The sequence below is a fragment of the Poecile atricapillus genome, chromosome 3 (genome assembly GCF_030490865.1).
Source record: "Poecile atricapillus isolate bPoeAtr1 chromosome 3, bPoeAtr1.hap1, whole genome shotgun sequence".
Taxonomy (NCBI): domain Eukaryota; kingdom Metazoa; phylum Chordata; class Aves; order Passeriformes; family Paridae; genus Poecile; species Poecile atricapillus.
This window is the reverse complement of record NC_081251.1, coordinates 203,150-338,701: the sequence shown is the minus strand read 5'-3', so window position 1 is coordinate 338,701 and position 135,552 is coordinate 203,150. Positions and strand designations below refer to the sequence as shown.

The following is a 135,552-nucleotide window of genomic DNA, read 5'->3' as shown; positions in this document are numbered from 1 at the left end:
CAAACCCGAGTGGGCACACACAGCTCAGCCTCACACAACAAACCCCAGTGGGCACACACAGCTCAGCCTCACACAACAAACCCGAGTGGGCACACACAGCTCAGCGGGCACACACAGCTCAGCCTCACACAACAAACCCCAGCGGTCACACACGGCTCAGCGGGCACACACATCTCAGCAGTCACACTACAGCCTCAGCGTCGCCGCTACGCGCCCCAGACCGGTCAGGGCCGCTCTCCCCAGCCCGGCCTGGCCCGGCCCGCTCCCCTGCGGCCCGATCCCCCCCAAGTCCGGTCCGGCCCGGCCCGACCTGCGGGGCCAGCAGGGTCCGCACGTGCCGCAGGTGCATGGCGCCCTCGGCCGGGCCCGGGCCCGGGATGGTCCCACGGGCCCGGGATGGTGCCACGGGCCCGCTCCGCCGCCACCCCGGCGCTCGCCTCGCCCCGCCCCCGTCGCCGCGGCAACCCCGTCGCCTCCGCCGCGCTGACGCGAGTGCGTCGAGGCCGCGGGGACCGACCCCCCCCGCCCGCCACACCGGCAGGGATCGGCTCGGCTCGATCCCGGCTCCGCTATGGAGGCGCTGCGTGCGGCGGGCCGGGCCGTGCTGCGGAGCCCGCGCCTCGCCCGGCACGGCCTGGGTCTCCGCCGGCGGCACAGTGAGTGCGGACGGGTGCGGGGGTCGGGACCGGGGCCGGGCATCGCTCCGGGCGGGGAGCCCGCATTTCGGCGCAGTCGAGCTCGGAATACGGCCGCTGCCTGCTGCAGGCTGAGGGGCCTGCAGGACTGGGGGGAGCGGGAGCGGCTGTAGGGGTAGCCGGGTTAGGGAAGGCGAGGGGGTTGGCCCCTGCTGGCCTCGGGGCACCGTAGGGCTGCAGCTCCCCGCCGAGCCCTCTCTGCCCCGCTCCCCGGGCTGTCGCTTCCTGCCCCACAGGGGCTGACGGGCCTGGGCCGCCCTGCCGGGCGCTGCTGCACCGGGGTCCTCCGCAGGCCTTGGGCCTTGGGGCTGCCGTGCCCGGTCCTCTGCCAGTGCCAGGCCAGCCCGTGCTGTCTGCGGCAGGATCCCACAGCAATCCAGGGACACATCCCTGCAAGTGTTCGAGGCTGGGCTGCGCGGGGCTTCGAGCAACCTAGTCTAGTGGAAGGTGTCCCTGCCTGTGGGAGTGAAACTGGATGAGCTTTAAGGTCTTTTCCCATCCAAACCTCTCCATGATTCCATGACCCCGCAGGTGCCCTGTGGCACAGGAGGGCCCCGTCTGGCTGTTCTCAGTCAGCTGCCCAAGGCTTTGCTGGAGCAGCACTTGCCCTGGCAGCGCTGGTGTACTTGGACTGTCCTCAGAGTTTGGAGTGCCCAGCTCCTGTGGGCTTCCTGTCCCAGCTCCTGAGGGTCTGCTCTTGAGGGTGGCTGGCCCCCAGGGGCAGACACGGTTCTGCTGGCCGGGATGGAGGTCACTGGTGCCTGCATGGCACCAGGCAGCCTCCCTGATAGTAGCTGCTTGTGCAAGAGTATGCTGTGCAAATAAAGTCTCCTGATTTCCCTGTGGGTTCAGATTATTCCAATTATGAGCTGGACCCTTCTGCAAGTGTGCCAGTAATGCTCAGGGAGCAAATCCCAGGGAAGAGGTGAAAATAACCCTGAAAAGTATTAGCTCAGTGTGAGTAGTGCGTACCTTGGCAATTCCTGTCTCTTTCTTAACAAAGCATCTCTGTGGTGCAGTTACTTCCCAGTCAACCCAGCTTGGATCACAAGTGCGGACTAAGCTGCCCCTGCCCTGGCAGCCTGCTGCTGCAGATGAGATGCCAAGGGGTTTGCTTACACTGGGCCAGTCGAGGGATTTTCATCTGAGCCTGGCAGTGAATGCTGCTGCTCTTCAGGTGTGTGAGCAGCCCAGGTGACTGAGATGAATGCACTACAGAGAACATTTTGTTTGTAATGAAACAGATGAGACCCAGGAGCGCAAGGTTTTTGCAGGCAGCAATGAGGGCATCCACAGCCCTGCGCAGATATGCAGGAGCTGTCTGTCAGTGCTGACAGAACCTGGACTTCCAGGGCTAGAGGACTAGAGCTTCAAGGCTGAACTGCCCACTCCTGTTCCTCTTACAAGAGTGTCACAGAGCTAGGAGAGCATCCTGCTGGGGGCAGGGAGCAATGCTGCTGCTGGGAGCCATGGGGTGACTCTGGCAGGACTAGCTGTGGGACTGCTGGCACATGGGTTCTAAGGGCTTTTGTCTTCATAGAGCTTCCTGAGAGCTGGGCTGATATGCAGGAGCCGCTGCTTGAGGGGATGTGCTTCACCCTCAAGTATCTGGGCATGACGCTGGTAGAAAAACCAAAAGGAGAAGACATGGCTGCTGCTGCCATCCGCAGGATCGTGGCCACGGTGAGACCCAGTCCTGGGGCCCTGGTGTGCTGGGTTCAGAGCCCAGTCCCTGCACTCCTGGAAGTGCCTGTGTCCTAGCCCTGAACTCGTGAGAGACAGTGCCCTTCCTAAGAGGAGGGTGGTATGCAGGAGGCTACTGGTGTCTGCCAGTGTGCTGTGGGGAAGTTGTCTTCCACCAGGACAGCCCCAGCCACCTGCTCCTACACCTGAACCTGGCTGGGAGCAGAGCTGTGCCTGCCACAGCACAGACAGGAGGGTGAAGTACTGGGAGAGGTGAGGTCTGTCCCTTCCTGTGTGTGTGGCAGTAGTGTGAATGGATTTGAAGAGTGGTGTGTGTAGGGCATGCCTGATTGCCAGAGTGCTGTCCCATCTTGGATCCAAGTGAGTGATACTGTACAGAGTCTGCAGGGCTCCTTCCAGCAAGGGGGTGAGGTGAAGACCCTTGCCAGATTTGCAGAGATTGTTGGTGTTTTTCCACTGCCAGGCACGGGTCGGAGCTCGCAAGTTTCAGAAGGTGATTCTGACAGTGTCTCCAAGGGGCATCTCACTGCAGGATGCAGACACTAAGGAGATGGTGGAGAACATCTCCATCTACAGGTGGGCATACATGGGTGTGGGCTGGATGGTCCCCAGCAGCCAGCTGCAGACTGATGGGAATTTGAGCAGCCAGGGAGGGCTGGGCCTTCTGTCAGCAGTACCTTCAAGATTAGGTCTTTCCTTGGCTCTCTAAGGCCTGTGCCCTCTTTCTGCTGTGCTCCCAGCACTGCCTGTGGCTGAGTGTAGGCAGGGTCCTGGGTGGCCTTGAGTTCATCAGCCTATCCATCATTTCCATGTGCCCTGCTTGTCTCTTCTGGCATTCAGCAGGATTTTGAGGCTTGTGACTGGAAAGCCCCCCAGATAGGACAGGACTGCGGGTCTGTCTTCACTGCTGTGGGACCACTCTTCTGGCTGCAGGATGCCAGAAACTGCAGCTTACTTGGGTGGGCTAAAGGCAGTTGTTGTGAGAGCTGATGTTGGTTTCTCGTGCTACCACTTGTCCTTTGGCTGGGTTGGGTGTCTGTGGGTGCTGGGTGTGAGGGCAGTAAGTGTGCAGTCTGGTGGCTAGATGGGAAGCAGACATAGGACATCTCTTTGCTGCAAAATGTAGGTCTCAGCACCAGAGCCGATGTGCCAGGTTAGACTATCCCTCTGCCTGGCCTCCAGCTGTGTCCTTGGAGGCAATTACCCACCCTTCTGTGCTCCTCTTGTCCCAGAGCTTGAGTTCACACACTGGCTTGAGCTGGCCATCAGAAAACTACATGGCACTCTGGGATGGCACAGGAGGGAGTGCCTGTGGATGCAGTGATTTCTTACCTGCTGCAGGTACCAGGCAGCCTCTGGCCCTTGCTGGGGATTTGGGCTGTCTGGTCAGCTCGGGCAGGTGAAAGCCTCAGGTTGTCAGCGGTGCTTGCTGATGTGCTGGGAGTGCAGCAGAAGTCCCATGCCAGGGTTCCAGACTGTCCTGACAGTTCTTCTCTGCCCACAGGATCTCCTACTGCACAACAGACAAGCTGCAGAACAAAGTCTTTGCTTATGTTGCCCAGAGCCAGGAGAGCGGGGCACTGGAGTGCCATGCCTTCCTCTCACCGAAGAAGAAGATTGTAAGCACTTGCCTTCTGCTCTTGGCTCCGTGAGGTATGGGTGGGAGCAAGGGCCTGCTTTCTTTGCCCTCAGTGGCAGAAGGACTTTACCTCTGCGAACCTCAGCTGGATTTTGAGCCAGGGAGCAGGTGTGCTTATGTGCTGCAGAGCAGGGAGTGAGCAAAGGGGGATTTCCTGTTCCAGCTCCTGAGGGTCTGCTCTAGAGGGTGGCTGGCCCCCAGGGGCAGACAGACACAGAACTGAGCTCTGGCCTTCTCTCTGTGTATTCTGCAGAGAAAGGCATCAAGGGATGCTGGGGGGGGGGTCTCACCTCATGGCAGTGGGGTTATCCTGGATTGAGGGCCCAGGTGGAAGCAGGCATTCCCTCTCTTTCATATGCACAGGCCCAGGCTGTGACTCTGACCGTGGCCCAGGCCTTTCAGATGGCACTTGATCTCTGGGAAGCAACACATGCTGCAGGTAGGAGGAATTTCTCAGATATATCTCACTACACAGCCCTGGAATCAGTGTCTCTGCTGTGGGATCCTGTCCTGGACTGCCTGGAGGGGAGATGGCTTGCTGCCTGGCTGGTGAAACACACCAAACAGGGAGTGTTGTCCATATGGCTGTGTTCTCTGGTAGTCCCCATCTCTGGCTGGTGTGGGAGGTGTACCTGCTGTCTATGCTGAACTGCTGTGCATTGCCTGAGCTGTAGCCCAGCTCAGGTCACCTGCCCTGAGCAGTGACTTCTCACCCTTGTTTGTACCCTCCTGCCAGCACTGCAGGGATTCCCCATTCCGCACGCACAGTCTTGCCTGTACATTCCCAGCTGGGCTTTCTGCAGGTTGCAGGCACTAACTCTGCTGCTTTTGCCCTGTCCCAGGCTCTAGGCAGGATCAGCCCCTTCACCCTTCATGTGTCTTGGAGAGCAGTGAGCCTGGCAGACCCTGTGAGCCAGCCCCCTCAGGGAGCGCTCCCTTCAGACACCAGTTTGGGGTACAGTATGTGCAAGTCAGGCCCATGTCCAGGGCTGTCTGGAATTAGGGCAGGGACAGAGTGACCCCTCTGCAGCTCCCTGCTCCTACCCTCCCAGAACCCTGCACAGCCCCCATCACACATGGCAGCCTAATGTGAGGAGGTGCACTGTGCTGTGTAGCTCACACAGCAGGTGCAGTCCCTTGGTGTCTGTGCTTCAGAAGCTCTGCTCTCAGGCCCAGCACTGCTGTAGCTTCAGCCCTGCTCTGCTAGCCCTGTCACAAAGGGACCTGGGACCTGGGCTGCACACCTGGTTTCATGGCTGGGGTGAGAGTTGCCTCTGAAGGAGAGGACCTTTGGATCATTATCCTGCCAGCTGGGCTAAGGCTCAGCCCAGCCCATCTGCACTGCACCTCCTGCATGGCCACAGCTATTGGAGTATTGTCATCCTGGTCTCACTATATCCCTGTCTGGGAGCTTCTGGATGCTTGGTCCGGGGCCTCATGTTTCCAGTGTGAGTTCATCCTGGCACTGCTTGGGGTTGTACCTATGTGCAGCCTGCTCCTGCTAGTCTCTGCCTCCCCTCCAGCTGCAGGGTGTGCCCACTCACCACTGTCCCTGGGCAGAGCTGCACTGTGTCACCAGCTCTGTCAGCATGGTCCATGCTTGCATTTGGGGCTTTGCACCTGGAGGGGCCAAGCTATGGCCTGTCTGTCCTTGTGTGCCCAAGCCCAGAGGGTTCTGGCAGCCCAGCACTCCAGTCTTTCCCCACTGCTTGTGGGAAGCCTTTGTACTGTGCCTGGGGCATGACTGTCTTGTGAAGGGGCCAGACAGCGTCTGAGCAGCCCAGCCTTGCTCCTGTCAGAAACCTGCCCATGCAATGAGATGTCATGGTGGGTTTTTGTTTGTTTCCTTGCCAGGAGGAGGAGGAGGAGGAGGAAGATGATAATGTCAATGAAACCTTACCTGGGTAGGTGGTAAGCTGCTGCTTGTATTCAGGGATCTCTCTAATGAACTCTGTCGTGTTTCCTTCCCTGTGCCCCATGCAAGGGGAGCTGCTTGGGCCATGGGCATGCTGCAATCATGGAGGAGAGCTGCATGGAACCAAGGGGAAAGTTTCCTGGTCTTTCTCTGCTTGTGTCAGCTGAGAACTCAAGCAAACAGAGGGTTGGTTGAGTGGTGGAGGAACAGACCATGCAGTCCAGCTTTTGCAGCAGAGATGTGGGGGACGTATGTTGATGGCCAGGATGCATCCAGAGATATTTCTTACTCTCTTTCTGCCAGTCTTTGCTGAGGCCAGCCTGTCCAGACATGCCTCTCACATGGGACTCAGTTGTCCTTCTTCTCCCACTCATTTCCCTGGGGGCTGGACCAGGATGGAGGCCTGGTCATACTGACTTCTGAGTGGACTGGGCCTGTGGGCTGAGCTTGATGGCATGTATGCTGTGCTGGGGAGGAGCTGATGGTACAGCGGAGAGGATTAACCTGCAGGTTTGCAGAAGTGCAGGTGGTGGCCCTGTCAGGCCCATTCCATCGTGGCTGTTCTCCATGTACATCACAGCGGGCACCCAGCTGGGGTCTGGCAGGTCTGAAGTTGGGTTGAACCAGTGTCACCCAGGAACCAGTGTGTGTGCACAGACTGGAGCTGTATGTGTAGTCCAGTGAAGCACCACCCTTTTGGACATGGGGCTCCTGATGGGAAGGAGATACAGCTTTGCAATCTTGGGACAGACTGGCCTGGGAAGAGAGTTTGGTAGCAAGGGGGCTTAGAGCCTTCTGCATTCCCAGTCCCTGCTGCTCCTGTGCCATTCCTGCCATGTCAGGGTCATGAGCATGCCATGTCTCAGGAGGCCGTGCTTGGGGTATGATGCATGCTGTGTTCTCTTCCAAAGCAGCATGGAGGAGCTGGAGAGGGGAGCACACAGCCCAGCAGGTAAGTTTCTTCAGTGATGCATTGGCTCATCCCCCAGCATGTCCTCTGTAAGGCAAGGGGGGGCTGATGCTCACTTTTCAGAATTAATGCCTCTTGTGCCCCCATTGAACTCTCCTACAGCACAGCTATTATGCTACCGCCTGGGGCCGCCCCCGGACAGCTGGACGGTGCTGGGAGGGGTTGGACACTCACCCAGCACTGGCCCCAAGACTCCCCTGGGCTAAGCCAAATCTCTGCAACAACGAACCAGCCACTCAGGATTCACCCTGTGCCTGCACCTGGGCCAGCCAGTGCCTGCCACTGCCCTGGCACTGCCCTCCTGACACGGGGGCTCTGGCACTGCTGCCATGGAGTGCACAGGCTGTAACACCTTCTCCTTGTCCTGTGCTGCCTGCATGAACCGCCTCGAGCTGCAGCTGTTCCCAGCTTGGGCTGGGGGACCGATGCTCCTCACTCTGCTCACTCCCAGGCCATGCAGGACCACCCTGCGTGCTCTGAGCCTTCCTGGTGCAGGCAGTGTACACCCTCAGGGAGCAACAGCTCTTGGCCTGGAGCAGTGTGTGATGAAGGCCTTGCCCCTGCAGTTCAACCCCCTACCCTCTCACAAGTGAAATGACCTGGTTTTTAAAGGAATGCTCTGCCTTTATAGAGAAATAAACTGAGTTTTTTACTGTTGTCAGTTGGGTTCGAGTCCTGGATGGGTGCCATGCATAAGCATGCAGGGTCCTCTGTCTGCTGCACTGCCTGTAGTGAGGGTTGCTGTGCCCCAAGCTCTTGGAGCCTGGACCTCCCACACCTTCCTTGGCTGTGAGCCCTGAGGGAGCAGTTCCTCCTTGTGCTGAGGGCTGCCAGGGCCCAGGGTGCCTTTATGACTTGGGAGGAGCAGCTTCAGGCTCTGTTGTACTGGTGTCTTGAGCACCTGTGGATGTCACCTGCATTGACAGGAGGTGCTGCTGACCACTCTGAAGCCAGGGCAGACACAAGCCCTTGTGTGCCAGCTGCTCTGAAGTGTCTCTGCCCTGCTGCACCCCAGCTGTGCTCTATGGAGGCAAGCCATGCATTTGGTTTCCTTCCCCAGATGCAGCAGGAGAGGCTGCAGCATGTCCGGTTTCTTTGGCAAGTGGCAGCTTTCAGCTGTGTTCTGGCCAAGCCCCTCACTGCTGGGTTCCTGTCACATCTCTGCACAGCTGCCCTTCTCAGGCGAGCACCGATCGCTGGCTGCAGCTGGGGTGGCAGGGCTGCTCTCCCAGCAAGTGCCATAGGCACTGGGGTGACATAGATCAGTCAGGAGCTGTGCATGGTTTTTTTCATTTGAGGTTTTGCATACTGAATGTGGTTTCATGCCTTTTTTTTTCTTCAGCTGGGAGTACAGAGCAACACATAACTTGTTAGGGTGAGCAGATCATTGTCAGGCTTTCAGCTTCCAGCACTCACTCATCTCTGCACTTCCCTGCCCTCCTGCACCGCCATAGTCTGAGAAGAAGTGGTGATTGGGGGTTTGTTTTGTTTTTGTTTATTTGTTTGTGTTTTGGGGTTTTTGTTTTTTGGGTTTTTTTCAGAGGGAAAGGGCTCTTTCCTCAACAACACACCCTGATTTTACATTTAATGTCAGACTTGTGTTCCTTTTTTATGTGGTCAAAACCTCTGCATTTTGACTCTTTTGTTTTTTTCGGGGGTTTTTTGTGCCTTCCCTAGTTCCTCACCTCTGCAACACTGCCTGATCCTTTGATTCTTTCTATGTGCCTCTGGCCTGGCTAAAAATCTCATGATAGCAGGTATGTCTGCTATGATATTCCAAGATAGAACTTCTAAACATTTTCCAGAGAACTAGGACATCCTTAGAACTCCTGTATTTCCCTGACAGACCTAGTTTTTCTAATGTACCTTCTTAAAAAGAGCTAGCAGGCAAAACAAGGTGTTTGTGTCTCTGGAGCTGTGGCTGTGTTCCCTGCAAGCCCAGGTTACAGCCCAGCAGCAGTTCCATCCTCTGCCATGGTGCTGTTGCTCCTCAGGTACCTTTCTCACCAGGGCAAGGAGCAGCACAGGCCCCTCTGACCAGCAGCCTGTCAGGGTCAGACCTTGGCCCCTTCTTGGCTCTGCTGCTGGGATGTCTCTGCTCTCTGCAGAGGAGCAGCCAGGATGTCACCCTGAGTGGGACCAGATGGCCCAGGTTGCAGCAGCAGCTCTCCTTCAAGAGCCAGAGGAGTGCAAGGTGAGCATGGAGGACCTCCAGCTCTTGCACAGCATGCACAAACAGATCTCCTATGGGGCAGGACACATGCACTCAAGAACTTGTATGCATGCATGGACACACACAGAGACCTACAGCTCTGATGCTGCCTTTGAGCCAGGATGTTTTTATTGAAAAGACCCTGCCATAGGAGTTGCTTATCCTGTCCCTTCCCCACCTAGTCCTGCAGCAGGAGCTGAGCAGCACCTGGAAGGAAAAGTCTTGAAAGTGCTTTTACTGGCAGATTTATTCCTGGAAGACGCTGGATCCTGTGATGCTTGAGTCCAGGGCTGCAGAGCCTGTCTGAATGGAGGGAGAGCAGCAGCCAGGGCAGCAGGGAGCATCCTTGTTTCACCCCATTCCCTCCAACTGACACCTTGTGGGCCTCACCACATTGTCTCCTCCAGGCAGCACAGGCACAGTGCTGCTCAAAAAGTGCTTGGCAGCTTCCCTCAAACAGCCTGAATGTGCCAGCATTGAGCCTTACCAGAGACACAGCACAGCCACAGCCATGCCCTGACACCGTCCACTTTCCCAGTGGGAGCTTCCACCAGCACTCCCTGCCCCAGCTGCAGGCTTTGTGGACTGGCCAGGCACTGTGACAGCACCAGCTCCTCATTGTCCCTCGTGTCTTTGTCCTCTGCAGTAGACAGAGAATTGAAGCCCCTGACAGGGGGCCATGACAGGGTGCAGTAGAGCCCTGTTCTCCAGCAGCAATCCACTCATCCCGTGTTGGCTGAGCCCAAGCCTCCTGCCACCTGGCCACAGCTCTCCTGGCAGTGCTAGGGCAATGCCTGCACTGCCCTGTTTCCTCAGCCCTGGCGCCCTGAGGGGAGCAGCTCCTGCTCTCTGCAAGCAACACCCAAGGCCAAACAGGCAGCTGAGAGCAAGGTCTGCCCCCTGATGCTGGGCAGGTGTGCAGTGCCACAGCCGCACCCAGGCCCGTGGCCAAGCTGGTGCACAGGGACAAGGCCTCCCCTCAGGCCGCCGCGTCAGCCCGTTGGCTCCCCTTGGCTCCCTCCCACCCTAGCCAGTGGTGTGGCCCCCCACCCATCCTCAACTTCATGCTTCCCGCCGGGAGGGGAGGAGGGCCAGGTGTGTGGGATGGGCAGAGCCATGCTCTGCATGCATAGCTTGGGAGCTGGCTCCATGCACATCCCCAGACAGATGCCCTCAGGAAAGCGAGAGTTCTGATACGTGGATCGTCGCATGCTGAGTTCCAGGCCGCACGCCTGGTGCTGCCTCTTCTTCCAAGGCCTGCTTTGGCTCTGGCAGGACACCCAAGATCCCAGACGGCAGAGCTGGTGTTGCACTTACACCTCGATGATATTGACCGAGGGAGATTTCTTCTATGAGAGAAAAATCTACTTAAGACCCTGCTTTGCTGCACCCCTGGAATCAGACCCGATGTCAGAGCCCCTCAGCCTGCAGCAGCCATCAAGACCAGCAGACCTCAGCAGAGCAGGGTCAGGGAGTCGAGATCCAAGAGGAGGGATCTCTTTGGCAAGGAGTAATCAGCAAGCTGAAGAATCAGAAGGAGGGGAACTGGGGACTTAAATCCAAACAGGAAGCCTCTGCTCCTGACATCTGCTGGAAACCAAGATGTGGAATCAGTGTGGAAGTCAGGCTACACAGTGAGGAGAGTTCCCACCCTTGACAGAGGCCGCAGATGAGACACAAGCAAAGCCCTAACATACGGTCTCATTAGAGTATCGGGGCTATAACTGTCTTTGGCAGGTAACAAAGGGAGAATTGTCAGGTGCTGAGGGAACAGCCAGATGAAGGTACTGTCCCTCCCCATCCACAGCCTGGTACAGCACTTCACCAGGGTGAGGAAGGGGCTCTGGAATAACTTGTGTGCTGATGACCCAGAGCCAGCTGCAGTGAAGGCAGAAAGTGAGCGCTCACAGACCAGTGCAGGAACCATGAGAACAGCTGCCTAGCATGTCCACTCCTGCCTGAACAGGAAGGAGCCAGACCTGTCCATCAGTGCAGGAGAGATGCAGCCTTGGAGGGGTGTGATGAAGGGTCTGTTACAGCCAGAGGTCAGGTACCACCCTGCAATGCAAGAGCTATCCCAGCTGTTTTATCTTGTCGTCTCTTCCAGTGTTTCTCTGGCAATCACCCATGGGGCACAAACACTGCCTCAGAGACCAGGGCTCACTGAACCCTAGAAGCCCTCAGCCTTTTGGGTGAGAGCACAAGCCGGGTTGTTTCCATTTCTGGAGAGAGCCAGACTCCATCCAGGCTGGAAGCCCCAGCAGACACCACATGCCATCGCTCCTGCCCGCCCTCCCCACTCACCTTGCTCCGCAGCAGCCCTCCGCTTGGTCGCTCTGGTGTGCTATGCTCTGAGGACGGCTTTGTCTTCTCCTTGTTGTTGTTGGAGTCATTATCCTTGATGATATCATATTGTCTGCAGAACAGGGCGATCACCGCTGCCCAGAGACACACTGGATGAAGGACTCCCTCACAGTGGCTGCCTCTGTCTCCCCTCCCCACAGCATCCCAGCTGCAGGGCAGTTGTGCCCAGGGCTCCTTGGGATGCTGCAAACCCACACCCTCACCTGCATCAGCCTGCACCACCCCAGGTACCCCTGCACGTGTGGCCAGGCCAGTTTCCTTGGGCAGACAGGCATGGATGTGGCCAAGGCCACTGAACCACTGAGGCGCTCAGCACTCACCAAAGGCAGATGCTGAGGCACTCAAACAGGGACAGGGAGGTCAATGGGCAGCTGCATGGGCTTTGGAGTGCCTCCAGCAAGGCATTAAACTTTGTGCTGCTGCTTGTGACTCACAAAAGCCAGCCTTTTTCTTTGTGCAAACTGTCTGGTCAGTCTGTCGTGCTTTCATAGCATGCATCTCATGTAGCATGTCCCATACCTGGGAACCCTGGACACAGGAGTCTGAAGCAATGCCCCCAAGTGAGACCATGCTGGACTCACTCAATCCCCAGTGTGTGTAGACACACAGACACACACAGACACACACAGACACACACAGGCACACAGAGACACAGACACACACAGACACACACAGACACACTGACACACACACAGGCACACACAGGCACACAGAGACACACACAGACACACACAGACACACACAGACACACACAGACACACACAGGCACACAGAGACACAGACACACACAGACACACACAGACACACTGACACACACACAGGCACACACAGGCACACAGAGACACACACAGACACACACAGACACACACAGACACACACAGACACACACAGACACACACAGGCACACACAGACACACACAGACACACAGACACACAGGCACACACAGACACACACACAGACACACACAGACACACACAGACACACACAGACACACACAGGCACACAGAGACACAGACACACACAGACACACACAGACACACTGACACACACACAGGCACACACAGGCACACAGACACACACACAGACACACACAGACACACACAGACACGCACAGACACACACAGACACACACACAGACACACACAGACACACACAGACACACTGACACACACACAGGCACACACAGGCACACAGAGACACACACAGACACACACAGACACACACAGACACACACAGACATGCACAGACACACACAGACACAGACACACACAGACATGCACAGACACACAGACACAGACACACACAGACACACACAGACACACAGACACACACAGACACGCACAGACACACAGACACACACAGACACACACAGACACACACAGACAGACACACACAGACACACACAGGCACACAGACACACAGACACACACAGACATGCACAGACACACACAGACACACACAGACACACACAGACACAGACTGGGCCTGACTCCTCCCAGCTGCATCCTGATACATCAACCTATGCCAGGTGTAAACTACCAGCAGTCATCTTGTATTTTTTTTTCCAGTGCCCTAGAAAAGTGTCAAGGCTAGGGCAAGGAGAAATTCCTGCAAGATGCCACTACAAAATCCAAATTTACTGGGAAGGGAGAAGGGGATCAATGACTTCCCATTGACAGCAGCTGCATGTGGCCAGTCAGGAGCTGAGTTACCTCCTAGCCTCCCATGCTTCCACGGTAGTCTGCTGCCTGCACTGGCTCTAACTGTGCTGTACAGGAGCAAATCACCCACTTTACAGCTTTAGCAGACTGAGGCACAGCCTCTACCAGCTAGTGCAGTATTGTTATCAGTCACAGCATCTAAGGCCCAAGCAACACAATCGTCACTGTCAGTTGGGATGCTCCCACCCTGTAATTCCAGGTCCCATTTTGTCTCCTGCTCTTCGACATATTCCAGGCCATTACTGCTGAGCAGTGGCTGTCGTTGCTCTTTTTACCCCACTGGCTCCAGCACCTACAGAGACTCAATGCACTTACTAGAAAGGGTGCCAGACCCTCACCAGTGTGCCTCTGCACTCTCTTGATCCACATCTTTGTGAACCGAGGATTCTACCCTTGCCTCAGCCCTCCAGATCACTGCTTGTGGCACTCACCTGCCCACATGAGCAGCACAGCCACAATGATAATAATCTCGCCGGTCTGCAGCTGCCGGTCTTTGTCCAGCCCTTCCATGGTGATGTCACCTGCAGAGAAGAGACCCCAAGCAGGGCTGGCAGCAGATACCCTCCCACTACAGCAACACTGGAGAAGGTGAGAAACTCCAAAGGAGAGAAGCCCACCTCCCCCAAACAAGGCAGGCTGTCGGGTGACATCCTGTCTGGGGAGAGGACATGCATCCCGTGGCTTTCCTGTGTCATATAAACCATCCTTGCTACTGAAGTAGCCAGGGATTCCAACAGCTTGTTTGGGCTCATGTAGGGACTGCACAATGCATGCCAGTAATCACTAAGGCCTGTCTCTACACAGCAACCAGGGCAGGTCAGGTCAGTTTAACACACAAGTTCTGTGGAAAGTCAGCCATCTGCTTGCCCTGTCATACTCAAGACCCCTCTCATGTTTAGTGCTGGAGACAAACTCCCATGTTCTCTATGGGCATCATCTCTCTTGGATTCCTGGATTCTCTCATGGATCAGCATGTAGGCAACCCCAAGGCAACACAGATATGAGTAGTAAAAGAGACCACGGTGCTCTGTCATTTGTCCTTTGGTAACCTCTGCAGTCTGGGAGATCTGAGAGTGTTCAGTACCGGCTTCCTACAGGCAGCAGCTGGGCCGGCCCCAGCAGCTGTCCTGGCCAGCCTCCCCAGCTGAATAGGTGCCAAGACCTGGAATAGGAGAGCTGCAAACCATGGCTTGGGGACATTATCGTGGACATATAATGGACACAACAGTAGCCTGTGTCCCCAGCAGCCTGCTGCTCAGTGCAGTACCTTCCTCACTGGTTGCTGAATCCCTGCCCATCTGCTGTACAGGCCTCCAGGTGGCCCCACCAGAGGCACCTGGGCAAGCTGGAAGGAGCTGCCTCACCTTGGTTGGAGCTGTTGGAAGGCAGGCGGTCGGTCTCCTTCAGGGTGCGGAAGTGGACGCGCTTGCTGGCCTGGCTCTCCCCATACAGGCCAATGCTCTGCACCTGGATGATGTAGTCAGCGTCCTCTGCCAGGTCCCACAGCACACAGGCACGGTTGGTGGTGTTCACCTCCCGGATGAAGCGCTGCATCTGCCCATCCTGCCTCTGCCAGAGGGAAGAACTGTCATCCCCAGAAGGCTGCTTCCAGCAGCACCAGACACAGGCCACCAGCTGCAGGGCTATGCCCTCACTCCTCCCTTCCCAGGCAACCATCCACCCCAGGGTGGGCCAGCCTGCCCAGCAGTGCCTGTTCAGCATGCCTGCATGGCCTGAGAGCCAGGCACCTCCCTGGAGAAGCCACCACCACCCAGGGCTGCATAGGTGGAGCAAAGCAAGCAAAGAAGGGTTATATCATGGCTGAAGCACCATCCTTACCTAGGGAAATCCCAGGGAAGCCATTAGAGGGACTACCCCCAATGCAGCCCACAGTCCTCTGCTTCCCACCAGGATGGATGGCTCAGATGGGGCACCCTGGCAAGGGCTGCTCAGCAGCAGAGATGTCCTCGGGCAGATGCCAGAGGAGCCCCAGACTGCAGCAAAAGGACCAACATAGGAGCATGCTGGTAATCAGTGTCCCCAGTCCCCTGGGGACAGATCCTGGATACCTGCTGTAGAATGGCGTAGCCGATGACCACGTCTCCTTCTGGTACGTCCCAGGAGACTGTGGCAGAGTTTGCCTTCAGCTGCGTCACAGTCACGTTGACAGGGGACGGTGGCCTGTCTGGGTGAGCCAGGCATGGACCATGGCGAGGCACAGGAAAGAGGCAAAAGAAGATGTCTCAGAACAGGCACTCAGCCCTGCACATCACCATGAGGCCTCTCCAACACCTGCCAATGGCAGCACGTTGGCTGGGGCTACAGGGAGCACCTTCCCTGGTGAACCCGTCCCCAGGAGATGAGTGGCACAGCAGATGGAGAAGCCTGAGCCCTGCCAGCAGCAACACATGCATAGCACGGTGCTTCCTGGGCTGGCCGGCAGCTACCCACTCTGTGCATGAGGAGTGTGCAGGTGCAGAGCTCTGGGGTTCCCCCGTGGATGGGCATGCCACAAACGCTTGGCACACCACCCAGAACTGAGTAGCCCAGACACAGCAATGATATATTGATCGTGACAGAGAAATGGGACACCTTGGAATAAACACACTCTACGACTCAGCCTGGCTATCTCCTCTGCCTGGAATTACTCCTTGCTCCAGGGCGTGGGGAAAGGCCAAAGCTGAAGGCAGAGCTGGCTGTTCCAGTAATTCCTGGAAAATAGATCTTCCCAACAACATTAAGAGTGAATATATAAGCAAACCTTTACTTGAAAGCTTTTAGGTGCACAATATGGTGAAAATCATATGTAGTATAGTAATGCTACAATTTATATAAGGTTAGTAAATTAGTATACTTATCATATTCTGTCCCATTAAAAGGTTTGTTGGTTAGGTAATAATTCCTGGGGTCCTGCCCCACTGGAAGCAGTCCTGAAATTTCTCTTGCCCCACTTTTGTTATGCTTGGTCCACATTCTGGTTGGAAAACAGAATATCCTTGTAGCTGGTTCTGTTCTTGGAATAAGACTAAATAATATTTTTAGAAATGTGTTTACAAGGTTAGCTTATTATTCCTAAATGTAGGAAAGAAAGACAGGAAAAGTACGAGAAGCTACAACCATGTGTTAACAATCTACATACCCACAAATATATGAAAAATATAAAGAGCTAAAAATCTTAGGTATGACCAGCAGTGCAGTGCCATTGACTGCAAAGCTGGCAGTGATGCTTGGCCATTGCTGCTCTATGGAAAGCTGACCTGACTGACCTATGGTCTGCACCACTGCCAGTTTGAGATTTCACAGCTCTAAGAGCACAACAGGATCCCACACAGTCCTGCACATAAAGCCAAATTTTGTCTGGAAATTAGACACAGGAGCAGATGGAAGACATTGAAGCTGCTGTTTGTGTGTTCTTACGCCCCACATCTAAGTCAGTGCCCTTCTACAAGCTGCCTGTAGCAGCTAGGGCTACAGGGTCAGTGCTGTGATTTATATAGAAAAAGAGTTCCAGGGGGCACCTGAGAACAAGAGAAAGGACAACCGTGACACCAACGACAACCTCAGTTAAGAGTAAATGCAAAAAAAGGTGATTTTTGCAAGCCAGCTGTTTAAGTCCATTCATTCACATCTGAATATACCCATATTCAGATCAAACCAGAGGAAGGCTGTGGTTCCCACTCTGAGAAATTCAGGGTTGTGGTCTGCCAAGGGCAATTAAAACAAAGAGAAGAGCCCAGAAAACATATTCTAAGAGAGACCCTGGGACTGAGTGTGTGTCCAGAAGTTTGACACACCACTAGGAGACAGGGTTGTCAGAGACAAGGACACCACAGGATTCTGTTTTTCTCCTTCAGAAAAGGAGTCTGGAAAACTGGAAAGGATTCAAAGATACACTCAAACATTCTTTATCCTACAAAGAGTGTATCTGTAGAATTTTGCACATGGGGATCTGGTTCATCACTAACCTATAAGAGGGAAGGAGCCTTTAACTACAAGCCAACAGCAAAACAGGCTGAACAAAGCTGCAGACCCAGGCTTGTCCATTGCCCAGGGTGTACTCTGTTGGCACAAGAGCTGAACTTCCTGTAGATTAAATTATAGAATCATTGTGGTTGGAAAAGATCTCCAGGATCATCAACTCCAACCTTTGACCAAGTAACCCCATGCCCACTAAACCGCATTGCAAAGTGTCACGTCCAGTCATTTCTTGAACACTTCCAGGGGTGGTGAACCCACCACTGTCCTGGGCAGCCTGTCCAATGCTTAACCATTTTTTCAGTGAAGAAATTGTTCCTAATACCCAACCTGAACCTCCACTGGCACAACTTGAGGCCATTTCCCCTTGTCCTGTCACTTGTTCCCTGGAAGCAGAGCCCGACCCCCACCTGGCTCCACCATCCTGTCAAGGAGTTGTAGAGAGTGCGAAGGTGCCTCCTGAGCTTCCTTTTATCCAGTCTGAGCTCCCCCAGCTCCCTCAGCCACCCACCAGACTTGTGCTTCAGTCCCTTCCCAGCTCTGCTCCCTTCCCTGGACACGCTCCAGCCTGTCAATGTCTTTCTTGTTTGTGAGCAGCCAGGATTTGAGGTGCCTCAGCAGTGTCCAGCACAGGGAATCACTGCCCTGCTCCTGCTACCACACTATTGCTGACACAAGCCAGGATGCTCTTAGCTTTCTTGGCCAGTTCATGTTTAACTGCTGTCAACCAGCACCCTCAGGTTCTTTTCCACTGGGCCATTTTCCATCCTTGTCTGGTTTTCCACCCCAGCCGTGGCTGGCATCAGGTCAGCTGCTCAGTTAACAGCTGAGCTCAGGCAGCACCTGTCAGCCAGCAAACATCTGCTCCCTTGCGCTGTCCTAGACACAGGCATTTCAAAGTGTGGGTGCATGGTGGGCTGTATGCTTCTGCTTGTCTTCAAGCATAAGAATAGTTGTCCTAGGTTACCACTAGTTAGGTAGCTAGCAAGGTTTGTGCTAGCAAACACAGTGGGGTCAGAACAACCCAAGAATCCAGTGGTGGAAATTGGTCCAGGATCTGATGTGGTCTGCACCAGCCAATATGTGCCCAAAGGACCCTTGGGCATGACTTGGAAGCTAGGACAAGGCAGAAAACCATTCTTCACAGGTAGCACTTATGTGCCTCCCTCTTTGGATCTCACGGTACCATGGATATGACCAGACCCTGCCAGCTGGCCTTGGGACAACAACAGGATATGGTGCTTCACAGGATACATCCACAGTAATGAATTAGGCGCTTTTTTCACATCTAACAGAATTTAAAAAGTCCTGAATATGCGTGATGCAGGCAGTTTGACAACCAACCTTTAAATGTACGTGAAGAAATTAAAGACATGGTCTGACATCCCTGCACCACAGAAGTTTGTGGATGGAGTTTGTAGCAGCTGTCCAGCTCTGCTCAAGAATCTTCTGAGCTTCTGTGAGGTGCCCAACCTATCCCAGCTGAAGTTTCATGCTGGGGATGCTGAGACACTGCCCTGGGACTGAGACACTTGGTGATTGGAGAACAAAGGCACTGCACCAATTCATAAGCCATGCTGCTGAGTCCACACAGGTCTGACAAGTGTTCCAGCTGTATTGAGCCGAAGCTTGCACAGACCCTGTCACTCACCAGCAATAAAAGGGTGAGAGGACATGGGGGCGTAGCAGAGCCACAATGCACGTGGCTTGTCAGTGCACCACACCTCATGTATCCTAAGCACACTTGGTTCACACCCCAGGCCAGCAGCCCTGAGCCTGTGTGACAGGAGACGTGGTGTCCAGGCTACTGTTCTGCATTAGAACCAGTGTTCCTTGATCAGTTTGATGCTGAATCAACTGCAGAAAATACATTTCTGAGCATACGGGATTTGCACACCCGTCAGGAAGGGAGAAGACAAGAAGCCTCAGAAGTCAAAACTTGAGAAGTTCACCCTAGATACATAGAGCAATGTTTAATCCCAGCCACCTCTGCTCTGGAGATAGGCTGGGAGAGCTGAGGTTTTTCACCCTGGAGAGAATGCTCTGGTAAGATATTGGAGCCCTTTCCAGTGCTTAAAGAGGTTCCAAGAGAGCTGGAGAGGGACTTTGGACAAAATGACAGGACAAGGAGAGGATGGCTTTTCACAGACAGAGGCCAGGATTAGATGGGATACTGGAAAGAAATCCTTCCCTGTGAGGGTGGTGAGGCCCTGGAACAGGTTGCCCAGAGAAGCTGTGGCCGCCCCTGGATCCCTGGAAGTGCTAAAAGCCAGGCTGGGCAGGGCTTGGAGCAACATGGGCTTGTGGAAGGTGTCATTGCCCATACCAGGGGGGTGGAATGAGATGGGCTTTAAGGTCCCTTCCAAACCACACCATTCCAGGATTCTGTGAAATTCAAGATAAGACCTCAAAGTTGTAACAAGACCTCCAAATGACAAAGCTTTGTGTATAATCCCCACATTGCACCTAATACTGTCCAGACTGCTCTGCAGCTGACATCAAAGCAGCTTTGTGCCAGAACTGTTGCTACAAAGGTCTGTGAATGCAAGGGCTCCAAAATGCATGCTCTCTGAAACAAGCACATTCTGGCTATAAAGTCAAGAAGATGCTACTGAGTTCTCTGGGAAAAGTGTGCCACTGTTCAGCTCAATGAATTAACTGCTAATGATTCTACATCACTTATAAATGATCCAACTTCACTTTTTATTAAAGCCGTATTATAAAAGGGGCACCCCCACAGAAAGCACAGTCACTTAAGGCCCAGCACAGGTTTTGTCCTGTCTGTACAGCAGTGTGATCTTTTTGGGCCTGATTAAGGGGTAGGAAGAGCTGGGCTGTGTACAAAGCTAGCAGCACTGCAGCCCGTGGCTGGACACTGGGAGGGATGGACAGGGGGCAGTTCAAGGGATGGCCAGAGGGCAGTGGGAGGGATGACCAGTGAGCAGTAGGAAGGATGGGCAGTGGCCAGTGGGAGGGATGGCTGGTGGGGCCAGATATCCCGTGCATCCTGGCTCCATGGGTAGGCAAAGGGGCCAGACACGAGGGATGCTGGCACATGTGGTGCTGCAGAGGGATGAGGGACAGGGCACGGCACGGCTCCACCTGTGCCCTCCCCGTCCTGCTGTGATCCGGAGAGTGGACCACCCCTGTCCCCCGGCCCATGCCCTTGGGGCTGCCGCTCAAGGGCACCCAGATGTTTGCCCAACTTACTGCTGCAGCAGAGAGTAAGCACCAGACTGCACATCTAAAAATAAGTGGCCCCTTTTTAACACCCCTGACTGCATCTCTTCCTGAATCCGTCAGTACGTGTTTTGCAACACGGCAGAATGTAGAGAACACGTCTGGTGCTCGCAATTCGATCTGATATCTCAGGCGACCTGTCGGGGGGCAAACAGACAGCAGGAAGCGGCTGCTGACAGCGGGCCATCCCGGCGAGTCAAAGGACACAAGGACAGCGGTGCCTCCGGTGCACCGAGCTCGATGTTCCAGCGAACACCGGCAGGAAGGGGCAGGATCCCGGTGACAGCCCCGAGTGTCCCTGCTCGGGGCAGGAGCTCCCTGGGGCAGGACGGGACCCCGCAGAGCGCCCACTGCCACCCGCGCCCTGCCCGCGGCGGGAGCCCTTGGGAGCCCCGGGAAGGGCAGCGCGGCAGAGCCGTGCCCCGGGGAGGGGACACGGTCCAAGGCACAGAGGACTCGGAGGCCACGGCGCCCCGAGAGTGCCCGAGGAGTCCTCGGGGATCGCGGCAAAGGCCACGCCGGGGATGCAGTGAGGCCGGCGGGGGTATCTGGCGAGGACAGCAGCCCACAGCAGGGACCGGCGCCCGGCAGAACGTCCCCGCCCGGCGGGCTCCAGCCCCGCGGCGAAGCGCAGCCCCGGTGCCCTCCCGGCCCGGCCGCACTTACTGGCTCGCACGAAGCACAGGTCGCAGCCGAAGAGCACCAGGACCGGGCTGATCATCGCCGAGACTCGGGCCATGGCGGTGGGGGCTGCGGCCCGGCCGGGCGGCGGCCCTGGCACCGGCCCGGCTCCCTGCACCGCGGGACGGAGCGGGGCCGAGCCCCGGCCGCAGCGCGGGGGGGGCGGAACGGCCGCCGGGCCCGGCCCGCCCCCGAGCGCCGCCGCAGCGGCTCCGGCACCGCGGCGGCTCCGGCACCGCCTCTCACCGTGCCCCAGAGCTGCCGGCACCGCCCCCGGGGCCCCGAGCTGTACCCCGAAATCGCCAGTGCCGCCCGCACCCTGTTATCGGACCCTCGGAACCACCAGCGCCGCTCCCGATATCGTTCTGCAATAGCCCCCAACGCCCCGCCCCAGGCTGCACCCCCAGCAAGCCCCAGCGCTATAGCTAATTCCATGCCGTACCGCCAAAGCCCCAGTGACAGCTATTCCCATGCCGTACCCCCAATACCCCCAGTGACAGCTATTCCCATGCCGTACCCCCAAAGCCCCAGTGACAGCTATTCCCATGCCGTACCGCCAAAGCCCCGGTGACAGCTATTCCCATGCCGTACCCCCAAAGCCCCAGTGACAGCTATTCCCATGCCGTACCCCCAAAGCCCCAGTGACAGCTGTTCCCATGCCGTACCCCCAATACCCCCAGTGACAGCTGTTCCCATGCCGTACCCCCAATACCCCCAGTGACAGCTATTCCCATGCCGTACCCCCAATACCCCCAGTGACAGCTATTCCCATGCCGTACCCCCAAAGCCCCAGTGACAGCTATTCCCATGCCGTACCCCCAGTAGTCCCCAGCGCCCCTCTCCCCAGCACGGGAGGCTCCACTCGAGTCCTGCCCTGGTCCCGCGGTCACGCATGTGGCACCGAGCAGCGCTGCTGTCGCGACTGCTGGCCACCCACAGACGGTGCCCCCAGCACAGTCCCACAGCTCCTCTGCACCTGGGGATGCTTTGACCCTCCAGGGTGCTCCTCCACGTGTGCCTGAAGACACAGGCATGGGGTCAGCCCCTAGGAAAGGCAGCACTGGGTATGCCTAATGAAGCAGTAGAGAAGTAAGGAAATGAACCCAAACCATCCTCCATTACTTTACGCCAATAACCTACTACTTTCTGTGAGCAATACAGACTGAGAGGAGGAGTCAAACCAAGATGGAATCTGTGGTTCCAAGGGGCTGCTACGCTGCGTCCTGGTTTAGGGCAAATTTGGGAGAAAACCTCCAAGTGGGGTCCCTCTAGAAAGCAAATTCAAGCGGCCCCTTCCCCAACTGGTTTGGGAAAAGGTTTCCTTAGAGAAAAGTGGAAAAAACCTGTTTATTTAACAGAAATTGAATAACATTAAACAATGAAACCTCTTGCTGTTCAAAGAGATGGCACATCCAGAAAAGTCCCTGTCGTGTGGTGTAGCTCAGCTCGCTCAGTCTCTTATCAGTCCCTCCGGCGCTGGAACGTGCCGAGGCCCAGGCCCCGGTGGGCCACAGGCGTGAGCTCCCGGGGTTTGTCTGGGTTTTCAGTCCAGAGCAGCTTTGAACAGGTCCAGGAGAAAAGGAAAAAAAGCCAGTCTAGGGAACTTCTCTGCCTCAACTAGCTAAAGACTAACAGCAAAGGAGAGCTCTGTCCCGCTGTCTGTCCGTGCTGCAGTCCAGGAGCAGGATGCGGAGGAGTGAGGGCTCTTTCTGAACACAAACTTCTTTTTCCCCCCCTTTGCTCTCAGAGCCAGGCTTAAAGGTGCAAAACTTAATATGTAACATAAACAAGTCAGTTGGGGATACAAGCATCACAAAGTCACCCTGTGCCAGGTGGCTCAGCCAAGCTGTGGTTTTGGGCAGACTTGAGAATTCTTGAGGCTCCTCTCTGTCCAGCTAATGCCCTTGGCTGCAGCCTATGTAGTCTTGTGTAGCATAGCTAGACCCAAATGGCAGCTTAGACCACGCTCTGGGTGAGGTCAGCCCACAGCAAAAGTACATTGGTGCATGGGTGTGTGCAGATGTGGGCACAGATATCCGTAGTTCAGTGCCCTAGGACCCCTAAAAGTCTTTAAAGGGCCTTTCCTAGTTACAGAATTGGTCTGTGCTTTGGGAGCACCTGTGGAAGACCAGGGTAGTCATGTTGCCATGTGAAGGATTTAATCTGCAGTGCCTGTATGCAAAAGGCAAGTTCCAGCTAAGTGAAAACCGAAGCTTGTCAGAATTTAACTCTGCAGCTGCATGGCAGGTGAGGTGATCAAAATGGCCCCATCTGGATAGTTCAATGCTGTTTTTCAGATGCTCTTGGCAGATCAAGACTGCCTCTTTTCTGTGCTGAGCTTAATTGCTGCTGCTGCAGTACACAGTGGTGAGGAGGAGGGTGAGGCTGATATTGCTTTTCCAGAAGACTCCTGTTTCAAAACTCCTTCTCCCTCTACCTGCATTATGGGGAGGGAACTTTGGGAAAGCCAAGGGTAGACCTGGCAGCTGTAAAACTGTGGCTTGCAAGCAGTTTTACAGGAATGGTTTGCCAGTTATGTCTTCTCTGCAAAGTCCATTGTCACTTGGTTGCTGTGAGAACCACTTGGTTATTGCAGAGCTAGCTATTGGTGTCAATGTTGACTGCTCCATAGCCTGTCTTTGCCACCAGGCAAGGATCCCTGGCTTGCCCAGCACGGCTCTGCACAGGAGTGCTCAGACTCGTTATTTGAAAAGCTTAGTGCTGTCACTGTTAGGTATCAGTGAGTAATGCAATTTTTTTGATAGCAGGAACAGGTGGCTGTTAGCACTGTGGGACAGTTTATTCTGCATCCTTCTCCCAAACTTCTTAAAAGTGGTTCAGGCTCTGTGTCCTTTCCCTGTGCTCCAGGGTGCAGCCCTATTGCTTGTGCAGGGTGAGAATTAGGCTGTGATTGGGGAATTTTGTGTCTGATCACCCTGGGCATCACTGTTGGCTGGCTGGCATTCCCAGGCTTCACACACCTTACAGATCAGTGCTGGACATGGGAAAGGACATGCTGTGCCACTTAGGGCAATCCTGGGAATTCAGTGACTGTGCACAGGGTGAATGGTGTGCTTTTGGAACGGGTGATGGCATTTGCATTTGTGGGTTCAGTCTATAAATAATAAATACTGAGAGTGCAAACTCTTCACGCACATTTAATTATCACTTGAATATTTGGGATTTTGGCCAGGCAAAATTCAATTTGCAATCACAAATCAGGCACTAATGCATCTAAATTGTATTATATGGCTCGCAGTGCCTTGTACTTAGAATTCAGTGGGGAAATCCAGCAGCAGCCTTGACATCCCAGCCTCACTTCTACAGCCTGGCCTGCAGGTTCCAAAGTCCCTGCAAGTAGCCTGCCCCTAGCAAATATGAGGTTCTGGGAGAGGTGCTGGCAGCAAGAGAATGTCATGCTCATGATGCAGGAGCCTCCTGTACCTGCATCACATCACCTTGCTGTCGTCTTCCTCTGCCCATCAGAGAAAAACACCAGCAAGGACACCCAGCACATGAGGAATTAACCTCTGCAGCTGGGAAAGGTTTGGATTGATGATATGCCTGTGCAGAATCTGCCCCATACTTCGTGGTGTATAAATGTTATTGATTAAATGAAACCCACAAAGGATGCATGGATTTTGTGTCCCTAATCTAAGCTTCAGTCAGCTCCTAATTAGTGTGAGGTGAATATTCACAGATTTATGAAAGTGCTACATGACCTGCAATAGTCGGGTCCTGACTGGGGGTCCTGGACCTCTGTGACTGCTCCTCTCCTGGGACACTACACTCATGCAATTATTTCTCCCATGTTCTGGCTGCTCCCTTTTCCCGCTCCCATGACTAGCTGTGACCTAGCTGTGCTTATGGGAGCAGCTGGCAACTGCAGCTGTGACTCAGATGGCCTTTTCCTGGTGAGCATTGCCCTTCAAACATTGCTGGCTGGCCTAGAGGAGGGCTGGGCAGGGTGTGAATGCCAGACCTGCCCCTGCACCCCCAGCCCCATGCCTGCCCACCATGTCCTGTCTCCAGGGCTTCCTTGCTGCTGCTTCACATCAGCTATCTCCACATTCACTGAAAGGAAACATCCAAAGTTTTTGTGAGGGTTCATTCCCATCCACTTTTTCATGTCTGTGTGCTGGCTGCTGTATCCTCCATTTCTCTCCCATGGAAGTGAGAATTAACACACTGATTCCCTGTGATAATAATAATGGAGGGCAAAGGCACAGCAAACCACAGACATTTGCTATAAAGTTGCTACAGGGAAGTCTCCTATTGTCCTCAGCCCAAGAACAGTCTCAGACCTGTCACCAGCCTATGAATATCAGCACTTTATCAACACTTCATGAACTTTATTAAATGTGGAAAGTCAATCTGCTAATCATTAATATGCACTAATCATTAATAACTCCTGATCCTCCTTTTGTGTTTATTTTGTGATGGCATCTTTGGATTTGGGGAATCCAGTGTTGCCCAAGAACAGACATTTATACTTTCTATTATCACAGGGCATTGTGAAGTCAAGAGTTTTGCTGTGTAATTGTGTGCATTGTGAAAAGCAAGTTATTCTGTTGCATTTAGACCAGATGTCCAATTACTTCTTCTGGCATTTCCTAGCTTCTCTTGTAAGAAACAAGTAATAACAATTTTTGCTATCCACACTGCACCATCTGCAATACAGGAGACCCTGGTCATCTTTCACAGCTGATCATTTCTTTTTTACCCTTTTAATATGGGACAACTAGACCACATATGGTGTTTGAGATGTGGGTTTTCAGTGTGTCAATATATTCATAATAGTGTTACCACTCAGCCCTTTTCCAGATCATTTACACTACACGAAGCCACCAGAACAAGAGCCTGGCAAAGCTGGAATGTAAACTGACAGGTCTATCAACAGCAAAAGTATTCAGCACTGTTATGGTCAGTGATGAAAGTTGATGAGCAGCTCTATCAAAGCCCACCCCTGGGAAAGAACTCTATTTGTTTATTGCTCAGATGAAAGCACAAAGCACTGAACATGACGCAGGAAAGCTTAAGACTCTTCATCAAGAGAATGGGAGCACTGGGCAAACATTGCACCCCAGGACAGACGCTGCTCTGCAGTGACCAGCTGCCATACAAAAAGGGGGTGTCATGGCCCTCTGTAATGGGCATACAGCCCTCCAGAAACCTGCTCTGGCTCTGATGCCTGATCTTCTGCTTGTTAGTACCAGTATCTCTTCTGGGTTTGGTATCCAGTTAGGGGCTTGGGCTATAGGGAGGGAGAAAACTCCCCTGGGACTGTCTGGACAACTCACTGGGATGACCCTGGCTGGATACCAAGTGCCCATCAAAGCTGCCCCATCACTCTTCCCCTCAACTGGGCAGGGAAGAGAAAGTATAAAACACTCATGGGTTGGGATAAAGACAGGGAGAGCTCACTCACCAGTTACTGTCATGGGCAAAATAGACTAAATTTTAGGAAATTAGTTTAATTACCAATCAAGTTAAAGTAGGGTAATGAGAAATAAAACCAAATTGTAAAACCATCTTCTCACCACCCCTCCTTTCTTCCCCAGTTTAGCTTCATTCCTCAATTTTCTCCCTCCTCCCCCTCAGCAGCGCAGTGTGACAGGGAATGGGATCAATTCATCACAGCATCTCTCTGCCACTACTTCTTTCTCAGGGGGAGGATCCTCATTCTCTTCCTGCTGCAGGTGGGTCTCTGCTCCTGCGTGGATCTTTTTGGGCTGTAGGTGGGTCCCTGCTACTCCTGGACCCCACAGGCTGCATAAGAATCCTTGCTCCAGCACCTGGAGCACCTCCTCTCATTCCTTCTGCACTGGCCGGGGGGACTGCAGGGCTCTTGCTCTCATATACCCTCACTCCTCTCTCTGGCCGATGCTGTGCACAGTTTCTTCCCTTCTTAAATCCTAGAGGCACTGCCACCATTGCCGATGGGCTCTGCCCTGGCCAGTGGCAGGTCTGTCCTGGGGTCAGCTGGCTTTGGCTCTGCTGGACGTGGGGGAATCTAGAATCTTCTCACAGAAGCCATCCCTGTAACGCCCCCCTTTACCAAAACCCTGCCATACAAACAAAATACAATTCCCTTAAGAAGGGAGTTTTGGGCAAAGCAGCTTATGGTGAAAGCCTAAATTAGCCTGAGTTGTTTAGCCTAGAAACTCTGAAACTGAGGGGGACGTGCTGACAGATTCTCCCTTGATGCCTGACAGCTGCCAAGCATATACATGGCTGCTGCAGGGACTGGAATGGCCTGGTCCATGTCTGGTGTAGAACTTCAGCCCATATTGGCTTGGCCCACACGGAGACCACGGCTGATCGTCTTCTCAGCGTGAGACTGAGGAATGTTGATTTAGTTTCCAGCCACTCCTCCACCTCAAGGGCTGTCTTGTTGCCATTCTCCTGACATCCTCTCCCTGGCATTGCTTCTGACGGGGCCAAAGTAATTTGCCAGCTGCATCACTGGCACTGGGATCTGCTCCTTGTGTTTGCCTGTGCTGAGTGCGTGACTGTTCTCGTAATTTGGGAGCAGAGATGAAGTTCTTGGAGAAAGGGGAGAGTTTGTGCTTGCCAGCCAGCCTGGCTCTGCCACATGTCTCTGCTCAGTGCAGTGCTGGGCCCACCTGCACCGCTGTGCAGTGCTCCACAAGGCCAGGTGCAGAGCCAAGGTGCCACGGGAAGGAGGGGAAACCTGTGTGACGCCTGTACCTCCATGGCACAGGACAGGGAGCTGTCAGGGACGTGGGACAGTGAGACAAGGCGCTGACTGGGCAGCCTGTGTGATGGAGAGCCACGTGTGCACCAGGCCTGGCAGAGGTGTGGAGCCACGGAACCTCCCTCTCCTGCTCAGGGGCTGTTTTGTGGCAGTCCTTGCATCCAAGTGGCGGTGATGAGAGGTGGTCAAGGACACGAGAGACCAGACTTTTTTTGGGTGGCATGGACCCAGCCACCCCATCTGGAGGGAGCTATGCAGATCAGCCTCAGACCTTTGAGCCAGCCACTTGTGTCAGGGATGTGACCTGTCCTGAAGCAGGCAGGTGCTGTTGCAGCATCTGGAGCCAGTGCATGAAGGCTGGAAGTGTCGTCCCTGCTTTGCCTGTACTCTGCACAGCAGCAGCTCTGAGGCAGGGGCCAGGGCCAGCATGCTTGTAGTCTGTCTTGAGAGATGATATTTGATGTAGCATGGCAAGATGCTTTGATGAGGAAAGAGTCCTGCAGTAAGAAGTTATGAAGTAATCCGGTAGGTTTCCAGGATATCCCCATTTTGAACACCAATGCAAACCATCTTTGAGGGGCTGCAAGGGCAACATATAGATGTTATTGGGGCCCTTTCATTTTGTAATACTGAATTTTATCAGCCATTTCATCTCCCAAACACTCAGTATTCTAAGATGCTTTAGCACTTGTGGTTACCTTTCATTTTTACTGCTCCTTGTAATCCTCAGACCTGAGGATTTACTTCCATTTACTTCCTGTATCATGAGGGAAACATTTTGAACAGTCCAGTGTTAATGTGGATCCCTGCAGGATTCCCCCTGTGGCCTCACTCCCCTTAAAATGTCTCCTCCAAATGCTTCCTCTAGCCCTCAACAAGACAACCAACCATTTAATGCATGGCCATTGAAGAAGTCCAGGGTCAAATTTTTTTGGAAATTCCAATTGCAGCTGCAGCAAAATCTAATTGAAGATACTCAGCTCTGAGGTTCTCAGCACAGGAAGTACATGGAGCTGCTGGGGTGAGAGCAGAGGAGCCCCCCTGCTCTGGAGACAGATGGGAGAGCTGGGGGTGTTCGGTCTGGAGAGGAGAAGGATCTAGGGAGACCTCAGAGCCCCTCTAGTGCCTAAAGGAGGGCTACAAGAATGATGGGGATGGACTATTTAGTAGAGCTTGGTGCAATAGAACAAGGAGCAAAGGTTTAAACTGGAGAGTCAATTTAGGTAAGATATAAGGAAGAAGTTTTTCACAATGAATGTAGCCAGACACACACACAGGCTGCTCAGAGAGGCGGTGAGTGTCCCATCCTTGGAACCATTCAAGATCAGGTTGGATGGAGTTCTGAGCAGCCTGATCTAGTTGGAGACAATCTTGCTCATGGCAAGGCCTTGGCCTAATTGACATTTAAAGGTCCCTTCCGACCCAAAGCGTTCCATGATTCTATGTGTGGAAAAGTCTTCTTTTGATGTTTACCTCTTCACCAAGTACTTAAATCAGATGAAGTCTGTCTCCCATTCACATCCTTCCTTTGCATATAAGGAATATATATCCTCCTCCTTCCTGTAACCCTCAGTGCTGCATGGGCTGGTCTCTGGTTCCCATGAGGTGAAGGAGCTGTCCACAAACACAGCCCCACAGGTACCACCTGTCCTGGCCTGGGGCAGCACTGACTGCCTGTGGCAGTGCCTGGGCTGTGGCCCAGTGGGAGCAGGGCAAGCTAAGGGCAGAAGAGGGACCAGCCCATGCTGCAGTGGCACAGAGGGCCAAGAGCCTCCATGTGCATGAGGAAGAACTGGAAAAAAAGCTGACAGCGCTGGCTGTGATTTTCCTAACCTTTCAGTTGGCTCTGTCTCCCCAGGCAGACACTGGGACCACGTCTCTGGTTATGGTCATCCTATGGTTCAGTGAAGGGCTATGTTTGAAAAACTACCTGGCTTTTGTTCCCTGCTTCCAATTGAAAATGGAGGCTTGCTTCTGAAATGCAACTGCACTTTTTGAAAACAAAAGCCTCTGATTTAGAAGACCTTTGAGCATAATTCAGATGGGGTTTTGGACCTGATACAGCACGCATAAAAGAGGACACTGTGCTAATTAATGTCTCTGCAGAGCTGCCCAATATAACCACTGCTCCCTCCAATCTCACTCTCTTTCCACTGTATTTTAATGATAAGATTGACCTACTTAATTTTGAAGGCAGCTAGCTTTCAGAGTCAAGCCTCCGTTTCATTGCCAGCACCAGAGTCACACAGCATCCCAGGATGACATTGATCATCTGCTTGCCATGAGGGTCACAGAGCAAGCACCTAGGACCAGACTGCTCCAGAAGCTGCTCCCAGGCCATGGCTCTGCTCCCAAATACCTGCAGCACAGGGAAACATTTGATTTATAAGTAATGTCACTCCAAGGAAAGCAGAGCAGTGGAAGAGCTTGCCTGGCACAGGTACGGTGTCCTTACCAACAGAGAGATGATGAACTAACAGGATGTACTCCAACCCGGCACAGCGAATGAGCTGAGTGTACGACTGCAAGGATTTCATTCTCACGTGCCACACTCAGCACCAGACTGCTACATGCAGGCAGGAATGACAAACTGCAGTGGATGTCTCTGTGAAGTGCACCCTGTGTCAGAGTTTCCTCTCAACAAAACAGCTCCATTTTTTTTGACATTTTGGAGTTATTAAAAGAACTTAAACCCTAAAGTTACTGCATTGCATAACTTGCAGGGAAGGATGGTCAGTGATCTTATTAAAATTACTGAATTATTAATGACTTTTAATAAATCTTAGAACCATGGGGAAATCCTCAAGGATTAAGGAAAAACAAAACAAAACAACTGAACAACTCCCAAACCAAAATATATTCTCTCTCCCTCCTCCAAAAAAAACCAACCCTCCAGGCCCCCAAAGCAAAACTCAAGTGTGCCAGTACTTAAAAAAAAGACAAGCTGCGTGATAAGTGTAAGTACAGCTTAGTCTGAAATCTCCCAGACACGCCTGGGAGACAACTGACATTAAAGGGCATCGTAAGTAAAACCCAGCCAACGTGGTTTCACAGAGAAGAATTTTCTGTCAATGTTATTCTTTAATTAATTACAAGTCCGTTTAGGTAGAAATAGCTGTTGACATCATAAATCTCTGTAAGGCCTTGTTCTTGGCCCCACATGTTATACAAGCATCGGTGGAATACATTTAATGCTTGATATTAAGTAACTATAAATAAGGATTTGTCCTAGAGAATCCCAGAGTCTGCACCTATTTGACATCTTTATCAAGAAAGTTAATGAAATTATGTAACAATTGCAAGGAAAATCTGTAGATTAACACCAAGCTTTCTAGAAAAGTTACTGTTCAAAACGTAGTTATTAAGATCTCTGCTAGAGTAGTTCTGTGAAATACACCACAATGTTTCAGAATGTGTTCATCATGTGCCATCTTAAACCCTGCTGAGTTCCTAGAAACAGAAGAAATGAGTTCCCAGAGGCATTTGCAGAACAACTGAAAAATGTGCTTAAGAGGGTAAAAGTGAGTATCAGTGTAGTGTGGGAGTTGAGGACAAAAAGAGGTAGGTGAGAGCAGAGCAAGGTTATCATTGTATCTTAGATAAACCAGACTGTTACAAGCTTCCTTAGCTCATACAGCAAATTTTGTATGGAGTTAGTTATGACTACAAATATGCAGGAAGAAATTTCTGACACCATAAAGCTATTTCAGTTACCAGGACCCAGCAGTATGGGATAGAGAGGCTGAAATAAAAACAAGCTCTGATGAGAAGACACAGCATTTTAAGTACAATGAATCACTGCAACAAATATCGAGTGACTAGCTGGTTTCTTTTGTCACTTCTGATTTGTTCAAAACTGGATCTCTTTCTAAGTATGTACTTGCTCAAGTAGAATTGATAACAGCAAGGACCAGTTTTCTGGGGCAGTGGACAGCGTTTCTCCAGGGCCTGCTGCCTACACTACATAATCTCTTCATTCAAGCTGCTTGGTGCAATTGATTTGCTGGAGGAGAGTGATGTCCTGCAGAAGAATCTGGGGAATCCATGGATGGAGAGCAGCCTGGTGGACAAGGTCCTAGAGACAACAAAATTGGACCCAACCTTGCCATGTGCACTGGCAGCCCAGAAACCACCAGTATCCGGGGCTGCATCTCCAGCAGGTGAGACAGCAGCTGAGACAGCAGGTGAGACAGGTGATTCTGCCTTAATTCCTCTGCTAAATTCCTTGCCCTCAGAGCAGTAGAGCACAGCTGCCTTAGCCCCACTAGAGCAGGATGCAGGTGCTCCAGGACAGATATCTCTCTTCACAAGCAGTGGACAGGTGGCAGGTGAGGTGGCAGCAGTGCCACCACCTCATCCCAGCTTGAGCCAATCCAGCCAACAATCTGCTGTAATGCTGATAGACAGGGATGGATTGTTGGAGAATGCTTTTTAACCACCTGCCATGTTATGTGGAGGAGTACCTTAAAGTAAGTACAAAACCCAAGTGGTCACAAAGTATCCATGTCTAGAGAGCAGGTCGAGTTAGTAACTCAGGAATGACAGGAAACAAGACTCTAGGCTGGAAACCACCATGAAAAACCTTCTTTAATTCCTGGGTTTATTGTACTGAGTGGGAACGTAGCGAACATTTGCTGGAAGTACAGCGCTGTGGAGTTCTGAAGATAAACTGTGAAGACAACTGAACAGCACCAGAGCATGCAGGACAATCCTGCAGGCAGGCAGGCAGGATTGTGTCAGGAGGGATGGTACCAAGAACATCACACACCAAACAGACAAGAAACCACATTCTTGCACTGGTGGCATTTTATTTTGCTGCCTTTTGATCTTGCCCGTCTCACTGCAGACTTTACACACCCTGCACAGTCCACACATCTGCTTTCAGCACAGCACTTGCAAACACAGTAGCACCTGGTTCCAAAGGCAGTTCTTGAGACCACCTTGGCCCTACAGTATTTACTCCCCGCTGTCAAGAACAATGTGATCATGCTGTTACTAACACGCGTGTACAAACCTGACTGTTCCCCAGACACTGCAATGGCTTCCCTGTGAATTTCAGCACCAGCATCTTTGTCAGACAGTGCAAATGTTGCAATTTTCTGGTCCAGTGGGTCCTTGGATAACAGAGATTCTGGAGAACCCATTTGAAAAACAGGACTGCCTGTGCTGCTGCCTCCTGCTAGCTTCTATGACATCTGCTGCATTTAGACACTGGAACAGGTTGCCCAGGGAGGCTGTGGATACCCCAGCCCTGACAGCATTCAAAGCCAGGTTGGGTAAGGCCTTGAGCAACCTGGTACAGTGGGATCTGTCCCTGCTCATGGCAGCGGGGGGTGAGACTACATGATATTCAAGGTCCATTCCAATCCCTTAATGTTCTATGATTTATGGAGCACAGGAAGATATTATTCCTTATGATCCAGAGACAATGCCAACACATGACTTAAAATAATGACCCCTCTTCTTTTAACCTTTTCTACACAGGGAAGCCACTGCCAATACAACTCATTTGCACAGAGAGGTGATACTCAAAAGAAACAGGGTATGTAAGACAATGAAAATGGTATCTGCCGAGCAGGGTAAAAGGACACTGTGGGAGCAATGGCATGGCAAAGCACCACAAGCTGGCAAGGCAACTTCATGGTCCCAGCACTAGCAGGCTGCTCATGTCGGTGTGCACTGTCTTGCAGTATGTTTCCCAGGTGAGCATGAAACAAGTGGGCTTCAGAGGGTACACAAAGGCCATCTCAGTACATTAGTTACTGGATGCTCTGGAAAGGCTAGTGAATCTCCAAAGGGCTTGAGAACATTCAGTCCTTGCAGCACTGGAAGACTTTCTACATATCTTCAACATCCAGCATTACAGGAGACAGACACCAGGGGAACAGTGAGTTCCTGACAAGGGTAATAATGACCTTCCATCCCCTTCCAAGTACACGCGCTGGTGCTGAGCCTAAACACCGGTGTATGAAATAGATCCTTGTGCAACAGGATACGGCAAACACTGAGAAGGTCTCTTTTGTGGCAGCCTTGCTGACAACAGACAGGAGAGTGACAGGGCAAGCCAGAGTCTTTGCATTCTGCACAGCACTGTTTTCATGTTTAATTTGTGTGCATTCTGTGCAAGAATGGATTTCCGCCTTGAAGAGACCTGAACATTGTGCTAGTCAGTCCCTTATGAGAAGAACTGTAAAAAAGAACCCTTTTTTGTGGTGATCTGATGTGATCTCACACATCAGAGAAAGATGACAAAACAAACACTTGCTGTACTGGAAACCACTAAACAAGCAACTAGTATGACCAAACTGAGACTGCAACCAGAGCAGGAATCACACTGGGTACACTGTTAGTGCCACTGTCCAAAAGAAACTACACCAGCAGAAGCAGCCTCTGCACCACAGCTTTGGTTTGTATTCCTCACAACTGACCAGACCTCACAACTGATACAGAAGTTTCAGTATCAAAGTCACCTGCAGAATTGAGTCACAGTCCCAAAGACATTCAGTTGCTTATATTAGTGCTGTGGGTTATGAGCCTGACAGAAGTGGGACTTGTAACTGAAAAGCTTTAGAATTACTCCTTCTCATCTTCTAGGGATTTACTTCGGATTCGCTTGCGGCTGGCTTTTGGAACTTCAGCTCTCTGTGAATCTTGGGGTGCCCCTTCCTCACTGCTTGCACTCTCATTGTCCACGCGTTGTGGACAACCTCTCTTACTTCTCCTCATTTTTTCAGCTCCAACAGCGGGGAGCTTCTTGGCAACCAGCGTTCCAGCTCTCTTTTTTTTGCCCCTGGTCAAAGGACGTTTCTTCCGTTGCTTCCTCTGCTCTTCCCTTTGGCGAATTCTCATCAGCTTCTCAAAGCTTTTGGTGGTCGTTGTATTGACATCAAACCAGTCCTGCAGGTTTAGAAGGCAACAGGTTGGTACTGATGGTGGTGGAAATACCAAATCAAGCTTATCAGGGCTGCCTTGTGGGACAAGGTTTCCCTGAAATGTGAGATCTGGAAACTGCCTAACAATGCTCTGCTCTTTGATGTGTCTCCTCAGGTGTCACTCTGTCTCAGAGGACTCAGATTTGATTTCAGATTTGCCTAGTTAAAGGCACAGGAAATGCTGCAGAGCTGAACAGAACAGCAGCAGCTTGGGACAAGGCGTGTGACGTGACACAAGACTTGCTCCCCAGACCAACACAGGATCAGCCAAGTTTAAGGACCCCGTTCCCAACAGTGAGCAAGGGAAAAGTAAAACATGGCACACATCCAGCATTTTCTTCTTAGGACATTCTCCCCACCTCCAATAGCCTGGGGTTTGAGGTTCCACTCTGCCTGCCTTACCTCAGCGTGCATAGAGTTGATGTGATACTTGACCCCACTCTCCGAAATGAACTCCTTCTCACACAGCAGACACTTGTATTTACCAGCCACAAAGTCTCCCTGGCATCAAAACAAACAAAAAAATTCCATAAAGAGTTGCTGGACCAGGAGGCTGATAAATCTATATATTTCATTTGAATCTTGCTCAGATAGAATCCAGCAATAAAAGCTAGAAACTAACCCTAACCCAAACCCATCCATACCAGACAGCTTTAGCTACAGGAGCACTGACATGAATGAGCAGTTGTGCCCATGAAGCACAGGACTGCTCTCTGAGATGACATAAGGTCTCCAGCAGTGCACCTGGAAAAACTGCTCTTGTAGCTGTGAATCTACAGGTAGAACTGCTGAAAAGTAATGCCATTAAGGTGCTTCCTCCTGGTCTCAAGCATTGTTTGCAATGGGAACCTCCTTAGCACATAGGGGAGCACCTAAACTGGGGGCTAGAATGAGATAATCTTTGAGATCCCCTCCAACCCAAACCATTCTGTGAATCAATGAATTTGTGAGGATCTCAGATTAGCAGATGGCAGGACAAGACCTTGAACAAAAGGTTATCAGAGGGACAGGGACAGTGGGGCTATTATATAAAAGGAAGGCTACTAACCAAGGTACATGTGCCAAGGTGAGACTTGAGTCCTGAGACACTGCCATATACAGATTCACAACCCTGAAACAGTAAAAAAAAAAAACAAACATGTGAACAACATGCCAGAAAGAAATCACTTCTTCCTGGACAATAAAGCATTATTATATCTGGAGGGCAGTCCCAAAAGCACAAAAGAGAGGCAGAGGCAGGCAGATACCAATCCTCCAAAGCCAGAAAGCTTCTGGTAAAAAGACCATTAGAAGAGTTTTCATTAAGCTTAGTATATATATTTCCAGTTTCTGAGCACACTTGGACATAATAAAGAGACTCCTGCGACAGTTACACTCATGCTCTACCAACAGCCTGACTAAAATGACAGTTTGCTTTCTGCCTAAAGTGCAACAGAGAAAAATTCCAAACAGAGCTCACAGAGCAGATACAAGACACTTCTCCCTCCTGCACTGCTCATGTCTCTAGTGGCACAGAGCAGGAGTATAGCAATCAACATCCCTGGTCTCAGTTAAAGGGCACCTTTAGAGGTCTGTCCCATGGGGAGCTTCAGGCATCAGTCTTGGGGTACCCCACTGTGCTCAGCCCTTAGCCCAGGTCCTGGAACAGGAGGCAGGAGCAAGACATGCTGCTGGGTTACTGCTTGTTGACACAGGACAGCTGTCTCTGGAGACAGCTCCAAATACAACACCGTCCTGCAATCTGGATACTTGAAAATGATGCTAGCCTGAATACTGGGGAGAGAGTGCTGGGGTGGGGTAGGGTAGGACAGGGGGAAGGCATCATCTGTGCACCAAACCCAGAGGGCTGACCCTTGGCTCTCTGACAGCAGGCATCACATGGAGCTGGCCCACCACCACCTCCACCAATGAGGCCGTTTGCTCTCATTGGATCTGACTGGAGATTGCTGTGAGGCACTGGAGGAAACTGAGCTGTCCAGTGACTAAAGGGATCCAAGAGAGCCGCAGAGGGACTTTGGACAAGGACCTGGCATGACAGGACAAGGGGGAATAGCTTCCCATTGCCAGAGGACAGGACTAGATGGGATACTGGGAAGGAATTCTTCCCTGTCAGAGTGGTGAGGCCCTGGCAGAGGTTGCCCAGAGAAGCTGGGGCTGCCCTATCCCTGGAAATGCTTAAGGCCAGGTTGAAAAGAGCTTAAAGCTGGTCTAGTGCAATAAAGAAAACTTAAGTTCTGTGCCAGACAAAGTCTCTTTACTCTTGTATTTCCACCTCTACTTCTTCTTTCTATGATTAGATTTAGATAGAAAGGCAGGGGCCTGTCATTTTCCCACTATTAAAATCTCCAAATGGACCAACTGCCCACCTGGATGAGAAAACTGTACCAGCCTGATACCAAGTTACTGGCTCTCAGGTGTTCACACACATTCCCAAAAGGATCATCCCCAGGGCCTTCTGATGCAAAGGACAAAAGCATCCTCCTCATACATCTCCAAGACTAAACAGGGTCTTGATTACACCAAGCAGCCATATTGAGATGGAGCAGGATTTGTCTCGCACCAAAGAGAGACCAACTGCAGTTTCAAGGTTGTGGGAAGCTGTTGGCTCATACAGACCTGAAATCTGTCCCCCCTGGGGCTTCAGAAACAATTAAGGGTTACCTGATTTGGGCAGTGGACTCTTCGGTACATCTTTATCTCCGTTTTCCACTTGCACAGCACATCTTGACTAAATGTGGGCAGTCCAGGACGAGTGTATTTCAGCTGAGACAAAGATGGAATTGAGAGCTGGATGTAATGCCAGCTAAGCAGAATTTCCTCTTCTAGGCTGAGACAGAAGTGCTATCTCTTCTCCTACTCTAACAAGCAAACTCCCAATAATGAGTGTTTCCAGTCTCACCAACTCTCTAGAAATATAACTGAATCTGGAAAACCCCCACAATATCAGAATCTGAAACTTCCCATTGTCTACAACAATTCCTCTAAATGTACCTACCCCGCTGAAATCATAAAGCATCATTTTCCCTTGGGTTTCACTCACAGCCTGAAAGACGCTACTGGAAACTCTCTAGTCTGAAACACTGTGAAATATCACAGCATGTATGAGAGACTGGAAGAATTGATGGGGCCTTACAGCATGGCAGGAATGATCTTGAGCCTATCAACTGTGAGCAACATCATGCCCATAACTGGCCATGCTGCTTGTGCCCACTGAGAATTCCAGCAATAGGACTTAACAGTCATTACAGCTTGCCTGAACAAAACATTTGCACCACAGCAATTGCTGCTGCAGAAATACTGTAATCTAAGACAAGAGAGAGCAGAACCCAATCCTCCATGCAACATACTGCTTTTCACGTGCCATAAACATGGGGTTGGAGCCAGTACAAGACTTAACAGATGAGGAGGTATAATCTTGAAGCCTATAAAGCATTTTTAAGGCCTTGTACCTTCCGGTCATCTGGAATCAAGTCCTGCAGAACTTTTCTTTTGGGCCACTCTTTGGCCAGCTCTTCTCCTGCCAGCTCATGGAGATAGTAGATTGCCACCTTTGCAGATCTCCTCTGAACTCTGCCTGTGCTGTTTTGCTCCCGTTTGATTTCTTTCAGGGTCTCTGTTCTTCTCTCCTCATGGAGGAAAGTGACCTGCAATGAGGGCCCAAAAAGGTAAGCCTCTTTCACTATTTCCTATTTCAGTGACACTAAATACTGGGAAGAAATGTTTTGCCAAATCTCTCATAAATAGGCTGCAGCAGCTATGGTTTATTACCAGAGACACATGACAGAAGTGCATCCCACTAGTCAGACAGACCCCCAGATCTGCTCACAGGGATCACAGCAGTGAGGCTCAAGCAGAGAGCTTCATGCAGCTGCTAGTCTTGAAAGGTATTCCATTATTCACTGTAAAACTCTCATGGACATGCTCTGCTCCAATGGTGAGTCTTTTAAGAGCAAAGGAAAGCATCTCACGAGTTATGTTAGCATTCACTCTTTCATGGAGCAAAAGTAAGGTCATTTACTGCTGCCATGCTGGTTTACTATTACAAACTTCATCCTAGTCACAGACGAGCAACAGCTGCTGCTAGAAATAAACTAGCAAGGACAAAATCCAGGGGCAGGAAAAATGCAAAGATCTGCGTTCTGTAATTACCCACCAAAGTAGCAGACAAAAGCCTACATGTGTCTCAAGACTAAGTGGCTGAAGTCCCATCACAGTCCCCTGATAACCACCGCGGGGTGCACTCACCGGCCCGTGCTTAGATCGGAGGTGGTAGACAAGTCCTGCCTTTGATCTGTATGCCTTTCCGCAGTGGTGGCACTTCATAGCCATTTTCTCCAGCTCAGAAGCAGCCTTTCCACACTTTTTAACATGATATAGGTATCCCATTATGCTGGTGAAGCTGCCTGTGCAGCCCTGTCAACACAGAAGAAAAATACATGGAAGAAAATCATTCTTCAGGGGATCACACAACCAGTGTGAACAGGATCCACAGTTTGCTGACCAAGGTACTATCACTTATCCTGACAGAGCAGAGACAAGCAGGTAGAAAACTTTAATGTTAGTCTATTCAGACAGACAAAATCTGCAACAAAGAATTGGCATTGAAATGACTATTAAAGGTCTCTTTTAACCCAAACTATTCTACGATTCTATGCTACTCTGTCGTAAAAGCATAGCTGGGATACTGAAACAAATCTTGCTTTGGCCATCACTACAGCATACTCAACAGTGCTCTCATGTTTTTGTGTTTATGCATTCACTGCTGTTTAATTCATACTTTGCACAATGCACCTTACCTCCCTTGTACACTTCAATTTTCCCATTCGCTTCAAAACTTTCCGAAGGCGGTCTCGTTCAAGCTGCTCATCCAATTCTTCTCCCTCCTTCACAACTGGCTAAAGCACAGCAGAAAGATAAACGAAAAACACAGGATGTTCAGCATTTACAGTTCTTTCCACAGGGTAATTAATTATTCAACACACTGGGGCAGGAAAGCTTCTGAAATAATTAAATCTCTGCAACTTATGATTTTACAGACATGTATTTACTATAATGATCAGTCTCTATGTCTGTGTTGGTCCTGGCTGGGGTGACAATTGGTATGGGACTGTTTTGGATCTGTGCTGGGAACTGGGTTGATAGTGTAGAGATGGTTTTGCTATTGCTGAACAGCCCTGGCACAGCGCTAAGGGCTCTTCTCACACTGCTCTGCCAGAGAGTGGCCTGGGGGTGCACAAAGCAGTTGGGAGGGGACATAGGTGGGACAGCCGACCCCAACTGATCACCAGGATATTCCAGACCATACAGCATGATGCTCAGCATATAAAGCTGAGGGAAGAAGGAGGAAGGGGATAGCCCCTGTGATTGTGTTTGTTGTCCCAAGCCACTATTTTGTGTGATAGAACCTTGTGGTCTTGGAGGTGCCTGGACCTTCCTGCAAGGAAGTGCTGAATGAATTTCTTGTTTTGCTTTGCTTGTGTGCTCTACCTATTGAACTGTCTTTATCTCAATTTATCAGCTTGGCTGCTGGCTGGGGTTAAACCAAAGTAGAATTACCTTGAAAAGGAATAAACTGACAGGAAATGATGCATCTTAAACATCTACTAGTCTTACTGTTTCCACTTAGCCTGACTGAAGTCAAGCTGAATGCTTGTAACAGTTATTCATCTGTGCTAAACTACAGCTCAAGTTCCTTATTCTCTCTCTGATTGTTATTGTATATTATTTCCTACTTTACCTAACAAGATACCTAGACTGAGTAAAAATATAGAACTCAGACCTAATCCTCAGGGCCAGAACATGATCCCTGACCTGCATCATTTACTAATACAGCTGTAGGTCCAAAAACTGCAGTACTGGGAATTGTGAAAAAAAAAAAATCGAAGTGAATTATCTGAACTTTACACAAACTTCCAAACGACCTTTTCAAAAGTTCTAATTCTTCACAACTACAACAGGAGACATTGTCTTCTTTAAAGGAAGAGCAAAGAGGAAAAGCAGATTGTAGTATTAGGACTTATCTAGTGTTAAGTTAGTATTTTTACTGTAAAGAGAGACAAGAACTAATTGCTGCTTCTGCTATTTTACCTCAAGTCTAGTCTGCTCTGGATGTAGAAAAACCTCCTCCTTCCTAGCAAAGGACTGAAAATTGCAGCCTAATCTTTTTCCTTCTGATTGGGAATGCCTTTTACGTGCGACATTATCAGCCTAAACAGAAATCATCTTCCTATGATGTTGCATGCCTACCATCTCTGGTAACATTCTACTGTTTTTCAGATGTCAAGTCTCACTGGAAAAATAATAGTTGGACTAGACTTGAACAGCTACAACACTTGAAAAAAGCACTCCATGTTCTGTTTCTGTGTGTATCAGGAAAGGAGCAAAGCTTCTTCTGCCTGTAGCAGATGATGTACAACATCATGTAGATGTACAACAGTTGTATTACCTGATTGTTATGGTCTGCCATGACATGGTATTTCATCCCTGCTAAAGACTTCAGCTGCTTCCCGCAGTGATGACACGTGAACATTTCCTAGAAATAAACAAGGACTTGGTGCATTTAACTGTAAATTAACCAAAGCAGTGGAAAACTCTAAAGGGGAAAGGAGCAGGAGAGCAGAACAATTTATTTGGGCCTGGTAACTGTCTTCTAAGAACAGATTTTATGGAGCCTAAAGGTTAGTGGAACAATGAAATAACTACACCTTTGTTCACTACCCCAAACCTCTAGCAAAAGGCTGGGCAAGCACTATTCTTACAACTGTATAAAGGACTCTTGGCTTAGGAACATGATGATGAGACAAAACTGGTTTTAAATACAACACAAAATAGGCAGGCATTTCTATCAGTAAGCTGAAGAGGAGTAAAGAAACCATTGCTCATCTCTTGTGTTCTTACCTTCCTGCAATTTACCATATGTTTCTTCAGTCCTTCTACAGTCTTTCTCACCACAGCCCGGCATGTTGGACAGGTAACTCGGCCTTTGTCCTGAATCTCTAAAGACCATTGCTCTTCCATACTACCTGTCAAAACACAATGTTTAGAATAAAAGTGCTAACACAAGATCTGTTTTTCTTCTCCTTCCATGTGCACAGTGACACTTAGAAAAAGAAACAGGTCACATGCTACCAAACTTGTGTCCGGCTGCACTTCAATACATCTAGCTCATTTACAGCCTTAGGTATGTAATGTCACAAGGCACACATCCCTCCTTTCCAAAGAACATTTTACAAATAATCTTTAATCTACCATTCCCTTGTAATGAGTGTTCTTCTACCTGACCAGTGGACATTTTTCCTTTGTAATTTCTGTTGCACAATTACTTTAGCACACTAAGTAAAAAAAGTGTTTTCATAGTAAAAGCAGTCACAGACCACCAGGTCAAGTTACTCAACAGCCAGGGAAAAGCACCCTGTGTGGCATGGCTTCCAGTTTCTGGCCTCTTTTTGAAATCTCAAGCAGAAGTTTGGCATAATTTACAAGGATTATAAATTACTGAAAGGGGTTCTGGGAAGAAAGTGGTTTAGAAGCTATCTGCCTGAATTCTTACCATAACAAGATTAAAAGCCTTTCCTCTTTTCCCAATAATAACAGGCCCAGGCTGTCCCTCTCCAGTAGGCTGGGGGAAAAGTTTGTGAATCAAATAGCACTTGGCATAAAACTGAGGTGTTTAATGAGTGCTATGATAATGAATCAAGGCAAATTTTATTTTTCTCAGCGAGACTGCTTGGGTTTCTGGTTCCTAAAAAAGGTAATCTGGCGGCAACAGCTACCAAGTTTTTCCTGCACACATATTCTGCTGAGTAAAAACTATAAATATTTTTATGAGTTAATAATGCAACTATTTTAACAGGCTTTTGTTCAGTTCAAAAAGTGATTCCCCATTCACTATTACATGATACAATGGTAAGAGCACGTGCAACTTGGGCAGTGTGCAGTCCTTTCAGTCCTGCTCTGCAGTACTGACACACTGCCAGGACAACAGCCAGCTCTTCCCTGTCAATGGTAAAGTGAACTGCTGAATGGAAATACCAGAAACACAGCTGTTGCCCAGATTCAAATCCTAGAATCACATTTATCTTTTATCTGCTTCATAAACAATTCTTAGCTACTGCCTCTTCTTACCTGTGTCATAGGTTTCTGGCTCTTTCTGAACACAGTGGCTTTTTGTTCTGGAGTTTTGTTTTGTTCCAGTTTGCTGTTTTTTCCCTGTCATAACACAAACAAGACAAGCCAGAAGACTCATTTCTGCTACCTTTGTTACAATAAAAAGCCTTTTTTTTTTTTTTTTTTGCTAAAAGGATACTATTCAGTCTGCTGTCTCAAAGTTATTCAGAAATGTTCAATGGTTTTTTTTTCTAAAGCAACATCAGGATTATGTTTCCTACTCCCTTTCAAAATCTATTTATAGTGTCAGGCATTAGTCCCACCCAAATATTTGTAAGTGCTATGGTTGTTCATACACAAAGCTCAGGTGATGGGAACTCTTCACATTGAAACATCCTCTGTGCAGTTTGGCTGAGTCCATCTGATGGACTCATCAACCAAAATGGAATCTCATTTCTCTACTCATTCCTGTCTTCTTTAGACTAAGAAACTCTTATTGTTTCAATATGAAACAATATTCTGTTATGCTGCTGGCTCTCTCCTGTCCTCTTCAGTTGTCCCACACATTTCCTGAACTGCAGTGCCTACTCCTGGAAACAGCACCCCATGGTGACCCTGCATTACAGCAGAATTACTTCACATATCTAATTACTTCACAAAGTCTACATTCCTTCTCAAAGCTCTCAGTCTAACATCTGCCTTCTTAAAAACAACTATGACACTGCTGGTCCCTAGTCAGCTTTTGATCTGTTATAGATCTTGAATCCTCTTCTGAAGCACTGACTTCTGGGAGGCTATTTGTTTTTCAGCCGTGAAGAAGTATTTCTTCCCAAACTATATCATCTTTAATTTTACACTGATCTCTGTTCTATTTTTAAATTGTTTCTCTATCATCAAGATAATTTTCACTTTTAGTCTTTTCTCCAATACACTTGCTGTCACTTTCAGCTTTGTGCTGTCTATATACTTCCAAGTCCTTGGTGACAAAAATAGTTAGAATTGAATATAGGGACAGACTGTGAACCATCTTTCTATACTCCTATTTCATCAAACTAGTGACCTCATTGTAGAAGGGTATTGGGTTGATTTAAGCATGATTTGCCCTGCATGAATCCATGCTGACTACTCCAAATCCCCATCTTGTCCTTGATGTGTTTGGAAATGCGTTCCAGGACGATTCTCTCTATCAGCTTCCCAGGGACTGAGGTGAGGTTGACTGGCCTGTAGTTCCCCTGATCTTCTTTTCTGTCCTTGAAGATATGAGTGATATTTTCTCTCTTCCAGCCTCCAGGAACCTCTGCCAGTCACCATAACCTTTCAATCAAGAATGGCCTCACAATGACATCAGCCAGCTCTTGGCACTTAGTGCAACCCGTCAGGCCCCACAGGACTTAGAATCATAAATTGTTTAGGCTGGAAAAGCCTCCAAGACTATCAAATCAAATAGTTCCCCCAACACTCCCAAGGCCAGCACTAACCCATGTCCCAAGTACTACATCCACATGGGCACAGCTGGGCTTGTATTGAGCCACTCTTGACCAACACTCACAGGGCTTTTTCCAGCTCCTCTGCCCCAGCCTGGAGTGCTTAATGGGGTTATAGTGACCCCAGGGCAGGACCTGGCACCTGGCCTTGTTGACCCTCACACTGTTGGCCTTGGCCTGTCATTTCAGACTGTCTTGTTTTCCTCTGCAGAGCATTCCTGCTCTCTAGTAGATCCACATCCCACTCCACTTGGTGTCATCTGCGAACTTACTGAAAGTGCACTGAATGCCCTCATCTAGATCATCAATAAAGATATTAAACTGGACTGGCCAAACACTGGGCCCTGAGGAAGACAACTGCTGACCAGTCCCAGATGATGTCACTCCATTCCCCATGACTCTCCAGGCTCAGCCATCCAGCCAATTTTCTACCCAGTGAAGAGTGCACCTGTCCAAACCATGAGCATCCAGCTTCTCCAGAAGAATGATGTGGGAAATGGTGTCAGAAGGCTTTACTAAAGTCCAGGTAAATAGCATCCACAGCCCTTCTCTCAGCTGTCAAGTGCATCACCTTGTCATACAAGGACATCAGGTTAGTCAACCAGTACCTGCCATTCCTAAACTCATTCTGCCTGGGCCTGATCACCATGTTGTCCTGTAGATGCCACATAATAGTAGCCAAGATAATCTGCTTCATGACCTTCCCTGGCACTAGGGCTAGGGCAACATGTCTGTAGTTTCCTGGATCCTCCTTCTGACCCTTCCTGCAGACGGGTGACACACAGGCTAACCTCCACTCCTCTCAGACCTTCTCACTTAACCAAAACTACTGGCAAATTATTTGGTAAATCCAGTTTGTTTAGGTGCTCTAACCTTGACCTCTTTCACTGAATGTATGGCTTCCTTGTTCCAGACTTTCCCTGTTTGGTCTCAGGCTCCTGCAATTCCTGAAGGATTCCTTTAACTGATAAAGATCGAGGCACAGAAAACATTGAGCACCTCAGCCTTTTCTGTGTCATTTGTCACCAGCTCCGCTGCTCTGATGAGCAGTGCACCCACACCTTCCCCGGTGTTCCCTTTGCTGTTCATGTACTTGTAGAATCCTTTCTCGTTGCTGTTCACATCCCTTGAGAGATTCAACTCCAGGCTGGCTTTGGCTTTCCTAACCTCATCCTTGCAAGACTGGACAGCAAATGTGCACTTCTGTGTCATCTGCTCCTACTTTCACCACCTGTACACCTTCTTTTGCACCTAACTACTGACTGACAAACCTTTTGAAGGAATGAAAGACCTATAATGTCAAGCACTTTGCCCCTTGATCTTTGTGGAAAAAAAAGAAAAAAACAAAAGAAAAAGTGTTTGGATTTGATTTCTTCTTAACAAACTCATATTGCTGTTATCAGCTGCTTAATCTCCAGATGTTTACAAGTAATGTCAGGTTATTTAGTCTATAATCTTTTGGGAAACTGAAATGATGCACACTGGCCTACACTTCCCATAATTCCCTGCCTCCTTCCCTTTGTTGGACTTCTAAGACAGACTGAAAGTAGATCACCTCCCACCGATTAAGCAGACACTAGTCAATGGTCTCCTAGAACAAAACATTCAGAATCAGAAACAGAGTATGAAGACTCCAGAAGATGTCATTTGGGCAGAGAAGTCTGAAGTACCTGAAGGCTTGTAATTAGGAATTACAAGCTATTTGTATTACCTGAAATCTTCTGCTTCTTCTTGGGAGAGTCTTTAACATCTTTGCCTTCCCTTTGCTCAGATTTCCTCTTGCCTTTCAATAGTACTTCTCCTGGTAAATAAGAACAGATATGCTTCAGTCTCAGTATTCAGTCTGGATAACAGCTTTGAGTCTACTGCTGCCTCATCCTCATATTCAACACTTAGTAGGAAAAAAAAAAAAAAAGAAAGTAGTTCTTGTGAGGCACCTGGACACCTGTGAACTGGATACAGCCTTCTCACTCAGCAACATTTAGGCACCCCATGGCCCACAATACTTTGATACAGCAAGTACAGAAGAAACAGTGCCACAACATGGCCTGGAAAAATAATCCTCAGGAAAAAGAGACAGAAAGTGCTAGGTTGTGTCATAAAAACCTCACCTGCACTCACACAAAAAGGAGCATACACAAACCCAAATAATACCATGCCTGCCCTGCATATTTCCAAGCCTATCCAAGTCTTATCTCCATGAATACAGATTGAGCACAGAAGCACAATGGTAGGCAGGAAACACCAATTAAAGACTTTAAGAAACAGACAGCTTCCTGCTGGGTCTGTCCCAGGAGACCCACAAGGATAAGTCAGTGTGAAGGCCTCTCTGAAGTACCCTTTGGAAAGGGGAAGGGCGGAACACTGAGAAGGGAAAGCGTGGTGTTACTGCCAAGGGTTATGTAGCACCTGGGATCTGAGTGGAGAACAACTCAGGATTACAGAGGATAAGGATGTTTAGGAGTGGTATCAAAGGGAGGGGAGAGAATTACCTGATTTGGGGTTGATCAAGTGGGGAAAATAGAGGTGTAAGAGGATAGCAAAGAACACCTTGTAAATAGGTGACCGGTCAGTATACAAATCTTATCATGTCTGACACCAAGCAGGGTCTGCGAGGATGTCTGGAAGGAGGTCTTCACTCGCCACTGGCACCGTTTTGCAGGCCTCAGGGGCCACTACATCCATGGACCAGCAGCTGAGGAGACTGGGATCCAAAGGTCAGGTACTGAGCAGATTGAGTATTTAAGGATGGAGGCTGTTGATGCTGTTTTTGTGAATGCTGATATGTGTGGCTCCTGATTGTGTATGTTGTACCTCTGTGTTTGTTCCTAACAGGAATACTTAGTCTTGCTGCTGACTGCACCTGGGGGTGTGGAGCTACAGCAATCTCACTTCTATCAAGCTACTGAATTTCCCTCTCCCCATAACAGAATGGAATATGGATCCTGACTTAGAGGTAAGAAGAAAATACATTGAAGAAGACTGAAGTTTTGACTCTCTGCCACACAAGAACTTCGCAAAACAGCTCCCAGGCCAGGAAATCTGAATGTTCCTACAACAACCTAAGACCCAAACCATTCCAAATCAGAAAATAATAAATGACGAATGTGAGAAAATAAAGACATCCTTAAAAAATAATAATCTACCAATTACAAAAGCTGTTCTAATCCGAAATACTGCTGAACAGTCCCCTCTGCCACATTTTTTAGTGTTGATGGTTCTATTTTTAAAGCTCTTGAAGCTTACTTCTGATATGATTGGTGTAACTCAAACTTACCTCTTCTACAGATAGAACTGAGTTTGGCCACAGAATGATTATTTTAATAGACAAATCACTTAAAAGGAACTGTGTAATGTCAGAGAACTGTACGCATATTTGTGCAGTGGCAGAAGTCCATTTCTTCTAATACATGAAGAACACTAGCAAGCTTGTAATTTTTGGTCGAATTGCAGCATGTCCTTCAGGAGCAAATCAATCTCTCGCTGATGAACCAGAGAGAAAAGTAGTTTTGCCTTGGACCAACAGTGATAAATACCTTTTTTTTCTGAAGATTTGTTAACACTGTTTTTCATTCCTCTCATTTCCAACCAGTAAGCAGGTCTGCGAATGGTCCGCTTGCTTCTGGGCTCTGCGCTCCCATTCACTGGGCCCTTTGGTGAGGCAGAGGAAATGTTGGTGACTGTGTCATCATAGTTACTGTTCACTCCTATAACAGCAGTTTCCACCACCTCAAGTTGCTTAGATCTGGAAAACATCAAGGTGAATTCCTGTGTATATGGACACATACTCGTATATGGATGCATATACACGCAATCACAATAAATCTGACAGACAACATCCTTTTCATCTTCCCAAGTTTTCTAAAAATTAATCTCACAGTTCACTGAATCTTCTGAGTTTTGGGAACTGTGAAGTGCCAGCAAGATAAAACATCCTCAGTGCTGTTTTTCAGTACATCTTTTTGATGATGACATTAGTAAGCTCTCAAGAGCAACAGAAAAAATATTCCTCCTACCTCAAACTTTCAACTTTAGAAGTAGGCACAAGTGAATCTTAATTTAAAAATATGCGTTTATCATTGGAAAATAAGAATATTTCTGCAGCCCATCATTACAAAAGAGACATTTTCCATCCCAAAAAGGGCAAGATCTCCTTCAGTCTCTATTCCCAGAGTCAGGGCAGGCACTATGCAATTAAAGATTTCAAGCCAGTAAGATTTTTAACAAGTGAGGCTCTCAGCAATGAAGACAACCTTCCAGTATATTCTACAAATCACACCACATTAAGACTATTAGACATTTAGACTAATCAGCAGCACTGAATTTTTTTCCTAGAGATCAGAGGGAACTTTGCTTCACTGTTCCAAAGTATTTCTCTCAGGCTTTGAAATGCCTGGACATCTACATTCCTGTACATGACAGCAACCTGAATGAGGTGTCAAAGAAACACAGAATATCTATCCTCTGGGCAAATGCCATTTATCTAAAGAGGAAAGAATGAAACAGAAACATTTTGCAGTATATCCCATTGCTACTACAATTACCAACTGAAATAACTAAATCACTCAAGAGATGACTGTGATGGCCATTCTGTTAATACTCGGAGCTGTGGAGCTCACCTTTTAACACATCAATCCAGGAATTAATAAGGAGGGGAGACCGATGGCACCAGGACAGGTCATTACATACTATGTTTCAGGAGGTACTGCAGAAGCATGGGGAGAGGATTTCTCAAATTAAAGTCTTTAAGTTGCAATCACACCCAAAATACACAGATTTTGGAGCACCACTTAGTCTTGAACTTAGAATATTTTTCTTCACAATGTTAAAATCCCTAAAAAAACTAAATGAAAGCTAATACACACTGAAGTGTCAGAAAAGCACTTTTCCTACAAACCAGTAAGTGAAGGCAGCTGAGACTCTCAACACACTAATTAAAATTGTTGCAGCTCTTAAAATTCAGAATATTATATAAAGACCAGATATGGTTTTCCACTAGGATTCTCTCAGCTTTTTTCTTGCCCTCAATCAAACTAGACAAAAAACCATTCACATACTTTTTATTTTCCAAGGACTTCTTGAGCTTCTGCTGTCTGTGATGTCCAGTCCTGGTGTCCTAACAAGGCAGAAAACTTCACATTAGCAGCATCATTTGTTTACTTTTAGCATATTTCAGTATGCAGCCAAGCACAATCACCTGCACTTTGAGGATGTGCATACACCACCATTTGAAAAACAAACCACTGCTTTCTGCAGCTGCAAGTGCTTAACCTTTCCAACTCCAGCTGAATTGGAACTGGAATCAAAACGGGGACGAGTCCCTCCACACTCCCCATAGGAAAGCCAATCTTTCCCCTTGCAATGGGATGTGATGGAGTATTCTTTGTCTCCAGTACATTCACCCATGTATGTTTTCTGCCTATACTTTACCACTTGATGTGTATTTTAGATACCAATTTGCTAGTTTTCACAGAGTACTTACTTTTTCCTAATGAAGTAATTCTTGCATTTACCCTGCCAAGAATGTTGTCTCTAGTCTCCTTCATGCCCTCATTTTTTATCTCACTTTATTATACTCCATCAACTGCCCAGATGTTCACTTTATCCACATCAGAGAATCCTTCACCTTCCATAACAAAGATTTTTTGTCACTTATCACTTGCTATGTTTATATTAAGACATGTGATTTAACACACCTTTGTAAAAGTACATTTACAAGTCAGTACGAACAACTCATTTGCTGTATGTTGCTCCCTGCACGTGGACAATCATGTACCACCACCTTCTTCCAACTTCTTCTACTAATCATGACTGAATGCCATTTCTTCATCAGAAAACTCAGGACAAAAACAGTAGTTATACAGACTAGAAAATAAAAATCATTGTATACAAGTACAAGTATATATATTACCAAAACTGTAACCTAGGTAACCAAGGTAGTATTTTGCCATGTACATGAACTGGCTAAGAAACTGGAAGAACAAATAAAACCCCCAAAAACCCACCACCAACCAACCAACAAAAAAAACCCACCAAAATTCCAATGAAACAAAACAAACAAAACCCCCCCCACACACAAAAAAAAGAAAACAGAAAAAAAAAAAAGAAATTATGGCTAAATTACCTGTCTTTTTTATAGAAAAATGTGATTCACACTAGCAATGGTGAGAGACACCCCAACCACCAGTTAAGAAGTTCAGCAGCAGGCAGTGATACCAATACATGAATGACTAAACTGTACCTATGGAGTGTCAGTCTCTCCATGGGCCTCCAGCCCCAGAGTCTACTCATGGAAATGTTAGGGAAGGAGAAGGATAAAATTCACAACTGCTTGATCAATGACTTCACAATCAAATCTTGTCTCTCTGGAAGTAAAATCAATTGGATGTTTGTGTTTGCATTATTTACACCCAAACAGTAGTGTCAACAGCATCGTCTGGGAAATCTCCACATGAGAAATGTGTAGAAACCTCGATGAGCAGCAGACAGAAAAAATCAGGGCTTTGAAGTTACAATGATAAAAATGAATAAACAGGCGGGCAGAGTCTGCTGAAACTCACTGGCTTAATCTAAGATTAGAAGAACCAAAATGACTGACAAACATGTCGTGCTTCAAGATTCGTGGGGTTTTTATAGCTAAAAAAATTTGCCTAAGAGTGAAGATTAGTATGAAGAACTTTGGTGGCAGTTAAGGATCTGCAATAAAAAAGGAGAGTGAAAATGATCTGTCAGGCTTTCCTTTCTGAGAAGTTAATAACAGCAATTATGAAGGAAACATCTATAGACCCTGGTGTTTAAGTTCTGCATGTTTTTTCATTTATACAGTTTACTTCCGACTTAAAGAAGAGAGACCTAATGTATGCAGGAATGCCCAACAGCTAGACACAAGGGAAACCAAAAAATCACCTTCCTTTGCACCTTGGTGAGAAAAAGTGAAACAGCGGGCCAGAGGCTGACAAGATGGGAGACTGGTGAATTCTGCCTGCCCACGGACCGGGCCACGCCGGTGACCTGGAACACGGCTGCTGCTGGAGCCGGGCTGCTCTACAGCATCCAGCCCGGCAAGACGGCGGTACCCCGTCGGTACAGCACAGAAACTCCCCAAGGGGAGGAGGCTGATAGGGAAACCGGAGGTGATGAAGGTGCCAGCAGGGACACGGAGCATCCTGCGGGCCCCGACTGTCCCCGCGAGGCGCGGAAGGGCTAAGTGCCCTTCGGTGAACTCCCTGTTCCAGCCCCACGTTCCCGTTTCTACCCACACACTCCGTGAACTACCTCCTCCTACAACAAAGCGCACCACCGGCGCCAGCATCGCCCTGCTCCGGGTTCTTCCACAGTTCCGGGCCGAACAAAACCGGGTCCAGCTCGAGGCCTCGGGGGACGGCCCGGCCTTCGGGCGGAGAGGGGCCGCTCCCGCCGCTGCTCCCGCTCGCCGCCCGTTCAGGGCCGCTCACCGCGCCTGGCCGGGCCGCACAGCACCGCCGGCGGTCCCGGGGAAGCCGGCTCGCTCCCGCCATCCCGACGCCGGAGCCCATCTCGCAGTGACCCGCGGACCACCCAGGCTCCCCGGGGCAGCCGCCGGCAGCACCGCTGGCAAGACCGCAGACACTCACCGAGCCGCCGCCGCCCCGCATGGTGCCGATGCCGCCGCCACGTCAGCGCCACGCCCTCAGGCGCGGGCCCGCCCGCCGCTTCCGGCCGGCCCTGGCGCGCGGCCGCCTCGAGCCCCCCGCGCTGCTGCGGCGCGCGCGGGCCCCGCTGCCCCAGGAGCCCCCCCCGGCCCGCGGCGCGGCCCGGGCGGCAGCAGCGCCACGACCGGGACCCTGCGCCTCACGCCGGGGTCGCGGCCGCTCCCCGCCCCGGAAGGACAAGTGGGCTCTGGGAAGATGGCAGCGGTGGCGGGAGCCGCCGTGTCGGCTCCTGTGTGCGTGCTAGTGCTGGGCATGGCCGGCTCCGGAAAAACTACCTTCGTGCAGGTGAGAGGCTGCGGGACTCGCGAGGGGCTGCGGGGAGTCGCCGGCTGCCCCCGGGGCTGCCCCCCTGCCCAGCGGGGCCTGATGCCCCCCCGGTGTCTCCGCAGCGCCTGGCCGCCCATTTGCACGGGCAGCGCTGCCCTCCGTACGTGATCAACCTGGACCCTGCCGTGCACAGCCTGCCTTTCCCCGCCAACATCGGTGAGTGCTGCGCCCTGCGGGACGGGCGGGCCCGGCCGGAGCAGCGGCCTGGAGTCCGCCAGGAGACTGCGGGGACGTGGGGCCTGAAACAGAGAGAAGCGCTTGGCGGACAGTGCTCTTCTTGTGTTCCGCGGAAGCGAATACGTGAGGCCATACAAGCTGGGCTGCTTGTATTCCCTTAAGAGAGTCCAAGTTCTAATAAGAGAAAGACTTGGAGTCTTTTTTTTTCCCTTTTTTTTTTTTTTTTTTTTTTTAATTGTAGCTCTTTTCTCCAAACAGTCGTTACTGTGGGTACTTTTAGAACCAAAGCCATTCTTCCAATGCATTTGTACATTTTTAATATCATCTGGTGTGATTGGAGCTGTTTGGGTTCTGGAGGCTTTTTATTTATATCAGTGATGAAAGGATTAGCAGATTTGCTCTGGTTCCCTACATACACATATGCTATCAACAGAGAGCTTTAAAGCACTTTAAAAGACACGAATTTTAGAGAAAACATTTTAGCAATAGAACAGATCTTATGTTTAGCTGTTCCAAAGAGCATATCAGTCCCTAGTTTTGTGACAATCTTGTCTCTTACGCTCTGTGAAGTATGGCAGCCAGCCTCTCCAAAGGATAAGGAAGTCAGTGCAGGTACACAAGTCGTTGTGCTGCTGCAGCCAGAGGAACCACTGGGGTCTCTGCTCCACTGGTGGGTCTCTAGCAATACAGACAGATAGGTAGGTATGCTTTGTTAGCTGATGTTGACCAGTTGGGGGTTGAAAAACTGCTTATATGTCTTTCCACACTAGATATCAGGGACACCGTGAAGTACAAAGAGGTTATGAAACAATATCCTTTTTTTGTCTGAATAATGATATTTAAAATTCAAGCTTTTGAAAATAGTCTGTCACATGCACACTGTGGTGAAGGGACAGGAGGTGGGGGGAATCACAGTAATCCAGAGTGTTGAATGAAGATCAAGAAGTTTTGACTGTGTATTTCTTGCATGTAATATTAGGAATGTGTGTTTGACAAGATTTGTTACTTCTTAGGTAAATTTCTCCTGTGCTAAAAATGATTCTGCCTAACAGCAAGTTTTTACAAGCAATAGGGACTCTGCCTATGTAGATTTTTTATTTTTTTTCAGTTGTTCTTTCAAAGAACTTGTATCTTCTATTAGTGGTTTGTTTTTTTGTTTGTTTGGTCTTTTGTGGAAGCCAGCAGCCTTTTCCCCATGTTTTAATTAGTCTAATTGTATTTGTCATAAAACAAATCTGTAAATTCCTACTTGCCTGTAGTAGATGGAGAAAACTATTTCTCCATTTGGCCATAATCAAGGCACTGCTGTCTCTGAATCTCAAATTCAGATTTGAATCTCTGAATCTCAAATTTGGAGTGTTTGCTCTTGCTCACAGTGTTGGTGAGTGTAGTGCAGTAACATTTTACACTGAAGTGCCTGCACTTCCAGAGGGATGTGGAGGGTTTTGGTCTCTTATGTAGTAGCTCGTGCAGAAGGAGGTGATACACAGTCTTTGGTTTTGACTTGCAAGTATGACTCTTAAATTTAATATTTTAGACAAGAGTAAAGGTGGTGTGGGATAGGATTCTTGATTTTGAATGTTGTTTGGTATGGGGTTACCAGCAAAACATTGTAAATACAAGTTTCAAATTAATATGTAAGCGCATTATTTGCTTCAGTGCATCTGTTAGCCATTGCTGGAGTTTCTGTGTCTTGTTAATAAGGGTTTAAGAAGGATGTTTGGCTTCATGTCTGGATAATGAGAGTAGTGATAGAGAAGACAGTATGTTATGAGTCAATGCTGATTCCTGTGCAGTTAAAGCAAAAATGGCAAGGAGAAGCCACTCTCTTCCTGCTGTCAATTGCACGTGTTTGGGTAAGGGAGTATTTGTTACTCCTCTGAATGATTTAGAAGATGTAATTGTGTATTGGGGCTATTGTCTCTTAATTTCAAGGTATCCAGCGTGCATATGTTGTCAGAGTTGACAAACACGACTTCTGGGGTCTGCATAACCATCTGTTTTCCTTAATGAAGCATCAGATATGGGCTGGGCCCCAATGGCGGAATAGTGACCTCTCTCAATCTCTTTGCTACAAGATTTGACCAGGTACAAGGTTGTTTCTGTGTGGTGCTCCTATGATGTTGTGCTGGAGCTGGGGGTTGGGGGTTTGTGTATGTCGAATCTCAGAGGACACTGTGTTTGGTTAGCCTTCTGATATTTCTGGGGAGTTATTCTCCATACACAACCAAGCGTTCGTATGAGAGATTTCAGTTTTTCAGCTTTTTTAAAAGTGTGATTAAGAAGTCACATGTAACTGAAGAACATTCTTCAGTCTTCGTATAGGACTGTTGTTGTACCACGTTTCCTATAAAATCTTTCATGTGAATGCTCTGGTTTTGAAGTATGGAAGCTCACTTCTGGAAACCTGTTAAATTTTCCTGGGGTTATTTGATAAGTGACAGCCCTCCTAAATCATAGCACTAAATCTGCTCTGGCTGGGGTCTGATGTCAGATATTGAGGCAGTGTCATGGTGAAAAGGCAGGGAACAACTGCCTTTAGTCAGGTACTAATTTCTTCAGTCAAGTACTAGAACATACAGAAAATCAAGGTTGTCTTTGACCTATGCAGGGTCTGAGCATTTTTCACCCCTCGTTAGTAGGGCATTTTCACACTCTGAAAAGCATAGAGACATTAACCTGTTGATATTCACCTGCAGCTGTGCAAATTAATGTAGTTTCTGCTATGAAATGAAGATTAAAGTTTCCCGTTGTGAGCCTAAATACAAAATGCACTTCTGCCTTTTCAATCAGGTGATGAAGTTTATTGAAAAAAGACAGAATGCATCCAAGTAAGTACATTCTACTGAGTTGTGCTTTTCTGGGATCATTGTGGGAAAATCACAAAACTCTAAAAAGCTTCTCTGAATGTTTTCTAGTTGTTTTTTTCAGCCTTGGTGGAAATTTTATGTGGAAAAGGGCATAGAATGGATAAACAAGATTTTCTTTGGCTACATAAAAAAAAAAAAAAAAAGCCAGCTTATTATCCTGCTTTCCTTGTCTTACATTTTCTCTCACACACTGTTCAAACAGGCAGCAATTAATTCTTTTTCTGAAGATTTTGCACTACTGTCTGTCAAATTGATGCCTTCAACTCATAAGAGTACGTGTTTCTTAGTTACAGAATTCACACAGGAGATTTTCAGGCATGCCCATAAATCTCATTAGTGTTTGGGAGTAGCTTTTCTCATCTGTTATAGAATAATCATGTCATTTGCCATTGTATGCTGGTAATAATCTAGTCAGAACAGGACCTTGTGCTTAACTAATTTTCCCTTATTGTTGTTTGGGGGTAACTTCTTACCAGGTATGTTATTATTGACACACCAGGGCAAATTGAGGTATTTACTTGGTCAGCATCGGGAACCATCATAACTGAGGCCTTGGTAAGTGCTTTTGACATGACTGGACAGTGAAGTTGTGTGAATGACTTGGCTGTTGAGCAGTGAGCTTCTAATTAAACTGTCTTTTATTTTGTATTCCCAGGCTTCCTCTTTTCCTTCAGTTGTTGTCTATGTGATGGACACCTCTCGCAGTACTAATCCTATCACTTTTATGTCCAACATGCTGTATGCCTGCAGGTAAGAAAAGCTGTAAATGCAGCCTATCTGCTTCAACTACTGTGTCTGTTTAAGCGTTAGTTTTAATCATGGAATGGTTTGGATTTAAAGGGACCTTTAAAGGCCATCTAGTCCATTCTCTCTTCTGTGGGCAGGGACACCTTCCTCTAGACCAGGTTGGTCCAAGCCTCATCCAACCTGTCCTTGAACACTTCCACGGAGGGGGCAATGTCTCTTTTAGCTTAAAACCATTATCCCTTGTCTTATCACTACGAGCCTTGGCAAAACGTCACTCTCCATTTTTCTTAAAAACCTCTCTGTATACTGAAAAGCTGCAAAAAAGCTTCCCTGAAGCCTTCTCCAGGCTGAACAATCCCAACTCTCTGGCCCGTCTCCATAGGAGAGTCCTTCCAGTCTTCTGATGGTTTACATGGCCTCTCGTGGGCCCACTTTACGGGTCCACGTCTTCCTTGTACCATGGTTTCCAGAGCTGGGTGCGGTGCTCCAGGTGGGATGAGAGCAGAGTAAAAAGGGAGAATCGCCCTTCTCACCCTGCTGCCCATTCTGCTTTTGATGCAGCCCAGGGAGTGGTTGGTTTTGCACTTAGTGTGTCTCATACCCACTTAATCTACTGGCTTGGTTATTCTCTCAGTGTTTTTCTCTTTGAAAAAGCAGAGTAATTTAGGTGCCAGTGGACATTTGGAGGTCATTGGCTCAGAACTCCCACTGAAAGCATTAAATAATCCATGAGACCATGGTGTCATGAATGCTGATTACAAATAGATTTAACATTGCCTATTGCTTATAAACCCATTTATCTGAGATGTATCAAGATAGTCTAGTTTAAGTTCCTTCTTGTAAACACATACTTTCTTATTCTCTTTTTTAATGTTATTGATACTTTAGGAGATTCTTCAAGATTTGTTTTGAGTTCAGCATAGCAAAGAGTTCTTGATTTATTGCATTCTTTCTCATACATGAATTTATCTGTTTTCTTTCATGTTAAATCAGGGACTAAATACCTATAGAATGATCAGCATATCTAGAGCTGTCGTAATTCATGGTAAATGTTGGTAAAAGGTTTCAAAAACCCTTGCAATCCTTGCATCAAGGTCAGGAGCTGTATCACTGTAATAGCGTGCAAAATGTCTTATTACGTGCTGCATTTTCTGACATTAGTTTGAGCAAAAGGTGATAGCACATATACAGTGAAATGAATGTGTGAACTCTTGTGTTGAGGTAGTTTTTCCTTATAGATGCTCTGTGTTATTTAAATTTGTCGCTCAGTTCACAATCTCTCAGAACTCGAGGTCTGAGTCAAATGCAGAATGCAAAGGGAGTTAAAAACTGAGAGTCATAGAAAATGGTATCCAAAATAAACTGCGTGTGTCAGAGATTTTCTGTCTCACAGACGTGCTTACATCTTGGGGAGGCATATTTTGTTCAACAATTGTAAGCAGGACATGGGTGAAAATTACATTTGATTGGTGCAGTGGAAAATAATTATCTTTTGATGTCAAATGTATTCAGTTTTGCAAAAGTCTTGTCTGCCTTATGATTAACTTGCTTTCTATTCTAGTGAGTTTTAAATTAATGTTAAAGTTTCATTTTGTATCTCCCTGCCTAGTATCCTGTACAAGACAAAGCTACCTTTCATCGTAGTTATGAACAAGGTATGTTAAAGCTTTGGTTTCCATTTCCTAGTGGGACATTGTTCTGCTGAGCTTCTTTGGTGTGGTGTCTTTGTTTTACCACAATAATAGTTTTTTCTAGAAAAGAGAGAGACTGGGAAGGGGCTGCAGGCTGACAACCAAATCTAAAAGGGGTTTTTAGTCTGGTATCCAAATGCACAAGCATAATCAGGGATGGGCAGTTGCACCCAAAGCCTCTCGTCAGATAGAATACCAACACTTCAAAACACATTTGAGACCTTATGCCTGGGCTGCAGGGAAACCCAACCCCGTAAGGTAAGAGGGAGCTCTTTACGGAATCTGCTCTCATGCACCGTTTCCACATGACATTTGTCGTCTTCCTTATTGTTTCTACTCAGCAGCAGGCTGACTACTGGAACACAGTGGGAATGGTGTAACACCTGCATGTTTTGAGGAAGGATTCCCACATATTGTACCAGGCAAAATTTAGCAAAAGACGTTTGATCCAGTATTTGCTGGGAGGCAGATGCTAAAGATACGCATCCACTGTCATGTAATGCACTTACAGTCTTAAAGGAATGCTTTTAACAGCTGTCTCTTTAAACATAATCATTTCAGATATTAAAAGCATGCCATTAGATTTTTAGTGTGAGTGCTGCTCCCCACAGACCTCATTTGTATTTGTATCCCCAACACAGCAAGCTCTCTGCACACATACACATTTCCCATAGGCCATGCCTTGACTGTGCCATTTTCCCTTACACCAGCCAAGCAGTACTAGTGTCTGCTGTGCTCCACCCATCTGCCCAGTGACCCAAACCATGCTTTGATACCTGCTTGCTTACTGAGCAAGGTTTTATATGCTGTTTTCTCTCTAATGCTAGATAATAATTTTAGAATAAGCTACAAAGCTGCTTTTTTTTTTTTTTTTTCCCCATAGGAAAAGGCAAGAGGTAGGAAAATCATTCTCTCTTAAGAAAATACACCTTTTAAAAGACTGAAAGTGGGACTTGATCAGTGTATGTAAGGAAAGGTAGGCCCGAGGCTTAGGATTCATAACTTGAAACATCATTTTAATTTCATGTTTGCCTTTGCTAAAGAGCAAAGGCAACAGCATTTTAAGAATTTTTAACAAAATGTAATTAAATTAATATTTTTTAAAAAATTACTCTTGATATAAACGCAAGAATCCTGGGCAACTGATACATGTGCAGTGACAAACGGATTTTAGAATTTTAAGATTTGCAGAGGGAAAAAAAACAATTTGTAGAGGTGATTTTATTTTATTTATAGAATTCTAAGTACTCAGGCTTTGCCCCTTGGTGGATTCAGTTCTGTCTCAAATCTTGTGAGTAGTGCTAGGCAATACTTTATCTTTCTCCTCCCCATTGGTGCAGGGAAATGAAATATATCAGAGTTTTAGGCACCTCATATTGTGCTAAGAGTGGATATGCCTGTGGTAAGGTGTTTATGAAACTTTTTAATAGACTGTTTGCATATGAATCCCTGTAAAACTGTGGAACCATCTCACCTGTTTGTGTCCATTGTCTTGCACTGAGTTTGGGTTGTGACTTCTTTGGGTCACAACATAGCTCACGTTTATAGAGACCCCATCCATGGGCTGCTGCTAAGATTATTACTTCTGAATATTTTCCCTTCTCCTTCCAGACTGACATAATCGACCATAGTTTCGCAGTGGAATGGATGCAGGACTTTGAGAGTTTTCAGGATGCCCTGAATCAAGAGACCTCCTATGTCAGCAACCTGACTCGTTCTATGAGTTTAGTGTTGGATGAATTTTACAGTTCACTGAAGGTAAGAATCTTCTTTTTGTCTATTACCTCTCATAAAAGCCTGGAGAAAAGAAAGCTCAAGAATAATGTTTATGATGTAGGGTAGGAGTAGAGTGTAAGGAGGGCAAAAGGCAGACTCTGTTCACTGGTGCTCAGGGAAAGGAAAAGAGGCAACAGACACCAAATGAAATACAGGAAGCTATGTTTAAACAGAAGAGGATTACTTAATTTTTACTGATTGAGCACTGGAGCAGATAGTCCAGAGAGACTCCCATCCTTGGAGGCAGACAAAGTCGTGAGCAACCTGTTCTAGTTAATTCTGCTTTTTGAGCGTAGAAGTTGGACTAGATGATCTCCTGAGGTATCATCCAATCCTACCATTCTGTCCTTCTATAAAGGGTCTTTGCCCTTTTCTGCCCTTTTGAACTGTAATCTGTTGATGAGCCATGTTGAGGATTTGCTAATTTGGATACAATAACTTTAGTAACTTGTCACGCTGCGTGGCAGCCCTGAATAATTTCATACTGGATTGTGATTAATCATGAGAAGAAAGCGAAGATAGGCTGGTAAGAGGTAGCATTCTTTGTTGCAGCATTTCCTGTCTGAGGTAATTTTCCTTTTTCAGAAAGTGTCTAGTACACTTGTGCAGTTTAGTACATAGGAAGAATGGAAAGAATCTCAAACCCAAACAATCACCCTCTCCTTCCCACCCTCCCCATATTTGCTTGGGCAAGAAGTTGGGGGATTTTTAAAACTTAACCAGGTTTTGAGAGGACAAAGCATCCAGTTCCTCAGGAAACCGTATGCATTGGAGGCTGTTACTGTTCCCATAGTCTGGGCTAAAAGTTTCAGCTAATTGTTTTTGTCACCAGCTTTTACTTAAGAAAAAGCAAGCCTTCTTGGCTTTATGGGTATTAAAAGAAAGACAATTAAAATAAGTGATTCCATTCAGATAGGTAGTGTAGCCAGAGCAAAAATACTGTGTTCTATGCAGAACAATATACAGAATTTCAGAAGGTGTTGTAGTGGTGCCATATACAGAATTAAAGTACTTCCTGTTCCTTATTTGTTAATTAGATCGTATTTCTCTGCACATCAGAGCACTTGACTGGACAGCAGGTCATATGATGATCATAGCATAGACTGCACCTTGCACTTAAATGCAGGGAAAGTGTAAATATTAACATATGTCAGGATTTTAATACTTAAAATCTTTTGGAGAGCTGTCTCATGTTTGCTGTATTAATGATCAAGTCCAAGGCTGTACTGCAAAAGGTCTTCATTTTGAAAGTGAGTAGTTGAGACTGTCTTGCTTTTGAAAAAGAGGAAGAATTTTTGTTAGAAGATGATAGATTCTGGATGGTAATAGTCCTAATGAAACGTATTTTTAGGTAATTGATTTAATACAGGCAGAACAAATGGTCAGAAATGTAGTGATAGACAAGTTCAAATTAAGGAGATGTGCGTGTTGAATGTATTGCCATAGTAACTGATGAAATTCTCCACCTCTTGCTGTTCTGGGGTTGTCTGTGGACTTTTTAAAAAGTGATGTGGCTAAATACAAAGTATTACATGTAATTTCAGAGCCAGAAGGTCAGTTGTTGTCTATTTTGCTGTCTAATTCTAGTACACTGATACATACTAAATATTTATAACCCTTGGTGCAGATTGGATTATTAAGAGTAAACAAGTAAGCAACAGAAAGACCAGACTTTCTCTTGAAATGTCCAACTTGTTACAAAAACCCAAACCCACTTCCCCAAAGAAACACCCCCCCCCAAAATACTGCAACAATTCACCAAACAGAAAACCAGCAACAACCAAAAAACAGAGCAGAGGTAACAACATGAACAGCAAGTGGAGAAAGAGCTTGAAAGCAGCATGGATAGAAGCAGAAGTATTACAGCACATTCTGATGCCACTGTGCTGATTAAATGGCTGTTGTTTAGACCAGTAATATTTGTTGGTTTTTGTTTTTTTATTAGGAACTGGTTCAGTTACTCTTCAGTTCTGGTGTGTGGTTTCTTTTGCAGGTGGTTGGTGTTTCTGCAGTGCTCGGCACAGGACTGGATGAGTTCTTTATCCAGCTTTCTAAAGCTGTAGATGAATATGAGAGGTGAGGGGATAGTTAACCCAGTGAACACAGCCTGAAGGTATTGATTTGTAACTCCTTTGATTTGAAGGATTCTACACTTTCCTTGGTCAAGGTAGTTTAGGGTTTCTAATAAACTCAAGCATCAGCATAAAAAAGTGGCAGCGTAAAGGAACTATTCAGAGGTGAATTTTTTGTGTTTGCTGTTCAGTGAAAAAGTAAAAGCTATCTGTGCCATCAAATATGTGAAGTAATATTTTTTCTCTAATTCCATACAGTGATCAAGGTTTGAACTCTTGCTGTTTCAATGAAGTATGTTCACTTATTTTTCCTCCATTGGTTTCAGAATCCAAATTTGGGTAAAAAGTACTGTTAGTCCTTCTGAAATGTCTCTCAAACATGAAAGCCTAGAAAAAAATCTTTTGGGGATAGAAGGAAGCCTTTGAGATCATCCTTAATGTAAATCATGTGTTGATTCAAACTGAATGCACTCTTATCTTTTCAGAGAGTATCGTCCAGAATATGAGCGCCTGAGAAAAACACTAGTAAGTGTTTTTAGCTATTGTACACCCAGATAGTGTATCTTGAGATCACTTTTATGTACACAATTGCCTTTATGTTGAGAGGGTCTAACATTTCATTTACTAGTCATACTCAGTGTCGGAAAACTCCTGTCCTGAAGAAGTCTGACTTTTTTTCTAGATGTGGTGGAGGTTATCTATACAAGAATAAAGATGTTTTATAAGACACATATTGTTTGCTGCTTTAGTGCTAGTATTTGAGCTAACTGTGAGAAAATGCTTGGGAAATAGTTTTGTATCTCACATTCAGAAGGATAGAGAGTTCTTGAAAATAAATTCTTGAGTGATTGGTTGAGGCTGTCCTTGTATCTTTCTGTACCAGTGAAGTGTACTGGTTTGACTTAGACAGTAACAGAGACTGATTTGCAGTGTGAAAATCAGCTCTTCTCACCTTGAGTCCGAGCTGTCCAAAGGACAGTTCTCTGCAGGCACAGATCCACTGAGTTTGGCTTCCTGATGCTTCTGAAAATGTTCAAGAAGTCCACCGTATTGGAGGTTGCTGTCCATGTTTGGTCAAAAGTTCTGTGTAACCTTAGTTGTAATGTAAGATCTGCTTAGGGAATGGCACTCTGGCTGGGGGACAGACTGCTGCGTTTAGGTGAGGTTACTTTTCTACTGATGCTTTAAATGTTCTCAGAATCCACACGTAACTCTTTATCTACAGGAGGAAGCTCAAGAGAAACAAAAGAGAGAGCAACTGGAACACTTGTGGAAGGACATGGGCAGTGTGTGTGTGCAAGGCAGTACACTGGCAGGTACCTCACCAGGAAGATTAAGTTCACTGCAGAAGTTTTCTAAAGAGTTTGCATTGAGAAGAGATTCTCCGTTCCCACACCAAAAGTGTGAAAGGAGCTCCATGTTAGAGGAGCTGGGCTTCAGTTTCTGTGGGATTGGCTGCACTTAGCTCTTCTTGTGTCTGAGACAGGCATGGAAGAAACCCTGATGTGTAGCTAAAGTAGCAGACATACTAAAAATAATGAAGTACTTTAGAAAAGGTAAAACAGATTAGAATACAGGAAAGCTGTGCTGTTGGCTGCACTGTTCCTTACATGAGGTGTGTGCTGATGAAGACTGCCCTGTGTCTTTGGGGTCCACAAGCAGTTTTCTGTCCTTTCAGAGCAAGTGTTAATTGTTGTGTTTTTGTGCAGATAGAAGTTGTCAGTGTTAATAATATCTTACCTTTAGCAAGCTGGTTTGTGTACAGCCATTTCTTTTCCCTTCAAGGACCTGATGATGCTTCTGCAATGGGTCCCTCTGAGCTAATCCTGACACGAGGAACTCTCAACGAAGAGGAAGAAGAGAGGGAGAGTGATACTGATAACATTGACCATGAAGGTGAGGGAATGAGGCCTGAAAGCTGCCCATCTAGGCAGGAATCCCCCTCTGTACTTCATTTCCTGGATGGACTGTAAGGAGAGCCTAGAAAACAAGCAAACATTCAGTCGTATATAAATGTATGTGTCAGAATCCACAGCAGAAGCCCAGCTGCAATGTTTGGTCTAGGGCTATCACTCTCCAACCTTCATGAGAGTTCAGTTGTAAATTTTCTATTTAAGTAAATATTAGGTGTATAACACAGATAAACCAGAGAACTTGTTAGGCTTGAGGCACACAGTTACCTCAGAACCTCAGCACAGCTGTTTTATCATCTTTTTGACCTTACAGTTTTGCCCCTGGCTCTCTGCTTTTGCTGTGACTATGATCTTGGAGCCATCTTCTAAGTTCCTGGAGGGTGATTTTTCCCTTCTGTAGCTCACAAACTTAATCTTCATTCTCTTCCTGTTCCACTGATGTTTAGCATCACTTATTTCCTTTGCCCTGTCATGTAGTTGAAGATCCAACAGATGTTGTATGTTGTTCTGACTATTCTGACTCTAACTTTTGTCAGTAACAGAAGTAGAATAGTGCTGAACTGTCGTTTCTTCCCCCAGTGACTGAGGAGAGTCATGAAGAACCAGCCTTCAGAAACTTCATGCAAGACATGCGGATGAAATGCCAGAGAAAAAGCAACCTGAATGAATGAGACCTTCACAAACAGAAGGTTTGGGAGGAACAGCATAAAGAAACTTGCATGGAACCATGTGTGAAGGCTTTTATTAGTTAACTGCTTCCTCTGATAGATTTTTATTTTTCTTTCTGCAGTAACTGTTGGTCATGTGAGTTAAAGATCTTGAAGCCAACTGACTGCACGTTTCACCATCTGCCACTGTGGCTTCCTGAAGCTGAAGGAATCAGATAGCAGTTCCTTTTCCTCCAGATTCTTCAGATCTACCTGTTGAGAGCCTAGATTTCGAGCTCCAACAGTGTTAGTATCTACAGCACTAGCTGGTCCCCAGAAACATGTTCATTTGTGTGTGCAGTCAGATGTCTGCAGCAGCCAGGGCACAAGTGATGCTGTGTTAAACTTTATCAATCTACTTACTGTTTGATGGTTTGGTTTTCATTAAATATATTTTATGTACTAACAAATGTGTGATAATAATAGGAGATTTCATTTTACGCACTGTTCTGAAGTGAGACTTTTTCCTTGTGCTTGCAGCCCATCTGTGTGGATGCACAGCAAATGCATCTTAATTACATTATACAGACATGGTACAGATGCCTCCTAGGAAAATCCTGAGTAAAGAAAGTTCCCAGGAGGGAAAGTAATAAAAAGACTCTAGCCTGATTTGGCTGAGAACAGAAATACACATTGTTATGTACTGGCTGCATATATCCCTAGGTTATTTTAAGCAAATGCATTTCCATAGATGAGTGACTACCTGGGATACACGCAAGTGCTTGGAGACTGGCTAATACTTTCCTGGTAAGCACCACAGGCACAGATGTTCACTTGCAGTTTAGCAGTCTGGACCCTGGAATCTTTGGGGTTTTTTTTTCCACACAAAGCAGTGGCCTCACTGGATAGGTCTCCTGAGTGGAAATCTGGCATAGGGTCTGCTAGCACCAATCCCACATTGCTAGTGTGGAATACCACTCTGCTTTAATTTATAAATCACTACTTCTCTTAGTGGATAAACCCTTCAACTTTACTTAAAATTCACAAAGTTCCAAACTGTGGCTACCAAGATTTTACAGTGCCATGTCCATGGTGGAATTCTGGAAAACGCAAAGTGTATGGTCCTATGGGAATGTTCACAAAGAACCACACTGACCTAAGCTGTGACCACAGCCCAAAGGGAGATCTCTTCCCAACACCTCTGGCTGTGCTCAGCGTGTCCTGACAGTTCCCATGCTGACACAGAACAGGTTCCTCTGCCTGCTACCTTGGGAAGTATCCCTAAGGTGCCACAAAGAAAGGAGCTTCTAACGGGCTCAGTGTCTTGGGATTCAGGGGGGAAAAAAAGTTTCCAGTCATTAACATCTCACATTCCATCAGCATTGACAGCAAACGGCTTCAGTCTTGGGAAGACACGATAGTCAGATTTTACAGATCCTGCTGTCAGCTCTGCCTTGCTGCAGGTACACTCTAACAGGGAGAGGGAAGGAAACATGCTGAGACAGACAGCCTGCTTCCAGAAAATCATCATAACCCTTAAAGCATTAAATAGAGCTGTAAGAACTTCCAAAAGTGTTCATTTCCCTGCAGACTGAGGGCTCAGGGTGGCACTAAGTTGAAGTACAGGCTGGACCTGCCATGAGCAGACGGTGTAAATGTAAGAAGTAAGAACTACTTAGACTGTTTAATTCCATAAAACATTCTAAAATCACGTTCCTGGGATATGATTGTCACTGATTTTTTTTTAATAATGTCAATTCTAAGTTTTCTACCCAGGTTTTTGTCTTTCCCTTGGATTCTTGTAATTGTTGTTTGAATTTGTCATTTTGGTACTGTAGAGACAATTCTACAATACCAATTCAATTTCTTTCCTTTGTTTCATTTCTCAAATTACCATTTTATCATCTGTTCCCTCCATTGCTATTCCCTCCATAAATACAGTGCCAGTGCATTACAAATAATACTTTCTCCTTTTATGTCTCAGCGATCCCCATTTTTCATCTGTTTTCTCCTACATTTTTTCCCACTCATACCAGTTAGCTGTTGGCCAAGGGTCGTAGGTTTCAGTGAGAAAACTTTGCCTTCACAGGTAATCTGCTAAGCCTTTTGTTTGTTTCTCTAAGTTGTTTGCCATCCTGTCTTCAACTATACCAAAAATGTCATGAAACAAATGGGAGCTTCAGGCAAGCCCTGCCTTAGCCTCAGATTTTTGGCAACAGCTTAAATACAAGAAAGCATTCTGTCCCACATGTTCTAAGGATGGCAAATCAGGTCAATTTATAAAGTAAGTTATTTATTTGACAGGAGATAACAGACAAAAAGTCTTAATCAGAGTTACTACACAGTATAAACAAAGAAGAACTACTAGTAGATTATATAAAAGTGCATAATATCAAGGTACCTATTTTAAAACTAGCAGAAGAAAGTGTTGATTAGGAGTCAAATTTGAATAAATAATATAGAAAGGAAAGTATACACATCTATCCTCCAAAAATGAATATAGGGTGGTACATATATATATATTAATATATATAGCCATAAAAAAGAAATAAATACAAGTAATTTAATCTAGACAAGTAGATTAATATTCAGTATGAAAACTATATGGATAGATGTTTATATAATAAATTTTAATATCTATTTAATATCTATTATGCTAATAGAATATACTTTAATATCTGTTATGTATTATATCTATTTGTAAAAGAAGTTCAATATGACAGAAATAGATATTAAAAATATTTAAATGAAGGGCCTTTTTGGTTTTTATTTGGTTAGAGGCAGGGCTTGCTAAGTTCCGATGGGGGGTTTTTTGGGGCGTTCCTTGGAGAAGGGTTTTTGGAAGGGGGTTGCACACGTTCTTTCTTGCCGGGCTTCTTTGCACGTGGGGGGGCGATCCCCGCCCAGCCCCGGGCTGAGCTCTGCGGCAGTGCTGCCACCTTGTGGCCACAGAGCGGTACTGCAGCTGTGCCCTGGCGCAGGCGGGGCCGAGCCGAGCGGAGCCGAACCGAGCCGAGCGGAGCCGAACCGAGCTGAGCGGAGCCGAGCCGAGCCGAGCCGAGCCGAACCGAACCGAACCGAGGCGTGCCGTGTCGAGCCGGGACCCCCCCCCCGCAGGAGCCGGGTCGGGCTGATTGCCACACTGAAGTTTGCGGCCGGCCGGTAGGACCCCGGCAGAGGCGTCGACTCCAATGCCTGCCGCCGCAGGCGCAGCCGCCGCCCAGCTCCGGAGCCGCTGAGCCCCGCCGCCACCGTCCTCGCCCCGGGAAAGGCGGCGGAAAATCAGCCGGAGTGCTCGGAGTCGGCCGGCTTCGTCGGGTTTTTCGTTCAGGCAAGTAAGCTAGACAGACGCGCTGAGAGCAGCGGGGGCCTCGATCGTGCCACAACAAAGATGGCCGCTCGGCCGGAAGTGGCTTCAGCCACAACAAAGATGGCGGCGAGGAAGGGCGGAAGTGACGTCACGCCCCTAACAAGATGGCTGCCGAGTCGCGGCTGGCTTTGACCTTCCAAGCATGGCGGCCGAAAAGGCGGGAAAATACAAGGACCCCGGGCGGTGGGTGTCTACTCGACTGCCTGACAAACACCCCGACGCCGACGCCGCTCCGGCGCAATTTTCCGCGGCTTTTCCGGCCGTGCCGACACGGGCTGTACGCTCAGCGGCGCCGGGGCCGGACGCGAGCCAGCCGGGCGCCGACAGGCAGCGGTGAGGACGCCTCTCTCTGACGGGGTCCTTGCCGCGGCCGCGTTTTTGGGTTTGGCCCTCGCGGCGACCCGTACCTTCCCGCCGCTCCTCTCGCTCTGTGCTCTCCCCCCGGCCCGGGGAAATGGAGGAACCCCCCGATGGCTTCGGCTCCCAACGGTCGCTCCCCGGCGCTGGGTCCAGAGCGGCCCGAGGAGGGGATGCTCTGTGTGCCGGAACGGTGAGAGGTGCGGGCGGGTCGGGGGGACTTTATCCACCGAGTATATACCTGGAAGTATAATGATGATCAAAATAGATACTAAAAAATATTGAAGATAAACGGGCTGCTTGGTTTTTATTTAGTTAGAGGCAGGGTTTTTAAATAAATAAGAAAAAAATAAATAAAATATTTCAAGAATGAATATGTAAAGGTATAGAGAAATATATATATATATATATGTAGGCATAAAAATAAGTAAAAATAAGTAATAGAAATATATGCATATATATTGATTTATAATCTATAATATGATTTCTGTACGTATAGATGGTAATATGATATATTTTAGGATATGTTATGTGTTATGTATATCAACAAGGTATATAAATCTGATAAAAAATATATATTAAAAGATTTTTAAATACCGTTTAAGATAAAGGGACTGTTTGGTTTTTATTAGGTTTGCTTCGGGGCTTTTAAATAAATACTACAAAAATAAAAACATAGAAATGTATATTAAATATATCAAGATATAGAGATATGTGCAACCAGAAAAGTAAAGAAATAGAAGTAATGCAAATATATATAAACAGGTTTATGTTTAATCTATATATATACATTATATTTATTTAATAGATGTATTATACATATAATAAATATATATATAATTAAAATGTATATAATATATTTAATATATAATAATATATGTATACATGTTAAAATAATATATTTTGATACTTTATATATTATGTGTTATATATAAATGAATATAGTATATAAATTTAAACACATGTTGTGGAAATAGATGTTAATTTTTTTTTTTATTATTTTCATTGTTTTGGTAAGTTTCTCAGAGGCAATCCTCCCGTTGCAGCTGCTGCCAGCACTGAAAACCTGTGTGCTTCGTGGTGTCCATCGCCCAGCTGGCAACGATTCCCTGGTGTTTGGTGCATTAAGTCACACCCAGCTGTGTGGGATGGCAGGTGAGCACATTGCCCGAGCCTTTTAGCTTTTCTGGCTCACACACAACTTCCTTTCCTTTTTTATATGGAAATCAGGGAAGAGGGTAGTGTATATTAGTATATTAGCATTTCTAGCAGATTTTTAACTGCCACTGATGCCCGTTCATCTTTGCAGTGTGGGTTTTCATGCTGACAAATCCTCTGCTTTGCCTTCTGCTCAGAGTCAGGTGGGCCCTTTATTGAACAGATTTATCTGCTACAAGGCTACGCAGAAGGATGGAAAGGAGGAACACAGGGGGGAAAAAAAAATAGATGAAAGGCCATGCATTGATCACCTGATGTACTCCAGAGACAAACATGGCTATTACAGGTAACATGGAGCAGCCCTTCTGGCCTTTTCAGTTGTATTCAGAGAGATGTTTGCCTGCTGTGAATATCTGGGTGCTTGGAGTTCACTCTGATTTTAACAAGCCCATCAATAATAAAACATTGTATTGATAGAGCAAGATCTCGTTCTGTAAAGTTGTTGCTCCACAGAAAAGCAGCATAAAGAAGCTAGCTGGATTATTTGTATGATATGTAGCTTTTTTAGGATGTTTTGTTCTTTATATGGTGTTCATTTCAAATACAAGCGTGTGAACTTTGTGTTCCCTTTTAGGGGCTGGTTCTGGGGTAACAAGGAAACACAAGGCCTAAACACCTCTGGCTTGTCTGTCCAAGGATCTGCCTCAATTGTGGCTCCCATCCTTCTGAAGAACTCTTCAGCACAGTGAGTTACCTTCTATAACTATTTATTGTTGTATTGTTGTTGTGAGACCTCATTGCTGGGTGAGAAGACCAGGGGAAATTAAAGGCTGTATGCCACTGTTACTTCACTGAATTCTTGTACTCTGTTAAAATCAAAACAAAAGGGATTTACACTGTAAGAAACACTTAAATGTAAGTTAAGGTAAAGGTCACAGTGCTAAAACCTAAGAGCAGATAGCCTTGAGCTCCTTTATATTCCTACTCCTGCCTCCAGGGTATCATCAGCTATCCCCTAGATCTTGCAGTGGAAGAGATGCTGAACCATCAGCTGTTCCATATTCTACACCACGTGTCTTTTTACCATGCTCCTCTGAGAAGCATCTCTCCCTTCTCTGTTTCTTTGCAGACAAGAAGGGAGAAATTGGGATTGCCTTTGTTCTTTTGCCTGTTAATAAAAAGGCCGCTTGTGGCTGTGTGCAGTGGCAACTGCATCACAGAATCTTAGAGGTGATTATTCGCAGGTTAAGGAAATAATTCCCTTTTTTGTCACTGCTGCGCTGAATTTCATAGGCGTGTGTGTGGCTCGATGCCTAAGATGTTTAAAGCAGGTTTTATTCTTACAGGGGTTTTGCACACTAAAGTGTGCGCCCAGGTTTTGTTTCCAGAGGTGAGGTGTAGCGCTGGGTGTTTCATTTGGTGTGTTACTTGTTCTGTTGTGTCAATAACTGCAGTGTCCTCCCTGTGCCTGTGTATTGCAGGGGCAGTCGAGTGCTGGTTATAAAGGTGGTGATAATTAGGAATAAGCTGTTCAAGCTTGGATAAATGTTTAGAAATCATTGCTTTGATATTGCTGTGTAAAACGCTCGCTCGCGGTGGGAGAATTCTCCAGGGTCAAGCTGTTCAGGTATGTGCAGTTTATTATATGGGTAAAGAGAGGGGAGAGCTGTGTCTGCCACCAGCCTCGGCGTCCACGTGGACGTTTCATTCGTTTTCCATTTATTTTATTCTCTAAATCTTCAGAGTGCCAGGAAAATACCGGGTTTTTTTAATGTAGGGCCATACTGGAAATACAAAACGTTCTCAGCTGGGCTCTCTTTTATAATTTTGGCTGTGTTCTCGGCCAATAGAAATGAGCAGAGGACAGAGCAGAGGCAGCTCAGTCCATGCTCCACAACATGGGATATTTTAGCTCATTCCGTAATTAAGAGACCAAAAGCCAAAAATGTTCCTCTAGAAACGAATGGCTTTCCCTGTTTGGGGTATCTCACTGTCCTCTCCTGGCTGCATTATCCATCTGCAGACCACTCCGTCTCCCCCAAGCTCTTCCATTAAATTCCCAGCCCACATTGCTTGGACCAGCATCATCTCTCTTAATTCCTGCCAGCCTGGAACTTGTTCATGAAGTTTCCTTTTATAGCTCCAATTGTTTGCACAAACCCAGAGGAGCTGCTTGGCCGGAGAAACTGCCCAGTGGAGCATGTGGAGCCTGGCCCCAGCCAGGCTGGAACATCTCCCCGAATTCTCCAGGGCGTACAAAGTACAGCTGCACTCTGCAGATAATAAATGGAGAGCTCTGGGAGGCCTGAGCAAGCAGAATTGCTCATTTTTAATTCACAGCCTTGGAAATCAGGGGGGTTTTGAGGTGAAATTGTGCCCAGAGTTCCTTTGTCCGGTGGTCCCAGGGAGCCTTAGCGCTGCCCCTGGATTACAATGCAGGTTTGTCTGAGGTGCCTGCACGTAAAGAACGTCCAGAGTCACCTCTGACTTCACTGGAAGGTGCATAACCCCCTTTTTGGGGTTTTATTGCCAGGTAAGGGACTCTGCCCAGTCCTTCCTGACAGTCCACGTCCCTCTCTCCGTGTCCTACGTCTGTGTGACGGCACCGAGGGGCTGGGCTTCCCTGGAGCACCGCACCGAGATGGAGTTCTCCTTCTTCTACGACACCGTTCTCTGGAGGACAGGTGAGCCTGAGGCACTCCAAGGGCTATGGAAGAAGTGCTTCCTTCATGTTTTCCCCTTAGTTCCTGCACTGCCCCCAGAGTCCTGAGGGAGTGGGGAACTCGGAATATTGCCTTCCTCTGTGCTTGCGGGGGGCTTAGGCAGCCGATGGCTGGCAGAGGGAGCGTGCAGCTGGCTCACTGGAGGGTGATCCCAACTGAACCCTGCCTTGTGGAGGTGTCCCAAACGCTTCTGGGGCTGGCAGAGCCCAGCAGAGGAGAGCGAAGGTGCTGTGTGGGCTCCCAGTGGCGCTGTCCTTGCAGGGATCCAGACGGACAGCGTGCTCTCGGCCCGCCTGCAGATAATCCCCATCTACATCCGCGAGGACGGACGGCTGGTCAGCGAGTTCAGGACGCAGGCCAAGTTCAGAGGTGAGGGCAGTGATCCTGGCAGGGACACAGAGCAGGGTCACACAGAGCTCTGCTCTGACGGCACAGGCAGCGGAACGAGTCCCTGTCCCTGCCGGGAGCCCCTCTGGCCCTGCGAGGTGGGGCCTCTCCGCGCTCTGCCTCCCGTCACCTCCTTGTCCTCCCCCAGCGCTGTTTGTCACGGAGCACCACAGCCTGCCAGATGTCAGGTCCTCTTGGAGAACTCCAGAGCACCTGGGAGGCATCGAATTTGACCTGCAGCTGCTGTGGAGTGCTCAGACTTTTGATTCTCCCTACCAGCTCTGGAGAGCAACCAGCTCCTACAACAGGTGAGGGCTGGGGGTGCAGTCCCCTCCAGCAGCTTCCCCCACAGCACCACGTTCTCCCTGGCACCCCTCCAGCAGCCACGCCAGCAATAGCACGGAATGCTCAGGAGCTTGGTTAGAGCTGGAGCACTGCTGTACTGAGAGAAAAATCAGCTCAGCCTCTTGGAAAGGAATTTTTCCAGCGGTGAAGCCTGTGGATAGACTGATCCCAGAGTCACACTTGGCCCTCGGGGACTGCCGGATGACATTGCTGGGGCAAGGGAGAGGTGCTGCCCTGGGTGAAGAGCTTTGAGCTCTGCTTGGTGGCTGCAGGGTCTCCTGTCTGTTCCCAGGAAGGATTACTCTGGAGAATACACCATGTTCCTGATCCCCTGCACGGTGCAGCCCACGCAGCCGTGGGCAGAGCCTGGAGCCAAGCCCCTGCCCTGCACGGCTCACGCTCCCGAGCGGTAAGAGGGCAGGAGGGCAGGCTCGGCCCCTTTGGGGTGCACACCTGTCCAGACCTCATCTCCCCTTTGTTTCCTTCCTTGTCCCAATTGCAGGTTTTTGATCCTGATCACCTTCCAGCAGACAAGCCGCCCAGTTCCAGTTGTTTACTCCCAGAACGCAAGAGTTTCAGATCTGTAACGACGAGAAGGTTTTTCTAATGGACCCCACCAAATCGGAAAGGTCTCTGGCAGAAATGGATTACAAGGGGGCTTTTTCCAAGGGTAGGATTTACCTCTCCTCTTCTGCTTGTGCCCAGCGTTTCTGCTTTCACAGCTTCCATTCCCTGGAGAGGAAAGGGCAAAACCCACAGGTAGCTTTGCCTCTTCTACAGCAATCATTGACATCTTACAGGCCTGTGAAAGAGCAGCGTGCTCTGGCACCGCGTTTTGTCACTCCCACCCACCGAGCCCTTCCCAAACAACCCAAACCCTTCTGAACACGGACACTTGGCTCTAGCAGCGTTTTCCTGCTTGGGAAATTTCACCTGCCCCTCTTTGTCCCGACCTCCCCAGGGCAGATCCTGTACGGGCACGTGCTCTGGCACCCGGAACAAAACCTCAACGCTGCTTACAAGCTGCAGCTGGAGAAGGTCAACCTGTGCACAGGCAGGGATGGCTACGTGCCCTTCCTCGACCCCACGGGTACCGTCTACAACGAGGGGCCCCGGTACGGCTGCATCCAGCCCAACAAGTACCTGAAACACCGATTCCTCCTCCTGGTGAGTGCTCTGCTCCTGCTTCTTCCCGTTTGGGATTTGCTCTGGCAACCCGCAGGTGGTGGCTGCAAAGGGATAAGGGAGCCCGTGGGGGATGTTTTGTGCTGCTTCTGCTGCTGCTGCTGCTGCTGCAAGCTGTGAACACCAGATCAGTTTTTCCCCACCCTTGGAGTGTGTTCCTGAATCGGTGCCCACGTGTAGGTGTGGAGATGGGGCATTCGGACTAGATCCCTGACACAGGTGTTTGGTGGGGCTCTGGCTTCCAGCCTCCCTTGGGAAAGCAGACAGCATCCCTCACGACACTTCTCTGACTTTCCAGGACCAAAACCAGCCAGAAGTGAGGGATAAGTATTTCCACGATGTGCCTTTTGACGCCCACTTTGCTTCCCAGCTGTCCGAGTTCCACTCGGTGAGCAGCACGCCCGGAGTTGATGGATTTACTCTCAAGGTGGACGCTCTCTACAAGGTATGTAGTACCCAGTGCTTTTGGTAGCCCAAAATGGACTTCTCTGTCCAGGACCTCCCAAACACTTGGTGAATTGTAGACTCTGGGCCTTCAGAATTCACCTCTGATACAAGAAATGAAGATTAGGATGTTAGTCCCGTAATTTCATTTTTTTTTTTTTCCCTGAGGCACTCATGAGAAAGCTCTTTAAAAACACATTATTCGTGTTCCTGAAGGAATTAATGCCATCGCAAAGGCAGGACACCTCACGGGGTGGTCCGTGCTCCCGAGGAGCTCCCCTTGAACACCCGAGGTGGAGCTGCCCCGGGGCTGCCCCAGGGGCGGCGGGCGGCCGCTGCTGCACCGTCAGGAACCTTCATCCACCGAGGGACGCGGCGGCCTCTGCCAGGGCCAGGGCAGGAAAGTGAAGCAGGTGCACATGGAAGTCAAAGTCCACGGCAATTTGCACGACGGCACGGAAGTTTCATGGAGCACACGCATTGGGAAAAGCTTTTTATAAACTGTAAAATAAAGATAATCCAAAACTGAAAAGCCACCTGGGTATTTTTTTAGTCTGGTGAGGAGGGGCAGCTGTCAATTGCCCCTGCTCCCGTCTTAGCGGCTGCACCGCTGCCCTCCCTCCGTGCTGCTCCAGCTCTCCCGGGCTTAAGTGGGCAGGGTGGGGAAGCCAGCTCCCACCGCTGGCATGTGGGAGCTCTGAGCCAGCCGAGGAGCAGCCGGGTTCCTCTTCCTGTCCTCCGGAAGAGAGTAAGGCTAAAATCACCCGCTGTGATCGGGGTGTCCCTTCTTGCGCCGCCCCGCCCGTCCCCCTCATTCCCCTGGGGCGCGGCGGGCCGGAGCCCCACGGAGCTGCTGGGCCGGGGCAGGGAAGGACGGAGACGAGGGCGCCCAGCGCGGCTCGGGCCCCGCCGCGGCCTCGGGGCTGGCGGAGCGGGGGGGACCGGGCCGGGAGCGCTCCGGGGCTGCGGGACCGGCCCTGCCCAGGCCGGGGCGCCGCGTCCGCACCGGGACCCGCAGCGCTCCCGCAGCCGGAACCGCCCTCCCGCGGCGATCCCGGTACCGATCCCGATCCACCCCACGGGGGAGAGGCGGCACCGCCCGGGACCCCAGGGCGGACACCGGCAGGACCCGAACCCCCCATCCCAGCTCCGGTTGCGGGCTCCGTCACCCACTTTCGGTCAGCCCCGTCCCGGCATCGCGGCAGGAGGGGGAGTCGAGTCCCGGCGAGGGAGTGCCCCGTCCCCAGCCTTGTCTCAGCCCCAATCCGGCCATGCTCCGCCACCCCCGAGACCCGCCACCCGGGGCCGGCCGGGGGAGAGGCGGCACCGCTCCGCCGGCGGACACCGGCAGGACTCTGCCCCGCTGCAGACCCCGTCCCGAGCCGCGGCCCCGCCGGGGTCGGGGCCCGCTGGTCGGGCCGGGGCTCGACCAGCGCCGAGCGAGAGTCGCGGGCCAGCGGCACGGGGGGCGGGGCCGCATGAGGAGCGGGGCCACGGGGCACAGCCCGACCGCACCTGGGAACTGCCGGGGGTCCCGGGCGGCGCCGCCTCTCCCCCATCGGGCGGATCGAGGCGGCCTCGGGTCCGGGATCGGTCTCGGGATCGGTACCGGGCCCGGGATGGCGGCGGCGGTTCCCGTTGCGGACTCGGCCCCCCCCCCGCCCGGCCCCGGGACCGCGGCACGAAGGGGGCGAGGCCAGGGAGAGGGGGGCCCGGCACAGGTGTGAGGGGCGGGGGCACGGAGCGCGTGCGCAGCTCGGGACAGCAGAGCGCGTGCGCGGCGCGGGGCCGCCTCAGGTGTGCGGGACGGGGCCGGCACAGGTGTGAGGGGCTCCAGAGCGGCTGCGCGGGGCGGGACCGAGGGCATTTAAACCCCGGAAGGGCGGCGGCCGCCATTTGCTTCAGTACCGGGTGGAGGCGGCTGCGACCGCTCCGGTGAGGCGCTTCTCTCTCTTCTCCGCTTTTATCTCTCTTTTCTGCTTTTATCTCTCCTTTCTCTGCTTTTCTCTCCTGTTTCTCTCTCCCGTCTCCTTCTCTCCCCTCTCTGCTCTTGTCCCCCGTCTCCCCCTCACACCGCCCGCTCCCTCTCTCCCCTCACCTCCCCGCCCGCCCCCTCCTCCCCAACCTGACCCCCGCCTCTGTTCCTCCTCTGTCTCTTCCTCCCGCTCCCTCCTCACCCGGCCCAACCTGGCTCTGCCCTCCGTTCTCCTTCTGTCACCGCTCCCTTCCCCTGCTCCTTCTTTCTCCCCTCCGCCGTCCCTGCCCCGGCCGCCCCGGCTTCTCCCTGTGTGCCGTACGCCCCTGTTTGTCCGTGTCCCCCTTCTCCTCTCCTTGGCGGCGCTGTCGCCCCTCTGTCTCTGCCGCCCCTTCCTTCTCTGTCCCTTGTCCCTTTCTGTCTTCCCCCGCAGCCGCGGGGCTCGGGGCGCCGGATAATAAAGCCCAGAGGGCCGGAGCCGGCGCCCCCGGCGGGAATCCCCTCACGGGGCCGGAGCCCGCGGTGCGGGTCCCCCCACGCACAACACCGCCCCACACTGCCGGGTGTCCCCACATCACACTGGGGGCTGAGGGGGGCCGGGGCTGGGAGGGGGGCTTAGGGTGGGCCCCCTCCTCCGGAGGGGTCCTGGGGTGGGTTAGCGAGGGTTGGGGGGCCGAGGGGGGGATTTGGGATGGGGGGGTTTGGGAAGGGCCCCCTCGTTAGGAGGGGGTCCCGGGTGGGGGGGTGGGTTAGGGGGGGTTTAGGGTGGGCCCCCTCCTCTGGAGGGGGTCCTGGGGGGGAGGGTTTGGGAAGGGCCCCCTCGTTAGGAGGGGGTCCCGGGTGGGGGGGTGGGTTAGGGAGGGCCCCCTCCGGAGGAGGGGGTCCCGGGGAGGGGCGGGGGGCGGGGCCCCCTCCGGAGGGGGGGGCCCGGGGTGGGAGGGGCTGGGGGGGGTCTGTCCCCCCTAAGCCCCTCCCACTCTGGGCCCTCCCCTCCGGGCGGGGCCCGGCCCGGCCCCTCCCCAGGACCCCTCCTCCGGACAGGGGCCCGCGGGGGGGGAGGGGGGGTGGGTGGGGGGGCAGCAGGTGGGGTCACGTCACTCTGCACCGTAATTACACTTTTGTGTCAAACGACAGCACTCCCCCTCCTATTCCCCCCCCCACCCCCCCCGCGGGCCCCTGTCCGGAGGAGGGGTCCTGGGGAGGGGCCGGGCCGGGCCCCGCCCGGAGGGGAGGGCCCAGAGTGGGAGGGGTTTAGGGGGGACAGACCCCCCCCAGCCCCTCCCACCCCGGCCCCCCCCCTCCGGAGGGGGCCCCGCCCCCCGCCCCTCCCCGGGACCCCCTCCTCCGGAGGGGGCCCTCCCTAACACACCCCCCACCCGGGACCCCCCTCCTAACGAGGGGGCCCTTCCCAAACCCCCCCATCCCAAATCCCCCCCCCCCCCCCCCCCGGCCCCCCAACCCTCGCTAACCCACCCCCCACCCGGGACCCCCTCCTAACGAGGGGGCCCTTCCCAAACCCCCCCATCCCAAATCCCCCCCCCCGCAGCCCCCCAACCCTCGCTAACCCAGCCCAGGACCCCTCCGGAGGAGGGGGCCCACCCTAAGCCCCCCTCCCAGCCCCGGCCCCCCTCAGCCCCCAGTGTGATGTGGGGACACCCGGCAGTGTGGGGCGGTGTTGTGCGTGGGGGGACCCGCACCGCGGGCTCCGGCCCCGTGAGGGGATTCCCGCCGGGGGCGCCGGCTCCGGCCCTCTGGGCTTTATTATCCGGCGCCCCGAGCCCCGCGGCTGCGGGGGAAGACAGAAAGGGACAAGGGACAGAGAAGGAAGGGGCGGCAGAGACAGAGGGGCGACAGCGCCGCCAAGGAGAGGAGAAGGGGGACACGGACAAACAGGGGCGTACGGCACACAGGGAGAGGCCGGGGCGGCCGGGGCAGGGACGGCGGAGGGGAGAAAGAAGGAGCAGGGGAAGGGAGCGGTGACAGAAGGAGAACGGAGGGCAGAGCCAGGTTGGGCCGGGTGAGGAGGGAGCGGGAGGAAGAGACAGAGGAGGAACAGAGGCGGGGGTCAGGTTGGGGAGGAGGGGGCGGGCGGGGAGGTGAGGGGAGAGAGGGAGCGGGCGGTGTGAGGGGGAGACGGGGGACAAGAGCAGAGAGGGGAGAGAAGGAGACGGGAGAGAGAAACAGGAGAGAAAAGCAGAGAAAGGAGAGATAAAAGCAGAAAAGAGAGATAAAAGCGGAGAAGAGAGAGAAGCGCCTCACCGGAGCGGTCGCAGCCGCCTCCACCCGGTACTGAAGCAAATGGCGGCCGCCGCCCTTCCGGGGTTTAAATGCCCTCGGTCCCGCCCCGCGCAGCCGCTCTGGAGCCCCTCACACCTGTGCCGGCCCCGTCCCGCACACCTGAGGCGGCCCCGCGCCGCGCACGCGCTCTGCTGTCCCGAGCTGCGCACGCGCTCCGTGCCCCCGCCCCTCACACCTGTGCCGGGCCCCCCTCTCCCTGGCCTCGCCCCCTTCGTGCCGCGGTCCCGGGGCCGGGCGGGGGGGGGGGCGAGTCCGCAACGGGAACCGCCGCCGCCATCCCGGGCCCGGAACCGATCCCGAGACCGATCCCGGACCCGAGACCCATCCCGGACCCGAGACCCATCCCGGGCCCGAGACCGATCCCGATCCCGATCCCGGGCCCGGTGCCGCCTCGATCCGCCCGATGGGGGACAGGCGGCGCCGCCCGGGACCCCCGGCAGTTCCCAGGTGCGGTCGGGCTGTGCCCCGTGGCCCCGCTCCTCATGCGGCCCCGCCCCCCGTGCCGCTGGCCCGCGACTCTCGCTCGGCGCTGGTCGAGCCCCGGCCCGACCAGCGGGCCCCGACCCCGGCGGGGCCGCGGCTCGGGACGGGGTCTGCAGCGGGGCAGAGTCCTGCCGGTGTCCGCCGGCGGAGCGGTGCCGCCTCTCCCCCGGCCGGCCCCGGGTGGCGGGTCTCGGGGGTGGCGGAGCATGGCCGGATTGGGGCTGAGACAAGGCTGGGGACGGGGCACTCCCTCGCCGGGACTCGACTCCCCCTCCTGCCGCGATGCCGGGACGGGGCTGACCGAAAGCGGGTGACGGAGCCCGCAACCGGAGCTGGGATGGGGGGTTCGGGTCCTGCCGGTGTCCGCCCTGGGGTCCCGGGCGGTGCCGCCTCTCCCCCGTGGGGTGGATCGGGATCGGTACCGGGATCGCCGCGGGAGGGCGGTTCCGGCTGCGGGAGCGCTGCGGGTCCCGGTGCGGACGCGGCGCCCCGGCCTGGGCAGGGCCGGTCCCGCAGCCCCGGAGCGCTCCCGGCCCGGCCCCCCCCGCTCCGCCAGCCCCGAGGCCGCGGCGGGGCCCGAGCCGCGCTGGGCGCCCTCGTCTCCGTCCTTCCCTGCCCCGGCCCAGCAGCTCCGTGGGGCTCCGGCCCGCCGCGCCCCAGGGGAATGAGGGGGACGGGCGGGGCGGCGCAAGAAGGGACACCCCGATCACAGCGGGTGATTTTAGCTTTACTCTCTTCCGGAGGACAGGAAGAGGAACCCGGCTGCTCCTCGGCTGGCTCAGAGCTCCCACATGCCAGCGGTGGGAGCTGGCTTCCCCACCCTGCCCACTTAAGCCCGGGAGAGCTGGAGCAGCACGGAGGGAGGGCAGCGGTGCAGCCGCTAAGACGGGAGCAGGGGGAATTGACAGCTGCCCCTCCTCACCAGACTAAAAAAATACCCAGGTGGCTTTTCAGTTTTGGATTATCTTTATTTTACAGTTTATAAAAAGCTTTTCCCAATGCGTGTGCTCCATGAAACTTCCGTGCCGTCGTGCAAATTGCCGTGGACTTTGACTTCCATGTGCACCTGCTTCACTTTCCTGCCCTGGCCCTGGCAGAGGCCGCCGCGTCCCTCGGTGGATGAAGGTTCCTGACGGTGCAGCAGCGGCCGCCCGCCGCCTTCGGGGCAGCTCCACCTCGGGTGTTCAAGGGGAGCTCCTCGGGAGCACGGACCACCCCGTGAGGTGTCCTGCCTTTGCGATGGCATTAATTCCTTCAGGAACACGAATAATGTGTTTTTAAAGAGCTTTCTCATGAGTGCCTCAGGGAAAAAAAAAAATGAAATTACGGGACTAACATCCTAATCTTCATTTCTTGTATCAGAGGTGAATTCTGAAGGCCCAGAGTCTACAATTCACCAAGTGTTTGGGAGGTCCTGGACAGAGAAGTCCATTTTGGGCTACCAAAAGCACTGGGTACTACATACCTTGTAGAGAGCGTCCACCTTGAGAGTAAATCCATCAACTCCGGGCGTGCTGCTCACCGAGTGGAACTCGGACAGCTGGGAAGCAAAGTGGGCGTCAAAAGGCACATCGTGGAAATACTTATCCCTCACTTCTGGCTGGTTTTGGTCCTGGAAAGTCAGAGAAGTGTCGTGAGGGATGCTGTCTGCTTTCCCAAGGGAGGCTGGAAGCCAGAGCCCCACCAAACACCTGTGTCAGGGATCTAGTCCGAATGCCCCATCTCCACACCTACACGTGGGCACCGATTCAGGAACACACTCCAAGGGTGGGGAAAAACTGATCTGGTGTTCACAGCTTGCAGCAGCAGCAGCAGCAGCAGAAGCAGCACAAAACATCCCCCACGGGCTCCCTTATCCCTTTGCAGCCACCACCTGCGGGTTGCCAGAGCAAATCCCAAACGGGAAGAAGCAGGAGCAGAGCACTCACCAGGAGGAGGAATCGGTGTTTCAGGTACTTGTTGGGCTGGATGCAGCCGTACCGGGGCCCCTCGTTGTAGACGGTACCCGTGGGGTCGAGGAAGGGCACGTAGCCATCCCTGCCTGTGCACAGGTTGACCTTCTCCAGCTGCAGCTTGTAAGCAGCGTTGAGGTTTTGTTCCGGGTGCCAGAGCACGTGCCCGTACAGGATCTGCCCTGGGGAGGTCGGGACAAAGAGGGGCAGGTGAAATTTCCCAAGCAGGAAAACGCTGCTAGAGCCAAGTGTCCGTGTTCAGAAGGGTTTGGGTTGTTTGGGAAGGGCTCGGTGGGTGGGAGTGACAAAACGCGGTGCCAGAGCACGCTGCTCTTTCACAGGCCTGTAAGATGTCAATGATTGCTGTAGAAGAGGCAAAGCTACCTGTGGGTTTTGCCCTTTCCTCTCCAGGGAATGGAAGCTGTGAAAGCAGAAACGCTGGGCACAAGCAGAAGAGGAGAGGTAAATCCTACCCTTGGAAAAAGCCCCCTTGTAATCCATTTCTGCCAGAGACCTTTCCGATTTGGTGGGGTCCATTAGAAAAACCTTCTCGTCGTTACAGATCTGAAACTCTTGCGTTCTGGGAGTAAACAACTGGAACTGGGCGGCTTGTCTGCTGGAAGGTGATCAGGATCAAAAACCTGCAATTGGGACAAGGAAGGAAACAAAGGGGAGATGAGGTCTGGACAGGTGTGCACCCCAAAGGGGCCGAGCCTGCCCTCCTGCCCTCTTACCGCTCGGGAGCGTGAGCCGTGCAGGGCAGGGGCTTGGCTCCAGGCTCTGCCCACGGCTGCGTGGGCTGCACCGTGCAGGGGATCAGGAACATGGTGTATTCTCCAGAGTAATCCTTCCTGGGAACAGACAGGAGACCCTGCAGCCACCAAGCAGAGCTCAAAGCTCTTCACCCAGGGCAGCACCTCTCCCTTGCCCCAGCAATGTCATACGGCAGTCCCCGAGGGCCAAGTGTGACTCTGGGATCAGTCTATCCACAGGCTTCACCGCTGGAAAAATTCCTTTCCAAGAGGCTGAGCTGATTTTTCTCTCAGTACAGCAGTGCTCCAGCTCTAACCAAGCTCCTGAGCATTCCGTGCTATTGCTGGCGTGGCTGCTGGAGGGGTGCCAGGGAGAACGTGGTGCTGTGGGGGAAGCTGCTGGAGGGGACTGCACCCCCAGCCCTCACCTGTTGTAGGAGCTGGTTGCTCTCCAGAGCTGGTAGGGAGAATCAAAAGTCTGAGCACTCCACAGCAGCTGCAGGTCAAATTCGATGCCTCCCAGGTGCTCTGGAGTTCTCAAAGAGGACCTGACATCTGGCAGGCTGTGGTGCTCCGTGACAAACAGCGCTGGGGGAGGACAAGGAGGTGACGGGAGGCAGAGCGCGGAGAGGCCCCACCTCGCAGGGCCAGAGGGGCTCCCGGCAGGGACAGGGACTCGTTCCGCTGCCTGTGCCGTCAGAGCAGAGCTCTGTGTGACCCTGCTCTGTGTCCCTGCCAGGATCACTGCCCTCACCTCTGAACTTGGCCTGCGTCCTGAACTCGCTGACCAGCCGTCCGTCCTCGCGGATGTAGATGGGGATTATCTGCAGGCGGGCCGAGAGCACGCTGTCCGTCTGGATCCCTGCAAGGACAGCGCCACTGGGAGCCCACACAGCACCTTCGCTCTCCTCTGCTGGGCTCTGCCAGCCCCAGAAGCGTTTGGGACACCTCCACAAGGCAGGGTTCAGTTGGGATCACCCTCCAGTGAGCCAGCTGCACGCTCCCTCTGCCAGCCATCGGCTGCCTAAGCCCCCCGCAAGCACAGAGGAAGGCAATATTCCGAGTTCCCCGCTCCCTCAGGACTCTGGGGGCAGTGCAGGAACTAAGGGGAAAACATGAAGGAAGCACTTCTTCCATAGCCCTTGGAGTGCCTCAGGCTCACCTGTCCTCCAGAGAACGGTGTCGTAGAAGAAGGAGAACTCCATCTCGGTGCGGTGCTCCAGGGAAGCCCAGCCCCTCGGTGCCGTCACACAGACGTAGGACACGGAGAGAGGGACGTGGACTGTCAGGAAGGACTGGGCAGAGTCCCTTACCTGGCAATAAAACCCCAAAAAGGGGGTTATGCACCTTCCAGTGAAGTCAGAGGTGACTCTGGACGTTCTTTACGTGCAGGCACCTCAGACAAACCTGCATTGTAATCCAGGGGCAGCGCTAAGGCTCCCTGGGACCACCGGACAAAGGAACTCTGGGCACAATTTCACCTCAAAACCCCCCTGATTTCCAAGGCTGTGAATTAAAAATGAGCAATTCTGCTTGCTCAGGCCTCCCAGAGCTCTCCATTTATTATCTGCAGAGTGCAGCTGTACTTTGTACGCCCTGGAGAATTCGGGGAGATGTTCCAGCCTGGCTGGGGCCAGGCTCCACATGCTCCACTGGGCAGTTTCTCCGGCCAAGCGGCTCCTCTGGGTTTGTGCAAACAATTGGAGCTATAAAAGGAAACTTCATGAACAAGTTCCAGGCTGGCAGGAATTAAGAGAGATGATGCTGGTCCAAGCAATGTGGGCTGGGAATTTAATGGAAGAGCTTGGGGGAGACGGAGTGGTCTGCAGATGGATAATGCAGCCAGGAGAGGACAGTGAGATACCCCAAACAGGGAAAGCCATTCGTTTCTAGAGGAACATTTTTGGCTTTTGGTCTCTTAATTACGGAATGAGCTAAAATATCCCATGTTGTGGAGCATGGACTGAGCTGCCTCTGCTCTGTCCTCTGCTCATTTCTATTGGCCGAGAACACAGCCAAAATTATAAAAGAGAGCCCAGCTGAGAACGTTTTGTATTTCCAGTATGGCCCTACATTAAAAAAAACCCGGTATTTTCCTGGCACTCTGAAGATTTAGAGAATAAAATAAATGGAAAACGAATGAAATGGAAAATAAATGAAATAAATGCACACAGCGCTGTTTTCTTCCAGGTTAGAGGGGGGGAAAAGCCACGCTCCACCTGTGCAGGGCAGAGCAGCAGCTCCACGCAACGCAGAGCTGTGCCTGAGAACTGAGAGAGATCTGGGATACCTGGAGAGCTCTGGATGGGCCTCTCACCTGGAAGTCAGCGGTGACAGAGCCCCCACAGACATCAATTAACTCGGTCATGTCGTAATAAGCGTCGAAGGTCCAGATGCAGCTCTTGAGGCTGAGGTGCTGGTACAGCTGGATGCTCTTGGGCTCCCTCACCGCGGGCTCCAGCTGCTAGGGGCGGTCGTAGCCCGGGCCCAGCACGAAGCTGTCCTGGGTCACCTCGTCCAGGAACCCTGCCTCTGAGAGAGAGAAGTCAGGACATTGATCCCTCCCCATTTGAAACAGCCCCAGGCCAAGAATGGACGCCTTGCTTCACTCTTGAATCAACGGGAGCTCCTCTCCCTTCATTATCCTGGAGGTCAAACTGGACATACTCAGGTCTTCACAGGGGAAAATCTAACAGGAATGGCATCCTAAAAAACCAAACCTAGGGACCTGCTGATTCAAGGCTGAAGTGAACCTTTAAGAGATGAGGAACAGGTTGAGTATGGAATTATCAGAGCGCAGCACAACTTGCTGCCTGTTGGGGAGGGTGAAACAGGGAAACCTCATGAATGTGATGGTTTGGCAGAAGATTCTGAAAAAAGAAGGCTAGAATCGAAGTAGAAACGAAAGCCTGCTTTGAGTCATAAGATACAGAGTACTGGTTACTATATGACCAAAGAACAATAGCCTAGCCAGCTAAAGGAGAATCCTGCTGATAAAACAATGTCCTTCTGCTGACAGAAAGCCCAAAGGTCAAGAAGCAAGGGAAGAACTTGTAAAGCTTGTAGAACCTCAAATGCAACACTGTATGTAAAATCTTTAGTGGGTGTATCTCGTGGTGATTGGTTACTGGGAATTAGAATATTCACTATAGAAAAAGATAGATTGGATTGTAACAAGAACTTCGCTCTCTTAGCTTTTCTCTCTTAAACCTCTCTTAACCTCTCTCTTAGCTTTTCTCTCTTACCTCTTAACCTCTCTCGTACCTCTCGGCTCTTCTCTCGTACCCCTTTACTCCTCTCTCAGCTCCCCTCTCCCCCTCTCTTACCTCTTCCACTCTTTCCCTCTCTTACTCTTACCCTCTTGGGTTTTCCCCTCTTACCCCCTCTTGTCTCCCCCCTCTTATCCCTCCCTGGTTTCCCCCGCTCTCCCTCTGTTGCTCTTACTCCCTCCTTCCCCTTTTCCATCCTCTCCTCTCCTGCTCTCCCCGTTCTCTCCCTCCTCCCCCGGACCACGCGGACGCCGAGGCTGGTGGCGGACACAGCTCTCCCCTCTCTTTACCCATATAATAAACTGCACATACCTGAACAGCTTGACCCTGGAGAATTCTCCCACCGCGAGCGAGCGTTTTACACAGCAATATCTAAGCAATGATTTCTAAACATTTATCCAAGCTTAAACAGCTTATTCCTAATTATCACCACCTTTATAACCAGCACTCGACTGACCCTGCAATACACAGGCACAGGGAGGACACTGCAGTTATTGACACAACAGAACAAGTAACACACCAAATGAAACACCCAGCGCTACACCTCACTTCTGGAAACAAAACCTGGGCGCACACTTTAGTGTGCAAAACCCCTGTAAGAATAAAACCTGCTTTAAATATCTTAGGCATCGAGCCACACACACGCCTATGAAATTCAGCGCAGCAGTGACAAAAAAGGGAATTATTTCCTTAACCTGCGAATAATCACCTCTAAGATTCTGTGATGCAGTTGCCACTGCACACAGCCACAAGCGGCCTTTTTATTAACAGGCAAAAGAACAAAGGCAATCCCAATTTCTCCCTTCTTGTCTGCAAAGAAACAGAGAAGGGAGAGATGCTTCTCAGAGGAGCATGGTAAAAAGACACGTGGTGTAGAATATGGAACAGCTGATGGTTCAGCATCTCTTCCACTGCAAGATCTAGGGGATAGCTGATGATACCCTGGAGGCAGGAGTAGGAATATAAAGGAGCTCAAGGCTATCTGCTCTTAGGTTTTAGCACTGTGACCTTTACCTTAACTTACATTTAAGTGTTTCTTACAGTGTAAATCCCTTTTGTTTTGATTTTAACAGAGTACAAGAATTCAGTGAAGTAACAGTGGCATACAGCCTTTAATTTCCCCTGGTCTTCTCACCCAGCAATGAGGTCTCACAACAACAATACAACAATAAATAGTTATAGAAGGTAACTCACTGTGCTGAAGAGTTCTTCAGAAGGATGGGAGCCACAATTGAGGCAGATCCTTGGACAGACAAGCCAGAGGTGTTTAGGCCTTGTGTTTCCTTGTTACCCCAGAACCAGCCCCTAAAAGGGAACACAAAGTTCACACGCTTGTATTTGAAATGAACACCATATAAAGAACAAAACATCCTAAAAAAGCTACATATCATACAAATAATCCAGCTAGCTTCTTTATGCTGCTTTTCTGTGGAGCAACAACTTTACAGAAGTAGATCTTGCTCTATCAATACAATGTTTTATTATTGATGGGCTTGTTAAAATCAGAGTGAACTCCAAGCACCCAGATATTCACAGCAGGCAAACATCTCTCTGAATACAACTGAAAAGGCCAGAAGGGCTGCTCCATGTTACCTGTAATAGCCATGTTTGTCTCTGGAGTACATCAGGTGATCAATGCATGGCCTTTCATCTATTTTTTTTTCCCCCCTGTGTTCCTCCTTTCCATCCTTCTGCGTAGCCTTGTAGCAGATAAATCTGTTCAATAAAGGGCCCACCTGACTCTGAGCAGAAGGCAAAGCAGAGGATTTGTCAGCATGAAAACCCACACTGCAAAGATGAACGGGCATCAGTGGCAGTTAAAAATCTGCTAGAAATGCTAATATACTAATATACACTACCCTCTTCCCTGATTTCCATATAAAAAAGGAAAGGAAGTTGTGTGTGAGCCAGAAAAGCTAAAAGGCTCGGGCAATGTGCTCACCTGCCATCCCACACAGCTGGGTGTGACTTAATGCACCAAACACCAGGGAATCGTTGCCAGCTGGGCGATGGACACCACGAAGCACACAGGTTTTCAGTGCTGTCAGCAGCTGCAACGGGAGGATTGCCTCTGAGAAACTTACCAAAACAATGAAAATAATAAAAAAAAAAATTAACATCTATTTCCACAACATGTGTTTAAATTTATATACTATATTCATTTATATATAACACATAATATATAAAGTATCAAAATATATTATTTTAACATGTATACATATATTATTATATATTAAATATATTATATACATTTTAATTATATATATATTTATTATATGTATAATACATCTATTAAATAAATATAATGTATATATATAGATTAAACATAAACCTGTTTATATATATTTGCATTACTTCTATTTCTTTACTTTTCTGGTTGCACATATCTCTATATCTTGATATATTTAATATACATTTCTATGTTTTTATTTTTGTAGTATTTATTTAAAAGCCCCGAAGCAAACCTAATAAAAACCAAACAGTCCCTTTATCTTAAACGGTATTTAAAAATCTTTTAATATATATTTTTTATCAGATTTATATACCTTGTTGATATACATAACACATAACATATCCTAAAATATATCATATTACCATCTATACGTACAGAAATCATATTATAGATTATAAATCAATATATATGCATATATTTCTATTACTTATTTTTACTTATTTTTATGCCTACATATATATATATATATATTTCTCTATACCTTTACATATTCATTCTTGAAATATTTTATTTATTTTTTTCTTATTTATTTAAAAACCCTGCCTCTAACTAAATAAAAACCAAGCAGCCCGTTTATCTTCAATATTTTTTAATATCTATTTTGATCATCATTATACTTCCAGGTATATACTCGGTGGATAAAGTCCCCCCGACCCGCCCGCACCTCTCACTGTTCCGGCACACAGAGCATCCCCTCCTCGGGCCGCTCTGGACCCAGTGCCGGGGAGCGACCCTTGGGAGCCGAAGCCATCGGGGGACACGGTGGGAACATGGCAGTGACACTGTGGGGACACAGCAGTGACACAGTGGTGACACGGCGGGGACACAGCAGTGAAACGGCGGGAACACGGGGGGAACATGGCGGTGACACTGTGGGGACACACTGGAAACATGGCAGTGACACTGTGGGGACACGGGGGGAACATGGCGGTGACACTGTGGGGACACGGGGGGAACACGAGGGGAACACAGTGAGAACATGGCAGTGACACGGCGGTGACACGGTGGGAACATGGCGGTGACACTGTGGGGACACACTGGGAACATGGCGGGGACACACGTCAGGCACTGACCAGCATCATGCGGTGCAGATCCGACAGCTCGGGCACGGCTCCCTTGCAGAGGATGATGACGGTGCCGGTGGTGTCCAGCCCGCGGCGGCCGGCGCGCCCCAACATCTGCGTGTACTCGCCTGTGGGGACGCAGAGCCGCCGGCGTCTTCTCCTCACGGATCCTCCCGCTCTTCCCCTCACGGCTCCTGCCCTTCCTCCCCTCACCTTTCCCGTCGCTTTTCCCCCTGCTTTCCCCTCGTGTTTGCTGCTCTTTCTCCCTCAGATTTTCCGCCTTTTTGCTCTCTCATTTCCCACCATTTTTCCCCTCACGTTTTCCCGCTCTTTTCTCCCCTCAGGATTCCCGCTCTTTTCTCCCCTCACGTTTTCCCGCTCTTTTCTCCCCTCACGTTTTCCCTCTCTTTTCTCCCCTCACGTTTTCCCGCTCTTTTCTCCCCTCAGGATTCCCGCTCTTTTCTCCCCTCACGTTTTCCCCCATTTTCTCCCCGTTTCCCCATTTTCTCCCCTCACGTTTTCCCCCATTTTCCCCTCACGTTTCCCACTCTTTCCACCCTCACATTTCCTGCCCTCTCCTGCTCGTGTTTCTTTTTCCCTCACGTTTCTGCTCTTTTTTCCCCACACCTTTCCCGTCGCTTTTCCCGATGCTTTCCCCTCATGTTTGCTGCTCTTTCTCCCTCAGATTTTCTGCCTTTTTACCCTCTCGTTTTCCCTCTCTTTTCCTCTCACGTTTCTCACTCTTTTCTCCCCTCACGTTTTCCCGCTCTTTTCTCCCCTCACGTTTTCCCTCACGATTGCAACTCTCCTCCCTCCATTTCTCCTCTTTCCTCCCATTTCTCCTCACTCTTTCCTCCCCTATTTCTACATTTTCCCAATTGCCTTTTCCCGCATTTTCCCTCTCAGCTTTCTCCCATTTTCCCTCTCCACTTTCTCCCATTTTCCCTCTCCGCCTTCTCCCATTTCCCCTCCCCGCTTTCTCCCATTTTCCCCTCAGCTTTCCCCCATTTTCCCCTCAGCTTTCTCCCATTTTCCCCTCAGCTTTCTCCCATTTTCCCTCTCCGCTTTCTCCCATTTTCCCTCTCCACTTTCTCCCATTTTCCCTCTCAGCTTTCTCCCATTTTCCCCTCAGCTTTCTCCCACTTTCCCCTCAGCTTTCTCCCATTTTCCCTCAGCTTTCCCCCATTTTCCCCTCAGCTTTCTCCCATTTTCCCTCTCCGCTTTCTCCCATTTTCCCCTCAGCTTTCTCCCATTTTCCCTCTCCGCTTTCTCCCATTTTCCCTCTCCGCTTTCTCCCATTTTCCCTCTCCGCTTTCTCCCATTTCCCCTCTCAGCTTTCTCCCATTTTCCCTCTCCACTTTCTCCCATTTTCCCTCTCAGCTTTCTCCCATTTTCCCCTCAGCTTTCTCCCACTTTCCCCTCAGCTTTCTCCCATTTTCCCTCAGCTTTCTCCCATTTTCCCCTCAGCTTTCTCCCATTTCCCCTCTCAGCATTCTCCCATTTTCCCTCTCCGCTTTCTCCCATTTTCCCCTCAGCTTTCTCCCATTTTCCCCTCAGCTTTCTCCCATTTCCCCTCAGCTTTCTCCCATTTTCCCTCTCCGCTTTCTCCCATTTTCCCCTCAGCTTTCTCCCATTTTCCCTCTCAGCTTTCCCCCATTTCCCCCCTCAGCTTTCTCCCATTTCCCTCTCAGCTTTCTCCCATTTTCCCCTCAGCTTTCTCCCATTTTCCCCTCAGCTTTCCCCCATTTTCCCCTCTGCTTTCTCCCATTTCCCCTCTCAGCTTTCCCCCATTTCCCCTCAGCTTTCTCCCATTTTCCCTCTCAGCTTTCTCCCATTTTCCCTCAGCTTTCTCCCATTTTCCCCTCAGCTTTCCCCCATTTCCCCTCTCAGCTTTCCCCCATTTCCCCCTCAGCTTTCTCCCATTTCCCCTCTCAGCTTTCCCCCATTTTCCCCTCAGCTTTCCCCCATTTTCCCCTCAGCTTTCTCCCATTTTCCCTCTCCGCTTTCTCCCATTTTCCCCTCAGCTTTCTCCCATTTTCCCTCTCCGCTTCCCGCCCGTTTCCCCTCACGTTTCTGCTCTTTTCTCCCCTCAGGATTCCCGCTCTGTTCTCCCCTCACATTTTCCCCCCATTTTCTCCCCGTTTCCCCCTTTTCTCCCCTCACATTTTCCCCCATTTTCCCCTCACATTTTCCCGCTCTTTTTCTCCCCTCACGTTTTCCCGCTCTTTTCTCCCCTCACGTTTTCCCGCCCATTTTCTCCCCTCAGTTTCCCCTCACGACTGCACCTCTCCTCCCTCCATTTCTCCCCATCTTTTCTCCCATTTCTCCTCACTCTTTCCTTCCCTATTTCTACATTTTCTCAACCCGCTTTCTCCCATTTTCCCTCTCCGCTTTCTCCCATTTTCCCCTCACATTTCCCCTCAGCTTTCTCCCATTTTCCCCTCAGCTTTCTCCCATTTTCCCCTCAGCTTTCTCCCATTTTTCCTCTCAGCTTTCTCCCATTTCCCCTCTCAGCTTTCTCCCATTTCCCCTCTCAGCATTCTCCCATTTTCCCTCTCCGCTTTCTCCCATTTTCCCCTCAGCTTTCTCCCATTTTCCCCTCAGCTTTCTCCCATTTCCCCTCAGCTTTCTCCCATTTTCCCTCTCCGCTTTCTCCCATTTTCCCCTCAGCTTTCTCCCATTTTCCCTCTCCGCTTTCCCCCATTTCCCCCCTCAGCTTTCTCCCATTTCCCTCTCAGCTTTCTCCCATTTTCCCCTCAGCTTTCTCCCATTTTCCCCTCAGCTTTCCCCCATTTTCCCCTCTGCTTTCTCCCATTTCCCCTCTCAGCTTTCCCCCATTTCCCCTCAGCTTTCTCCCATTTTCCCTCTCAGCTTTCTCCCATTTTCCCCTCAGCTTTCTCCCATTTTCCCCTCAGCTTTCCCCCATTTCCCCTCTCAGCTTTCCCCCATTTTCCCCTCAGCTTTCTCCCATTTCCCCTCTCAGCTTTCCCCCATTTTCCCCTCAGCTTTCTCCCATTTTCCCTCTCCGCTTCCTGCCCGTTTCCCCTCACGTTTCTGCTCTTTTCTCCCCTCAGGATTCCCGCTCTGTTCTCCCCTCACATTTTCCCCCCATTTTCTCCCCGTTTCCCCTTTTTCTCCCCTCACATTTTCCCCCATTTTCCCCTCACATTTTCCCGCTCTTTTTCTCCCCTCACGTTTTCCCGCTCTTTTCTCCCCTCACGTTTTCCCGCCCATTTTCTCCCCTCACGTTTCCCCTCACGACTGCACCTCTCCTCCCTCCATTTCTCCCCATCTTTTCTCCCATTTCTCCTCACTCTTTCCTTCCCTATTTCTACATTTTCTCAACCCGCTTTCTCCCATTTTCCCTCTCCGCTTTCTCCCATTTTCCCCTCACATTTCCCCTCAGCTTTCTCCCATTTTCCCCTCAGCTTTCTCCCATTTTCCCTCTCCGCTTTCTCCCATTTTCCCCTCACATTTCCCCTCAGCTTTCTCCCATTTTCCCCTCAGCTTTCTCCCATTTCCCCTCTCAGCTTTCTCCCATTTTCCCCTCAGCTTTCTCCCATTTCCCCTCTCAGCTTTCTCCCATTTTCCCCTCAGCTTTCTCCCATTTCCCCTCTCAGCTTTCTCCCATTTTCTCCCTCCGCTTTCTCCCATTTTCCCCTCAGCTTTCTCCAATTTTCCCTCAGCTTTCTCCCATTTTCCCTCTCCGCTTTCTCCCATTTTCCCTCTCCGCTTTCTCCCATTTTCCCTCTCCGCTTTCTCCCATTTCCCCTCTCAGCTTTCTCCCATTTTCCCCTCAGCTTTCTCCCATTTCCCCTCAGCTTTCTCCCATTTTCCCTCTCCGCTTTCTCCCATTTTCCCTCTCCGCTTTCTTCCATTTTCCCCTCAGCTTTCTCCCATTTTCCCCTCAGCTTTCTCCCATTTCCCCTCAGCTTTCTCCCATTTTCCCTCTCCGCTTTCTCCCATTTTCCCCTCAGCTTTCTCCCATTTTCCCTCTCAGCTTTCCCCCATTTCCCCCCTCAGCTTTCCCCCATTTCCCTCTCAGCTTTCTCCCATTTTCCCCTCAGCTTTCTCCCATTTTCCCCTCAGCTTTCCCCCATTTTCCCCTCTGCTTTCTCCCATTTCCCCTCTCAGCTTTCCCCCATTTCCCCTCAGCTTTCTCCCATTTTCCCTCTCAGCTTTCTCCCATTTTCCCCTCAGCTTTCTCCCATTTTCCCCTCAGCTTTCCCCCATTTCCCCTCTCAGCTTTCCCCCATTTTCCCCTCAGCTTTCCCCCATTTTCCCCTCAGCTTTCCCCCATTTTCCCTCTCCGCTTTCTCCCATTTTCCCCTCAGCTTTCTCCCATTTTCCCTCTCCGCTTCCTGCCCGTTTCCCCTCACGTTTCTGCTCTTTTCTCCCCTCAGGATTCCCGCTCTGTTCTCCCCTCACATTTTCCCCCCATTTTCTCCCCGTTTCCCCCTTTTCTCCCCTCACATTTTCCCCCATTTTCCCCTCACATTTTCCCGCTCTTTTTCTCCCCTCACGTTTTCCCGCTCTTTTCTCCCCTCACGTTTTCCCGCCCATTTTCTCCCCTCAGTTTCCCCTCACGACTGCACCTCTCCTCCCTCCATTTCTCCCCATCTTTTCTCCCATTTCTCCTCACTCTTTCCTTCCCTATTTCTACATTTTCTCAACCCGCTTTCTCCCATTTTCCCTCTCCGCTTTCTCCCATTTTCCCCTCACATTTCCCCTCAGCTTTCTCCCATTTTCCCCTCAGCTTTCTCCCATTTTCCCTCTCCGCTTTCTCCCATTTTCCCCTCACATTTCCCCTCAGCTTTCTCCCATTTTCCCCTCAGCTTTCTCCCATTTTCCCTCTCCGCTTTCCCCCATTTCCCCCTCACGTTCCCACCCGCTCTCCCCCCAGCCCCACATCCAGCCCCTCACCGGGCAGGAGATCCCGGAAGCCATTCCCGTCGTGTTTGCGGATGGAGTCGAAGACGACGGTCCTCGCCGGCATGTTCACCCCCATGGCGAAGGTCTCGGTGGCAAACAGCACCTGGGCCAGGCGTGGGGCAGCCATGGGGTGGGATCCCCGTGCCCCACAGCCGGCTGTGCCGTTTTTCCCCGCTCACCTTCACCAGCCCCTGGCTGAAGAGCATCTCCACCACCTCCTTGAGCAGCGGCAGGACCCCGCCGTGGTGGACGCCGATGCCGCGCTGCAGCAGCTCCGACAGCTGCAGCACCTGCGGGGAGGAACGCGCTGGATCCCCTCCTCCAGGTACAAACCCTTCCCTCTTTACACCTCACACCCCAAAATCGCCCTCCCCGTCCCTGTGGGACCCCAAAATCACCCAAAATCGCCCTCCCCATCCCCTCACACCCCAAAATCCCCGTCCCTCACACCCCAAAATCCCCGTCCCTCACACCCCAAAATCCCCGTCCCTCACACCCCAAAATCCCTGTCCCTCACACCCCAAAATCCCCGTCCCTCACACCCCAAAATTGCCCTCCCCATCCCCTCACACCCCAAAATCCCCGTCCCTCACGCCCCAAAATCCCTGTCCCTCACACCCCAAAATCCCCGTCCCTCACACCCCAAAATCCCCGTCCCTCACGCCCCAAAATTGCCCTCCCCGTCCCTGTGGGACCCCAAAATCGCCCTCCCTGTCCCCGTGGGACCCTAAAATCACCCAAAATCACCCTCCCCATCCCCTCACACCCCAAAATCCCCGTCCCTCACGCCCCAAAATCCCCGTCCCTCACAACCCAAAATCACCCTCCCCGTCCCCTCACACCCCAAAATTGCCCTCTCACACTTCAAAATCGCCCTCCCACACCCCAAAATCGCCCTCCCATGCCCCAAAATCTCCCTCCCCATCCCCTCACACCCCAAAATCGCCCTGCCACACCCCAAAATCACCTTCCCACACCTCAAAATCGCCCTCCTTGTTCCCCTCACACCCCAAAATCACTGTCCCACACCCCAAAATCGCCCTCCCACACCCCAAAATCGCCGTTCCCACACCCCAAAATCGCCGTTCCCACACCCCAAAATCACCCTCCCCACACCCCAAAATTGCTGTCCCACACCCCAAAATCACCCTCCCACACCCCAAAATCGCCCTCCTTGTTCCCCTCACACCCCAAAATTGCCCTCCCACACCCCAAAATCACCTTCCCACACCCCAGAATCTCCCTCCTCATCCTCTCGGGGACCCCACCTGTGGCAGGCGCCGGTCGGAGCCGCGCAGCCGGGCCAGGCAGCGCGTCAGGAAGTGCCAGACCTGGGCGCGCTCGGCGCCGCTCAGCAGCTCCAGGGAGCCCAGGGCGGCCGCCTGCTCCTCGCAGCGGCCACGGGAGAAGGTGAAGGTGACGGCCGGGAGCAGCTCCCGCTCACGGAGGGTCTGCAGCAGGGACAGCCAGACACCACGCTCCTGGGGGGAGAGAAGGGTCAGTGGAACCCCCAAACTGCCCCATGGGACCCCCAAACTGCCCCTTGGGACCCACAAACAGCCCCCAGCCCCATGGAGGGTCTGCAGGAGGGACAGCCACACCCCACACTCCTGGGGGGAGAGAACAGGGTCAGTGGGACCCCCAAACTGCCCCTTGGGACCCCCAAACTGCCCCCAGCCCCATGGGACCCCCAGTACCCATCCAGGGTTGGGGGTTTGGAGTCACTGGGACCCCCTGGGACCCCCTGGGACCCCCTGGGACCCCCAGTACCTGCCCAGGGTCGGGGGTTTGGGGTCACTGGGACCCCCTGGGACCCCCTGGGACCCCCAGTACCCATCCAGGGTTGGGGGTTTGGGGTCACTGGGACCCCCTGGGACCCCCTGGGACCCCCAGTACCTGCCCAGGGTTGGGGGTTTGGGGTCACTGGGACCCCCTGGGACCCCCAGTACCTGCCCAGGGTTGGGGGTTTGGGGTCACTGGGACCCCCTGGGACCCCCAGTACCTGCCCAGGGTTGGGGGTTTGGGGTCACTGGGACCCCCTGGGACCCCCTGGGACCCCCAGTACCCATCCAGGGTTGGGGGTTTGGGGTCACTGGGACCCCCTGGGACCCCCTGGGACCCCCAGTACCTGCCCAGGGTTGGGGGTTTGGGGTCACTGGGACCCCCTGGGACCCCCAGTACCTGCCCAGGGTTGGGGGTTTGGGGTCACTGGGACCCCCTGGGACCCCCAGTACCTGCCCAGGGTTGGGGGTTTGGGGTCACTGGGACCCCCCTGGGACCCCCAGTACCTGCCCAGGGTTGGGGGTTTGGGGTCACTGGGACCCCCTGGGACCCCCAGTACCCATCCAGGGTTGGGGGTTTGGGGTCACTGGGACCCCCTGGGACCCCCAGTACCTGCCCAGGGTTGGGGGCTCCCATGGTGGGCTGCCGTGCCCCGAAGCTCTGCGCGTGTTTGCTGCTCTGCTCCTTCTTGGCCTCCACCGCCGCGTAGTACCTGGGACAGGGGAGGGGCAGAGTTGGGGCAGGTTTGGGGCAGAATTGGGTCAGAATTGGGGCAGAATTGGGGCAGAATTGGGGCAGAATTGGGGCAGAATTGGGGCAGAATTGGGGCAGAATTAGGTCAGGTTTGGGTCAGATTTGGGTCAGATTTGGGTCAGGTTTTGGGTCTGATTTGGGTCAGGTTTGGGTCAGGTTTGGGTCTGATTTGGGTCAGGTTTGGGTCAGGTTTGGGTCAGGTTTGGGTCTGATTTGGGTCAGGTTTGGGTCTGATTTGGGTCAGGTTTTGGGTCAGGTTTGGGTCAGGTTTGGGTCAGGTTTGGGTCAGGTTTGGGTCTGATTTGGGTCAGGTTTGGGTCAGGTTTGGGTCAGGTTTGGGTCAGGTTTGGGTCAGGTTTGGGTCAGGTTTGGGTCTGATTTGGGTCAGGTTTGGGTCTGATTTGGGTCAGGTTTTGGGTCAGGTTTGGGTCAGGTTTGGGTCAGGTTTGGGGTCAGGTTTGGGGTCAGGTTTGGGGTCAGGTTTGGGTCAGAGTTTGGAGCAGGTTTTGGGGCAGGTTTTTGGGGCAGGTTTTGGGGCAGGTTCAGGGCAGGTTTTGGGTCAGATTTTGAGTTAGATTTGGGTCAGGTTTTGGGTCAGGTTTGGATCAGATTTGGGTCAGAATTGGGCAGGTTTTGGGTCAGGTTTGGGTCAGGTTTGGGTCAGAATTGGGCAGGTTTTGGGTCAGGTTTTGGGTCTGATTTGGGTCAGGTTTGGGGTCAGGTTTGGGGTCAGGTTTGTGTCAGGTTTGGGTCAGATTTAGGCAGAGATTTTGGGGCAGATTTGGGTCAGGTTTTGGGGCAGGATTTGGGGTCAGTTCAGGGTCAGGTTTGGGTCAGATTTGGGTCAGATTTAGGCAGTTTCAGATCAGATCTGCATCAGGTTTTGGGGTCAGATTTTGGGTCAGTTTCAGGTCAGGTTTGTGTCAGGTTTCAGGTCAGATTTTGGGTCAGATTTAGGCAGTTTCAGGTCAGGTTTGTGTCAGGTTTCAGGTCAGATTTTGGGTCAGATTTTGGGTCAGTTTCAGGTCAGGTTTGTGTCAGGTTTCAGGTCAGATTTTGGGTCAGATTTAGGCAGTTTCAGCTCAGATTTGGGTCAGGTTTTGGGGTCAGATTTTGGGTCAGTTTCAGGTCAGGTTTGTGTCAGGTTTTGGGTCACATTTAGGCAGGATTTGGGTCAGATTCAGGCAGTTTCAGGTCAGATTTGGGTCAGGTTTTGGGGGTCTCACCCCTGGGTGCTGAAGGCCCCCCCTGGGCCCAGCAGCTGGAACAGCTGGTGCCGGTTCCGGGCGCTGTTCCCGGTGAACAGGAAATGCTCCAGCGGCACCGGGCGGCGCGGGGTGCTCAGAACACGGACACAGCGACGCTTGGTGCGACTGACGGGGTGAGAGACACCCTGAGAGACCCCCAGGGACCCCCAAACCACCCCTGGGACCCCCCAAAACCTCCCCAGGGACCCCCAGAGACCCCAGGGACCCCCAAAACCCCCCAGGACCCCCCAAACCCCCCTGAGAACCCCCATAAACCCCTCAGAGATCACTAAAGCCCCTCCAAGATCCCCCAAAGCCCCCAGATCCCCCCCATGTCCCTCTCAGAGACCCCCGAAGATCCTCAGGACCCCCCCCAAACCCCCCCCAGGATTCCCAAACCCCCCTGAGAAGCCCCCAAACCCCCTGAGGACCCCCCAAAATCCCCCGAGAACCCCCCAAAGCCCTCTCAGGACACCCCAAACTCCTCCAAGACCCCCTCAAACCCCCTGAGGACCCCCCAAACCCCCCAGGGATTCCCCAAAGCCCCCCCAGGACCCCTCAGGACCCCCCAAAGCCCCCCCAGGACCCCCCAAAAGCCCCCCCAGGCCGTACCCGACGCACTGGGCGAACTCGAGGGCGTTGGGGACGGTGGCGCTGAGCAGCACCAGCTTCACGTGCTCGGGCAGCAGGATCAGCACCTCCTCCCACACCACACCCCTCTGGGGGGCACGGGGGGGTCAGGGGGACCCCAAAACACCCCAAAACACCCCAGAACCCCCTCAGGAACCCCCAAAACCCCCCAGAACCCCCTCAGGAACCCCCAAAACACCCCAAAACACCCCCAGGAACCCCCAAAACCCCCAAAAACCCACCCAGGAACCCCTCAGGAACCCCCCAGCACCTCCTCCCACACCACACCCCTCTGGGGGGCACGGGGGGGTCAGGGGGACCCCAAAACACCCCAAAACACCCCCAGGAACCCCCAGAGATCCCCTAAACCACTCCAGAATCCCCCAAAACCCCCCAGACCACCCCAAAACCCCCCCAGGACCCTCCAGAACTCCCCAAAACCCCCCCAGGACCCCCCAGAACTCCCCTAAACCCCCCCAGGACCCCCCAAACCCCCCCAGGACCCCCCCCAGAGCCCCTCAGGACCCCTCAAAACCCCCCAGAGCCCCCCAGGACCCCCCAGACCACCCCTAAACCCTCCCAGGACCCCTCAGAGCTCCCCTAAACCACCCCAGACGCCTCCTAAATTACTTCAGGACCCCCCAGGGCTCCCCAAAGCCCCCCCAGGACCCCTCCAAAGCCCCCCAGAGCCCCCCCAGAGCCCCCCCAGAGCCCCCCAGAGCCCCCCCAGAGCCCCCCAGAGCCCCCCCAAAGCCCCCCCAGAGCCCCCCAGAGCCCCCCAGAGCCCCCCCAGAGCCCCCCCAGAGCCCCCCAGAGCCCCCAGCCCCACCTCATCGTCGTTGACGCAGTGAACCTCGTCGAAGATCACCCACTCCAGGTCCCGGATGGCGTCGGAGCCGTTGTACAGCATCGACCTGGGGGGGAGGAAATGGGGCTGGGGGGGGTCCTGGGGGTCCTGAACCCCTCCCCAGGACCCCTCAGGACCCCCCAAAGCCCCCCCAGGACCCCCCAGGACCCCTCCCCAGCTGAGGATCTCGGTGCTCATCACCAGCCACGCGGCCTCGGGGCGCAGCCGCACGTCCCCCGTCAGCAGCCCCACGTCCCCGAAGGTGTCGCGGAAATCCCCAAACTTCTGCTTGGACAAAGCCTTGATGGGGGAGGTGTAGATGGACCTGGGGGGACACGGGGGGGTCACCCCAAAAAAACTGCGGGGGTTTTGGGGTCCCCTCAACGGTTTTGGGGTCCCTGAGGCAGTTTTAGGGACCCCCAGCCCAATTTTGGGACCCTCAGCCCAATTTTGGGACCCCCAGCTCCATTTTGGGACCCCCAGCCCCATTTTGGGGTCCCCAGCCCCATTTTGGGGTCCCCCAGCCCCATTTTGGGGTCTCACCGTGTCATGTGGCGCCGGGCCAGCCCCATGGCGTACTCGGCCAGCGCGGTTTTGCCGGCCGAGGTGTGAGCGGCCACCGGCAGCAGTGACCGCGCTCCAGGCACAGCCGCGCGCTGCTGGAACGGATCCGGCTTCAACGGCCACTGGGGAGGGGAAAACGGGTCTGGGGGTCACTCTGAGCACCCCAAAAACCCCAAAAACCCCAAAAACCACCCCAAAAACCCCCAAACCAACCCCAAGAACCCCCAAAACCACCCCAAGACCCCCCAAATCTCCCCCAAGCCCCCTCAAGACCCCCCAGGGCCCCCCCAGGACCCCCCAAATCCCCCCAGGACCCCCGAAATCCCCCCCAAATCCCCCCCAAATCCCCCCCAAATCCCCCCCAGGACCCCCCAAATCCCCCCCAAATCCCACCCTGTGGGCGGGGTCCGGCAGCAGCTCCTCAAACCCCTCCACGGGGGTGGCGGCGTCGGGGGAGGAAAAACCTCAAAACCTCCTCGGGGGGCTCTGGGGGGGCACTGGGGGAGGAGACCCCTCCCCATTCTGCTGCTGAGGGGGGTGGGAATGTGGGGAGGGGTCTCTGAACCCCCCCCAAGCCCCCTCCCCACATTTCCCACCTGCCCCAGCAGCTCCTCCAGGCTGTCCGAGCGCCGCGGGGGGGTCGGGGGGGGCGCAGACCCCTCCCCAATTCCTCCCGGGGGGGGTGGGGGAGACCCCCGGGCTGGGCCGGGACCCCCCCCCAGCTCCAGGGGCTCGAGGGTCTCCAGGAGCCCCGACAGGGACAGAGACCCCCCCGAGGCTGGAAATGGGGAGGGGGCGTTTGTGGGGGGGTGTGGGGGGGTGAAACGACCCCGAGCCCCCCAAATCTGCCCCCCCAGAGAGGATAAAAACCCCCAGAGACCCCCCCAGACCCAAAAGACACCCCCAAAAGACCCCCAGACCCCAAATCTCCCCTAAAAGCCCCCCCAAACCCCCCCAAAACTCCCCCAGACCCCAAATCCCCCCCAAACTCCCCCCAAAGACCCCCAAGACCCCAAAGACCCCTCCCCAAAACCCCCCAGATCCCAAAGACCCCTCCCCAAAACCCCCCAGATCCCAAAACCCCCCCAACACCCACTCAAAGCCCCCCAAGACCCCTCCCCAAAATCCCCCAGACCCCCTCAAAGTCCCCCCAGACACCAAAACCCCTCCAAAAAAACCCCCAGACCACAAAGCCCCCTCAAAAAGACCCCCCAAAAATCCCCCAAACCCCAACCCAAAACCCCCCAAAACTCCCCCAGACCCCAAAAGCCCCTCAAAGCCCCCCCAGAGCCCAAAGCCCCCTCCCCAAATCCCCCCCAGACCCCTCCCCTACCTCGGGGCTGAAACTGCACCCCCCGTTTCATCCCGGGGGGGGTCGTCAGCAGCTCTGGGGGGGGAGGGGAGCGGGTGAGACCCCCCCCAGAACCCCAAAAATGAGGGGGAGGGGCTCCCCAGGGTGCGGGAGGGGCTCCCCGGAATTTGGGGAGGGGTCTCAGGAATTTGGGGAGGGGTCTCTGCAATTTGGGGAGGGGTCTCTAAAGTTTGGGGAGGGGTCTCTGGAATTTGGGGAGGGGTCTCAGGAATTTGGGGGGGTCTCAGGAATTTGGGGAGGGGTCTCAGGAATTTGGGGAGGGGTCTGTGGAATTTGGGGAGAGGTCTGTGGAATTTGGGGAGGGGTCTCTGGAATTTGAGGAGGGGTCTCAGGAATTTGGGGGGATCTCAGGAATTTGGGGAGGGTCTCAGGAATTTCGGGAGATGACTCTGGAATTTGGGGAAGATCTCAGGGATTTGGGGAGGGGTCTCAGGAATTTGGGGAGGGGTCTCAGGAATTTGGGGAGTGTCTCAGGAATTTGGGGGGGTCTCAGGAATTTGGGGAGGGGTCTCAGGAATTTGGGGAGGGGTCTCTGGAATTTGGGGAGGGGTCTCAGGAATTTGGGGAGGGGTGTTTGCAATTTGGGGAAGGGTCTCTGGAATTTGGGGGGGGTCTCTGGAATTTGGGGAGGGGTCTGTGGAATTTGGGGAGGGGTCTCCAGGAATTTGGGGAGGGTCTCAGGAATTTGGGGAGGGGTCTCAGGAATTTCAGGAGAGAACTGGGGAATTTGGGGAGGGGTCTGTGGAATTTGGGGAGGGGTCTGTGGAATTTGGGGAGGGGTCTCAGGAATTTGAGGAGGGGTCTGTGGAATTTGGGGAGGGGTCTCTGGAATTTGGGGGGTCTGTGTAATTTGGGGAGGGGTCTCAGGAATTTGGGGAAAGTCTCAGGAATTTGGGGAGGGGTCTCAGGAATTTGGGGAGGGGTCTCAGGAATTTGGGGAGGGGTCTCTGGAATTTGGGGGGGTCTGTGGAATTTGGGGAGGGGTCTCAGGAATTTGGGGAGGGGTCTCTGGAATTTGGGGAGGGGTCTCTGGAATTTGGGGAAGGGTCTGTAAAATTTGGGGAGGGGTCTCAGGAATTTGGGGAGGGGTCTCAGGAATTTGGGGAGGGGTCTCTGGAATTTGGGAAAGGGTCTCAGGAATTTGGGGAGGGGTCTCAAAAATTTGGGGGGGGTCTCTGGAATTTGGGGAGGGGTCTCTGGAATTTGGGGAGGGGTCTCAGGAATTTGGGGAGGGTCTCAAGAATTTGGGGAGGAGTCTCTGGAATTTGGGGAGGGGTCTGTGGAATTTGGGGAGGGGTCTCTGGAATTTTGGGAGGGTCTCTGGAATTTGGGGGGGTCTCTGCAATTTGGGGAGGGGTCTCAGGAATTTGGGGAGGGGTCTGTGGAAGTTGGGGAGGGATCTCAGGAATTTGGGGAGGGGTCTCAGGAATTTGGGGAGGGGTCTGTGGAATTTGGGGAGGGGTCTCAGGAATTTGGGGAAAGTCTCAGGAATTTGGGGAGGGGTCTCTGAAATTTGGGGAGGGGTCTCAGGAATTTGGGGAGGGGTCTCAGGAATTTGGGGAGGGGTCTGTGGAATTTGGGGAGGGGTCTCAGGAATTTGGGGAGGGGTCTCCAGGAATTTGGGGAGGGTTTCAAGAATTTGGGGAGGGGTCTCTGGAATTTGGGGAGGGGTCTGTGGAGTTTGGGGAGGGGTCTCAGGAATTTGGGGAGGGGTCTCAGGAATTTGGGGAGGGGTCTCTGGAATTTGGGGAGGGGTCTCTGCAATTTGGGGAGAAGTCTCTGGAATTTGGGGAGGCGTCTCAGGAATTTGGGGAGGGGTCTCTGGAATTTGGGGAGGGGTCTGTGGAATTTGGGGAGGGGTCTCAGGAATTTGGGGAGGGTCTCAGGAATTTGGGGAGGGGTCTCTGCAATTTGGGGGGGTCTCAGGAATTTGGGGAGGGTTCTCTGGAATTTGGGGAGGGGTCTCAGGAATTTGGGGAGGGGTCTCAAAAAATTGGGGAGGGGTCTGTGGAAGTTGGGGAGGGGTCTCTGGAATTTGGGGAGGGGTCCCAGGAATTTGGGGAGGGGTCTCTGGAATTTGGGGAGGGGTCTCAGGAATTTGGGGAGGGGTCTCAGGGATTTGGGGAGGGGTCCCAGGGATTTGGGGAAAGTCTCAGGAATTTGGGGAGGGGTCTCTGGAATTTGGGGGGGTCTCAGGAATTTGGAGAGGGGTCTCTGGAATTTGGGGAGGGGTCACTGGAATTAGGGGAGGGGTCTCAGGAATTTGGGGAGGGGTCTCAGGAATTTGGGGAGGGGTCTCAGGAATTTGAGGAGAGGTCTGTGGAATTTGGAGAGGGGTCTCAGGAATTTGGGGAAAGTCTCAGGAATTTGGGGAGGGGTCTCTGGAATTTGGGGGGGTCTCAGGAATTTGGGGAGGGGTCTCAGGAATTTGGGGAGGGGTCTGTGGAATTTGGGGAGTGGTCTCAGGAATTTGGGGAGGGGTCTCTGGAATTTGGGGAGGGGTCTCTGGAATTTGGGGGGGTCTCAGGAATTTGGGGAGGGGTCTCAGGAATTTAGGGAGGGGTCTCTGCAATTTGGGGAGGGGTCTCAGGAATTTGGGGGGTCTCAGGAATTTAAGGAGGGTCTCAGGAATTTGGGGAGGGGTCTCAGGAATTTGGGGAGGGGTCTCTGGAATTTGGGGAGGGGTCTCAGGAATTTGGGGAGGGGTCTCAGGAATTTGGGGAGGGGTCTCCGGAATTTGGGGGGGTCTCAGGAATTTGGGGAGGGGTCTCAGGAATTTGGGGAGAGGTCTGTGGAATTTGGGGAGGGGTCTCAGCAATTCGTGCAGGGGTCTCTGGAATTTGGGGAGGGGTCTCCGGAATTTGGGGAGGGGTCTGTGGAATTTGGGGAGGGTCTCAGGAATTTGGGGAGGGGTCTCTGGAATTTGGGGGGGTCTCAGGAATTTGGGGAGGGGTCTCCAGGATTTTGGGGAGGGGTCTCAGGAATTTGGGGAGGGGTCTCTGCAATTTGGGGAGGGGTCTCAGGAATTTGGGGATGGGTCTGTGGAATTTGGGGAGGGTCTCAGGAATTTGGGGAGGGGTCTCAGGAATTTGGGGAGGGGTCTGTGGAATTTGGGGAGGGGTCTCAGGAATTTGGGGAGGGTCTCAGGAATTTGGGGAGGGCTCTCTGGAATTTGGGGAGGAGTCTCAGGAATTTGGGGTGGGGTCTGTGGAATTTGGGGAGGGGTCTCTGGAATTTGGGGAGGGGCCTGTGGAATTTGGGGAGGGGTCTCCGGAATTTGGGGAGGGGTCTCTAGAAATTGGGGAGGGTCTCAGGAATTTGGGGAAGGGTCTCAGGAATTTGGGGGGGTCTCAGGAATTTGGGGAGGGGTCTGAGGAATTTGGGGAGGGGTCTCTGGAATTTGGGGAGGGGTCTGTGGAAGTTGGGGAGGGGTCTCAGGAATTTGGGGAGGGGTCTCTGGAATTTGGGGAGGGGTCTCTGGAATTTGGGGAGGGGTCTCAGGAATTTGGGGAGGGGTCTCTAAAATTTGGGGGGGTCTCAGGAATTTGGGGAGGGGTCTCTGGAATTTGGGGAGGGTCTCAAGAATTTGGGGAGGGGTCTCTGGAATTTGGGGAGGGGTCTCTGGAATTTGGGGGGGTCTCTGGAATTTGGGGAGGGGTCTCTGGAATTTGGGGAGGGGTCTCCAGGAATTTGGGGAGGGGTCTCAGGAATTTGGGGAGGGGTCTCAGGAATTTGGGGAGGGGTCTCTGGAATTTGGGGAGGGTCTCAGGAATTTGGGGAGGGGTCTATGGAATTTGGGGAGGGGTCTCAGGAATTTGGGGAGGGGTGTTTGCAATTTGGGGAAGGGTCTCTGGAATTTGGGGGGGGTCTCTGGAATTTGGGGAGGGTTCTCAGGAATTTGGGGAGGGGTCTGTGGAATTTGGGGGGGTCTCAGGAATTTGGGGAGGGGTCTCAGGAATTTAGGGAGGGGTCTCTGCAATTTGGGGAGGGGTCTCAGGAATTTGGGGGGTCTCAGGAATTTGGGGAGGGTCTCAGGAATTTGGGGAGGGGTCTCAGGAATTTGGGGAGGGGTCTCAGGAATTTGGGGAGGGGTGTTTGCAATTTGGGGAAGGGTCTCTGGAATTTGGGGGGGGTCTCTGGAATTTGGGGAGGGTTCTCAGGAATTTGGGGAGGGGTCTCTGGAATTTGGGGGGGTCTCAGGAATTTGGGGAGGGGTCTCTGGAATTTGGGGAGGGGTCTCAGGAATTTGGGGAGGGGTCTCAGGAATTTGGGGAGGGGTCTCCGGAATTTGGGGGGGTCTCAGGAATTTGGGGAGGGGTCTCAGGAATTTGGGGAGAGGTCTGTGGAATTTGGGGAGGGGTCTCAGCAATTTGTGCAGGGGTCTCTGGAATTTGGGGAGGGGTCTCCGGAATTTGGGGAGGGGTCTGTGGAATTTGGGGAGGGGTCTCAGGAATTTGGGGAGGGGTCTCTGGAATTTGGGGAGGGGTCTCCGGAATTTGGGGAGGGGTCTGTGGAATTTGGGGAGGGTCTCAGGAATTTGGGGAGGGGTCTCTGGCATTTGGGGGGGTCTCAGGAATTTGGGGAGGGGTCTCCAGGATTTTGGGGAGGGGTCTCAGGAATTTGGGGAGGGGTCTCTGCAATTTGGGGAGGGGTCTCAGGAATTTGGGGATGGGTCTGTGGAATTTGGGGAGGGGTCTCTGGAATTTGGGGAGGAGTCTCAGGAATTTGGGGAGGGGTCTGTGGAATTTGGGGAGGGGTCTCTGGAATTTGGGGAGGGGCCTGTGGAATTTGGGGAGGGGTCTCCGGAATTTGGGGAGGGGTCTCTAGAAATTGGGGAGGGTCTCAGGAATTTGGGGAGGGGTCTCTGCAATTTGAGGGGGTCTCAGGAATTTGGGGAAGGGTCTCAGGAATTTGGGGGGGTCTCAGGAATTTGGGGAGGGGTCTGAGGAATTTGGGGAGGGGTCTCAGGAATTTGGGGAGGGGTCTGTGGAAGTTGGGGAGGGATCTCAGGAATTTGGGGAGGGGTCTCCAAGAATTTGGGGAGGGGTCTGTGGAATTTGGGGAGGGGTCTCAGGAATTTGGGGAGGGGTCTCTGGAATTTGGGGAGGGGTCTCTGGAATTTGGGGGGGTCTCAGGAATTTGGGGAGGGGTCTCTGGAATTTGGGGAGGGTCTCAAGAATTTGGGGAGGGGTCTCTGGAATTTGGGGAGGGGTCTCTGGAATTTGGGGGGGTCTCTGGAATTTGGGGAGGGGTCTCAGGAATTTGGGGAAGGGTCTCCAGGAATTTGGGGAGGGGTCTCAGGAATTTGGGGAGGGGTCTCAGGAATTTGGGGAGGGGTCTGTGGAATTTGGGGAGGGGTCTCTGGAATTTGGGGAGGGTCTCAGGAATTTGGGGAGGGGTCTGTGGAATTTGGGGAGGGGTCTCAGGAATTTGGGGAGGGGTGTTTGCAATTTGGGGAAGGGTCTCTGGAATTTGGGGGGGGTCTCTGGAATTTGGGGAGGGGTCTGTGGAATTTGGGGAGGGGTCTCCAGGAATTTGGGGAGGGTCTCAGGAATTTGGGGAAAGGTCTCAGGAATTTCAGGAGAGAACTGGGGAATTTGGGGAGGGGTCTGTGGAATTTGGGGAGGGGTCTGTGGAATTTGGGGAGGGGTCTCAGGAATTTGAGGAGGGGTCTGTGGAATTTGGGGAGGGGTCTCTGGAATTTGGGGGGTCTGTGTAATTTGGGGAGGGGTCTCAGGAATTTGGGGAAAGTCTCAGGAATTTGGGGAGGGGTCTCAGGAATTTGGGGAGGGGTCTCTGGAATTTGGGGAGGGGTCTCTGGAATTTGGGGAAGGGTCTGTAAAATTTGGGGAGGGGTCTCAGGAATTTGGGGAGGGGTCTCAGGAATTTGGGGAGGGGTCTCTGGAATTTGGGGAGGGGTCTCTGGAATTTGGGGAGGGGTCTCAGGAATTTGGGGAGGGTCTCAAGAATTTGGGGAGGAGTCTCTGGAATTTGGGGAGGGGTCTGTGGAATTTGGGGAGGGGTCTCTGGAATTTTGGGAGGGTCTCTGGAATTTGGGGGGGTCTCAGGAATTTGGGGAGGGGTCTCAGGAATTTGGGGAGGGGTCTGTGGAAGTTGGGGAGGGATCTCAGGAATTTGGGGAGGGGTCTCAGGAATTTGGGGAGGGGTCTGTGGAATTTGGGGAGGGGTCTCAGGAACTTGGGGAAAGTCTCAGGAATTTGGGGAGGGGTCTCTGGAATTTGGGGAGGGGTCTGTGGAAGTTGGGGAGGGGTCTCAGGAATTTGGGGAGGGGTCTGTGGAATTTGGGGAGGGGTCTCAGGAATTTGGGGAGGGGTCTCCAGGAATTTGGGGAGGGTTTCAAGAATTTGGGGAGGGGTCTCTGGAATTTGGGGAGGGGTCTGTGGAGTTTGGGGAGGGGTCTCTGGAATTTGGGGAGAAGTCTCCCGAATTTGGGGGGGGGTCTCAGGAATTTGGGGGGGTCTCAGGAATTTGGGGAGGGGTCTCAGGAATTTGGGAAGGGGTCTCTGGAATTTGGGGAGGGGTCTCGGGAATTTGGGGGGGTCTCAGGAATTTGGGGAGGGGTCTCACGAATTTGGGGAGGGGTCTCAGGAATTTGGGGAGGGGTCTCAGGAATTTGGGGGGGTCTCAGGAATTTGGGGAGGGGTCTCAGGAATTTGGGGGGGTCTCAGGAATTTGGGGAGGGGTCTCTGGAATTTGGGGAGGGTCTCACGAATTTGGGGAGGGGTCTCTGGAATTTGGGGAGGGGTCTCTGGAATTTGGGGAGGGGTCTGTGGAAGTTGGGGAGGGATCTGTGGAAGTTGGGGAGGGATCTCTGCAATTTGGGGAGGGGTCTCAGGAATTTGGGGAGGGGTCTCTGGAATTTGGGGAGGGGTCTCTGGAATTTGGGGAGGGGTGTCAGGAATTTGGGGAGGGGTCTTTGGAAGTTGGGGAGGGTGTCAGGAAATTGGGGAGGGGTCTCAGGAATTTGGGGAGGGGTCTCTGGAATTTGGGGAGAAGTCACAGGAATTTGGGGAGGGGTCTCAGGAATTTGGGGAGGGGTCTCTGCAATTTGGGGAGGGGTCTCTGAAATTTGGGGAGGGGTCTCTGCAATTTGGGGAGGGGTCTCAGGAATTTGGGGAGGGGTCTGTGGAATTTGGGGAGGGGTCTCAGGAATTTGGGGAGGGGTCTCTGGAATTTGGGGAGGGGTCTCAGGAATTTGGGGAGGTGTCTCTGGAATTTGGGGGGATGTCAGGAATTTGGGGAGGGGTCTCAGGAATTTGGGGGGTCTGTGTAATTTGGGGAGGGGTCTCAGGAATTTGGGGAGGGGTCTGTGGAATTTGGGGAGGGGTCTCAGGAATTTGGGGGATCTCAGGAATTTGGGGAGGGGTCTCAGGAATTTGGGGAGGGGTCTGTGGAATTTGGGGAGGGGTCTCAGGAATTTGTGGAGGGGTCTCAGGAATTTGGGGGCGTCTCAGGAATTTGGGGAGGGGTCTCTGGAATTTGGGGTGGGGTCTGTGGAATTTGGGGAGGGGTCTGTGGAATTTGGGGAGGGGTCTCAGGAATTTGTGAAGGGGTCTCAGGAATTTGGGGAGGGGTCTCCAAGAATTTGGGGTGGGGTCTGTGGAAGTTGGGGAGGGGTCTCAGGAATTTGGGGAGGGGTCAGTGGAATTTGGGGAGGGGTCTGTGGAATTTGGGGAGGGGTCTCTGGAATTTGGGGAGGGGTCTGTGGAATTTGGGGAGAAGTCTCTGGAATTTGGGGAGGCGTCTCAGGAATTTGGGGAGGGGTCTCTGGAATTTGGGGAGGGTCTCAGGAATTTGGGGAGGGGTCTCAGGAATTTGGGGAGGGGTCTCAGGGATTTGGGGAGGGGTCCCAGGGATTTGGGGAAAGTCTCAGGAATTTGGGGAGGGGTCTCTGGAATTTGGGGGGGTCTCAGGAATTTGGAGAGGGGTCTCAGGAATTTGGGGAGGGGTCTCAGGAATTTGGGGAGGGGTCTGTGGAATTTGGGGAGTGGTCTCAGGAATTTGGGGAGGGGTCTCTGGAATTTGGGGAGGGGTCTCTGGAATTTGGGGGGGTCTCAGGAATTTGGGGAGGGGTCTCAGGAATTTAGGGAGGGGTCTCTGCAATTTGGGGAGGGGTCTCAGGAATTTGGGGGGTCTCAGGAATTTGGGGAGGGTCTCAGGAATTTGGGGAGGGGTCTCAGGAATTTGGGGAGGGGTCTCTGGAATTTGGGGAGGGGTCTCAGGAATTTGGGGAGGGGTCTCAGGAATTTGGGGAGGGGTCTCCGGAATTTGGGGGGGTCTCAGGAATTTGGGGAGGGGTCTCAGGAATTTGGGGAGAGGTCTGTGGAATTTGGGGAGGGGTCTCAGCAATTTGTGCAGGGGTCTCTGGAATTTGGGCAGGGGTCTCCGGAATTTGGGGAGGGGTCTCAGGAATTTGGGGAGGGGTCTCAGGAATTTGGGGAGGGGTCTCTGGAATTTGGGGAGGGGTCTCCGGAATTTGGGGAGGGGTCTGTGGAATTTGGGGAGGGTCTCAGGAATTTGGGGAGGGGTCTCTGGAATTTGGGGAGGGTCTCAGGAATTTGGGGAGGGGTCTCCAGGATTTTGGGGAGGGGTCTCAGGAATTTGGGGAGGGGTCTCTGCAATTTGGGGAGGGGTCTCAGGAATTTGGGGATGGGTCTGTGGAATTTGGGGAGGGTCTCAGGAATTTGGGGAGGGGTCTCAGGACTTTGGGGAGGGGTCTGTGGAATTTGGGGAGGGGTCTCTGGAATTTGGGGAGGGTCTCAGGAATTTGGGGAGGGCTCTCTGGAATTTGGGGAGGAGTCTCAGGAATTTGGGGAGGGGTCTCTGGAATTTGGGGAGGGTCTCAAGAATTTGGGGAGGGGTCTCTGGAATTTGGGGAGGGGTCTCTGGAATTTGGGGGGGTCTCTGGAATTTGGGGAGGGGTCTCAGGAATTTGGGGAAGGGTCTCCAGGAATTTGGGGAGGGGTCTCAGGAATTTGGGGAGGGGTCTCAGGAATTTGGGGAGGGGTCTCTGGAATTTGGGGAGGGGTCTCAGGAATTTGGGGAGGGGTCTCAAAAATTTGGGGGGGGTCTCTGGAATTTGGGGAGGGGTCTCTGGAATTTGGGGAGGGGTCTCAGGAATTTGGGGAGGGTCTCAAGAATTTGGGGAGGAGTCTCTGGAATTTGGGGAGGGGTCTGTGGAATTTGGGGAGGGGTCTGTGGAATTTGGGGAGGGTCTCTGGAATTTGGGGGGGTCTCAGGAATTTGGGGAGGGGTCTCAGGAATTTGGGGAGGGGTCTGTGGAATTTGGGGAGGGGTCTCAGGAACTTGGGGAAAGTCTCAGGAATTTGGGGAGGGGTCTCTGAAATTTGGGGAGGGGTCTCAGGAATTTGGGGAGGGGTCTCAGGAATTTGGGGAGGGGTCTGTGGAATTTGGGGAGGGGTCTCAGGAATTTGGGGAGGGGTCTCCAGGAATTTGGGGAGGGTTTCAAGAATTTGGGGAGGGGTCTCTGGAATTTGGGGAGGGGTCTGTGGAGTTTGGGGAGGGGTCTCTGGAATTTGGGGAGAAGTCTCCCGAATTTGGGGAGGGGTCTGTGGAATTTGGGGAGGGGTCTCACGAATTTGGGGAGGGGTCTCAGGAATTTGGGGAGGGGTCTCTGGAATTTGGGGAGGGGTCTCACGAATTTGGGGAGGGGTCTCAGGAATTTGGGGAGGGGTCTGTGGAATTTGGGGAGGGGTCTCTGGAATTTGGGGAGGGGTCTCTGCAATTTGGGGAGAAGTCTCTGGAATTTGGGGAGGCGTCTCAGGAATTTGGGGAGGGGTCTCTGGAATTTGGGGAGGGGTCTCAGGAATTTGGGGAGGGTCTCAGGAATTTGGGGAGGGGTCTCTGCAATTTGGGGGGGTCTCAGGAATTTGGGGAGGGTTCTCTGGAATTTGGGGAGGGGTCTCAGGAATTTGGGGAGGGGTCTCAAAAAATTGGGGAGGGGTCTGTGGAAGTTGGGGAGGGGTCCCAGGAATTTGGGGAGGGGTCTCTGGAATTTGGGGAGGGGTCTCAGGAATTTGGGGAGGGGTCTCAGGGATTTGGGGAGGGGTCCCAGGGATTTGGGGAAAGTCTCAGGAATTTGGGGAGGGGTCTCTGGAATTTGGGGGGGTCTCAGGAATTTGGAGAGGGGTCTCTGGAATTTGGGGAGGGGTCACTGGAATTAGGGGAGGGGTCTCAGGAATTTGGGGAGGGGTCTCAGGAATTTGGGGAGGGGTCTCAGGAATTTGAGGAGAGGTCTGTGGAATTTGGAGAGGGGTCTCAGGAATTTGGGGAAAGTCTCAGGAATTTGGGGAGGGGTCTCTGGAATTTGGGGGGGTCTCAGGAATTTGGGGAGGGGTCTCAGGAATTTGGGGAGGGGTCTGTGGAATTTGGGGAGTGGTCTCAGGAATTTGGGGAGGGGTCTCTGGAATTTGGGGAGGGGTCTCTGCAATTTGGGGAGGGGTCTCAGAAATTTGGGGGGTCTCAGGAATTTGGGGAGGGTCTCAGGAATTTGGGGAGGGGTCTCAGGAATTTGGGGAGGGGTCTCTGGAATTTGGGGAGGGGTCTCAGGAATTTGGGGAGGGGTCTCAGGAATTTGGGGAGGGGTCTCCGGAATTTGGGGGGGTCTCAGGAATTTGGGGAGGGGTCTCAGGAATTTGGGGAGAGGTCTGTGGAATTTGGGGAGGGGTCTCAGCAATTTGTGCAGGGGTCTCTGGAATTTGGGGAGGGGTCTCCGGAATTTGGGGAGGGGTCTGTGGAATTTGGGGAGGGGTCTCAGGAATTTGGGGAGGGGTCTCTGGAATTTGGGGAGGGGTCTCCGGAATTTGGGGAGGGGTCTGTGGAATTTGGGGAGGGTCTCAGGAATTTGGGGAGGGGTCTCTGGAATTTGGGGAGGGGCCTGTGGAATTTGGGGAGGGGTCTCCGGAATTTGGGGAGGGGTCTCTAGAAATTGGGGAGGGTCTCAGGAATTTGGGGAGGGGTCTCTGCAATTTGAGGGGGTCTCAGGAATTTGGGGAAGGGTCTCAGGAATTTGGGGGATCTCAGGAATTTGGGGAGGGGTCTGAGGAATTTGGGGAGGGGTCTCAGGAATTTGGGGAGGGGTCTGTGGAAGTTGGGGAGGGATCTCAGGAATTTGGGGAGGGGTCTCCAAGAATTTGGGGAGGGGTCTGTGGAATTTGGGGAGGGGTCTCAGGAATTTGGGGGGGGGGGGGGGGAGGGGGGGGGTCTCTGGAATTTGGGGAGGGGTCTCTGGAATTTGGGGGGGGTCTCAGGAATTTGGGGAGGGGTCTCAGGAATTTGGGGGCGTCTAAGGAATTTGGGGAGGGGTCTCAGGAATTTGGGGAGGGGTCTCTGGAATTTGGGGAGGGGTCTCAGGAATTTGAGGAGGGGTCTCTGGAATTTGGGGAGGGGTCTCTGGAATTTGGGGAGGGGTCCCAGGAATTTGGGGAAGGGTCTGTGGAATTTGGGGAGGGGTCTCAAAAATTTGGGGAGGGGTCTCCAAGAATTTGGGGAGGGGTCTGTGGAAGTTGGGGAGGGATCTCAGGAATTTGGGGAGGGGGTCTCAGGAATTTGGGGAGGGGTCTCTTGAATTTGGGGAGGGGTCTCAGGAATTTGGGGAGGGGTCTCTGGAATTTGGGGAGGGGTCTCTGGAATTTGGGGGGTCTCAGGAATTTGGGGAGGGGTCTCTGGAATTTGGGGAGGGGTCTCAGGAATTTGGGGAGGGGTCTCTGGAATTTGGGGAGGGGTCTCTGGAATTTGGGGAGGGGTCTCAGGAATTTGGGGAAGGGTCTGTGGAATTTGGGGAGGGGTCTCAGGAATTTGGGGGGTCTCAGGAATTTGGGGAGGGGTCTCCAGGAATTTGGGGAGGGGTCTGTGGAATTTGGGGAGGGTCTCACGAATTTGGGAAGGGGTCTCAGCAATTTGGGGAGGGGTCTCAGGAATTTGGGGAGAGGTCTCAGGAATTTGGGGAGGGTCTCAGGAATTTGGGGAGGGGTCTCAGGAATTTGGGGAGGGTCTCAGGAATTTGGGGAGGGGTCCTCTGCAATTTGGGGAGGGGTCTCAAAAAATTGGGGAGGGGTCTGTGGAAGTTGGGGAGGGGTCTCTGGAATTTGGGGAGGGATCCCAGGAATTTGGGGAGGGGTCTCTGGAATTTGGGAGGGGTCTGTAAAATTTGGGGAGGGGTCTCAGGAATTTGGGGAGGGGTCTCTGCAATTTGGGGAGGGGTCTCTGGAATTTGGGGAGGGGGTCTGTGGAATTTGGGGAGGGTCTCAGGAATTTGGGGAGGGGTCTCTGGAATTTGGGGGGGTCTCAGGAATTTGGGGAGGGGTCTCAGGAATTTGGGGAGGGGTCTCTGCAATTTGGGGAGGGGTCTCAGGAATTTGGGGGGGGTCTCCAGGAAATTGGGGAGGGGTCTCAGGAATTTGGGGAGGGGTCTGTGGAACTTAGGGAGGGTCTCAGGAATTTGGGGAGGGGTCTCAGGAATTTGAGGAGAGGTCTGTGGAATTTGGGGAGGGGTCTCAGGAATTTGTGGAGGGGTCTCTGGAATTTGGGGAGGGGTCTCCGAATTTGGGGAGGGGTCTGTGGAATTTGGGGAGGGTCTCAGGAATTTGGGGAGGGGTCTCTGGAATTTGGGGGGGTCTCAGGAATTTGGGGAGGGGTCTCAGGAATTTGGGGAAGGGTCTCAGGAATTTGGGGGGGTCTCAGGAATTTGGGGAGGGGTCTCAGGAATTTGGGGAGGGGTCTCTGGAATTTGGGGAAAGGTCTGTGGAATTTGGGGAGGTTTTCAGGAATTTGGGGAGGGGGTCTCAGGAATTTGGGGAGGGGTCTGTGGAATTTGGGGAGGGGTCTCAGGAATTTGGGGAGGGGTCTGTGGAATTTGGGGAGGGGTCTCAGGAATTTGGGGAGGGGTCTCAGGAATTTGGGGAGGGGTCTGTGGAATCTGGGGAGGGGTCTCTGCAATTTGGGGAGGGGCCTGTGGAATTTGGGGAGGGGTCTCAGGAATTTGGGGAGGGGTCTCTGGAATTTGGGGAGGGGTCTCAGGAATTTGGGGAGGGGTCTCAGGAATTTGGGGGCGTCTAAGGAATTTGGGGAGGGGTCTCAGGAGTTTGGGGAGGGGTCTCTGGAATTTGGGGAGGGGTCTCTGGATTTTGGGGGGGGTCTCAGAAATTTGGGGAGGGGTCTCTGGAATTTGGGGGGGTCTCTGGAATTTGGGGAGGTGTCTCAGGAATTTGGGAAGGGGTCTCCAGGAATTTGGGGAGGGGTCTCAGGAATTTGGGGAGGGGTCTCAGGAATTTGGGGAGGGGTCTGTGGAATTTGGGTGGTCTCAGGAATTTGGGGAGGGGTCTGTGGAATTTGGGGGGGTCTCAGGAATTTGGGGAGGGGTCTCTGGAATTTGGGGAGGGGTCTTAGGAAGTTGGGGAGGGGTCTCTGGAATTTGGGGAGGGGTCTCTGGAATTTGAGGAGGGGTCTCAGGAATTTGGGGAGGGGTCTCTGGAATTTGGGGAGGGGTCTCCGGAATTTGGGGATGGGTCTGTGGAATTTGGGGAGGGTCTCAGGAATTTGGGGAGGGGTCTCAGGAATTTGGGGAGGGGTCTCCAGGATTTTGGGGAGGGGTCTCAGGAATTTGGGGAGGGGTCTCTGCAATTTGGAGAGGGGTCTCATGAATTTGGGGATGGGTCTGTGGAATTTGGGGAGGGTCTCAGGAATTTGGGGAGGGGTCTCAGGAATTTGGGGAGGGGTCTGTGGAATTTGGGGAGGGTCTCAGGACTTTGGGGAGGGGTCTGTGGAATTTGGGGAGGGGTCTCAGGAATTTGGGGAGGGTCTCAGGAATTTGGGGAGGGGTCTGTGGAATTTGGGGAGGGGTCTCTGGAATTTGGAGAGGGGCCTGTGGAATTTGGGGAGGGGTCTCCGGAATTTGGGGAGGGGTCTCTGCAATTTGAGGGGGTCTCAGGAATTTGGGGAAGGGTCTCAGGAATTTGGGGGGGTCTCAGGAATTTGGGGAGGGGTCTCAGGAATTTGGGGAGGGGTCTCAGGAATTTGGGGAGGGGTCTGTGGAAGTTGGGGAGGGATCGCAGGAATTTGGGAGGGGTCTCCAAGAATTTGGGGAGGGGTCTGTGGAATTTGGGAGGGGTCTCAGGAATTTGGGGAGGGGTCTCTGGAATTTGGGGAGGGGTCTCTGGAATTTGGGGGGGGTCTCAGGAATTTGGGGAGGGGTCTCAGGAATTTGGGGGCGTCTAAGGAATTTGGGGAGGGGTCTCAGGAATTTGGGGAGGGGTCTCTGGAATTTGGGGAGGGGTCTCTGGAATTTGGGGGGGTCTCAGGATTTGGGGAGGGGTCTCTGGAATTTGGGGAGGGTCTCAAGAATTTGGGGAGGGGTCTCTGGAATTTGGGGAGGGGTCTCTGGAATTTGGGGAGGGGTCTCTGGAATTTGGGGGGGTCTCTGGAATTTGGGGAGGGGTCTCAGGAATTTGGGGAGGGGTCTCCAGGAATTTGGGGAGGGGTCTCAGGAATTTGGGGAGGGGTCTGTGGAATTTGGGGAGGGGTCTCTGGAATTTGCGGAGGTGTCTCAGGAATTTGGGGAGGGGTCTCTGGAATTTGGGGAGGGGTCTGTGGAATTTGGGGGGGTCTCAGGAATTTGGGGAGGGGTCTCTGGAATTTGGGGAGGGGTCTCAGGAATTTGAGGAGGGGTCTCTGGAATTTGGGGAGGGGTCTCTGGAATTTGGGGAGGGGTCTCAGGAATTTGGGGAAGGGTCTGTGGAATTTGGGGAGGGGTCTCAGGAATTTGGGGAGGGGTCTCCAGGAATTTGGGGAGGGGTCTGTGGAATTTGGGGAAGGGTCTCTGGAATTTGGGGAGGGGTCTCTTGAATTTGGGGAGGGGTCTCAGGAATTTGGGGAGGGGTCTCTGGAATTTGGGGAGGGGTCTCTGGAATTTGGGGGGGTCTCAGGAATTTGGGGAGGGGTCTCTGGAATTTGGGGAGGGGTCTCAGGAATTTGGGGAGGGGTCTCTGGAATTTGGGGAGGGGTCTCTGGAATTTGGGGAGGGGTCTCAGGAATTTGGGGAAGGGTCTGTGGAATTTGGGGAGGGGTCTCAGGAATTTGGGGGGTCTCAGGAATTTGGGGAGGGGTCTCAGGAATTTGGGGAGGGTCTCAGGAATTTGGGGAGGGGTCTCTGCAATTTGGGGAGGGGTCTCAAAAAATTGGGGAGGGGTCTGTGGAAGTTGGGGAGGGGTCTCTGGAATTTGGGGAGGGGTCCCAGGAATTTGGGGAGGGGTCTCAGGAACTTGGGGAGGGGTCTCAGGAATTTGAGGAGAGGTCTGTGGAATTTGGAGAGGGGTCTCAGGAATTTGGGAAGGGGTCTGTGGAATTTGGGGAGGGTCTCAGGAATTTGGGGAGGGGTCTCTGCAATTTGGGGAGGGGTCTCAGGAATTTGAGGAGGGGTCTCAGGAATTTGGGGAGGGGTCTGTGGAATTTGGGGAGGGTCTCAGGAATTTGGGGAGGGGTCTCTGCAATTTGGGGAGGGGTCTCTGGAATTTGGGGAGGGGTCTCTGGAATTTGGGGGGGTCTCAGGAATTTGGGGAGGGGTCTCAGGAATTTGGGGAGGGGTCTGTGGAATTTAGGGAGGGTCTCAGGAATTTGGGGAGGGGTCTCAGGAATTTGAGGAGAGGTCTGTGGAATTTGGGGGGGTCTCAGGAATTTGGGGAGGGGTCTCTGGAATTTGGGGGGGTCTCAGGAATTTGGGGAGGGTCTCAGGAATTTGGGGAGGGGTCTCAGGAATTTGGGGAAGGGTCTCAGGAATTTGGGGGGGTCTCAGGAATTTGGGGAGGGGTCTCAGGAATTTGGGGAAAGGTCTCTGGAATTTGGGGAGGGGTCTGTGGAATTTGGGGAGGGTTTCACGAATTTGGGGAGGGGTCTCAGGAATTTGGGGAGGGGTCTGTGGAATTTGGGGAGGGGTCTCAGGAATTTGGGGAGGGGTCTCTGGAATTTGGGGAGGGGTCTCAGGAATTTGGGGAGGGGTCTCTGGAATTTGGGGATGGTCTCAGGAATTTGGGGGGGTCTCAGGAATTTGGGGAGGGGTCTCAGGAATTTGGGGAGGGGTCTCCAAGAATTTGGGGAGGGGTCTGTGGAATTTGGGGAGGGATCTCAGGAATTTGGGGAGGGGTCTCCAAGAATTTGGGGAGGGGTCTGTGGAAGTTGGGGAGGGGTCTCAGGAATTTGGGGAGGGGTCTCAGGAATTTGGGGAGGGGTCTGTGGAAGTTGGGGAGGGATCTCTGCAATTTGGGGAGGGGTCTCAGGAGTTTGGGGAGGGGTCTCTGGAATTTGGGGAGGGGTCTCTGGAATTTGGGGGGGTCTCAGGAATTTGGGGAGGGGTCTCTGGAATTTGGGGAGGGTCTCAAGAATTAGGGAAGGGGTCTCTGGAATTTGGGGGGGTCTCTGGAATTTGGGGAGGGGTCTCAGGAATTTGGGGAAGGGTCTCCAGGAATTTGGGGAGGGGTCTCAGGAATTTGGGGAGGGGTCTCAGGAATTTGGGGAGGGGTCTGTGGAATTTGGGGGGTCTCAGGAATTTGGGGAGGGGTCTCTGGAATTTGGGGAGGGGTCTTAGGAAGTTGGGGAGGGGTCTCTGGAATTTGGGGAGGGGTCTCAGGAATTTGGGGAGGGATCCCAGGAATTTGGGGAGGGGTCTCAGGAATTTGGGGAGGGGTCTCTGGAATTTGGGGAAAGGTCTGTGGAATTTGGGGAGGGGTCTCAGGAATTTGGGGGGGTGTCAGGAATTTGGGGAGGGGTCTCAGGAATTTGTGGAGGGGTCTCAGGAATTTGGGGAGGGGTCTCAGGAATTTGGGGAAGGGTCTCAGGAATTTGGGGAGGGGTCCGTGGAATTTGGGGAAGGGTCCCTGGAATTTGGGGAGGGGTCTCAGGAATTTGGGGAGGGGTCTCAGGAATTTGGGGAGGGGTCTCAGGGATTTGGGGAGGGGTCTCAGGAACTTGGGGAGGGGTCTCAGAAATTTAAGGAGGGATCCCAGGAATTTGGGGAGGGGTCTCTGGAATTTGGGGAGGGGTCTCAGGAATTTGGGGAGGGGTCTCTGGAATTTGGGGAGGGGTCTCAGGGATTTGGGGAGGGGTCTGTGGAATTTGGGGGGGTCTCTGGAATTTGGGGAGGGGTCTGTGGAATTTGGGGAGGGGTCTCTGGAATTTGGGGAGGGGTCTCAGGAATTTGGGGAGGGGTCTGTGGAATTTGGGGGTGTCTCTGGAATTTGGGGAGGGGTCTCAGAAATTTAGGGAGGGGTCTCTGGAATTTTGGGAGAGGTCTCAGGAATTTGGGGGGGTGTCAGGAATTTGGGGGGGTGTCAGGAATTTGGGGAGGGGTCTCAGGAATTTGGGGAGGGGTCTCAGGAATTTGGGGAGGGGTCTGTGGTATTTGGGGGGTCTCTGGAATTTGGGGAGGGGTCTGTGGAATTTGGGGGGGTCTCAGGAATTTGGGGAGGGGTCTGTGGAATTTGGGGGGGGGTTTCAGGAATTTGGGGAGGGGTCTCCAGGAATTTGGGGAGGGTCTCAGGAATTTGGGGAGGGGTCTCTGGAATTTAGGGAGGGGTCTCTGGAATTTGGGGAGGGGTCTCAGGAATTTGGGGAGGAGTCTGTGGAAGTTGGGGAGGGGTCTCAGGAATTTGGGGAGGGGTCTCAGGAATTTGGGGAGGGGTCTCTGGAATTTGGGGAGGGGTCTCTGGAATTTGGGGAGGGGTCTCAGGAATTTGGGGAGGGGTCCCAGGAATTTGGGGAGGGGTCTCAGGAATTTGGGGGCGTGTCAGGAATTTGGGGAGGGGTCTCTGGAATTTGGGGAGGGGTCTCAGGAATTTGGGGAGGGGTCTCAGGAATTTGGGGAGGGGTCTCAGGAATTTGGGGAGGGGTCTCCAAGAATTTGGGGAGGGGTCTGTGGAATTTGGGGAGGGATCTCAGGAATTTGGGGAGGGGTCTCCAAGAATTTGGGGAGGGGTCTGTGGAAGTTGGGGAGGGGTCTCAGGAATTTGGGGGCGTCTAAGGAATTTGGGGAGGGGTCTCAGGAATTTGGGGAGGGGTCTCAGGAATTTGGGGAGGGGTCTGTGGAAGTTGGGGAGGGATCTCTGCAATTTGGGGAGGGGTCTCAGGAATTTGGGGAGGGGTCTCTGGAATTTGGGGAGGGGTCTCTGGAATTTGGGGGGGTCTCAGGAATTTGGGGAGGGGTCTCTGGAATTTGGGGAGGGTCTCAAGAATTTGGGGAGGGGTCTCTGGAATTTGGGGGGATCTCTGGAATTTGGGGAGGGGTCTCAGGAATTTGGGGAAGGGTCTCCAGGAATTTGGGGAGGGGTCTCAGGAATTTGGGGAGGGGTCTCAGGAATTTGGGGAGGGGTCTGTGGAATTTGGGGGGTCTCAGGAATTTGGGGAGGGGTCTATGGAATTTGGGGAGGGGTCTCAGGAATTTGGGGAAGGGTCTCCAGGAATTTGGGGGGGGTCTCAGGAATTTGTGGAGGGGTCTCAGGAATTTGGGGAGGGGTCTCAGGAATTTGGGGAGAAGTCTGTGGAATTTGGGGAGGGGTCTCTGGAATTTGGGGAGGGGTCTCTGGAATTTGGGGAGGGGTCTCAGGAACTTGGGGAGGGGTCTCTGGAATTTGGGGAGGGGTCTCAGAAATTTGGGGAGGGGTCTCCAGGAATTTGGGGAGGGGTCTCCAGGAATTTGGGGAGGGGTCTCTGGAATTTGGGGAGGGGTCTCAGGAATTTGGGGAGGGGTCTCAGGGATTTGGGGAGGGGTCTCTGGAATTTGGGGAGGGGTCTCTGGAATTTGGGGAGGGGTCTCAGGAATTTGGGGAGGGGTCCCAGGAATTTCGGGAGGTCTCAGGAATTTGGGGAGGGGTCTCCAGGAATTTGGGGAGGTCTCAGGAATTTGGGGAGGGGTCTCAGGAATTTGGGGAGGGGTCTCTGGAATTTGGGGAGGGGTCTCTGGAATTTGGGGAGGGGTCTCAGGAATTTAGGGAGGGGTCTCTGGAATTTGGGGAGGGGTCTCAGGAATTTGGGGGGGTCTCAGGAATTTGGGGGGGTGTCAGGAATTTGGGGAGGGGTCTCAGGAATTTGTGGAGGGGTCTCAGGAATTTGGGGAGGGGTCTCAGGAATTTGGGGAAGGGTCTCAGGAATTTGGGGAGGGGTCTGTGGAATTTGGGGAAGGGTCCCTGGAATTTGGGGAGGGGTCTCTGGAATTTGGGGAGGGGTCTCAGGAATTTGGGGAGGGGTCTGTGGAATTTGGGGAAGGGTCTCTGGAATTTCGGGAGGGGTCTCTGGAATTTGGGGAGGGGTCTCAGGAATTTGGGGAGGGGTCTCAGGGATTTGGGGAGGGGTCTCAGGAACTTGGGGAGGGGTCTCTGGAATTTGGGGAGGGATCCCAGGAATTTGGGGAGGGGTCTCAGGAATTTGGGGAGGGGTCTCAGGAATTTGGGGAGGGGTCTCAGGAATTTGGGGAGGGGTCTCAGGGATTTGGGGAGGGGTCTCAGGAATTTGGGGAGGGGTCCCAGGAATTTTGGGAGGTCTCAGGAATTTGGGGAGGGGTCTCCAGGAATTTGGGGAGGTCTCAGGAATTTGGGGAGGGGTCTCCAGGAATTTGGGGAGGGGTCTCTGGAATTTGGGGAGGGGTCTCTGGAATTTGGGGAGGGGTCTCAGGAATTTAGGGAGGGGTCTCTGGAATTTGGGGAGGGGTCTCAGGAATTTGGGGGGGTCTCAGGAATTTGGGGAGGGGTCTCAGTAATTTGGGGAAGGGTCTCAGGAATTTGGGGAGGGGTCTGTGGAATTTGGGGAAGGGTCCCTGGAATTTGGGGAGGGGTCTCTGGAATTTGGGGAGGGGTCTCAGGAATTTGGGGAGGGGTCTCAGGAATTTGGGGAGGGGTCTCAGGAACTTGGGGAGGGGTCTCTGGAATTTGGGGAGGGGTCTCAGGAATTTGGGGAGGGGTCTCAGAAATTTAAGGAGGGATCCCAGGAATTTGGGGGGGTCTCAGGGATTTGGGGAGGGGTCTCAGGAATTTGGGGAGGGGTCTCAGGAATTTGGGGAGGGGTCTCAGGAATTTGGGGAGGGGTCTCAGGAATTTGGGGAGAAGTCTGTGGAATTTGGGGAGGGGTCTCTGGAATTTGGGGAGGGGTCTCTGGAATTTGGGGAGGGGTCTCAGGAATTTGGGGAGGGGTCTCTGGAATTTGGGGAGGGGTCTCAGGAATTTGGGGAGGGGTCTCCAGGAATTTGGGGAGGGGTCTCCAGGAATTTGGGGAGGGGTCTCTGGAATTTGGGGAGGGGTCTCAGGAATTTGGGGAGGGGTCTCAGGGATTTGGGGAGGGGTCTCAGGAATTTGGGGAGGGGTCTGTGGAATTTGGGGAAGGGTCTCTGGAATTTGGGGAGGGGTCTCTGGAATTTGGGGAGGGGTCTCAGGGATTTGGGGAGGGGTCTCAGGGATTTGGGGAGGGGTCTCAGGAACTTGGGGAGGGGTCTCTGGAATTTGGGGAGGGGTCTGTGGAATTTGGGGAGGGATCCCAGGAATTTGGGGAGGGGTCTCAGGAATTTGGGGAGGGGTCTCAGGAATTTGGGGAGGGGTCTCAGGGATTTGGGGAGGGGTCTCAGGAATTTGGGGAGGGGTCCCAGGAATTTCGGGAGGTCTCAGGAATTTGGGGAGGGGTCTCCAGGAATTTGGGGAGGTCTCAGTAATTTGGGGAGGGGTCTCAGGAATTTGGGGAGGGGTCTCTGGAATTTGGGGAGGGGTCTCAGGAATTTAGGGAGGGGTCTCTGGAATTTGGGGAGGGGTCTCAGGAATTTGGGGGGGTCTCAGGAATTTGGGGGGGTGTCAGGAATTTGGGGAGGGGTCTCAGGAATTTGTGGAGGGGTCTCAGGAATTTGGGGAGGGGTCTCAGGAATTTGGGGAAGGGTCTCAGGAATTTGGGGAGGGGTCTGTGGAATTTGGGGAAGGGTCCCTGGAATTTGGGGAGGGGTCTCTGGAATTTGGGGAGGGGTCTCAGGAATTTGGGGAGGGGTCTCAGGGATTTGGGGAGGGGTCTCAGGAACTTGGGGAGGGGTCTCTGGAATTTGGGGAGGGGTCTCAGGAATTTGGGGAGGGGTCTCAGAAATTTAAGGAGGGATCCCAGGAATTTGGGGAGGGGTCTCAGGGATTTGGGGAGGGGTCTCAGGAATTTGGGGAGGGGTCTCTGGAATTTGGGGAGGGGTCTCAGGAATTTGGGGAGGGGTCTGTGGAATTTGGGGGGTCTCTGGAATTTGAGGAGGGGTCTCAGGAATTTGTGGAGGGGTTTCAGGAATTTGGGGAGGGGTCTCTGGAATTTGGGGAGGGGTCTCAGGAATTTGGGGAGGGGTCTCTGGAATTTGGGGAGGGGTCTCAGGAATTTGGGGAGGGGTCTCCAGGAATTTGGGGAGGGGTCTCTGGAATTTGGGGAGGGGTCTCTGGAATTTGGGGAGGGGTCTCAGGGATTTGGGGAGGGTCTCAGGAATTTGGGGAGGGGTCTGTGGAATTTGGGGGGTCTCTGGAATTTGGGGAGGGGTCTGTGGAATTTGGGGGGGTCTCAGGAATTTGGGGAGGGGTCTCTGGAATTTGGGGAGGGGTCTCAGAAATTTAGGGAGGGGTCTCTGGAATTTTGGGAGAGGTCTCAGGAATTTGGGGGGGTGTCAGGAATTTGGGGGGGTGTCAGGAATTTGGGGAGGGGTCTCAGGAATTTGGGGAGGGGTCTCAGGAATTTGGGGAGGGGTCTGTGGTATTTGGGGGGTCTCTGGAATTTGGGGAGGGGTCTGTGGAATTTGGGGGGGTCTCAGGAATTTGGGGAGGGGTCTGTGGAATTTGGGGGGGGGTCTCAGGAATTTGGGGAGGGGTCCCAGGAATTTGGGGGGGTCTCAGGAATTTGGGGAGGGGTCTCTGGAATTTAGGGAGGGGTCTCTGGAATTTGGGGAGGGGTCTCAGGAATTTGGGGAGGAGTCTGTGGAAGTTGGGGAGGGGTCTCTGGAATTTGGGGAGGGGTCTCAGGAATTTGGGGAGGGGTCCCAGGAATTTGGGGAGGGGTCTCAGGAATTTGGGGGTGTGTCAGGAATTTGGGGAGGGGTCTCTGGAATTTGGGGAGGGGTCTCAGGAATTTGGGGAGGGGTCTCTGGAATTTGGGGAGGGGTCTCTGGAATTTGGGGAGGGGTCTCAGGAATTTGGGGAGGGGTCTCAGGAATTTGTGGAGGGTCTCAGGAATTTGGGGAGGGGTCTCTGGAATTTGGGGAGGGGTCTCAGGGATTTGGGGAGGGGTCTGTGGAATTTGGGGAGGGGTCTCAGGAATTTGGGGAGGGGTCTCCAGGAATTTGGGGAGGGTCTCAGGAATTTGGGGAGGGGTCCCAGGAATTTGGGGGGGTCTCAGGAATTTGGGGAGGGGTCTCTGGAATTTAGGGAGGGGTCTCTGGAATTTGGGGAGGGGTCTCAGGAATTTGGGGAGGGGTCTGTGGAATTTGGGGAGGGGTCTGTGGAATTTGGGGAGGGGTCTCAGGAATTTGGGGAGGGGTCTCTGGAATTTGGGGAGGGGTCTCAGGAATTTGGGGAGGGGTCTCTGGAATTTGGGGAGGGGTCTCAGGAATTTGGGGAGGGGTCTCTGGAATTTGGGGAGGGGTCTCTGGAATTTGGGGAGGGGTCTCAGGGATTTGGGGAGGGTCTCAGGAATTTGGGGAGGGGTCTGTGGAATTTGGGGGTGTCTCTGGAATTTGGGGAGGGGTCTCAGAAATTTAAGGATGGATCCCAGGAATTTGGGGAGGGGTCTCAGGAACTTGGGGAGGGGTCTCTGGAATTTGGGGAGGGGTCTCAGGAATTTGGGGAGGGGTCTGTGGAATTTGGGGGGTCTCTGGAATTTGGGGAGGGGTCTGTGGAATTTGGGGAGGGGTCTCAGGAATTTGGGGAGGGGTCTCAGAAATTTAAGGAGGGGTCCCAGGAATTTGGGGAGGGGTCTCAGGGATTTGGGGAGGGGTGTCAGGAATTTGGGGAGGGGTCTGTGGAATTTGGGGAGGGGTCTCAGGTATTTGGGGAGGGGTCTGTGGAATTTGGGGAGGGGTCTCTGGAATTTGGGGAGGGGTCTCTGGAATTTGGGGAGGGGTCTCCAGGAATTTGGGGAGGGGTCTCTGGAATTTGGGGAGGGGTCTCAGGAATTTAGGGAGGGGTCTCTGGAATTTGGGGAGGGGTCTCTGGAATTTGGGGAGGGGTCTCTGGAATTTGGGGAGGGGTCTGTACCTGTCTCAAAATCCACGTCCTCCTCCTCTTCCTCCCCCTCTCCGGGCTGGGGGGTCCGGAGCTGCTCCAGGGTGGGCTCGTCCTCACCCCCTGGGGGGATTTGGGGGGTCTCAGGGGGATTTGGGGGGGTTTTGGGGGTCTCTGAGGAGGTTTTGGGGGTCCTGGGGGGTTTTGGGGGGGTCCTGGGGGGTTTTGGGGGTCCTGGGGAGGTTTTGGGGGCCCTGGGGACGTTTTGGGGTTCCTGGGGAGGTTTTGGGGGGTCTCAGGGGTCCCATACCTGGCCAGAAGGGGACACTGCAGCCCCCTCCCCTCAGCCCCTCGCCGGGGGGGCCAGGGGGGCGCAGCAGGGAGGGGGGGGAGGAGGCCGAGAGCCCCACGGAGGGGAGAGCTGAGACCCCCCAAAACCCCCAGAGACCCCCTGAGACCCCCAGAGACCCCCCAAAACCCCCAGAGACCCCCTGAGACCCCCTGAGACCCCCTGAGACCCCCCAAAATCCCCAGACCCCCCCAGACGCCCCCAGCCCCCCCCCCGGTGTCACCGGTGGCCGGGGGAGGGTCCCACGGGGCGCTCCAGCTCCAGCAGGGCCACGGCGAAGTCGTAGAACTCGGGGACCCCCCGGTGACGCCGAGAGCCGGGGCTGAACTCGGGGTGCAGGAACAGCCCCGAGACCCCCCGGTGATCATGGGGACCTGGGGAGGGGACAGGGGGTGACACTGGGGACAGGGGGTGACACCAAGGTCAGGGGAGGTGACACCGAGGTCAGGGGGTGACACCAGGGTCAGGGAGTGACACTGGGGATGGGGTGACCCTGGGTGCTCCCCCGGGTGTCCCCCAGGTGTCCCCAGCTGCTCCCCAGGTGTCCCTCAATGTCCCCAAATGCCCCCCAGCTGTCCCCAGCTCCCCCCAGCTGCCCCCCAGGTGTCCCCAGCTGCCCCCCAGGTGTCCCCCCAGGTGTCCCCAGGTGTCCCTCAGTGTCCCCAGCTGTCCCCAGGTGTGTCCCCATGTCCCCAGCTGTCCCCAGGTGTCCCCCCAGGTGTCCCCAAGTGTGTCCCCAGGTGTCCCCAGGTGTGTCCCCAGCTGTCCCCAGGTGTGTCCCCAGGTGTGTCCCCAGCTGTCCCCAGGTGTGTCCCCAGGCGTATCCCCAGGTGTCCCCAGGTGTCCCCAGGTGTGTCCCCAGCTGTCCCCAGGTGTCTCCCCAGGTGTCCCCAGCTGTCCCCAGGTGTGTCCCCAGCTCACCTGCAGCCAGCCCCCCCCCAGGGGACACAAGGTGCCATCGTCCCCGATGACGCAGGGCAGGGGCAGCCGATGGGCCCGGGCCAGAGCCAGGTCCTGGGGGCTGTGCCCGGGGGTCACCTTCACCGCACCTGGGGACAGGGACACACCTGAGACACCTGAGACATCCCTGTGTCACCTGGACTGTGTCACCTGTGTCACCTGAGACATCTCTGTGTCACCTGGACTGTGTCACCTGTGTCACCTGAGACACCTGAGACACCTGAGACACACCTGAGACACCTGGACTGTGTCACCTGTGTCACCTGAGACATCTCTGAGACACCTGGACTGTGTCACCTGTGTCACCTGAGACACACCTGAGACACACCTGAGACACACCTGAGACACCTGGACTGTGTCACCTGTGTCACCTGCTGTCACTCCTTGCTCCCTTTTCTGTCCCAGACTGGTCCCAGTGCCCATCCCAGTCCCTCCCAGTCCCTGTTTAACCCCTCCCAGTCCCTCCCAGTCCATCCCAGTTCCTCCCAGTGCCCCTTTAACCCCTCCCAGTCCATCCCAGTCCATCCCAGTCCCTCCCAGTTCCATCCCAGTTCATCCCAGTCCATCCCAGTCCCCCCCAGTCCCCGTTTAGTCCCTCCCAGTCCCTCCCAGTTTCCCCAGTACCGGTTCCGCGCTGGGGCTCCACGCTGGGGTCGCTCACCACGGGCAGCAGGGCCCCGCTGAACGGGTGCCTCACCTGCCGGCCCTGCAGGTGCTGAGGGGGCGTGGTCAGCCCTGGCCCCGCCCCCTTTCCAGCTCTGGACCAATCCCAGCCAGGCCAGGCCCCCCCCAGCCCTTGGCCACACCCCCAGAGCCATTTCAGGCAGCGAAGCTCCGCCCCTTTAACACAAGCCCCGCCCCTTTACCCTTATATGGTCAAAGGGGAGGGGCCAAACCTGGACAGCCAATGGCTGCCCTGCAGGGAAAGCCACGCCCACACCAATTAAAGGGTCCCAAAGCCCCGCCCCCAGGTCAGGCCCCGCCCATTCAGGCCCCACCCCAGGTGAGGCCCCACCCAAATTCAAGCCCTGCCCCCTTTGAGGCCCCGCCCCCAGGCGAGGTCCCAGCCATTCAAGCCCTGCCCCCAGGGGAGACCCCACCCCTTTGAGGCCCCACCCCCTTTGAGGCCCCACCCACTGAGGCCTTGATCCATTTGAGGCCCTGCCCCCTGAGGCCCCACCCATCGAGGCCCCACCCATCGAGGCCCCGCCCATCGAGGCCCCGCCCATCGAGGCCCCGCCCCTTTCCGGCCCCGCCCCTCAGCAGGTAGCGCGGGTCCTGGGGGTGCACGGCCACGGCCACGTCACCAAAAATGGTCTCGGGACGAGTGGTGGCCGCCGGCAACTCCAGCCCTGGGGACATCAGGGGACAGCTCGGGGACACCGGGGGACACTTGGGGACAGCTCGGGGACACTCGGGGACAGCTTGGGGACACCAGGGGACATCAGGGGACACTCGGGGACAGCTTGGGGACACTCGGGGACACCAGGGGACAGCTCAGGGACATCAGGGGACAGCTTGGGGACACCGGGGGACAGCTCAGGGACACTCGGGGACAGCTTGGGGACACTTGGGGACACCAGGGGACACCAGGGGACACTTGAGGGACATCAGGGACACTCAGGGACATCAGGGACACTTGGGGACACACCACAAAACCCAGGATCCCATCCCCAGAGCCACCCCAATGTCCCCAGTGCCACCCCCGATGTCCCCAGAGCCATCCCAATGTCCCCAGTGCCACCCCCAATGTCCCCAGTGCCACTCCAAGTTCCATCTAGGAACACCCGCTAGACTCCAACTACACCCTACATCACAAATTTCAAATTACAGGGGTCTGAGACTCGGCCTTTTACACCTACACCCAGGCTGGGCAGCAGGACAGAGCAGCTCCGGGACAACTACACCCAGACACCCGTGACACACAAGACAACAGACGAGGGGACACAACGGGGAGACAAAACTCTGGGCCACAAGAATGGCCGCAAGGACCGAGAGAACGCGGAACGAGATGAGCCGGGTGAGAATGAAGGCGAGCTGATGAAGCTCGCAGAACCCGGGAGGAAGAAGATGCTGACGGAATGACAAACTCCAGCAACTGCCAAGATGGATGCCCGAGAATCTGAGGGCCACAGCCCCCTACCTATCTCTGCGTTTCTTCAAGACCTAAGCCGCAACAATGGATCCTCGCGGCGCACGGCTGTTGACACAGCTCGGAACAAGACCTCTAAAAGACATCCCATCGGATGCTTTTAAAAGAGAGACGCGATTCCGAGGCCTCTGAGAGATCCAGAGGCAAAGCTTCGATGGCGTCGGGCTGAGGAGCCCAGAGATCAGAGATGCGAGGAGTGACACCGGGGTTTCTGGTAAGCCCCCAGAAGAAATAAGGCGAGGCACATACAACAGGAGAGGCACAAAAGACACAGAAGGCACAATGGACAAGTGATACAACACGCCCCAGGACTGCTCTGTCCTGCACACCTCAGCACTGTGAACAAATGTGAGGCTCTCCCTTCACGTGGCCTAAGGGGCCACAGCCTGGACCTCCCCGTCCCCAAAGCTGACTCCATAATCCCAGGTCACAAGTCCCGACCCGGCACCCCGCTTTCAGCCCCTCTGCAATTCGCAGCCTTCGACTCAGCTCTTGGATGCCCGGCGGGGAGGATCCACACGAGGACGCCCTGGAAGGCCGTTGCGCTATCCGGGAAGTTCCTGCCATCGCCAGGATGTCGTCTCCTGGTCAGCTACAATCTAGAAGACCAAATATCAATGCAGGATCTTAGCGGCACATCTGTGAAAACCCAGCACTTACCTTCTCTAGAGAATGCCCAGGTTCATGGGCTGCACACTTCACCCCGCAGGGAGGCAGAGGCTTGCTTCACAGCAGTATTGGCTGACACAGCCAAATTACCACCACCTCAAGGAGGGGAGGAAGACTCTCCAGTCAGTGAGGGACAGGGAGCCCAGGGTACCCCAAGGATGGAAACCCCATCTTATATGACAGCAGTAGGCCCTAGCACCCACTATCTCTTCCTGGCTGGCCCTAGCACCAGGGGTACTGCCTGCAGCTCTCGGGGGTTCTGGCACTCTGCTGCTTTAGGGTTCCTGCCTGCAGCTGTCTCAGGGAAACGGGAGTGTTGTTAGGGCTGCTGTTTAGGGTTTGAATAGTCCTGTACTCTACCTTATATCCCAACCTGTACCCTTTTTATTTTCACTGTTTGTCTCCAGCCCTCGACCTCTGAAGCCCTCCCTCAACCTCTCTGTGTCACTGCCAAGCTCCCGCGCTGAACCCTACAAACTTAGTTAGAACCCTACGCTTGCAACCGGGGATGCTCCTTATCCATAGGCCCCAAGAGATGTCCATTAGCCCGGACCAGGCAATCCACAGTTGCTCCCTACCCTACCTAAGTTTGGCCCTGAGACAGGGCAGAGGCTGACAGAGCCGAACTCTTTGCGGAGGCCAGGCACGAAGCCCTGCCAACCGCCGCCTCGAGGAGGGGTGGGAGCAATCCCCGGCTGCGGAGGGACCGAGAGCCCAGGGTGGGGCGGGGCGGGAAACCCCCTGTTTCCCCAACCCTACGGATCGTCCCCCCACTATCTCCTGGCTGGCCCTAGCACCAGGGAACTGCCTGCAGCTCTCGAGGGTTCTGGCACTCTGCTGCTTTAGGGTTCCTGCCTGCAGCTGTCTCAGGGAAACGGGAGCGCTGTTAGGGCTGCTGTTTAGGGTTTGGGGTGGGGTACACCTGAACTCCACCTTACCTATACCCCTTCTTTTCACTGTTTCCTCAGCCTTTTTTTTTTCCTTGGAATTCTTGTGACAGATTGAGGGCACCGGGGAGGGACTGCCAAGGTGAAATCAAAAGGGAAAAGGAGAAAGATCACCCCTGCAAATCCACAGTGGCTCAGCTGTTCAGGTGCTGCTTCCTGGCAAAAAGCTTTGTCCCTCACCACCTCCTTTAAGCGGTGCTCCACATCCAAGTGCATCCACATGCTCCCCCAGACCCTATGAGATGCTCTCACCATCACTCCATCAGATGCCACTGGGAGCCCACCAGAAACTCCTCTCCTCCGGCAGATCCCTGCCAACGTTGATTTGCCACTCGTATTTGACCCTGTAATAACGGCAAAATTGTTGCCCTCCGTCAGGTACGTGTTGTTAGACACAGGTTTTTCCACAGCCATCTTTTCAAGAACGGGGTGCCATCCCTGCTTGATTGCTAAATTATCCATAAATTCTGGAAAACCTAAATGAGAAAAAGAATCTAAAAGACTGAGGAGTTAATATGGGAACCTTTACATCATTAAAGTAGTATGTTTTGAAATAAAGTGAATTCTTTCAGTCCAACTGCAAAAATCCAATTCCTAAAAATAAAATAACCAAAAAACAAACAGCATCAAATTCCCACCAATATCATCAATAAAATCACAATACCTCCACCAGCCAAGGGAAAAAAATCTTAACCTAGAAAAAAATCCAAACCGCCTCAAAAAGTTTCAACACTGAAACAGAACTCATCCTAACACTTCAACTAACAATACTAAAATAAATTTTCAAAACAAATATTCCCTCTATGCACACCACCAATACCACATAAAACAAATCAAGTACTCTCATCACAGCACCCCCGAATCAAAAACCTAAATTGCCCTAAAATCTTTAAAATAATCACAAATTAACCCCAAAATAAAAACTTTAACAAAAAAAACAACCCAAAACAGGTAACACCAACAAAACAAACACCATACAACCAACTACCAGCAAAAACAGATGCTATGCTCTTTCACTAACAGTTCTTATCACATCAGCAAAGGTAAACGTAAATAAAAAACAACCCTATTGAACTCCACAAAACAAATCACATCAACTATTAAAAAAAAAATTAAACCAATGCACTGAACTCAAAACCATTCAATTAACCCTAAACATTAGTAAAAAAAACCCCAAAGCTCTACATTTATAGTAATACATAAATACTCACCAATACTCTATAAAAAAATTTAATAGCTAATTGAAAACATAAAAAACCAAACTACTAAAAAATTAAAAAGCATCACCCCCAAAAATACACCTATAAAAATCCACCATATAAATGCCTGTGTCCCCAGAAATGAAACTAAGAAACACAGCCGAAAGAAATCCAAACTTATCATCAACACCTAAACTAAAAAGCACAACGTTAAATAAATAGAACAGATACATTATTACACACCAACTACAGACAAAATAAAATTCTACCATCAACTACTAAAAATCACCTTAAAACCACTCAATAAAAAACTTTCAAAAATTGAAAACTGCATCTAACAAAAGCCACCTAATTAACACCCAAAACTCAGCTAACCAAACAAACCCTACCCAATCTGAACCCCTACATACAATAAACAAAACCCGCTAATCGATATCAAAATCTATTTTAATTGATTCTATCTAAAATATAAACAAACCCATTCATAAAAATCATCTTTATTCAAAAACCAAATTTCACTTAGTATACAACACAAAAAAATCAAACAACACACTGTGTACCACTAAAAAAGTCTAATATTGAATAAAAACCACATATAAATGCCTCTACTTACTAAACATTACTACCACTATTTATATTTACCTGTATCTGTATAAAAGCATCTCTAAAATTAAAAAACATTAATTTGACCATTAAGCCAAAGATATACACTAAAAAATAAAATGTTCTAAAATTAATTATATCCCCATCATCTGTTTTATGCCCAAACAAATTCTATAATTTCAAAACTAAAAAAGAAAAAAAATTCTTTGAACATACAATCTGTATACAGTACTAATACAGCCTCACCCAAATTCTCTCTCAACTCTATTGTTTAACACAACAAAAAATCCATTTTTTACTTTGTTAAAGTAACTTCTCATTGATTAGTGAATACAAAATGATTGCCAAAACCATAACAAGTTCCTCTAAAACTATTCAACTTTACTCTGATCCAAAAACCCAGGCTACCACCAAAACACCCCACAGCTCAAAAAGATCCACGCCACAGCCCAACTCCAAAAACATCCAAACCGCACGTGCAGAAAAACCCTTCTAAATCTCCTGCTCTTTTCTCCACAACAAAAGAAAAAAATATCTAACGTTATTCATCCTTTTTTTCCTCTTGCCTACGCCCTACTTATTAAAATAAACATTTTTTTTCACTTTTCCTCAAAAAAAATTTCCTTTAAAATCAATTAAAAAACTGAGTGAAACCTCCCCTCTATTAAGAAACACATTCATTTTAAAACATTTCCTCCCAATTGGTCTCAGACCTTTCCAAGGTTTGGATCCCGTTCCAGTGCACCAGAACCAAATCAACCTGCTCTGGCTCTGGAAACATCAGCGACACCAAACCCAGAGCACGAAGCACCTCGCCGCTCCTACCCCGCTGTCCCTCGGCCCTGCTCTCTCGCGTCCTACGCTGCAGAGCGCTGGGAGCCAGGTTCAGCCCCGAGAATTGTCACATCCATTTCCTCGGACATTCCAGCTTCCACGGGGATCTTGCGGGGACCCCCTGCATTCCATTCCCTAGTACAGCAGCAAGACAAAGTTCTCCCCCAGCCCGCGTCTCCAGAAAATCGTGTACAAGGGTTAACAAGCTCCGAGGTTTGAGAAATACGGTCTGCCCAACAAGCCCAACTCTGCATCCAGAGGAAATGAACATCACAAACAGATTCATGCACACCAGATGCACGGGACGCTGCCAACTTGGACCTACAATTAACTCGGCAATGGAAAAACCTGAGCTCGAAGCCCTCACGTGAGGGTGCAAAAGGTATTGGACGCAGTTTCTAGAAGGCGCCACATCGTTATTTAAAGGCGCGGCTCGGCTAAAGAGCAATACCGACAAAGCCCCGAGACAAAAAGGCCGGAAGGTCGGGCTTTTCCCCCTCCCCGCCTCCCAGCGGCTTTGGCCAGGGCACTCTGCAGCTGACGAGCCACAGGTGTCCCCCAGCGGCCCTCGCCGGGACTCGCTCCCGGGCTGGCGCCGCTCCAGGTGCGGGGGGACCGGGGAAGCCACGCGAGCCCCGGCAGCGGCGGCTCTCGGCACCCGGGGGCGGCCCCGCGCTCCCGGCCCCCGGACGGAGCGCGGCTCCCGGCAGGAAAGCGGCTCCTCCGGCGGGCGGGGGCGGCCCCGGCCCCGGGAGAGCCCGGCCCGAAGGGACCCCCGCGGTGCCCAAGCCCCGCGCCCGGAGCGGGCGGGATGGACACAGCTCCGCGCCGCGGCTCCCGCCTGCCGGCCCGGCAGAGCTCGCCTCGCCTCCGCACGGCTCTGTCACTCCCCGGCAAGAGGAAATCAAAAAGGAAAAGGAGAAAAGTCCCCCCTGCGAACCCACGCTGGCTCACCTGCTCAGATGCTGCTTCCAGACACAAAGCTTTGTCCCTCGGCACCTCCTTGAAGCAATGCTCCGTGTCCAGTTGCCGCAGCGACGGAAAGCCCGGAGCACCGCGACTTCTCTAGAGGCAGCCCTGAAAAGGACTGGGCCGAAGCGCGTGTGAGCAGCTTCAGACGGTCTCGAGTGATTTCAGCTCAGCGGTGGCGGGCAGACGACACGGGAAGCACGGACGAGAAAGCTGGTCCAGCGTTTCGCTAAGTACAAACCTTTATTCAGGCAGAGCTTTGCTGAAGGGTGCCAGCAACAGCTAAACTACCGAAAAGGGGAAAACCCGGGATATTTATAGGAGAGGAGAGGGGCGGGGGGAAGCCCGAGATACCTGTATCGGGGTGGGACAGCAGGGGGGAACACCAATGGGGCACTGCAGTTTAACATATCTAACGCAAAGATCCCTGGCAGCGATACATTGTGTCTCTCTTACAGAGAAGTATCTTGTCTCTAGGGCAGAGCCGGGATCTCGGGCTCGCCAGGCTCCTCCGCACCCACAGCCAAGTGCATCCAGCTGCTCTCCCAGACCCTACAAGATGCTCCCGGTATCGTTCCATGAGACACCCCCGGGGAGCCCACCATAAACCCTTCTTCTCCAGCTGCTCCGTGCCCAAGCGAACTGAGGGAAACCCTCCCCCTAAAACAGCCCCGGGCAGGACCCACCCGCTCCTCATCAACCTCACACCTGGGGCTGCCTCAAAACAAATCCAGCACCTTCTGGAATGAGCTCAGCACCTTCGGAAAGGCGCTCAGCACCCTCGGGACGGATCCAGCACCTTCTGGAAAAGCCTCAGAACCCTCAAAACGAATCCAGCACCTTCTAAATGGCGCTCAGCACCCTCGGAACGGATCCAGCACCTTCGGGAAGGCGCTCAGCACCCTCGGGATGGATCCAGCACCTTCTGGAAGGGGCTCAGCACCCTCGGGACGGATCCAGCATCTTCTGGAAGAGCCTCAGGACCCACCGGGCGATCACGAACCTCAGCACTGCTCAGCACCTGGTGGGCGGGACCGCATGAGGAGCGGGGCCACGGGGCACAGCCCGAGAGCGCCCGGGAACTGCCGGGGGTCCCGGGCGGTGCCGCCTGTCCCCCATCGGGCGGATCGAGGCGGTCTCGGGTCCGGGATGGGTCTCGGGTCCGGGATGGGTCTCGGGTCCGGGATCGGTCTCGGGATCGGTTCCGGGCCCGGGATGGCGGCGGCGGTTCCCGTTGCGGACTCGGCGCCCCCGCCCGGCCCCGGGACCGCGGCACGAAGGGGACGAGGCCAGGGAGAGGGGGGCCCGGCACAGGTGTGAGGGGCGGGGGCACAGAGCGCGTGCGCAGCTCGGGACAGCAGAGCGCGTGCGCGGCGCGGGGCCGCCTCAGGTGTGCGGGACGGGGCCGGCACAGGTGTGAGGGGCTCCAGAGCGGCTGCGCGGGGCGGGACCGAGGGCATTTAAACCCCGGAAGGGCGGCGGCCGCCATTTTCTCCAGTACCGGGTGGAGGCGGCTGCGGCCGCTCCGGTGCGGCGCTTCTCTCTCTTCTCCGCTTTTATCTCTCTTTTCTGCTTTTATCTCTCCTTTCTCTGCTTTTCTCTCCTGTTTCTCTCTCCCGTCTCCTTCTCTCCCCTCTCTGCTCTTGTCCCCCGTCTCCCCCTCACACCGCCCGCTCCCTCTCTCCCCTCACCTCCCCGCCCGCCCCCTCCTCCCCAACCTGAGCCCCGCCTCTGTTCCTCCTCTGTCTCTTCCTCCCGCTCCCTCCTCACCCGGCCCAACCTGGCTCTGCCCTCCGTTCTCCTTCTGTCACCGCTCCCTTCCCCTGCTCCTTCTTTCTCCCCTCCGCCGTCCCTGCCCCGGCCGCCCCGGCCTCTCTTCTCCCTGTGTGCCGTACGCCCCTGTTTGTCCGTGTCCCCCTTCTCCTCTCCTTGGCGGCGCTGTCGCCCCTCTGTCTCTGCCGCCCCTTCCTTCTCTGTCCCTTGTCCCTTTCTGTCTTCCCCCGCAGCCGCGGGGCTCGGGGCGCCGGATAATAAAGCCCAGAGGGCCGGAGCCGGCGCCCCCGGCGGGAATCCCCTCACGGGGCCGGAGCCCGCGGTGCGGGTCCCCCCACGCACAACACCGCCCCACACTGCCGGGTGTCCCCACATCACACTGGGGGCTGAGGGGGGCCGGGGCTGGGAGGGGGGCTTAGGGTGGGCCCCCTCCTCCGGAGGGGTCCTGGGGTGGGTTAGCGAGGGTTGGGGGGCCGGGGGGGGGGGATTTGGGATGGGGGGGTTTGGGAAGGGCCCCCTCGTTAGGAGGGGGTCCTGGGTGGGGGGTGGGTTAGGGAGGGCCCCCTCCGGAAGAGGGAAGAGGGGATCCCGGGGAGGGGCGGGGGGCGGGGCCCCCTCCGGAGGGGCGGGCCGGGGTGGGAGGGGCTGGGGGGGTCTGTCCCCCCTAAACCCCTCCCACTCTGGGCCCTCCCCTCCGGGCGGGGCCCGGCCCGGCCCCTCCCCAGGACCCCTCCTCCGGACAGGGGCCCGCGGGGGGGGGGGCGGGGTGGGTGGAGGGGAATAGGAGGGGGAGTGCGGTCGATTGACACAAAAGTGTGATTACGGTGCAGAGTGACATCACCCCACCTGCTGCTGATTATAAACATATCCATGTGTATAAATATAGAAGATCAGTATGATAGAAGTAAATATTAAAAATATTTTAAGGAAGGGACTTTTTCTTTATTATTTCGATAGAGGCATGACATTTAAATGAATAATATAGAAATGAAAATATACACATCTATAATAAAGAAATAAATAGAGGGAGATATATATATGTATATATATTAGTATATATATAGCCATAAAAAAGAAATAAATACAAGTAATACATATCTAGACAAGTAGATTAATATTCAGTATGAAAACTGTATGGATAGATGCTAATATAATAAATTTTAATATCTGTTATGCAACATATCTATGTCTATAAATATAGAAGATCAGTATGATAGAAATAAATATTAAAAATATTTAAATGTGGGACTTTTTGTTTATTATTTGGCTAGACGCATGGCATTTAAATGAATAATATAGAAATGAAAATATACACATCTATAATAAAGAAATGTATATAGGGAGATAGATAGATAGATAGATAGATAGATAGATAGATAGATAGATAGATAGCCATAAAATAGAAATTAATACAAGAAATCCATATCTAGACAAGTAGATTAATATTCAGTATGAAAACTGTATGGATAA

General features: G+C 52.2%; 8 protein-coding genes across 33 annotated transcripts in view; 3 read left to right on the top strand and 5 right to left on the bottom strand.

Annotated features, from left to right (window-relative positions):
• IFT172 (intraflagellar transport 172) overlaps nucleotides 1-425 on the bottom strand; it is a 37,513-nt gene extending 37,088 nt beyond the window's left edge. Inside the window, 1 exon segment of the mRNA XM_058834863.1 lies at nucleotides 311-425. Within this exon segment, the coding sequence (XP_058690846.1) occupies nucleotides 311-349 (39 nt within the window). The 5' untranslated portion in view covers nucleotides 350-425.
• A 47-nt stretch (nucleotides 426-472) lies between these two features.
• LOC131577299 (low density lipoprotein receptor adapter protein 1-like) lies at nucleotides 473-7,584 on the top strand. Of its 3 annotated transcripts, none has more exons than XM_058835003.1 (8): nucleotides 473-656; nucleotides 2,236-2,378; nucleotides 2,863-2,975; nucleotides 3,904-4,018; nucleotides 4,402-4,477; nucleotides 5,893-5,942; nucleotides 6,868-6,905; nucleotides 7,026-7,584. In XM_058835003.1, the coding sequence occupies exons 1-6, from the start codon at nucleotides 572-574 to the stop codon at nucleotides 5,916-5,918; spliced, it is 558 nt and encodes a 185-aa protein (XP_058690986.1). In that variant the 5' UTR covers nucleotides 473-571; the 3' UTR covers nucleotides 5,919-5,942; nucleotides 6,868-6,905; nucleotides 7,026-7,584. The 3 variants fall into 3 exon arrangements, with proteins under 3 accessions (XP_058690986.1, XP_058690987.1, XP_058690985.1); XM_058835004.1 differs by having other exon boundaries at nucleotides 6,865-6,905; XM_058835002.1 differs by lacking the exons at nucleotides 5,893-5,942; nucleotides 6,868-6,905; nucleotides 7,026-7,584 and adding an exon at nucleotides 4,881-5,847.
• Nucleotides 7,585-9,234: 1,650 nt separating this feature from the next.
• Nucleotides 9,235-21,305, bottom strand: FNDC4 (fibronectin type III domain containing 4). Of its 2 annotated transcripts, none has more exons than XM_058835006.1 (6): nucleotides 21,103-21,305; nucleotides 15,291-15,406; nucleotides 14,586-14,790; nucleotides 13,653-13,742; nucleotides 11,440-11,573; nucleotides 9,235-10,481 (listed from the first exon to the last, which is right to left on the bottom strand). In XM_058835006.1, exons 1-6 carry the CDS (start codon nucleotides 21,173-21,175, stop codon nucleotides 10,449-10,451), a joined length of 651 nt encoding a protein of 216 aa, XP_058690989.1. In that variant the 5' UTR covers nucleotides 21,176-21,305; the 3' UTR covers nucleotides 9,235-10,448. The 2 variants fall into 2 exon arrangements, with proteins under 2 accessions (XP_058690989.1, XP_058690988.1); XM_058835005.1 differs by having other exon boundaries at nucleotides 9,235-10,484; nucleotides 21,103-21,304.
• A 10,729-nt stretch (nucleotides 21,306-32,034) lies between these two features.
• On the bottom strand, nucleotides 32,035-52,109 carry ZNF512 (zinc finger protein 512). Of its 4 annotated transcripts, XM_058834194.1 has the most exons (15): nucleotides 51,971-52,046; nucleotides 49,415-49,473; nucleotides 48,977-49,062; nucleotides 47,894-48,102; nucleotides 46,069-46,158; nucleotides 42,892-42,975; nucleotides 41,665-41,789; nucleotides 41,213-41,299; nucleotides 39,564-39,662; nucleotides 39,013-39,180; nucleotides 38,217-38,411; nucleotides 37,429-37,530; nucleotides 35,816-35,878; nucleotides 35,170-35,268; nucleotides 32,036-34,732 (listed from the first exon to the last, which is right to left on the bottom strand). In XM_058834194.1, exons 4-15 carry the CDS (start codon nucleotides 47,937-47,939, stop codon nucleotides 34,409-34,411), a joined length of 1,482 nt encoding a protein of 493 aa, XP_058690177.1. In that variant the 5' UTR covers nucleotides 47,940-48,102; nucleotides 48,977-49,062; nucleotides 49,415-49,473; nucleotides 51,971-52,046; the 3' UTR covers nucleotides 32,036-34,408. The 4 variants fall into 4 exon arrangements, with proteins under 4 accessions (XP_058690176.1, XP_058690177.1, XP_058690180.1 ...); XM_058834193.1 differs by lacking the exon at nucleotides 48,977-49,062 and having other exon boundaries at nucleotides 32,035-34,732; nucleotides 51,971-52,109; XM_058834197.1 differs by lacking the exon at nucleotides 48,977-49,062 and having other exon boundaries at nucleotides 47,894-48,008; nucleotides 51,971-52,048.
• Nucleotides 52,110-52,197: 88 nt separating this feature from the next.
• GPN1 (GPN-loop GTPase 1) lies at nucleotides 52,198-64,933 on the top strand. 3 transcript variants are annotated; one of them, XM_058834200.1, is made up of 15 exons: nucleotides 52,198-52,333; nucleotides 52,438-52,531; nucleotides 53,323-53,366; nucleotides 54,578-54,640; nucleotides 55,346-55,383; nucleotides 55,899-55,977; nucleotides 56,078-56,172; nucleotides 57,779-57,824; nucleotides 59,472-59,618; nucleotides 61,630-61,712; nucleotides 62,194-62,233; nucleotides 62,934-63,024; nucleotides 63,494-63,604; nucleotides 64,201-64,310; nucleotides 64,412-64,933. In XM_058834200.1, exons 1-14 carry the CDS (start codon nucleotides 52,244-52,246, stop codon nucleotides 64,290-64,292), a joined length of 1,113 nt encoding a protein of 370 aa, XP_058690183.1. In that variant the 5' UTR covers nucleotides 52,198-52,243; the 3' UTR covers nucleotides 64,293-64,310; nucleotides 64,412-64,933. The 3 variants fall into 3 exon arrangements, with proteins under 3 accessions (XP_058690183.1, XP_058690181.1, XP_058690182.1); XM_058834198.1 differs by having other exon boundaries at nucleotides 64,390-64,933; XM_058834199.1 differs by lacking the exon at nucleotides 53,323-53,366 and having other exon boundaries at nucleotides 52,317-52,333; nucleotides 54,488-54,640.
• Nucleotides 64,934-67,816: 2,883 nt separating this feature from the next.
• On the top strand, nucleotides 67,817-73,703 carry LOC131578080 (extracellular matrix organizing protein FRAS1-like). 11 transcript variants are annotated; one of them, XM_058836501.1, is made up of 8 exons: nucleotides 67,817-68,188; nucleotides 69,042-69,150; nucleotides 69,351-69,898; nucleotides 71,687-71,837; nucleotides 72,138-72,245; nucleotides 72,412-72,571; nucleotides 72,901-73,017; nucleotides 73,111-73,504. In XM_058836501.1, the coding sequence occupies exons 4-8, from the start codon at nucleotides 71,795-71,797 to the stop codon at nucleotides 73,193-73,195; spliced, it is 513 nt and encodes a 170-aa protein (XP_058692484.1). In that variant the 5' UTR covers nucleotides 67,817-68,188; nucleotides 69,042-69,150; nucleotides 69,351-69,898; nucleotides 71,687-71,794; the 3' UTR covers nucleotides 73,196-73,504. The 11 variants fall into 11 exon arrangements, 10 of the variants coding, with proteins under 10 accessions (XP_058692484.1, XP_058692480.1, XP_058692479.1 ...); XM_058836497.1 differs by having other exon boundaries at nucleotides 69,022-69,150; XM_058836496.1 differs by having other exon boundaries at nucleotides 69,014-69,150.
• Nucleotides 73,704-80,993: 7,290 nt separating this feature from the next.
• Nucleotides 80,994-87,050, bottom strand: LOC131578001 (extracellular matrix organizing protein FRAS1-like). 8 transcript variants are annotated; one of them, XR_009277352.1, is made up of 9 exons: nucleotides 86,560-86,902; nucleotides 85,279-86,271; nucleotides 84,015-84,229; nucleotides 82,860-83,010; nucleotides 82,452-82,559; nucleotides 82,126-82,285; nucleotides 81,680-81,796; nucleotides 81,419-81,586; nucleotides 80,994-81,127 (listed from the first exon to the last, which is right to left on the bottom strand). XR_009277352.1 is itself a non-coding variant. In XM_058836349.1 (9 exons), exons 3-8 carry the CDS (start codon nucleotides 84,063-84,065, stop codon nucleotides 81,502-81,504), a joined length of 672 nt encoding a protein of 223 aa, XP_058692332.1. In that variant the 5' UTR covers nucleotides 84,066-84,229; nucleotides 85,279-86,271; nucleotides 86,560-86,902; the 3' UTR covers nucleotides 81,034-81,122; nucleotides 81,460-81,501. The 8 variants fall into 8 exon arrangements, 7 of the variants coding, with proteins under 7 accessions (XP_058692332.1, XP_058692331.1, XP_058692333.1 ...); XM_058836349.1 differs by having other exon boundaries at nucleotides 81,034-81,122; nucleotides 81,460-81,586; XM_058836348.1 differs by having other exon boundaries at nucleotides 81,038-81,127; nucleotides 81,460-81,586.
• LOC131577033 (superkiller complex protein 2-like) lies at nucleotides 84,162-100,382 on the bottom strand. Its single transcript, XM_058834338.1, has 14 exons — nucleotides 100,352-100,382; nucleotides 99,412-99,482; nucleotides 98,998-99,140; nucleotides 98,636-98,779; nucleotides 98,437-98,524; nucleotides 97,590-97,696; nucleotides 96,957-97,103; nucleotides 95,590-95,689; nucleotides 94,464-94,676; nucleotides 93,375-93,485; nucleotides 93,187-93,298; nucleotides 88,273-88,391; nucleotides 87,864-87,981; nucleotides 84,162-84,229 (listed from the first exon to the last, which is right to left on the bottom strand). The coding sequence occupies exons 1-14, from the start codon at nucleotides 100,380-100,382 to the stop codon at nucleotides 84,162-84,164; spliced, it is 1,572 nt and encodes a 523-aa protein (XP_058690321.1).
• Between the last annotated feature and the right edge of the window lie 35,170 nt (nucleotides 100,383-135,552).

What these genes read in the sequence shown, in the direction of transcription:
- LOC131577299 (XM_058835002.1), top strand. Translation starts at nt 572, where the DNA reads ATGGAGGCGCTGCGTGCGGCGGGCCGGGCCGTGCTGCGGAGCCCGCGC. An exon ending in GGGTCTCCGCCGGCGGCACA is followed by an intron (nt 657 to 2,235) that starts GTGAGTGCGGAC and finishes TTGTCTTCATAG; the next exon opens with AGCTTCCTGAGAGCTGGGCT. An exon ending in GGAAGCAACACATGCTGCAG is followed by an intron (nt 4,478 to 4,880) that starts GTAGGAGGAATT and finishes GCCCTGTCCCAG; the next exon opens with GCTCTAGGCAGGATCAGCCC.
- LOC131578080 (XM_058836495.1), top strand. Translation starts at nt 71,795, where the DNA reads ATGGAGTTCTCCTTCTTCTACGACACCGTTCTCTGGAGGACAG. An exon ending in GACGCAGGCCAAGTTCAGAG is followed by an intron (nt 72,246 to 72,411) that starts GTGAGGGCAGTG and finishes GTCCTCCCCCAG; the next exon opens with CGCTGTTTGTCACGGAGCAC. An exon ending in ACGGCTCACGCTCCCGAGCG is followed by an intron (nt 73,018 to 73,110) that starts GTAAGAGGGCAG and finishes TCCCAATTGCAG; the next exon opens with GTTTTTGATCCTGATCACCT.
- LOC131577033 (XM_058834338.1), bottom strand. Translation starts at nt 100,382, where the DNA reads ATGAAACGGGGGGTGCAGTTTCAGCCCCGAG. An exon ending in GGGGCCTTCAGCACCCAGGG is followed by an intron (nt 95,690 to 96,956) that starts GTGAGACCCCCA and finishes CCCCTGTCCCAG; the next exon opens with GTACTACGCGGCGGTGGAGG. An exon ending in CTTCCGGGATCTCCTGCCCG is followed by an intron (nt 88,392 to 93,186) that starts GTGAGGGGCTGG and finishes GCGTCCCCACAG; the next exon opens with GCGAGTACACGCAGATGTTG.
- LOC131578001 (XM_058836350.1), bottom strand. Translation starts at nt 84,065, where the DNA reads ATGACCGAGTTAATTGATGTCTGTGGGGGCTCTGTCACCGCTGACTTC. An exon ending in GACGCAGGCCAAGTTCAGAG is followed by an intron (nt 82,286 to 82,451) that starts GTGAGGGCAGTG and finishes GTCCTCCCCCAG; the next exon opens with CGCTGTTTGTCACGGAGCAC. An exon ending in GCAACCAGCTCCTACAACAG is followed by an intron (nt 81,797 to 82,125) that starts GTGAGGGCTGGG and finishes GTCTGTTCCCAG; the next exon opens with GAAGGATTACTCTGGAGAAT.
- FNDC4 (XM_058835005.1), bottom strand. Translation starts at nt 21,175, where the DNA reads ATGGCCCGAGTCTCGGCGATGATCAGCCCGGTCCTGGTGCTCTTCGGC. An exon ending in TGTGCTGCTCATGTGGGCAG is followed by an intron (nt 11,574 to 13,652) that starts GTGAGTGCCACA and finishes GTCTCTGGGCAG; the next exon opens with CGGTGATCGCCCTGTTCTGC. An exon ending in GAGGGCTGCTGCGGAGCAAG is followed by an intron (nt 10,485 to 11,439) that starts GTGAGTGGGGAG and finishes TTTCTCTCATAG; the next exon opens with AAGAAATCTCCCTCGGTCAA.
- GPN1 (XM_058834200.1), top strand. Translation starts at nt 52,244, where the DNA reads ATGGCAGCGGTGGCGGGAGCCGCCGTGTCGGCTCCTGTGTGCGTGCTA. An exon ending in AACATGCTGTATGCCTGCAG is followed by an intron (nt 56,173 to 57,778) that starts GTAAGAAAAGCT and finishes CTCCCTGCCTAG; the next exon opens with TATCCTGTACAAGACAAAGC. An exon ending in AGCGCCTGAGAAAAACACTA is followed by an intron (nt 62,234 to 62,933) that starts GTAAGTGTTTTT and finishes CTTTATCTACAG; the next exon opens with GAGGAAGCTCAAGAGAAACA.
- ZNF512 (XM_058834193.1), bottom strand. Translation starts at nt 51,991, where the DNA reads ATGCGGGGCGGCGGCGGCTCG. An exon ending in AAGTCCTTGGAAAATAAAAA is followed by an intron (nt 48,103 to 49,414) that starts GTATGTGAATGG and finishes GATGTTTTCCAG; the next exon opens with ATCTAAGCAACTTGAGGTGG. An exon ending in AATTGAAGTGTACAAGGGAG is followed by an intron (nt 39,181 to 39,563) that starts GTAAGGTGCATT and finishes CTGTGTTGACAG; the next exon opens with GGCTGCACAGGCAGCTTCAC.